This window comes from Atractosteus spatula, chromosome 7 (assembly GCF_055471065.1).
Source record: "Atractosteus spatula isolate fAtrSpa1 chromosome 7, fAtrSpa1.hap1, whole genome shotgun sequence".
NCBI classification, from domain to species: domain Eukaryota; kingdom Metazoa; phylum Chordata; class Actinopteri; order Semionotiformes; family Lepisosteidae; genus Atractosteus; species Atractosteus spatula.
This window is the reverse complement of record NC_142712.1, coordinates 47,724,326-47,846,221: the sequence shown is the minus strand read 5'-3', so window position 1 is coordinate 47,846,221 and position 121,896 is coordinate 47,724,326. Positions and strand designations below refer to the sequence as shown.

The 121,896-nt window shown below is 36.2% G+C and overlaps 1 protein-coding gene across 1 annotated transcript; it reads left to right on the top strand.

The window, feature by feature from the left end:
• The first annotated feature begins 16,825 nt into the window (after positions 1-16,825).
• LOC148831203 (WD repeat-containing protein 72-like) lies at positions 16,826-94,466 on the top strand. Its single transcript, XM_088921446.1, has 20 exons — positions 16,826-16,883; positions 18,484-18,645; positions 19,632-19,738; positions 20,989-21,067; positions 21,984-22,158; positions 22,690-22,766; positions 22,968-23,087; positions 25,664-25,809; positions 26,279-26,336; positions 26,620-26,761; positions 27,261-27,500; positions 29,097-29,317; positions 33,455-33,650; positions 46,293-46,513; positions 65,358-66,175; positions 67,320-67,408; positions 67,761-67,843; positions 69,086-69,272; positions 87,429-87,533; positions 93,215-94,466. Exons 2-20 carry the CDS (start codon positions 18,493-18,495, stop codon positions 93,256-93,258), a joined length of 3,261 nt encoding a protein of 1,086 aa, XP_088777572.1. The 5' UTR covers positions 16,826-16,883; positions 18,484-18,492; the 3' UTR covers positions 93,259-94,466.
• The last annotated feature ends 27,430 nt before the right edge of the window (positions 94,467-121,896 follow it).

Below are 121,896 nucleotides of genomic sequence, written 5' to 3'. Positions count from 1 at the left end.
GCAGCATACAAAAGCATGTCCTTGCACTGCTATCTATAGTTGTAACTGTCTGAGCTACAACAAACCTTTACAATTTTTCAGTTACACTGCATTTGAAGACAGGACAGCTTTGATCTTATCACCAGCTTAGGTTCTTCCATTCAGTTCTTCCACAACCAAGTGCTGGGATATACTGAAGGCATACTGTATGATAAAAGAAAGGACATTCTTTCTTCTGGACTTTGCATGAATCCTTTTATTTGCTTTATTCAAAAGCCTTTCACCTGATTTCCACTACAAATATATCTGTCAGACAGGCAAACCCCAGAATGCTTAGAAGTGTAACAGCAAAGCAGACGTTTTTTCATGGAAACTTTGAGGGAGGGAGGAAAAGGTAGCTCCTTTCCATTTATTTTGTATTTTATAGAACACACCACAATTAAAAAAAATGGGTTTACAGCTAAATATCATACCACAGTAATTAAGAGTCTATCTTTTGCATAGAAACCATGAAGTGCAATGTAGGTACTGTACAGTATACAGTATAAAAAGGTAAAGCAAAACAGGTACCATATCTTTCAGTCTAACCAAACTGTATACAGTTGCCGAACCCAAAACCAAAAAAAATAAGAAATCAAAAGCAAGTCAAAACTATTCATACTGTATGCGCAAACAGTAGTTACCTGTTATTGCTGATGGTAGAACTGTGTTTCAGTATTGGGGTCTCACTGTGGAATACTGGCGAATGCTGTAGATTACTGAGTGCTGTTTGCCAGTTTTGCACAGCAGTACTGTGAGCACTGTGATACTCTCTGTTCTGATCTTCACAAGCGATCTTGCATGAAGCTGCAGGATAAGGGGATGGGAATACAGTTAGGTGCAGCTATCTTATAAGGAGATATACAGCACTGCTAGATAAAGGTCATTTAAAACAAATTAAACCATGAAGGAATTAAGATGGAATAAAAAGTTTAATTTCTTCTGAGAATGTTGCTGGTGGCAAAAGAATATTTATCTTTGCAGAGAAATCATGATAATTGTGTTCATTGCGTCTCATGGTTAACCTCAAATGCAAATTTTGTTCAGATAATTTTGAAACGGTGCTGATAATGAAATTTAAATGTCTTTCAATCCAAGATGAATAAAACAAATTAATCTTTCACTGCATGCCCTGTTATTCATTTGAAGTGAGTAAAAATTAGGATTCTACTAAACAACCAAAGTTCTGACACAGACACGTGTCATTAACTGTATTGACAATTAAGCAGTTAACTAAGTTAAGCAGTTAAAATTCTGATCATTTAAACTTTGCATTCTACAATGCAAAGACCTCAGTTTATAATCATACCCTTGCAGCAACAAACTCCTATGTTGCTTGGTCTGTCATGATCACAGTGACTTTCAAATGCTGGTTTAGCTGCAGTAAACAATTTTGCAATGGGAAAAAAAACAATACAATAAGATATTTATTTTCTATTGTGCATCAAAGAGATGATGCAGAATGAAATTTTAACTGTGCGATCATACCTAATATTTACTGAGGGGACAAATAAAATTAAAACAACAACTCTTCTGCAATCAAAGAGATGATGCAGAATAACATTTTAACTGTGGGATCATACCTAATATTGACTGAGGGGACAAATAAAATTAAAACAACCACTCTTCTGCAAGCTTTCTGGAAACATTACAGAAATGCCAACAATCTATTAAATTTCCCTTGGTGCTTGTCATGTTTTACATAATTTCTCAAGCTAATCAGGCCTGAAGATACAGATATACCGTGAATTCATTTCCCAAATGTGGAGTGTTTTTTTGTTTCTTTTTTTTTCCGTTTTTGGCAGTAGCCTTTCCTTTTTTTGTATTTTCACTGCACACACCGCGACTTCCGAAAGAGAGGAAAGCCAGCCGGCAATCCGTCACGGCAGGTTTCTCCATGAAGACACACTCCTAGTTGGAGCACATACTGTAGGCTGCCAGGGCACAGCAGAGCTTGTTATGGTGTCCAGAGCTCAATCCAGGGAACTGAATCCAACACCCTTTGGGAATCGGCAGACCTTGTGGGATTTACCCCTTTTCCAGCATCCCTGCCTCACAGCTAAAATACATATTTTCCAGTAGTCATGATTGTGACAAATGGTAGAATATTTTTCTTGCACTTTTTTGTAGAAATTATCAAATATTTGAACAAAGCTCACAAAAATATTAAACGTGATTAGAACCACTCAGGATATGGAATCGAAGATTTGACTCAACTCAACCCCATGATACAGCAGACAGGAGAAAAAAGTTCCAATACCGATAGTCATTTTTTTTTGTCTGAATAACCATCCTTCTGGTAACAGTAATTAAAATGCCAGGATATTATAAGGCATAGAGGAAAAAACATGGTCAATGCTCTGTCTTGCATATGCAGTGCTTCAGTGGCCTCTAGTGCTAAAAGGTAAGAATAGCACATTTCTGAATTAAGTTTTCAGAAATGAATTGCACTTTTCTAACGGATCTTATATGTTAAAATAAAACTTGTAAAGGAGATTAAATGTTGTCTTCCAAAAGCTGATTCTACTGAGAGGCAAAAACTTTTCTGGAAATTCATCTTGCCTAACTTGTTATACTAGTACATATTTTATGGAGTCATGGTGTTAAAAAGAAAGCTCATCAGAACAACTAATCATTTAATACATACAGTAAACATAGCATGTTTTCCATATGGCAAACATAAACTAAAAATCTAAAAGGCAAGTTCAGCTATGTGGAAAAACAGCTTACAACATAAGGAGATGGAGTCTTCAATGTAACCCATTTGATTGCTTGTGGATTTAGTGATATTTAGTCTCTCTTTGGAGCCCTACAGATCAGGGAAAAAAGAAAATGAGATTATGAGTTTCCAGTTAATTCGACACTGATTTCTTAAATCTACAAGTGTAAACCGAGAATAGTCCTCATCCTGACATATGCAATGATGTTATAACAATAATAATACTGTAAAACAAAAATTTTTAAACAATCTTAATCCAAAGAATACTCATTTCATCTCAACAATTGCTGCAATCTATAAATGTTACCGAAAAATAACATATTTTATTAAAATCAACTTCTTCACACACAATTATTTATCAGTCTCTAATTCTCTATCCTGTTTCTTAAGAATTGTTTTGAACACAAGATAGAAAACCACGAGCTACTAGTAAATTAGAAACCTCTGAACAAGCAAACAGGTATCAAAAACAATGTTGTGGTCCACAAAGGAATAAATAAAGTTTGTGCCTTTGAAAAGAATTAATGCAAAACAGAAGGCCACATTAGCAAACCACAAGTAACACCAGTAAAAAGTGTTTACCAGTACCATATTTCATACTTCAAATACTAACATACCCAATGTGTATCTTCATCTGTGCCAAATGTTTTTAATCTTTGTACTAGAAAATGAGCTTCATCTTCAGGGATTTCTGAAAGGTATGAATTAGAAATCCAAAACAATGCATTTAAACTTTTTATCAAAGACATTGCAAAAAGATTAGAAGACATATTATACTCATAGGTATTTAATGTAATTTGAATTATTATAACAAACTGAAGGACAAAATATATCAAATTCTGTAATTAAACTCATGTATTCACCATTACCAACACTGCTAACTGTCTTATATTATTATATTACACTGTATATCTTTCTTAAATCAATGTGAAGTGCTTTAACAATATCAGACCACTGTATGTTTTAGCACTTTTTTAGGATTGGTCCTTCTCTACAGCATCAGTTTTTAAAATTGCGTGACCACAAACAATTACTGAAGGGCACATTTTTCCCCTTCATTTTTTAGATTCAAGCCCAAAAGAGACTGATTCTTTTGAGCACACTACTATGAAACAATTGATAGCAATTTTAACTTTAATTATGATATGGCACTGGGAAGCAGCAGTTAGGGTTCTGCACTCATTACTTTGATGGTGATGGGTTTAAATCCAGGTGGAAAACTATTGCTCTATCTTTGAGAAAGGTACTGTACTTCAGCTGCTGTGTACTGTGAAACAATAACATTTATATACAGTTAATAGGCAGAAATGTTTGTTGCTTGAATAAAAGCATCAGCCAAATAAATCAGTATCTAGTATTAAATTAGTCATGGATAAGATTTGCAGCCAACTTTGTTCTATTTGCAGTGCAATAAAATAATTTTCTAAGGCACTGACATGTATTATTTGTATAGACAACTATTGGTATAAAGAGGCTGCCTAATCAAAAGTCAGGCTTTTTTCAGAATCCATTTCAGAAAAATATCTCCTGAAGTTAATAATAATAATCTCAAAACTAAGATTAGCTGCAGATGAATCTTCATATTTCATCATTTTAATTACTCCTTTTTGCAAATTATGTTGCCATATTAACAGTTTATTCTAGGTGTTATTCCTGCTGAACTATGAGAGCAGCTCCAGAATGTAGTGCACCTCGTGTTTGAAGTTGCTGCTCAATCAGTGAGAATTGAGTGGTACCAATATCTTTCTTTAATTGCCACAGCTTGCAGAATGAGTACTGTTGTTCCAAAATGCCACAGCCTACTGTACATGTTACCACTTCTATGTTTTTGGAACAGGTTTATTATTGCTGTCCCTTTTAATTAGCCCATTTAATGCAAATGTGTAATAGGTTTGTTTTCTTGTACATTACTCTACTCAGTAACAAGGGTACAGCGTCTGAACAATGGTAGTGCATGTTTTCAACAAAAAGGAGAATTTCTTTAATGCTTTTTCACTGTTTAGCTGTAAGCTGTCTCAATTAAGGAATGAAAGCAACTGTCACCATTATTATCTGTTTTAGTTCTGATGTACAGTACTGTATGCATGGGCATCTCGATACCATCTCAGCTCCTGGCTGGAACCAGATTGAAAACAACAGCACAATTTTGGCAGCAATAATGTGTATTCAATCCAAGTAATTGTAGTACCAAGATTAAGATCGTTTCATCTGGTGATTTTTTAAAGGCTTCTATCCTGAAACACAGTTTTCCCTTATGAAGGATTAGTGTGAATGTACTGTATATGTGCTGAAAATAAGAGGGTTTTTTGTATGATTCCATTAACAGCATTAAAAGACACAATTCATTTCCTATAGAACAGTCTCTGACTTTGTATTCCATTATGCAATAATGAATTATTCTTACAGGCTTTTCCATTACCCTTCTGATTATTTCATTTCCCACACAAAGGCCACAAATCATGTTCACCATACTTAACAAGGAGGTGTCAAAGTGATTAAGCACACAGAAATTAATAATTTCTAGTGTTGACAAAACACAATTAACTGTTTGTAACCAGAAGATCAAACTTTTATTAAGGAAACTCCAATTACACATGTTGTGGTAGAAATAACCCATAAACGGTGTATGTTGAATACAGAGCCCACCTGCAGGTAATTCATAGTAGACATCTAGCAAGATCTCATGAAGAGTTGGGTTTTCAACACCACAGATTTCACTTCCTTCCATAAGGACATCAGTGTTTAATGGCCACCACGCTCCAGGGCCTTCCTAATCAAATTTGCAAAAAGGAAACAGCAACAGATAACAAGAAACTGTTTTTTTTATATATATATACTGTATGCAACACTTCCCAAACAAATTGACAGCATACAGTATATTCCTGAAGCTATTTTTTAAACCATCACTGTTTTTTTAAATGAACTGCAATTGTCATACTGTATAAAGCACATGCAATTTACCTGTGCTGCAGGCCCAACACTTGTCAGAGGGATCCACACAGAGCCCAGAAGTGAGTCCCATAGCAATCGTTTATCCCAGACCTCTACTATCAGACCCCTCTGCATGTCATTAATTTCACTGGAAGAACAGGACACGATCACTAACACATTTGATCACGTACAGTACAATTACAAATTAAACACTACATTTTCACTTTCTTTATGTTAGTCTTCTATTTTCACTTGAAATATTGAGGTCAACTCAAATAAATATTTATTCTGTAGTATGTTATGTTTCCCTGGAAAGCTGAGGTTAAGACCAGGTTTTTCAGCGTGCCATTTAGGGTGGAAGGAACACACATCAGCACCTCACCTCACTGCTCAGGTGAATTGTTACCTGAATTATTTAACTTACTATTGAAAATGATGGAACAAACCACTGGCCTGTGTTTTGTACCTACAGTATGTGATTATTACTTATTATTGCTGTTGCCCCAGCAATAATGAATCATACAACAATACATCAGAACTCAGGTGTAACTAATAATACAGAATAGTCCAGGTATTGCTTATCACTGTCTGGAATGCTAACATTTTTTAAAGGTCTGTGCCAAATAACTTCTGGATTTGGTTGGGAACAGCGGACGTCACTGTCCTGCTTTGTGATGTTGTGGAATAAAAAGAGACAGAGAAAAATATTTGATAAAAAGGATCTGAAGATCTGCAGTGCAGGCTTACTTACAACATGTAGTCTTGTTCCCAGCATGGTTCGTTGCCTCTTCTTGTTATGGTTGTACTCTTTAAATTCTGAACTTTTAAGATCACATAGGTATTGAATTTATCTAGGTGTCATAGAAAAAAACAAAAGTTTTATATAAAACCACCCAGCAGAATAAACACTATCGCAGACTACAGGTGCAGATGAGATAGCAGTTCCTGTAGAGTACTCTACCATGTGGAAAAATATTTTTTTTTGTTGAAGAGTACTTCGTCACTGTAATGTTTAACAGACCGCGGAAGAACCTCAAGCTTCTTACATTTTCAGTAATGTTGAAGGTTCAGGATCAAGTCTTCTTCAAATTAGTCTACCTTCTTGACACTTGACAATTTTGTTTTTACTGTTGCCCTCCAGTGGTCTTTCTGCTTTAAACAACTCACTCAAGTCCTACAATTCCTTACACACTTGTAAAGTTAACTTCGCCCCTACGTCTCAGCAATGTAGTCAAAGTACCTCTACAGTATATAAGGGACAGATTATTAAAGAATATAGTACAAGTCTACAATATTTATCTGAAATCCTTTTCACATTCACAGTGAGCTGCTTAGTGATTCTGCTCACAGTAAAAGAATCTTTTGATCTGTTGAATCTTTCTGTCCATCAACACACAGCTGTGTAAATAATAGCGTAACTGTAAAGTAGCTATGGTCTCAAAGTGAGAAACAAAGTATTAATCACACATTTCAGTGAACTTTGATTCACTTTAATATTTCTTCCTTCCGTAATCAATATTCTAAAAGTAGATTTTAAGAAAACATTAATCAGCAGCAGAAATAGAAAAAAAAATGCTTTTTTCCCTTCAAAAGCATTTTAAAATCTGTTGTTCTTTATATATTCCAGCTTTCATCAGTTATTTAAGAAAATACAATGGTGTGCAAAAGTATTCGACATTTTAAATTATTGCACGCTTTTCTTTCAGTTATTTCTTCTTTATGCAGAAACATGTCCGTGTCAATCTTCTACAAAATTCCTTAAAATCTACTTACTTTAGTGTCCCAGTTGGGAAATTTGCTTTGCAGGCAGGTAAAAGACATAACACATTACACAATACATTTAACACAGCAATGAACCCAACAGTACATTTAACACTTCAATGAATCTATGCTCCAGTATTTTGTCTTTTACTTTATCAGTGTACACTGGCAGATCCGGATGTGAACAGAGGCGTACTGTATATGAGGCCAATGACAAGGTACTGTACAACTGACAATGAGCCAATTTGATTTGATTGGTACTGTACATATGATGGATCTGCTTCCACAACACTTTGTTTGGCCGTTATGTACATTTTACCGTGAGTTGAAGCAAACACATTTTGAAGAAGCAGTTCAAGTTGAATTCAAATTCTCTTTAATTATAGATTTTTATTTTTAATTTAATACATTTAATTTCTTCTCACCCAAACCAAGCTGTATTAATAAGTCAATTTTGCTATAATGGTAAAAAATACTAGTGGACACATTTGGTGTTCATGTCAAAAACATACTGCATGTACAGTATATTGTCTCTAGGGCATCTATGGTTTTTGCACAGCAGTGTATCACAGTACATGGTATTTGACTTGACAATTTTATGTGCCTAGCAGGCATGACTCAAGATCTGCTTTTCTTTCATCTTAGTCTCTTAACACTAAGCAAACAACTCACAAGGAATTAAACCAAAATCATTACTTACATACTTGCATCTTCTAGTCAGCCATTTCTCTCCCACTTTTAGGTCACTTTGTCCCTTACACATTTTAGTTAATGCTCTTTGATGTTCAACATGAATTAAATTGAATTTATTTTGGTAAACAATTTGAAATAAATCTTAAAGCTGATTTCATATTTTGATCCCAAAGCGAATGTGACACATTTTACTTTGGCTCATCACAGTTTCTAATTTCTTTAGAAGGCACTAGAGCCCTAGACAGACTCCATTAAAAGCCACAGGTTCTTGTTGCTCAGTCCCAGGAGGCGCAGATGCATATTTCATAAGTAATTAGACTTATTTAGAATAGTGTTGAGCTACCAGCTGCATCTGGCATATCACCAAACAGTAAATACAAAGGGTTTTAATCTACTTGATTTTATACTTACTCAGGCTAAGTAATATAAATCTAAAAGTCTTTCACTTGTTCAAATAAGATTGTGTTTGCATATTGACTCTGGGAAGTTTTGATATAGTTCACTATCATTTATTTTGCATGTGTTGTTGTAGTATGACAGACCCACAACAGAGTGTTATTTTTTTAATAAAATAATAAGGATAATGTACAGTATGCACACATCTAGAAGTTAAACTAAACTAAAGAAGTATCTAATAAAGATTTTAGATTTCTATAACGTGGCATCAATATTAAAGATGATCCTTTAGAATTTATTGGTAAAAATCTTCAAAAGGCCTCTGTTTATCATAATACCTTGATCTTATCTCTTTGTTACAAAGTCACCAATTACAGAAAAATCTGACAATTTTAGTAATTAATTATCATCTAATTATACAATCCTTAAAGTTAATAATATACAGGAAATGGAAATAAAATGCATCACACCTACCTGGTGGTCCATTCAGTTTTCCTTTCTTTACTACAACAGAAGGAGGAGTCTTTGAATGGTAAATCCAAACGTTCAACACTACAACACTGATTTACATAACATTTTTAAAATCTATGTGCTACCAGTAAATAAAAGTTATAAAACTTAGGGAAAAAACAATTTTATACCTAGTAAAAAAGATCCTTTAACTTGTAAATTACACCTCTCTGAGACATGCTTCAAACATTATTTTTTAAGATTGTTGAAGAAACAAAAAAAAAACATAGAATAGACAAAACACCTTCCATACTCAATCTATGAAAATCATGCAGAATGATCATCACTTTTCTTATTCTCTCTTAAATCAGGATCTAGATTTGGCACTGGAATGAAAGGAAAAAAATATGCAGCAAAAGACAGCCCTTAGAGTTTGAAGGTTATTTTGAATGCGTCTGGTTAGTCTAGGAGGCGTGAAGAGGAAAACATGAGTTTTAACACATTATTTTCTAAATATTTCCATATTTCCCAAATATTACAGTACTGTACATGTAGTGATGCTCAAGAATACAAGAATAATTAAAGGATTGTATGTTAGAGTTGAGAATACACTCAGTGAACAAGTGTATAAAACATGCTCATAACCCAAACTTCAAAAGCTTTCCAGAATATCGACCTGGCATTTTTGTTAAATGTCAAAAACGTTAAGAATAAAGCATGGTTTTATAAAGTTGACTCCAACAACCTTGAGGAAACTCGAATTCGATATTCTTTACCTTAATTAGACAAAAATTAAGTTATATTAAAGTCAATAGCTTTAGAAATTAAAGCTACTTTGTGTGTGAATTATGAAAATACTGTACATTGTTTCCAATCAAATGAAAAAAAACGCTGCATATTTTATAGCTCACAGAGTTTGATAGTTATCTCCTTTAACAGGATACCGCAAGTTACCGCCTCGAAAACTAACAAGACCGTCCTCCAGGCAATTAAAGGCTTTTGAAGGAATCCTTTTTGTCTGTATCTCAGTCGTTACATTAGTGTTGGCTATAGTACGTTTGGTTTAACGATTATAAAATAGGTCAATCAAAAACCATTTAATTCTTAGCATTCCACGTCGTTCGTTTTTCAAGCGGACAGAGCGAACTCGGGAGTTTTTACCTTTTACGCAGAGCAGAGACATCTTCACCAAATCCACGCACTTCCCGGGTGCTGAAAACTTTATGTTGCCCAATTAACAAAGCAGTTTCTCTATCTTTCCAACTGTTCTCCGGAGTCGATGGCACAGAAGGAAGGAAGAAGCAATGAATTTAATCTCTTTAACAAAGTGACATAATCTTCAACTAATCCCAGCAGCAAGCGGAGAACCCTTGCACGCAAATAATACAGTTTAGTTCATCAATCCACCCGGCGCAGCTGTATGCGTTATCAGTGATTCGCCGATTGGCGAGATCTTTAGAGTCCATTTTTATTAGTGTGCGTATCCGACATGACCTTTTTTGAAAATACATACGGATGAGTACACAAAGCAAACTTTATAGATTATTTTTTATGACTGGAGATTGATTATCTTGGATATTTCTTCTGCAAAGCATAATGTACGACTACTGGAGAGTCAAAATTATCCTCAAATCTTAGTGATAAAATACCATATACTGTAGTCATACACAAACGTGGTATATCCTTAAAACAATACAGCAACATTTTTTCCACTTACTGTATGTATTGTAGAAGTCACATACTGTATCAACTCCTCCTTCAAAATACACACGGTCTTTAAATGTCAGACCAATGTAAAAGACATAAATAAAGCCACTGCTGACAGTGTACAGTATAAGCTTAGTACTTACTTGACTCTTAGTTAATGGGGAAAGAGTTTCGGTTTCAACCAACTATTCAGTAAATACTTTTGATAATTTCACACCCGAAGAACGCTCCACGTTGTTTCTTTTCTTCTCTTTTCAGCATGGAATAACCCTTTACTTGTTCCTTTGCAGCCTACGCGTGCTAACGCAGTGACCTACTGTACTTGAATTATTTTTGATAATGTTAAGCAATCGTGAAGACTTTTCTGTTTAACACAAACTCCCAGATTAGTATTTACCATTACATCAATGTGTGTAAACCGTTAATATGAACATTACATTACAGAGACCATTTCATGTTTAATGGTTAAAGGTTAAATGCACTGCGTCAGTGGTTCCAGTCTCTATCCAGCTAAATGTACTGCAAGTGTGCTTTATTGTACTGCACATACTGTAAATTTCCAAAACCAAGGTGAAGAAATACAGAAGTCTGGTTAAAGCATGTATTATTATATGCAACAATGACACAGAGAGACTGCAGCAATATTGCAGAGGTTTGTACTGCAGCATTGACTCTAACAATACATGGCTGTTGTATTTGCACAAAGTTTACAAGACTAAAGGGCAAAGGTACTTTAATGTTTTTAAACCTGTAGTACAGAATATCATCCAGATTGGGAAAGTAATAATAATATCCCTTTAGGTTGCTCTGGCTATGAACATAACCATCTATCAGAAATCTGCTCATTCCTGGTCAGGGTTGTGGTGTTGGGGAGACTATAATTGAAGCACAGGGCCTCCTGGAGGTGTTACACACTTGACAGAATGCCATTCAATCATAACCCAATACAATATATAGAGAATTCTTACAATATCAGCAATTCCCATTTAATTGTCAGCCTTGGAATGTATGGATTTGCTCAAAACGTCAAATGAATTTAGTTGTATTTATGAATCCAGCATGCAACAGATCATCTAAGAATTGGCATGATCACTGCATTTTGCAAGTTCAGAATAATAACCACAAAGTCCTTAGGCTTTACTTGCAGCAAGGCAACAAAGCAGCTATCACCATGAAATATATTTGGGATTGTGGAATTTCTTCATACTGAATGAATATTGTTTTTTTATGAACCTGTTTCGTGCAGCCCCAAAATCAGGTCAAATTCATTTGAAAGATTTCAATAACCATAAGCTTCATCCAAATAAAGTGCAAGACTATAAAATAAAAACACGTTATTAATCCTGTCACTATACCACAGACAACTCTGGGAGCTTTTACATTTTTAATGCTAATATACTACTATTTGTTCAAACATTTCACGGTTGCTGAGTAAATAGCCTCTCACAAGCAAGGAAAGATTTCCTCTAAGTCAAAGAAAGATTTTGTGTTAAGAAACTGGTATCTAAAATCTGCTCAAGAAGGACTCAGTATTTAAACATAGCAAACTAAAACAGGAGCTTAACAGAAAAGAAGTGAAGATTGTGAAGAAATATTAGTTGTGTCAAGACAAATAACTACAAGCTCACAACTGTGTCCAAGAGATTGTGGAACACCAAGCTGTGTTTTAAGTTTACTTCAGGGAAGTCAGTTTTCGTTGTTTTCCTAGAATAGCTGATCAAAACATAATATTCTAAGCCTTAACTGACTTACATTATTAGCAATATTTCCTCTTGGTTGATGGCTTGGCTATTTTTATTTGTAATTTAAAAACCTCATAGGCTTGGTAACAGCCATAATTTTGCCCAGCTGAGTTTATCTAATGATTTCCTTCAAGTTATTTGGCTCTTCAGGGGAGTGAAAACCAGAACAACCTGTGGCTCTCCAGGACCTGGAGTTGGTTTCCAGGACCATGTTACTGTTCAGGAATAAAAATGGGACTCATACCGGATGCCCACAGTGGGTTAAGCAACAATTTATAAAAATCGACAGTACTGATCCAAAGACATTTTAAACACCTGAATTGGGAGTCAATATTCTAGCAGTTTCCACCTTCATATCTGACTTCAGCTTTAATAATGAACTGTGTATTAAACTATAATAAAATTACTTAAAAGTTATGTTTTAAACCATTACTGACATAAGAACAATTTCAATTCAAGTTTCCTTTGGTTACCCCTTTGTCTTTGTTCCACATGCAACTTCCTTTTGGATTTTCTATGCTCCCAACACATCAGAGTGATGAAGCCAACTCATAGATGGGGATAATTAGGAGGCCATGATTGGTAAGGGCCAATGGGAAATTTGGCCAGGACGCCAGGGTTACACTCCTACTCTTTTTGACAAACGCCCTTGGATTTTTCATGACCACAGAGTCAGTACCTTTGTTTTACGTCTCATCTGAAGGATGGCGTCTTTTTACAGTATAGTGTCCCCGTCACTATACTGGGGCATTAGGACCCACATAGACCGCAGCGTGAGTGCTCACTACTGGCCCCACTAACACCTCTTCCAGCAGCAACCTTAGTTTTTCCCAGGAGGTCTCCTGTGCAGATACTGACCAGTCTCACACCTGCTGAGCTTCAGTGGGTTGCCAGGTGTGATTTGCAGGGTGATATACTGTAGCTACTGGCAACCTAAGGTGGTCACTATCCCTGTCACTCACTCAAACCAAAATAAACTCGTTCCCTTCTTCCCTTCCCAATGTAACACCCACTTAACCTTGATCTTGTTCAGAATCTCACTGACAGATTTTTTGTGGTTCACTGTGGCAACTGACAACTTGAGAAAAGAAAATCAAAATAATTCAACTCTGAAGTAAAAAAAAAAATATCTTTGAAGTGCCTTAGCTCAAAGTTAATATTGGCCAGTTTCTTACAAAACTGAAAAAGAGGTATTTCTGTCCCGGAGATCTTCCTTCTAAGGATCTTCTAAGGATTCATCTTACCTTGTAATCAAGATTTACAGAAAAAGCTTTTTATACTCATACTTTAGCTCTTAGGCTATAATAGAGCATTGAAAATGTGCACTGAATTCTGGGTTTGAAAGGAACCAGTTCCCTTGGTTTTTCAATCATTCAGCTTTGCAAACAGTTAAGTTGAACAAACTGGTTCTTTGCCTATTGGAATGAATGGTGCTAAAGCCCAGCCCCTTGTTGTAAGGTGTTCTAGGATTAGATAATAGGTGTGGGTTTCAGGAATTCCCGGGGGGGAGGGGATTAGTTAGGGAGGAAAGTTAGAAGCGGTGATATTTTTTTTTAAATCAGTGGTTTTTAATATGCATGTGTTTATTAAGCGAATATGAAACCATGACCATAAATAAGGAAGAAAGATCAAAATAATAGAAATGCACTGAAGAATGATTTAGCTACAGCGCAGAAAGATTTCGAGTTTTTAATATATATAAATAATATATATATATAAATACTGCAAAAAGATCAAATACATGCTTAATGCTCAAGACTCAATGCATTTCTAGGTAACCACTATGGAGAGATTTAGTACTCGTGGCATCAGACAGACGTCTACACAAAACACAAATAACTAAATGGAAACAAAACAAATTACACAGCTAAGTAATTCCTTCCCTAATGTTTTTCCTTTCATCCACTTATGAAAATTAAAGCTGGTGCATTCCAGTCACGCCTTCCGCCATCAGCTGTTCTACAGGAGGTTAGGTGCAGCCCAGAGACCAGCTTCAGTGTGACACAAAATAAATCCAAAACAGCAAAACAAATTCTCAAGTTACGTAAAACAGGAAATGAGCAACGTGAATGATGCAGTGCCATTTGTGTCTTTTCTTAAATAAAATGTGAGTTTTTTTTTAAAAGTTGCATAATGTAGAGTGACTATTAAGAAACATTCTGCTAATTATTTTTTATGCATTTTGTACCCAAAAGCATCTGTAAAGATGAGTATTGTTTACTTGTATATCAGCAGAGACACAGAAGATGTGATTTTGAGGTGTTATGACTAGTGCATCCTGACCAGGGTGTAGTCATGCCAAACCCACGTTTCCAGGATAGGACCCCTTGTTGTTGGAAACCCATAACTCTTGCCAGAAATAAAGGTTGGATGGAAGACCAGTGCTTCATGAAAAATATATACACCACATAAAAAGCAGAAAACAATGCACAGAAGCTGCATATAGTTACAAGGTGTAAAGGTCTGTATGTTACAGTTACTAAAACATCAGTGCACACCTCCATTATGATTTAGCGATGCTGAAACCCACAGTAATGATCTGGCAGGTGCTCAGAAATCCCTTAAAACACAGCTTTCCAGTGGATCTCTTCTCCTGGCCATCAGATGAACACAGGATCACACCTTTTACATTCAGAATAACCACTTCCAGGCACAGGAAGTAAATAGGCTACACAACAAGACACACCAGAAAGACATGAATAATCACAGGGAACTAGGAACAGGAGAGAAGTAGAGCGCCTTCTAGGTGTAATGGGTGTGATAATAACAATGACTTCTGTAGAAATGGGTTTACTTCAAAGTGGCAAGATAAAGACAGCCCTTAGATACAACAAATGTGACAGGCATCACGGGGCAGACAAACAGGCATGCACACACTCACACCTAGGGCCAATTGTTCCCAAAAGCCAACTAACCTCAACTATGTTTTTGGACTGTGGGAAGAAACGAGCACCTATACAAAACCCACACAAACTGCACTCGGATAGCATCGCATGTCTGGAACTGAACCAGGGGCCCTATTGTTGCAAGACAGAAATACTAACCACTGCGTCACCACTACAATTAAATAATTATCAGACCAGTGAACAATTTGTTGCCTATAGTCTGAACTGCAGCTCTGGCGGCCAACTACAGTAGTGGCAGTGTCACTGTAGACCCTCAATCGTCAATTCATTAGTTTTAATTATCAGCTACTATAAATATTATAAATAACGTGTTTTCTGTAAATTGTATGACGACATGAATTAAGACAAAACTGTCCGTATTTGACTATTTTATGTGTTTTTTTCTTAAAGTGATTGAAGGATTACAAAGAGATGCAGCTAATGAAATCACACTACCATATCTCAGAAAACTAATTCTGCTGCAAATAATGATACGACAACGTGGTATCTGATTATGCCTACTGTATATTTACACTGGGGGAAAAGAAGAAGAACTATGCTTATAAGAATATATGGGACATGACATAGCAACTCACGAGATAGCTTTATTATTTAATCCATATTGCTTTACAACAGCCTCAGGAATATTTCGCATTACACAAAACTGACGCTGAAAATATCCGCAACCGTATTGCTTCGCCCTACTAAGCATTTCGGCCAGTGCTGTGACGCTCTCTGTTGGGCAGAACCTGAAACTCACTTGATGAGAAAATCCCCTTCTGACCTTCATGACTTCCAGCAAAGCCAAGCCATTTTTATCGGTTCGGTATACCTGAATGACAATTAGAATGAAAATCATAAACCGCCACAACAGACCGGTCTGATATACAGTATAGACTATGATACAATATACCGAATAAGGATTGGTTCCAATATTCATCGGCACTAGGAATTGAATCATTGATTCCCCCCTATAAACGAGTATGGCTTATAGACACATTTTATACAGTAGGTTGTCTTTTACAGGTAAAAATAAAAGCACTTTTTGTAGTTCTAGAGGTATACAATTTCTTTCATTTTAGCCATTTTTAGAATAGAGTGTCAGCTAAATCTAATTGCATGTTTGATCATCAACACAGTATCCCTGAACACATACAGTACAGTATGTGACATTAAGTAACCGATCAAATATTAATTTGCCACGGGAAATCTAATGTACAGTATCTTACATGAGAAGGTAATTCAACATTGATACAGTAGGTATCCCTTATCCCAATTACATACTGTAGGAAACTCGTCCGGCATCTTAAATGGCGTGTTTGCTTTATCAGTTATAAAATAAGAACTAAAGAAAAAGGTAGAGAAAACAGTTCTTCTGCAAGTAAAACAGCAATTCCACAGCTGGTGCCTCTAACTTCAGGGTGACCTGTTCTGATTGTGGACTGGACTGGATCTGACAAGGTCGTTGTTATTACTACTAACAAAAAGTAACATGTTGTCTGTTGAGCAGCATGAACTGGTTTCACAGGTGGTATCGGGATATCAGGATCCGTTGGTGTTGCGATTTCAGAAGCATTGCAGGTACTGAACGTGTTTTCTTACTTTTTGTCGTCTTTCAAACTATAACATGTATTGAAAAAATATCCATAAGACAAACGGTGGACTGAGACATAAATGCTATTCAAAAAGCTTGCGAGGAATGCTTTGAAAAACTACTATCATTTCAACGCAGGCAGAAGCTGTGTAAAAACGCTGATTTTTAAATCTTTTTATTATTCCGTATTTAAGTGATTTGGAAAGTATAATAATCATCATAAAATATTGTATATTATAGGGGAGAGGATTTCGCTATGTCGAGAAATACAGTAGTATTGTTTTTCTATTTTCTAGTTTTTAACTATTTTATATGATTTAATTCTCAAAAAAAATATATGATCGCAAAAGATATTTACGGCCGACGCACCGTGGGACAGGGTGCTGTTACATAAACGTATTCTTTGCTTTTCTTTTAAATGAAGTATACTCGCAATTCGCACTTAGGAAAGCTCTTTGTTGACAGAAAGTGAACTGAGGCGAATTACTGCCACACTCCGGTGAGTCTAAATAACTGCACGCTTGTCCTGTCAGTTTAAAAATACAGTATACCGTACCAGGTAATTTAAACGCAAAGTCCATTGAAAAAAAAACAACACTTCTGTGTTAAACCAAGTCTTTGAGATTTTGATATTCGCAAAGTCATCTAGCAGGTTAATCCAAGTTTTTTTTACACTTTTTTTTACTGTTTTTTTTGGTTGATCTTTTTGTGAAAAACAACACAACTGCAGAAATTAATGCAAGTTCCAAATCTGCAATTGTATTTACCGGTTTAAAAGATTTAAAGATTAAGCATGCTTTCGGTGTGTCAAAACGTTATTCACAGGACTCACCAGAAAATTGATTTTCAATTACTCTAGTTCACAATTCAGTCACCATAATCATTGATCTGGGTAAAAACAGTAATTTCTCCATGACCAACCAAAGAGATACTCAGCTCAAGAGCTCTGCTGACTACATTTACTTCTGACTGATTTGATCACTGTTTTATCTTAGAACTGTCATTTGAGGATCAGAGTAATTGTTTGTTTTCCAAAATGATTATCATTGTTAAGCAGATTAGTACAAGGCTGTACACACTGTGTACTGTATAATATACCTAAATGACAAAAAAAACAGCACTATTGTTGTTTGGTTTCACAAACTAAAAAGTTTGTTTTAAAAGTGTTGCACCTTTTTTTAACATTCATAGTGTAGAGACCACTATCCACGAGGTACGATCCTACGATCCTACTGTAGGTCTGAGTAAATTGTATGGCTGTACAAGATGGTTCAAGTATCTTTGAGAAAACAAATCATAATTATTAATGTTTGCTTTTCTCTTTGATTTCACATTGTTTAGTGTTAAGAAAGCTAGCCTTTGGTGACAAAACATCTTTAGAACCCTCTGAAATGAGCTATTTGTAATCATATTCTTACCTATAAGACTAAATAATCTGGTTTGAGCAATTGTACCCTGACAGAATTAACCTTGCTTTTGCTATGCCATTTGCCTCATTCAAACAGAAAGAATGCTAGAAAGTTTGTTCAACAATTATTGCTTTCTGAATGGCTGTAGCGTCATTTTCCTTTTCTTTCTTGTAAACAGTGTCCAGTGATGAAGAGCTCAGAGCAGTACCTGACAATGTGGAGCAAGAAGCCTCCCTCTCACTCCATCACTGCCATCATGTTGGCAGATGACCAAGCCACCATTGTAACAGGAAGCCGAGAGGGGCAGATTTGTCTGTGGGACCTCTCCAGCGATTTAAAGGTCTGATTTCTAATAGGAATATTTCATGAAAATGTTTTTTGGAGACCAGAGAAACTGTTTGAGTTTTCAAAAGCGTTTCTCTTTGTTAAAGAGATTAATGTAAGGCAGGGCATGCTTTATGTAATTAGGTACAGTAGCTACTGTATGTATACAGCCTACTCAAAATGACTGATTTTCTTATTTATTGTACGATATACTGTAATTGGATTCAGTGCAAAACATCCAAACTTGTGGTTGCATAAAAGGGGTTGTATAAAACTGAAGCAAGAGCTCTTCTTCATATCTGGTAGAATCAGTTGGATATTTTAGGATTAAGTGTACAATGTTAGGCTTTGATTTTCTCCCACAGTCCAAAAACATACTGGTAAGTTAATTAGCTTCTGGGAAAATTGGCCCTGGTGTGAGTGTGTGTGTCTGTCTGCCCTTCGATAGTCTAGCATTCCGTCCAGGGTGTATCTTGCCTTGCGCCCATTGCTTGCCGAGGTTCAGGATTTACATAGATAGATGGATTTACAAAGTTTGCAGAATGCAAGGAATAGAAGAAAACCACTTAGCTGAGACCAAGTGTTATTGCTGCATTGCAATGGCAACACAGCACAATAACCATTAGGGGTGATATGTAAAGCCACAAGGTTCCTGTCTCATTAATTACAAAAAAAGGAAGTTGTAAATTGTGGATCTTCACTTTCTAATTTTCTGCACATAGTCTTGAATTCTCTCATTCTAGATTGCAGAATCTGTATTTACAGTACAGTACAGTACATTTTCTGCAGGACTCACCTGTCTCTAAAGCAGAGGTTAAACCATGTACTGAGGTGACATGTCTTTTCCTCTCATCATTTGTAATGCAGTGTTAGCAGAGAAGTAAGTAGCCAGATGAAGATCACTGGATACCAGAAAAGTAAAAGGAAAATAATTCCCCTCTTCACATGTTTTTGACTGTAACACCTGTGTGTGAAATGTGCTTGTTCTTTTTTTGTTAATAGATTTCACCAAAAGCACTTCTTTTTGGCCACACAGCCTCCATCACATGTGTGGCAAAGGCTAGTGAATTCGACAAGAAGCCTTATGTAGTCAGTGCTTCAAACAATGGGTAAGTTAAAGGTCTTTTAAAGCCTTAGCCCTGCATAGTACCGTCACAGTTAAGCTTTTTCCAAGTTTGGAAAGAAATATATTTTCCAGTTGGCCCTAATTCAAGTATGTAGATCCTACTTAAGTATAGTCCACATCCATAGCTATTAGGGTACAGCTATTTCCCAAGAAAGGAAGAGCATTTCATTCTGCGAAAGATAAAACATGCAATATAAGCAATTGGTGGTGCAGTGGTGTGCATTGCTTTTTCAAGTCACTGGAGTCCTGGTTTCAGTTCCTGGGATGCTATCCCAGTTTGTATGTGTTCTCATGGGTTTGCACCAGGTGCTCCGGTTTCCTTCCACAGTCCAAAGATACTGTATACTGTACTGATAGGTTAATTAGCCTATCTGACTTAACTGCTGTAAGTGTGTGCATGTTTGTGCTTGCGTGTACCCTGCAATGGACTGGGTGTACCCTGCCTTCCTGTTGCTTGCCAGCAAAGGCTGTGGCTCCCCTGTGACTCTTGGATGAAGCAAAAGCAAAAAATAAGCAAAAGGTCTTGACATCTGTCTTTCTTTTACATGGGGTAGAGAAAACAGGAGCGGTCAGTGCTTTCTGTGGTGCATACTGGTTTTGTTTAAAAGCCGTTCATATTCTTTTGTGACTGACAATTTAACTTCTAAACAAAACTAAATTGTTTCATTATTACATAAGGAGGGGCATTGTTGTGCAGCTGATTTCTCTTTGTCAACACCCCAGGTATGTTAGAGAAAACGTCCTCTAGGTGGCAGTGTTGGTTCATCTTAATGGCAAAGTGTCCATAGGGATCCAAAAATAGTGGAATGAAGAAGTACTCACTAGATGCATTATGGCTTCAGGATTGTGTTTACTTTGGAAGAAATGAGCCATTTTCAGAAGACGTCAGTCCAATAAATGATTGCTAGGGTGACACTTTGACTAGCTGTAATGGCAGTATCCTTACAATTTGTTGTAGTCAAAATGTAGGGGAACAACCAGGCCTTAAAGGGAGGTTTTCTGCCAAGCGGCAGGGAGCAATTACCTCCCACAGCAAGAAACAGAAATGTCATTCCTCTCAGCAATGGCCACAGTGCTCTCTAGCCTGACAATTTGTAACAATAAGTCACACAAGTGAACAGGCTGCACTTAAGTAGGCAGTAGCTTGAGTAAACAGGACACCTGAAGGCAGGTTATTATTGCACCCAATCTGATGTGAAATTATTATGAATAGTGCTGTGGTGTCTTTGGCAGGGAGATGAGCCTGTGGAATGTCTACAGTGGGGAGTGTGTTGAAAGCACTCTGCTGCCCTATGTGCACATTGCTATCTGTGTAAGTATTTCTGGGGCTGGATGTGACTGTAATCTTTTGAAGTGTGCTGTCTTTATGTGCACAGTTCATTAAAACAGATTGGAGACAAGTGTTCAAGAAAGAAAGCTTCATGTTTATGGTTCTAACTCCTTGAGAAAGGTAACTGTTATAAACAAGCATAAAAAAGCTACGTTTTATGCTTCGGAGGCACATACAATACAGCACTACAGTATGGTTTGCTTTACTGTTTTACAGAAAGGCACAAAAAACATATCTTTTCATTTACATAGCGCAAACAACAGGGCGTAGTGCTATGAAGGGATAAAAAAGATTGGCCTGTAAAATTATTCCAGGAATGAGCATTTGTTCTGTGAAACCATTATATAGTAACAGTTTCACTGCTTATTGTTAGACATGTAACATTGAGAGAGATGTTTTTATCAGATCTGTCATTTTTTTCAGGCTTTAGTTCCATAGCTTGTTTTCTAGCCTGCAGCTGTGAGGATAGCTCAGACGTGGTCACTTTAAGGCACTGAGGTCAAGAATGAATTACACCTGTTCTTCAATGATAACCTCAGTTTCTTCCAGTACATTGTATTGAGCAGTGCCTGATTGCCTGTTATCGAATATAAATCAAGTACACTGAAGATGCATATAATCTACTGCTGAAACTGTTTATACACACCTTAGATTTCATTAACTGCTAATATTGCCTAGCAATTTTTCACCACCTACAGTCTTTCATCATGTATTGATGTCTCACAGGGCGATGCCCCCGTAAAAAAATATTTAATTGTCAATCTCAAATGACAAAAAGGGTATAAAATAAGGAGTATGATATAGGTCAAAAGAAGGAATGCTCTAATAATCTGTGTATTTGGCTTGTATGGGATAGTCAGTGTTGGGTTTTTTTGTATTTTGTTCCTGACATTTTTAGTATTACTACTGCTCTTCGCGTGTGGCGGGGGATGGGTGGCTCTTGTGCTGTGGAGAGTACCAAGATGTGCTGCTCATTGATGCCCAGACACTGCAAGTTCTTCACAAATTTTTTTCACGTGATTCCTCTGACTGGATCAGCTCACTATGTGTCGCCCACTCACTGAAGACTCAAGGTAACAAAACTAAGGCAAAGAGTATTAAATGGCATATAAAGGATTCATTCTGTAATTGACTCATTGAAGAATTGACCCAGTGCCTAAGTCCCACTTACCTCTTTCTTTTGTGTGTGTGCATTCAATAATGCATCAGAAAGTGTTCACGTTTGTAAGGAATTTACATTGGCTAGATTTTCCATTGTATCAGTTGAATATATTTGCTTTGGAAACAGTAGGCTGGAGACTGCTGGAAACATATTCATTTTTTATTTTGTTGTAAAAAAATCTTTAATTCTGAGATGATGCATCCTATCAAATAGTGCTGGTATGGTTTAAAGGTAGGTAATTCTGATGAGAGTTACAAATGACTTTATCTTATCAGATCAGGAATATCAATAAAATGACTGCTCAAGCCAACAGCTATACAAATTTGCAAAAGTAAACAGAGAAAGTGTACAGAATGTCAATGGCTTTTTGTTTATAAACTTAGTGATTCCATTCCTACTAATTTGGTAATAAATTATTTTTCCTGTAATGATTCTTTTATAGAAGATTCACTGCTTGCAATATCGGTGACTGGGGTTTTAAAGGTCTGGAGCTTATCTTCATCTGGAAACAGTGTACAGGTTGGTGTACATGTATTACAAAATAAAGGTGTGCTCTGTTTAATTTGGCTGCTGTGCATGACTCCTGCGCTGGCAGCCTGTGAGTAATTTCCATCATTAACTGTCTGACACTGGTACTGCCTGACACTAGAATGAAGAAGTACTGTACAAGTGCGCATGACTCATTATTTAAGTTTTGCTGAATTACTTATTTCTTTTTAGGAAAAGAGCGCTATCTATGAATCTGAGTCCAGGACCCTTCAGTGTGTCCAGTCTCAGGGGGTCTCCTTCTGCAAATACACAGAAAGACGACTGCTGGTAGTTTGTTCAGACCGTTGGAAGGTACTAAAATTGTACATCCTCACTATACACTATACACTATACTACGTGTATATACTGTACAGTATATAGTATACTGTATATACACTATAATCTTCATGATAGTATGGTAACTAGACAAATATGAAATGGAAAAAGGCAGCTTTACTAGTTGCAAAATGCCACTGCCAAAGAGAGCAGCTCTGCATTTCCAATGTCTGTAAAAAGTGTAAAATCTTATCCTATGTTTTTTTCAGAAGCTGTCTAGAAAAAAAACCAATATACAGTACTGTACTTTAATGAGGCAGCATGGTGGTGAGAGCTTCTGCTTCTCAACTTCTGTGTTCAATATGTACTGGAGGTCTGATTCCCAGCTGGGGTGCCTTCTGTTTGGAGCGTGCCCCTGGTGTTCTCATGGGTTTTCTATGGTTCTTTAAATTCCTATCTCCTTCCAAAACACACTGGTTATGTTGAGTTCTAAGTTGTTCTAAGTTGTGCTCATGTACATACTGTAGTCCTGCCATGAGCCCTTTGTGATAATGGGGATAATTTCTGGGTTGCTACAGCCCATGCTTGGAATAAGCTGCTTTTTAGCAACAATATAGAGTACTGTATTGTATTTGAATAAAATATAACTACACCAGCAGGGGGCAGTGTTGGGTTGCAGATTTATTTCAGACTGGCATGGAAAAAGAAATGGATGTTGAAAGAGATGTCATCGACCTATCATCAACTCAACTCTTTCATGTGCCAAAAATTTAACTTGTTGATTTTTTTATAATCTCATGTCTGTCTTCCTGGAGATACTTGTGGTCTGCCTTACTAATGATTTTTGATAATCGCCTATGTGGTGAGGATGTTGCAAAAACAACTCGGTGAACTTTGCTGTGTATGCACAGAAGATTTACATACAGTACCTTCATCGTTTGTGCTGCAACATCAGCAGTCTGAGCTCTGGACTTGCTCACAGATAAGCCTGTGATAGCAGGAAGAACACTGTGTGCAACCAATTGATTCACATATACGGACAAGACTGTTTTTCATCCTCTATGACAGACATGGTTTAATCTGTGTAAGATTTCGGTTTATTTTTAGTCTTCGTTTCTGCGTTCGACCCTACAGTATTCTGAAAAGCTTAGAAAAGCCCCGTGTTTGACAGTTCTGCCTCACTCTGTATCAGATGATGAGTTTTTGTATGCAGAACTGTAAACTGTTTGCCTGCTGGATCTCACTGAATTGGGTGCTTCATTGTGGCAGTGGAGAAATCCAGTCTGCTTTCAGAGAGAAACATGTAAAAGGTTTTCTATGTTGGCTTTGACTTTGTTGGCTTTGCTTCAATGCCACTAGGTGGAAGCTTAACACCACTTCTGGACACTGCAACAGTTTTTGCTATCTTACATACTTCTGATTCAACCCTCATAGTATTTGCATGGATTTTTTGGGCAGGAATTCTCTTCACTTCCTTTCATATTATTTCTGTGCCTTACACTGTTAAAAACAGCTTTGATTCAACCACCTTACTTTTCAGAGTGATTGGTGAATTGATTTTTTGAAGAAGATTTAATACTCTGTATCTCGCTCCTTCAATCTAACTATATAATTAAGTTATTCTGAAATTCAATATCTGTTTTAAATGTTTGAATAGTATTTGATGATACTTCTATGCTGAAAATGTAAACCTGATACACGGTATAATTTTTCTTTTGTACTCTGTTTTTTTTTAAATGTAATTTTGGTCGGAATTTAGATTTTAGACAGTCTTAAATTCCCTCAGATGATTTTAAAGAAGATTTGGTTTCTGTTAGTTGTGTTGAAGTGATTGTAGAGTACACTTAGTACTATACTATGATCATGTTCCTGCACAAATTTCGGTCTGAGAACTCCTCACCTCATTCATATTGCAGCAATTAACATTTAAGACACTGAACTAACACTTAACACTTGTATTTTCTAGTCTGTTGCTCTGTGATTGATGAGAGCGTACATCTACTGTGCATATCAGGCTTATCACGGTGGAAATTTGAAAAAAGGACCTTTTATGGTCTAAATGAATGGCACATTACTTTAATGTTTCCGTGCATACAAAAAAGTAAATTATTGGACACAACTTAAAAACATTAATAATTTAAATAATATAATGTAGTGGAATCACCACAGGAAACAATTACAGAGTAGAAAAGCACTAATTCGAACTCCTTTGGAGAATGAGTCGATGCATTACAGAAAGAGTGAAGGATCATCAGAGATGAAAAACTTCTTCATCAGCAGTGCATAAACCCCATCAAAATATTTTTTCAGGAATTTTTTTCCTGTTGTGTGTTGTAGCATTGTGTACTTAAAACAAGATATACATCTTTTCATTGGTACTGCCTGGACACTATTCCACGATCTGCACCTCATCCTTCAAGTATTTAATTCCACATTTTACATGTTTGCAGCCATATTAACCTTACAAATGCTTTTTGTGATTGTTTTTCCTTGAATTGCAACTAAAGTTAAATGCTTTGTTTTTTCATCAACAGCGGTGTTTGTATCTAAAGATGATTATCTCTCTCTAATTGCTTCTGTTAGTAAGAATTTGGCTTTGTTACTTTTTGAAGGTGTATGATTACAGTGATTTCTCCTTGCTGTGTGTGGTATTGAGCAATGCTGGGCAGCGCTTTGCTGGTGGAGAGCTGCTGCCAGCGAACAGACTCATCGTCTGGTCCAAGGACAGAGACAGTTACATCTACCAGCTGTCTGACAGGTGGGCAGCCCTTTTAAAAGTGCAGGTACAAGATGAACTTTGGGAGGTTTATTAAAGGAAATCGCACCATGTCACACATGATCAAAAGGCCGAACAAAAACACTTCAGTGCTCAAAGATTTGTCTCAAGCTTGGTAGCACCAGTCCTTTGTATAGAACAGCAGGAGATGAAGAAATAAGATTATCCATGCAGAACCGGGCAGCTGGGACTAGATCTTTTTTTTTGTAAAAAAAGGGGAAAAACATCATGAGAAATTACAACCTACCAATTATTAGCATGCAGATTAAAAGTAACTGCTTTTCCCATAAACCTGTAATGCACTAGCAAGCAAAGATTCAGATCTCTTAGATTGACAAAATAATTTCCTATCATTTAAATGATAGAATTTAATGACTTTGTTAATATGGATTGTAGAGGTTTTTTCTGTGTAACCAGGGGTCCCTTAAAACCTAAATTCTTTATACTACAGAAATCTGACCAGGAAGGAGATCTCTGCCCATATCCTGTGCTACACATCAGAGAGAAAGGTAATGCTCTCACAAGTGAAAAGAAGTCAGGAATGTCAAATTCATGATGTCTGGCATTCAAATTTGAAAGAATAGTAAGGGAAAAACTGCATGTTTCACTTCTTTGTAATTATAATACATTATACTTCAATTTGAACACTTATTATCAAATCAATTCTATGTGTATCAGTAGAATCTGTTTTGGAATGGTATTTTTCTTTCTATTATGAATAATTGTTTGTTTTTTTAGTTTACTTCTGATATTTTGGTATTTAGATCTGTGGCTTTTGTGTATTTTCTGTAGGTTTCTGCACCAGTAATGGGATTTTTAAGTGAAAGAAAGGAACCTTTCTACCAAATTCTTTTCTGTGGTGACGAGCAGGGAAGAGTAACACTGTGGCATCTCCCTGATGTCCCCAGGTTAAATTCTAATGGCCTTCCAGAAGGTAAAAATACTAGATTTTCTTTATCAAAAGGAAAACTACTGCAGATCTAAATCATATGAGTAATTAAACCATAAGGTTTTGTCAAAATCTGTTCTGCATTGAGGTTTATAACAACCTATATTTTAACACTGTAAAAAATATTGTTGCTGGATTGTTTTCTATGATTTTGTTTGTTGCTTGTTAATTTTAAATTGTTTTATGGTTGTATTGCACTGGCCACTATTTTCAAATTCTCCTCATGGCTTAAATGTTTTTTCTTGTTCTGATGTTAGTCTGCAAATACTGTATGGGATGTTGCATTACCTGTAAAGAATATCATGCTTATACTATTGACAATTGGCATGGGTAGCACTCGTTTTTAGCTCTCTGTCATATAGTTTCTTGTCATTTTCTCTGTATCTTCGGTGACAAGCACATTTCTTCATTTGCAACAGAAATTACAGTACGGCTTTCCCATAATCAGAAATTAGGATTTTTCTGCTTCAACATTTTGTTTTAGAAATCATTGAAAGTGCAGAGTGTCGTCTTGAGGGCTGCCTGGAGAAGAATGTGTCTGGAGAGATCACAGGGCCACTCGGAGGGCACTCTGAGGGCCTGGAGATGATAACTGTGACCGCTAGCGTTAGCATCCCCAGCTACCACCAGCTGGTGTGTGGCTGTGATAATGGCAAGATCATTGTGAAGCTGGCTTTACAGGCAGCCCAGGCACAACTGCTGGGGGGAAGCTCTCAATTAAAAGGTGAGTTATGTCCTTTAATCCCTGAATAGTTGTGCTGCGACACACGAGATTTTACAAGCTACAAGTTAGTTTTTTTGTCTCGCATCCATTGATCACTTTTGTGAAATACATTCTCGAGTGCAGAGCATATGTGGACACACGCCATAGTGGATGTTCATTTCGCACTATATTTAGGGGTTTCCAGTCCCTGGGGAAGAGCTGAAAAGTACATTGAAAAAATGGGAAAGGAAAGTAGAAATGTTTGCTGGGAGCTCTGCCCCTATGTTCTCACAACAAACTCTATGCATTGACATTACTAACCATACTTGCTCCAAAATGTTCTTATACCACTTATTAGAAGTACAATATATAGTATAAACAACAATGCAAAAGCTGCAGAATCGTTTTTTCTTCTTTTCTCTTTGTACAATATTTAGCGTTTTATCTTTGTCATCATAAAGCATTGCCATTTTTCACTGCAGGTCTAAAATGTGTTTCGGAAACCATGCAGTGATTTGAGCCACTGCAATGCTCCTGTGCAGATAATTGGTTGCCTGTTCTCATTTCCTGATGTTAATACAGTCTCTGAAATGTACTGTAACCTCTAAAATTAACACAGGCTATACAGTTATTGTGAGGTAAAATCTTGTAATGCTTATTCTTGCAAATGTTTATAGCTAATTTATCATTCTTAATAAAATACAAAAAGTTGTGTACACTTACATACAGTACTGCTTAATATATTGTGATATATAATATACAATCCAAAAAGAATAAAAAATATTACTGTAATATAAAAATACAGTTTATTTACACCATGAGACGTTTCACTTTAACTTGTGATGACAATGTCTCTAGCAGACATTATTCAGTGTAACATGCAGTGCATTTAAATACATCTTTAAAATTGAAACGTTACCCTCATGCAACAAGACTTTTACCCCAGGCCTCCTCTGCCCCCTACTGGCAACATGGATCACTACAGTCAAAATCTCCATAATAATATGTGAGTTATTATTATGAAAAATATAATACTCCATAAAAATATATAAGTGTAAGCAATTATTATTATTATTATTATTATTATTATTATTATTAATAATAAACAGGAGGCCAGGAAAGGGGACGTGGAGGCTTCCGATGTAGCATAAACTTCTTTCAACTAGACACTTAGATATGTTTCTGCCACTGTAAGAGAACTAGATTAGTATGTTCATTCATCCAAAGTAATAAACGCAGACTATCCCTATTTAGAATAATGGACACACCAAAAGAGACCTTTTTCCAAAACTTAACTTCTGGGTACTCCCAAACCATGTGCACAAATGTGCCATCATTGCCCTCATGACATATGGTAGAGGACAAGAAACTGTCTTCAGAAGAAAATTTGAATGATATGATGTAAGAGTTTAAGAGTTATACATTTGTCAATCACTGAAACCCTCTCTATTTCTCTCCCTTTCCACTGCAACACTTTAAGAGAGGTTAATATGGATTCCCCTCTCCTTTTCTAGTAGATTTTATTTTTCAGTGTAATCTGACTGATTTTTGGATCTGTTTTGGAGGTAGCAGCTGGCTTGATAATGCCTCACTCTACTTTTTCTCCTCACATTTCAGATGATCAGCCTCTTAAGACTCTTCAAGGCCACAGTGGTGCAGTCACTTCTCTCCTCTACCCATACTGTAAGTCTGAGAGGTTCGGTGCCAGTTGGTTGCTCTCGGGAGGTCAAGACTCCTGTGTCATCTGGTGGAATCTGCTAACAGGAGAGATTCTGCATACATTTACACTGCAGGCCGGACCAGTGAAGAAACTTCTTGTACTTTCAGAGGAATGCAGTGTAAGTTCCAAAGAAACAGAAATGATTTGTTTTGATAGTGGAAATTGTTATTGATTTTTCTTTTTTCACAACCTCGCCTCAGAATGATTTAAATGTTGCTTGCAAATGTTTCTTTTGCCATGACGCACAAAAACCTTGAGAAAAAGGGTAAAGCAAGAAAAAAGTAAAAGGGATAAAATACTAGGGAATTAACCCAAAGCAGGAAAGAGGATGGATACTGTATGTATTTTCTTTAATTCTTCAAGGTCCCCTTTCCCTTTTAAAATGTCCTTCTAAGTTGGAGTAGCGGTTCACATAGCCATCATGCAGAACTCACTCTTTAATTTGGTAGAGCTGTTAGCTTATCTCAGGTTGTACTTATCAGTATTATTAAGAACTCTATACAACAAGTTTTAATAATACTGTGATTTTTTTCTGTTTTAAATAAATTTAGAATTGCAAACTATATTTTACATGCATTGCCGCGAAGGTTTGTGTACCCTCAATGGATGTTAAAATGTCTTACCAGGGTACCCTTGTCTAATCATAACCAGACTTAAACAAATGTTCTTTCATTTATCAAACATTTACCAATATCAAATGTTTATGATCTCAAACAAAACTTAAAATTACGATTAATTTAAAACTAAGAATAAGTGTACGATGTGAGAAAATTAGCATTATTAGCATATGTGGGACAATTAAGGGCATAATTGGAATTAAGGTAGTTAAATAATTGAGTAACATTAAAACAAGGAAAGATTTGAGTACTCTGGTCCTACAGTATTTTGCAACATTCAGTAATAGTATTCCAAAAATGAGTCAGATCAAAAGTTGTACAAAAGCTTGTTTTTCTGGATAAACACTCATAATTTTGTTATTAAAAGTGCAACAAGAAGTATCACTGCACTCAACATTTCTTGGTTCTTGTAACCCTAACCCTACACTATCCTGAAAGGTACTATCATTTAAATACAATTTAAACAGTTTTCAGCTGATTGAAAAATTAACTAAAGATGACACATGATCGAAGAAGATAAGCTTCTGAGAGCATATTTTAATGGTTTCAATCATTTTAGGCTTATACTTTGTGGTTTCAGAAACATTTTCAAATCTGATGATTGGATGGCTTTAGGGACAGGTTGCAGAATTGCTCATTTGAAACCCAATCTAGGGATAGGGGTAGAATTCCCACATAACTTAAACATTTTTTATGCTAAGTGCTTGATTATCGGCCCCGAGGGAACTTTAGGACGAGTGATAATTTGCTATCTGCAACTTCTTTTTCGAACAATGTTGGTCCCTTTTTTGGATATTGCAGCATTCAGTAATTGTATTCCAAAACTAAGTCAGATCAAAACTTCTAAGAAAACCTGTTCTACTGGATGAACTCTTTTAATTTTGTCATTTGACTTACAACTAGATGTATATCCAGAGTCAACATTTAATGGTCCTTGTAACCCTTACCCAACAGTGGCCTGAAAAGCATGCGTTTTCAATACTGTATTTTCAGCATTTTTCAGCTGATTGATAAGTTGCCTAAATAGGATATATTTTTTAATCCGATCAATATTCACAAGCTTTTTTCAGTGTTTTTCTTTGTTTTAGACTCATATTTTTTTATTTGAGGAACATTTTCAAATATGATGACTGGAGGGCTTCTGAGACTTATTGTAGGACTGCTCTGTTGAAACCCCAGCTAGGGTTAGGGTTAGCGTTCCCACACTACTTAGACATTTCTAAGGCTCAGTGCTGGATTTTGGGTCCTGAGGTAACATTAGGTGGAGTGATAATTTGCTCCTATCTGCAACATTTTTTTTGGACACTTTTCATTGCCTCCTTCTTACATTGCAGCGTTCCATAATTCTACTCCAAAAATGACTCAGATCAAAATCTGTTCTACTTGCTTTTAATGCTTTTAATTTTCTCACTTAATGGGCAACTAGATGTATATCTGGAGTCATCATTTAATGGTTCCTGTAACACTTATCCAACAGTGGCCTGAAATGCACACTCTTTCTATTCTCTTTTTTCAACATTTGTTAGCTGATTGGAAAATTGCCTAAATAGGATATATTATTGAAGCCAATTAATTTCCAAGAGCTTTTTTCAATGGTTTTGATTGTGTTACGACCCCAAGTGTCTAGGGCCAAAGGGGTGTAACATTTAGGATACTTTTTGGATGCAGGTGGGTTCTGGTGAAGGACTCAGGAAGTCTGACAACAAGGGTTGGTGCAAAAGTGATTATTTTAAGGTCAATAAGTGACTTGTACGAAATAAGACACAATAACACACAGGGGTAGGGAACTAGAGTGGTGCCAAAGGAAAGAAAATAACAAACAAAATGGAGCTGACTATGAAAGTGAGGGAAAGCTGACCTAGCTACAAAAGAAAACCCGAAACACACGGTCTTCGGCGTCTTCAAACACCCTAGCTAACCTTCACTGACTATCCAAAACCATACAAGACAAACGGCACTCACCCTTACTAAACTAGTGTGATAATACAAAAATCAACTATGTGTGTAGAATGTACCCGACAACCTAAACTAATCCTATACACAAAAGTTCACACAAATACACAAGTGAACTATGAATACAAAACGAGAGTAGACACAAGTAACAGGGTAGAAAAGAACACAGAGGTTAAACATATAACACGTTAGGGCAAGGTAATGGCAAAATAAATAATAAACACAAACAAACAAAAGTACGAGGAAAACACAAACCAACAAAGCCAAAGCTATAAGAAAACACACACACACGAGGCCGAAGCAAAACCACAAGCGAAACTAAACCAAAGTCAAGCAGAGCAGGACCAAAGTCAAACGAAAGGTCCCTTCACTCAGAAAACCTCCAGCTTATATACTAAATAAGCTGCAATCTGATTGGCTAAGAAGCTGATTGATGACGTCAATTGTTGGGGAAACAATGATGTAATGATGGACCAATGGGGGAGGGAGAACAATCAAGGTCAGGAAGTGTGGAACATAGTAACAAAACACACATGGACCACACACTGGGACGTAACAATTGTTTCAGACTTTTTTTTCTTTTGAGGAACATTTTGGGTTCCAAGTGAACTTTTGGAGAGTGATAATTTCCACCTATTTTCATTTTTTTCCAAATGTTTTGGCTGTTTATAGTGTACAACCTTTTTTGCAGCTCAGGGTTTTCTGTACAATTTAGTGGAATCTGACTATCAATTGTCATGCGGCTAGGAATGCCATCAACAAATCAGTGCTCTTTGAAACCCGTCTCAAGTTTGCCTAAGAACACCTGGAAAATCCAGAAATATATTTAAGAATAGTCTACCTACATACAAGTTAAACGTTGTCAGGTTTTGGCCACAAGAAGAAACAGAAGAACCTCAACCTGCCTCTCAAGCACATTGGTGGGAATATCTTCGTTGTGGCTTTCCTTTGCTGCCTCACGTCCATCATTGACAGAGTCGTGACTTTGATGTCTTATCAGAAAATTCTCAAGAAGGAAAATGGGAGGTTATATTGTTGTCAACTGAAGCTTAGCCCACAGCAAGACAGTGATCCTACACATACAAGAAGAACTACAATGAAATGACTGAACAACAAATTTAACATTTTAGATTGTCTAAGTCAAAATTCAGACCTAAACTCCATTGTCCAATTTATGCAAGGACCTGAAGCCAGCAGCTCATGCAAGGAGAATTTAAAATGTTACCTAGTTGAAGTTCTGCAAGGAAGAATGGTCCGAAATTCCTAAAAGCTGCTGAGCAAGACTGATAAAGAGTTACTGGAAATTATAGTAGATAATGATACTGTACTACCGCTCAAGGAGTTGCCACCATGTACTGAATCTGAGGGAGAGATTCACACGAGGAAATTTACTGTTGGATTTACTGTTTTTGTTAATAAAACAGTTGATAACTTATGTCTTTATGTTATATTTATTAAGACTGTCATGAATATCTTACTATGTTTTATGTGTAATATTTAAGAGAATATATACCACCCTAGGGGGGCTTGTAAACGTTTTCTCTGCACTTTAGTTCACTCAAAATAATTATGTTCACATTACACAATGTTAAATCTGTTAAACTAAACCCAGCAAATTCTTATTAATTAAAGCAAGGTATATTGTAGAAATAATATTTTCTGGTTAATTATTTCTTGTGTTTCAGCCTAAAGTCCATTTGCGTGTCTGTTGCTTGGCAACTGATAACTCGATTGCCATCTTGAACCTTGATGGTCCTGCCTGTATCCTGCATGTCAGGAAACATCTCTTTTCCGTGAATGCAATTCTGTGGCGCCCTGTTGAAGACTTTCTTATTGTTAGCTGTGTGGATGGATCGGTGTACGTCTGGGAAATTGAGAGTGGTGAGTAAACTCTAACAGATTCATGTTGGCGGTTTTTGAGTTTTTGACAGTGAAATATCAGGAGCAAAGTAAACATTACCCTCTTTAGACTAGTACAATATCTTCAGTATCTCAAAACACAAAGGCATTGCATGAGCATCTGTACATGGTGTTCTGTTAGGACCATGCTAGCCAGCACAGTTGGTATAGTGTGACAAACTAATGTTTAACTAATGTTAACAGCCAGAAGCCATATCACCATGCAACTCATAACTGGCAACCCTCTGAAGCTCAGCAGGTGTGAGCCTGGTCAGTACCTGGATGAGAGACCTCCAGGAAAAAAAAAGGTTGCTGCTGGAAGAGGTGTTAGTGGGGCCAGCAGGGGGCGCTTACCCTGCGGTCCATGTGGGTCCTAATGCCCCAGTATACTGATGGGGACACTATCCTGTAAACAGGCGCTGTCCTTCGGATGAGACGTAAAACCAAGGTCCTGACTCTCTGTGGTCATTAAAAATCCCAGGGCGTTTCTCGAAAAGAGTAGGGGTGTAACCCTGGCGTCCTGGCCAACTTTCCCATTGGCCCTTACCAATCATGGCCTCCTAATAATTCCCATCTATGAATTGGCTTCATTACTCTGCTCTCCTCCCCACTAATAGCTGATGTGTGGTGAGCGTTCTGGCGCACTATGGCTGCCGTTACAGTATGTATGCTTTTTTCATTTTTTGTTATAGGAGTTATTGCAGAATTACATTGCATTTACATATAATAAAATGCATCATTTGTATCTGTATGAATTACCTAAACTTTTTTTATAATATTACCACATAAACGTTGTTTGGTTAGTTATGTACTTGTAACAGAGCATGTGCTGGGATCATGGGTGACCAAGGGGTCATTCATTTCTTGTTGGGTCTTCTTAGTTCTTGCTGCACCACAACTGCCCGTATCAGTGCTGTAATAGCAGCCTCCATTTTCCTAATCCAGCAAAAATTATCCTCAAGCCCGAAGAAAAACGTGAGCGACCCACCGCTGCCATCAGACATGAAAGATTCCCCTTTCTGATAGCACGGTAAGGGATTTTCCACATGAACTGTAATTGTATAATTCCGCTGACAGCAGTGGCAAGAGCCTCATTCAACAGCCTTCTTGTTTACAGGCGTACCGACCCAGAAAATGACAGAGGCTGCTACCAATATTACGTAGCTATAATCTTTCTGTGATTAGTTGTACAAGAAGATCTCTAATTTCCATATTCTCCGTATGCTCACTGCTCTTCCTAACCATAAGGATCTGTGTAAAAGACAACCCCTGACTGCCTCAGGAACTGCTTTTATAGTGAGTTAGAGATTCCAGGTGCAGCCAATTCAGTGACTTTCTCGTGAGAACTTGACGAATACGGCTCCTCTAAATAAGATGACCCCACCCCTTGGTGATTCACCCGTGCTCCCAGCAGTTGCTCTGCTACAGAATTGTATGTTTTAAAGGACATAGAAGATAAGATCATTTCATTGGCCATATACAATTTCTTGTATAAGGAATTTGTCTTTTCGCATACTCCATTAAACACACAGATAGGAAGAGAATCCTGGGGTCAGAGTGCAGGGTCAGCCATTTATATGGCGCCTCTGGAGCAGCTGGGGTTAAGGGCCTTGCTCAGGGGCCCAATGGAGTAGGATTCCTCTGCTGGCCGCAGGCTACGAATCCGGCAACCTTCCAGCCACAGGTGCAGATCCTTAGCCACAGAGCCACTGTACTGCCCCTATACAATCACACAGCACCCCTATAAAATCACATTTGTAGAATGTGATTGACATTGTAATGTTGAGTGTAGAGGACAGTGGAACAGCCATTAATCATATTGGTTATTTAAAAGAATACTTGCTTATTATACATTATAACACTTTACGTCTCAAAGAATCCCAAAGAGCTTTACATGTAGAAGGAGACCTGATTCATCCCCCATGAAGTGAAGCCCCCACTCAGGGGGCACAGCAGCCAAAATATATCAGCAGCCCCACTGGACAGCAGCTCAGGTGGAGAAGTGACATCCCCGCCTGAATTATAGGAATGATTATCTTTATTTAGACCAGGTTGTGTAATTTTGTCCAAATACAGGAGATAGAACCTCAGCTCTTCTTCAGTATCATGCCATATTGGACCAAGTAGACAGGAATTAATTTTAACGTCTAATCCAAAGAGTGGGATATCCTACAGCACAGTGTTCACAGTGGTTATGCTAGGGAAATTCAGGTCTAGAGAGAAGAGAAATCACCTGCTGGTCCACCTGCATCATTTACAGCACTGACCTTGTTTATCTTGGTGACCTCCTATTCTAATAGTGATCAATTCTAACCCTTCTTAGCTTCTGATATCTGAAGAGATCAGACTACAAGATGATAATGTAATTTCCTCCAGGTCTTAGCACATTTTAATTTATTTTTTGTGTGAAAAGGTAGACCTGTGCTGGATATGGATCTGAATACTGTATGTTCTACCAATGTAGTTTTTGTTTGCTGAACATCATGAAAAGCACAGTACACTTTACATCAGTCTCTCCGTAGTGCAGTTTTCGAAAGTGTGGGGCAGCTGTGCTGACATTGCATGAAATAAAGAACAAAGATGTTTATCGTATCCATAATAAAAAAAAACCTAGCTCCTTATAATTAATTATTAAGAGGAGTAAAATTTACAGCCCTCCCATCTTCAAATTATAAAGTAAAATTCTGCCTTGTTCAGCGCACTTTAGTTTCTGTAGCTCTATTTCATTCTAATTGATGAATGTAATGTTAATAATGGACTTAAATTAATTGCTTGGCACTTGTTTCACCAATGTGTTAGACAGGAAAAACAAAGTACAGTCCATAGGCAGTTGTTTTTTAATGTGCAGAAGCAGCCATTAAATAGCTACTTTTTATGATGGGAGAGATTAAAGTAATATATTTTTGTCTTTTATATTAAGACATGCTTAGAATGCTTTCCTGTGTATCCTGCCGAAGTTATATTCCAGTAATGCCTAAACTACTGTACACTAAGCAATCAAAATATTACCACGTCCAAGAGATTTTACAGTTGGGGTTTTCAGCCTCTAGTTTGTGAATTTCAAGGTGTTAGACCTCAATGTGAATTTGAGGACAGAGTGGATGGAAAAGGGACAATGGAGGTACTGAGTACTTGACTCTTAATTACACATTGCATCAACATTGTGCACTTACAAATTGTCAAAACCACCACTTACATGGTAACTTAAAACATTTTTAATTAGCAATTTCAAATACCAGATGCGTTTAGACCTGCACTGTATTTGAAACATTTCCACACTGTAAGGCCTACTGTACCATCTGATCAGTAGGGTTAGCATTATGGTGATCTGCCACTAACCCGTACTGAATGTATAACAGAGCTCAGTGCAGTCATCTCCCACTAACCAATACTGTATATGAAACAGTAGCCCAGTGAGCTCAGTGCACTGAGCATGTTACAGAACTGACATCATCCCTCTTGAAACCTACTGTAGATGTGTGGTATTGAGCAATGGCAGAGGCAAAGGCTAGATCACCTCTGTCTAGACTCTAGAAAGTGACTCTGAGCCTGTGAGCAACTATGATTAAAACCCAGCATGTGCAGAGCAGAGGTATACTGTATATACAGTAGCTACTTATGTAGTCCATGGGTAACCAGATTGACAGAAACATCTAAGTTGTAGGATCAAATTATTTTTTTCTTTTAATCTTTTAGGTATCCGTACAGTGTATTCACATTTTAGGTAAAAAATTAAGATACTGTATAAGCAAGTTTTTTACATTACAATGCCAAATTTTAGGAGAGTACTGTACTACATTTTGAAACAATCTTCTCATTTCTGAGGAATTGTGTTGTTAAGTACTTTAGCATATTCAGCACTGGAATGCAGAATTAGTCCATCAATTTCAGTTCCTGATGAACTACACTGGCAGAATGCACAGCATGACAAAGTGAGGTGCTCTGCCTCCTGTTCTAGTTTTTGTGCTTCAAGTCTATTTTTAAGGTGCTTTCAGACAGTGAGCAAATATGGATTCACACAAGGGCCAATTTTCCCAGAAGCCAATTCACCCAGAGTACGCCCATGCAAACACAGGGAGGCCATTCAGACCTCACACAGACAGGACCACAGGAATTGAACCCAGGGCCACACCATTGTAATGGAGCAATGCTAACCACTTTGCCACCACCAACTTATTATAAGAGCAGAAATAAAGGTAAGGTAGATGTGAACTAAGGTTACTGTAAATTCAGTTATATAATTTTTATTTTGTTAAAGGAACTTTCATAAGAGACAGTACCCTGTACACATGACTTTACCTGCTAGGACTAATCAATAAAAGTGTCAGCCCTAAATGTTACACAAGGTCAGTGTAATCCTAAATGAGGTCTTTGAAAGAATGAATTTGCCTTCACTTCTGATCATCAGTTTTGCCATTTGACAGAAATCCGAGGTCAGTATCCAGCAGTGTATTCTGGCAATTTATTACCAAGTGTCAGAGCAGTTTGGCTTTCTCTAACTTTCACTGTTTTTCTTATACTTTGAATGTTTTAAATGAAAGTGATATTTTATCGTGACATACAGTACAGGGCAAAATTCTGGTTATATGTGCTGGAGTCCTTCCAGATTGTGAGGCCTTTCATTTTTTTTAATGTTTTGGTATTAATGTCTTTAATATTATATATTGCCTAACTCCTGGAAGGGGTGAATGGATTGTATCTCTGTGCAACATACCAAATGGATTCTGTTGCAGACGGCAGTACTTAGATTCTATAATTTCACTGATTTTCACGTTTTATTTCCAAGTTCATTCTTTTCTCAGTGTCCCTGTATGGTGTTTGTGTAGACCATTGCTTCAAGAGAGTGAATAGCTCAATGTCAGACTAGTTGCTTTTATTTTAAGCTCTGCTTTTTATACAATGCACAGAATCCTTTATTTGCTACCATTTTCCACTTTATCTTTGACTTAAGATAACATTACCTATTTTGATTCCATGCAGTTGTTGTCAGCGCAGACACTGTCATAGTGTCTGTGTAGCTTCCTTGGGCACCACTGCTTCAATCATACCAGCATTTACTAAAGGTTAACTTGCAATGGTCAACCATCTTGTCCTTTGCATTTCCTTAATACTTTAGGAAAAGAGGGTGAGCCTTTTGTAATCATCAAGGGTTTTTGAGTTAATATGCACTTAACTCTTTTTTTCCTTCCACAAACTCTATTGGAAACCTACACGCTTTGTAAAAGTCTGCAGCTTTGGTCTATTTTTCTGATATTTCAGACAACATTCTTCCCTACTTTAATAAGACGAACCTAAACAAAGCTCTAAGGGTGTCATCCTACAGTAAATCCAGACAATATGGGGTAAGCAAAACCTCTGTCTCATTCTCTCCATTTCTGCATAAGTTCTTGATGCAGATATTTACTTGATGTCCAAAGCATGCTGTAGTAATTCCAGCCTTGCCATTATAAGAGGAACTGGCCTGCTTCATTCCTGCGATGGCATTAAAAAGAGCTGGCTGTCAGTGCCAGACAAATACATAATATTAGGAGGCTGTGCTGTGTATGTGAAGCCAGTTGTTATGGAAACTGAAATAGATCCATTTATTTGGGTCGATCATGTTAGACAGCAGGATCCTTGCTGTTTGTTATATATATCACCTACCTGTACATGTGTAGTGTTGAAGGTTTTGTGTTACCATAGATTTTTCTTTTAATTTTAGTGATGTGTTACATGAAATATATACATTTCTTCATAGCATGATGTTTTAGGAGCATTCTTCAACTTGTCTTTATAAATTAAATTTGCTCTCAAGTGATTTACAGTATTTAATTAGATATGCAGTTGATTTAAGAGAAAATGGATGCATCTGAGTGGACAGTCCATCTTAATTTATGAGTTCTGAAATAAACTAGTAAAAACACTGTTGGTGATGACCGGATTTATTTCTCTGATACGTTTCATTTGGCACTCTTTTCAAATTGTATGTGGTGCTTGCCTGGGTATTTTATTGCAGTTTTATAACCTTCAAGCATTTACAGTCAGTCTGAGATTTTCATTGTGTATTTAACTTACCAAGTAGGAAAATTGGAACATATTAGTGACTTCTAAACACTAATACTAAATGCTTATCCTTAAGATAAGAGTGCATTTAAGAGGGTTAAAATATAATTAAACTATTAATAAAATATGTTTAAAATAGTTAACATCTAAACCATAACCTTTGTAGGACTTAAATTGTTAAATTGATAAATTTAACAAATATAGGTTGTAGCACTGGACACAGTACAATTTATTTAAAATTTAAATGTCAAACATAGTTAAAAGTCATGCAGTTAAAAAATAAACCTTTATCTGAAAAACTTGATTTATATAACTACAATTCTGCAAGACACTATACAGTATGTCTCCCTTTGTTATGTCCCAATACTAATGCCAACATGGACATTACAGATTTTTATTGTTAACCATAACCAAATAATTAAACACAATTTGCATTTTTAAGGGCAGCTTAAAGCTGACGTGATAAGGAGATCACAAAGCTGTTGATATAGCATTATTGCTTCCTGCTTCTTATCTGGCCATGTCCTGTAACCAACTTGTAAATGTCAACATGATAAGGTTTAAATTAAAGCCTACCTATTTAGCGTTAAGCATTTCCTGAATGGTTTAGATCTATAGTGTGTGCTTAACATGTTTAAAGCTAATTTGCTAAAATAGCACAACCTGTTAGTTGTTCAAAGGTTCCCTATCAATTAGACTAATGTCTCGAGACCAGCTGTTATAGGTAAGAACAAATACTTGAGTCTCTACACGTTCAGTGATGGTGATGACTGTACTGTACATCCTACTGGGTATTCAGAATACACTTGTGCCTTGAAAAGTAATAAGTCATGAAGATGCATAAAAGCTGAATTTTAGGTTAGGTTGCTTTCAATTAGGTTAATGCAATTAAAATGTTTAGCTGTCCTTTATTAGAAAAATATATAAATCATCAAGGTTATTTGACTGTGCTGAACCAATTGTAGATGTATCCTCCTTCAACGGCATTTTATTTTACATAAATACACTATGTTTCTCTTGACTCCAGAGTTTTCAGTGACTCAGGTAGCTCTGCTCTGTTTTTAAAGATCTATAATGTTGTTTGTAGGCATGGTACAGTTTGGAAAACAATGAAATCATAACATAAATTAAAAATAATATGTTACATACTGTATGTTATGTGTAGTCTAACTGAGGAGATCAGTTATCACTCAACATAACATTAAACTAAGATACAATTCTGTCTGAGAAGTGGGGGTTGAAATGCACAGTGTTATAGAGTATAGAAAATTAATGCAATCCTTTCCGTTATGTAAAAAGGCCAACTTTTTATATAGTTATTGGTTTAGAATTCTAATATTTGTTGCCTAATAAGCAATTTTTTCACTTAGAATCAGCTACCTACTCATTACTAAATTCCTTTTTGTACTGGATGTCCAGTTTAAACAAGCCCTGTTTCATATTTTTCTTTGCTAGATCACTCTGAATTAATTCCTCCCTCCCCCCTGTTGTTTCTTAACTTCTTGAATCATATCTCAGTCTTTAGAAAAATGTTTGTTCAAGGTAAATCGCCAAATAGATGATGGCCTATAAATAATTGCTTAATTGCTGAATAATTGTTAATTGCTGAATTCTATTTGTAATACATAATCCCTTTACCTGAGCAAATACTGTAATTGTATTTATATCAAACACCATCAAGTTAAAACATGACATTTACAACATCTTACCATAAAGCTGTGTAAGTTAATCAATAGCAACATATGATTTATTGCCAACCTCTATGCATTGCACCCAGCCATGAGGAAATCACTTAGTTCAAACTAAACAAGTGTTGTTTGGGTTGCCTGATTTTTATACAGGGCCAAGGAAAGCCTTCTGAGTGTCATCGATTGTTTTCTTTATTTATCAGCGTACATTTTTAACCCATTCATGTATCAAGCCATGGGAGGAATCGAAAAACGCAGCATTGAAATTTCTTTTTAAGCACCAGAGTGAACTACACTACTAACTACGGGTGTTCTCAGAACACTCTAATCTTTTGAATTGTTTGAAGTGCAACATTATTACAATTATAAACTCTAGGGATGGTAACCTTTGTTGCATGTTGACTTCATACTTTTCTTCTCTTCTAAAACAGTTAACATTTTCATTCATTTCGGAAAAATATTTTGTGAACTACAGTTTAGATGAGTGGCTTAGACATCTTATTTCACCTGGAACCTTCCATTTGAACTATTATCACTAAATTGAGCTAAGATATTAAAATAAAATGTGAACATACTGTACTTCTCCTTGTGGGTTAACTAACCATATAAATAATAGTAGCCTGAACAGTTTGTTCAAAGAAAAGAGGTGTCCTATGAGCTCTTCCTGTTTTTTTTTCTTAACATCGGGTTCGGTACACCACAAATAGTGGCATATTCAGTCTGAATGTACTTTGAATGTGATCAGCATTGACATCTTTAATTCCACCACTGTAATTTACAAACATTCTTCTTTCAAAGGTAAAAAAAATAATAAGGGAATGCATTATAACCTTATTAGAAACAATCAACAGAATGCAGTTTTTTGGGGGGTTGCAGGATTATTATAGTTTCAGAAATGTAATTTCATCACTTTGACCCCTTTGTCCTTGCAAATTTTAGTGATTTACAGTCTCTATCAGCTGATCCCTCTCCGCCCATCTCCAGGTCAGCGGTCAGAATTATATTTTGAGTGGGTGAGTGTGGCCCAGCTGATAAATCCTGCCATTGCCATTTATGTGCTGGAGGCTATAGTGAAGCTGGGGTCAAGGTCGTAGTGGTCACTGCCATCTTTAAATGCATTTTTCATAGCCTGAAGGTTTGGCCGCATGTAAAACTCATTAAGAGCTTATTAATCTGTTTAGGATCCCATGTTTCCATGTAGGGACTGGAGAAAAGCAAAAATAGGTCCCAAAGAGTAAAGAATTTTTAATGCAATATAGATGCTTAATCTTAAATATTAAATTATGCAATCTGGCTTCCTTTTATCATTTTCTGTTCTTTAGAGTGCTTGACTATTTAACTAGTTATGCTACCTTTGTGGGTATTGAGACTAAGTAATCTAAAATGTTTTTTGAACTTAGATGCAGAAGGCAAAGGGATTTCATTTAGAAGGGCACTCTAGGTCAATCAGTATTATTCTTCTAGTCTGACAATGGACTTCATCTGCAGCTGATGATAAATGATAGCCATTCCAACAGGGCAAGTGACCAGTCACAATGACTGACTGATTGACTGACCCAGTGTGTCTTCCTTCGGTTGCAGTTTTGTGGCACTATTTTGCACATAAAAATATGTTGTGTTCTTCTTAAATTGATGCAGCATAATATTGTTTTATATAATTACACAGACAGCATCATAGAGATAACCTAAGGGAAACTAGACTAAGTGCTCATATAGTTTGGATCCAAAAAGAGAATAACGTTCATCATCAAAAAGCCAATTATGCCTAGTACCAGTAGCAGTAGCCCAGGGTCTATCCCAGAAGGACAGCAGGAACTACACCCTGAAAATGGCACAGTTTAAGGATTTCAATTGACATAGTCAGATTGTTTTTGGGAGGTGGAAAAAAGACCAGAGCAACTACAAGACATCCATGTAATCCATGAAATCCCAGATCCCCAGGCTGAAATCGAACCTGGGACACAAGAGTTCTGAGGTGGCAATGCTGCAAGAGAGGGTCAAGATTATCTAAAAAGTGTTTTAGCATATGTGACAAAGCTTGAAATGTCTTTCATCGGATCATTTAGTTGTGGGGCATGAATGCAGCTAACTGAAGTAATAGTATTCAAGATGCTGTATTCAAGAATAGACATGAATAATCTTCTTTCAGTTATTAAATTGATTACCTACAGATGAGAGCCATAGCATGAAAAATATTCTTTATTCTGTAACCTTTCAAAAGCTCCTCATATGCAGAAGCTGTACACTTGTTAATTGTTCAGCCTTTAATGCTTTTCAAAGGTTTTTAAATAAAACAAGCTTTTTATTAAAAGTTACTTGAGCATCTCAGTCTTCAGATGCAGCTCCCTCACTTGGAGTGATTGTATGATTGTGATACAGACCAGCAGCTCTTTAAGAAGGCAGAATAGTAATGGGTCTTTGGGCTCTCCCTGGTCCTGTCCTAGATAGTTTAAAAAATGCAGCATCACCTTTTGAGCTGTTTTAAAGAATCTGACAACTGAGAAAATGTTGTAGTGTTTGCCACAGTAGGTAATTTCCATATCCGAGCCACATCAGCTCACTGGGCCAGAATTAATTTGATCGTCCATGGTGAAAAGTGGACCGAGCATGAGACCCAACTGGATGGAACACCAGTCCATAGGAGGGATTATCCCCCACCAGTGCTGGTCCCCCTCTTCCAACTGGGCAGACTGGAGGAATCTCTCTGGGTACAACAGAAGGCTATCAGTGGGGAGTGGAGCCGACAACCAACCAATTACGAGACCAGAGGCCTATCAACTATGCTGTGCTGCCATAATTTTAGATGTTATGGCACAATTTTTACCTTTTATTTTCCAATTAATAAGGTGGTGCCAGAAAAAGCCTTCTCTCTTCACCCAACCTCCCAAAACCAATATAAACACACTTGCATTTAGATAACATTTTGAATAATCAAAAGAACAATTTAATTAAAAAAAAAAACAGTGAAGATGGCAGCAATACATGCAATTATACAGTATGTACAGTACATGTTTATTAACCACCTGACATACTTTTTTTTGCTGGACTTGTGGAAGTTCCACCCTCAATAGTTGTGCTGAATAATAATGTACTCTTAGAATAAGCACAAATAAATGTCAATCACGGTGGACAGGCAGGGTCAGGTGACCACCTATAACCCTCTAAGTACAGTATTTTAAAATGGGAAATGCAGGATGGACACATCTGTATCAAAAAGTAACTACTACCCTGAGGTGTCCTGTGACAATACTCACTTCCTTTCTAATGTTAGTATTGATTGATTTGGTAATAAAATTACCATCGTGTTTCACAAGTCCCAATGTAAAGTGAAATAAATGTTCAACTTGAGATAAAGGTGCAGTGTATGTAATATGGACAATTACAGAGAGCTGTAAGTGTTGTATTTCTGTTGAAAGGAAACATGTGGTTGATCAGCATTACTGTATGTTAGTTGGCATAATTTGTAAAAAATAGAAAACCCTTTGAAGATATACAGTATGCAATATTTTTACATCAGTTCAATTTAATTGTTGTCTATTTGTTAATTAAAGGATTCAATGTAAAGTCTGCTGTGTGTTGCATGTGACATTTGAGGCTGGCAAACAGAGCACAAACGATTAAAATGCAGGTTAATTATCTCATTTCACAGTACTTACAAACTCTTATAGACGTTCAAAAACCTGTAAGAGGTTTACAACCCACTACAGTTCAAATCTTTATGGGTCTCTGGCTGGAGCAAAGAGCATCTTTCATAAAATATAAAGAGCTGTACAAAGTGAATGTGATTTCAGTAAAGCCTTTGAAGTTACTGACATTTTTCATCATTAGCAGTGTAGATGAAAAGGCTATTGACGTGAGTCTGGGATTTTAATATTTTTATTACATAAAAAGTCACTCAAATGATTTTTTATGTTTGGTCAAGGGAAAAGAAGGCTGAAGTAGAACATTTAGAAGGAAAGATTTTTTTTTACATCTGTAAACCAAAATGTACAACATAAATAGTTTGGCCTGTATTAATTGAAAAACACGACATTGGTCCGAAATTTGAAAATCCCTGGCGGCCTTCATAACTATTGCGCTCATCCCCTTGTGACCTTTACATTATTTAGAGCATTTTGATTCCAATATTATTTACTGAATTTTAAATGTCAGAGGGGAAACACTAAACTCCCCGGCAGCCGACTGCACTTCGTCTGCGCCCTCTGGATCCTGTATGAGAACAGCCACACAAGTTTGAGTGGAATCTGGATGCTTTGGCATACCTGTTCAGATTAGCGGGAAGAACTTTCAAGTACTTTGATTCAGCTTCCTCACTCTTTAGTTAAATAAAGCACAGACCTGCAGCTGCATTGTCATTTTGCTCATTATATGGTTTAGTTGTTTCCTTCATGTGGGTCAAACCCCGTTGTCTCCCTGTCTGCCTCTAAAGACTGTTTTGTCCTAGCTATTTTATGTCCATGTTCTCTTGTTTTTGTAAGTTATATGGATAAACATTGTAGAAGGTTGTCTTTGCATTTAGTCTGATTTCTTTTATTGTACATTTAGTTCTGTCATTCAGAGTAAAGTAATTTGGAGGTACATCCAAATGTTGTGTTGTGACATGACTACATCTGGAAAAATCTGGACAATTGCTTTTCATTTTAAGACCTGTATTTTTCATTAAAATAAACAAATGTATGAATTACAGTATACAATATGCACGTGGTATAGAAAATAAAATTAATGCATGTTATTAGTGCAATAATTTAAATTAAAAATGCTGCATTTTTAAATGATTTTAGCATTTTCATCTGCAAGTCACATTCACATTTGATGTGTTGCTGCCAATATAAAAGAAATTTGCCCCTCTTAAAACAAAAGCTTCAGTTCTTGCGTGTTTCATACTTTTGCTCAGGTACTCTTGATCGACACGAAACGGGAGAAGTAGCCAAGGCAATCCTCAGCTCCTGTGATGAATCCCAGGCATTGCTAATTGATACAGGGGTTCCCGTACCTACAGCAGCCAGGCCTAGCCATCTGCATAAGACACATCCTGAGGATCATAACCCTGCAGCTCCATCTCAACCAGAAACACCAGCTGCAAACTGCAAACATGCTGATACTGATCTTGATAAGGTAGGTACAATACTTTGTTCACGTAATCAATTTAGTTTCATTTGCATGATTAAGGGATGCAGTAATAATAAGGGATGCATAATAAGTAATAATAATAAGGGATGCAACTGAGCAAAACATCAACACATATTGTACACTCAGGCATGTGTTTTTCAAAGGGCTGAACAGCAGCATGAGGCACTGATGCAGATCAATATTATTTTCTTGTGGTTTCTGAAAAAACCCAGTGCCGGAGCCTGTGTCTTTTCGGTATGTAGATCCTAATACTGCAATGCAGAATAAAGATTTGTCCACTTGTGCATTGCACAATAGTGCACCATCACTGTGGAGTTGCTGTATGTAAGAAAGTTGTGGAATTGATCCATGTGTGAATATTAGTAAATTAATGAATGTGCTCAAAACAAGATTACCATAATTTATAGTGTTATATGAGCCTGGGATCTATCTATTATTTATTATGTGAACATTCTTAAGAATCCTGAAGAATTCAGATTATTTAAGGAGCATTTTACATTTAATTTAATTGTTTCCACCTGTTCTTAAGGGGCCTACCCAAAACTCTCTACTGGCCATTTCTGGTTGATATTATTATTGTACATTTATAACTTTTATACTTACTGTAGCTCTTTGTTTGTACAGGTAGTTGCATAATAACAACATAGTAGCAGTACCTGTCATAAAACCATAAATATATAGATTGTGTTTTATGCTTTTACAAACTAAAACAATGTCCTCTTTTAACTGGTAAAATATCCAAGTCCACAAACTGCTCAGTTTCCCTTCACTGTGAATTTTCCAGAGATAATTCAAATGAAATAAAATACAGTATTTTTCCTGAATTTCTTACATTATTCTGTAAGTAATACATTTTATAAAAGATAACTCCAATGAGTGCAGATCCAATTTAATCATACTGTATATACAGTACACTAGTTTTATGCCAAAATTTGGATATCAATCACTTATAGATTTGTCTGTGCTACTGTATATCATGAACTGTATTAATTTGGAATCTCAAAATAATTAAATTGTACTACAATTGCATTGCTGGTGACAAATTGTGGTAAGACAAAAGTATAAAAAACTATTTTAAAAGCTTTCATGTACAGTATTTGTTCACCAGTAACTCTTTTCTCTGATCCACTCTTTATATCATTCAGATAGTCTCCAAATTACTATTTCCTGCTCTTAAAATTTTTGTCTTTTTAATCTGTATACATTTGTGTCCTGTTACTCTTATAATTATTATTATCATTGTTTTTGCTGCATTATTTCCAACATTATTCCTCATTCTGGTGATGGTATGTGAAGATTTTACTTGCTAATGTAAAGTAAAATTATTATCAAAATTATTTTTTTCTCAAGTTTAAATATCATAGTTTCCTTTGTTTGATGGTAACTGTATGAATTTGTCAAATTTCAATGTCAAACGCAAAAAAGCCAAAATCTTTTTAATAACTGTATTAAATAATACATGTGCAAAAATATTTTAAATCATTTCAAAAGGGAAGCAAAATTTTTATAGTACACCAACCTGGGGAACACAGTTCTGACACTTTTTCCAGTCATCTTCGTGGGTTTTTATGGCTGATTCTGCATTCTTGACAAAGAAAAAGAAACACTTACTGTACATGATATGCAGGTTACTGTATGTCTAATCTAGGGTATCAAAAGAACAATAATGGAAAATTCCCACTGTGTAATTAAATCAGAATTTTCAATATTTTTTTCTACAAAGTCCCTCATGTCTGTACGTACTATTCGTATCTTTTAACACCTTAAAGAGCCATTTAACTTCAGATAATCAGTCAATATCCCTGTCAAACCCTATAGCTTTAGACAATGAAGCCCTGCTCTTTGCTAATATTATGAAAGAGGTTAACACTTTTGTGAGCCTTATGCTATAGCTCAGCATTGTATTTACCTCTATTTAACATTTACAAGATTGGCCTGACCTGTGATGTTTTCAGATATTAAGATGTACTGTATGTATTTTTTTTAACAATGAGCAAGTAGTTTAGAAATATTCTTTTTTGTAATAAGAAGAAGAATGTATATTACAGGAAAATTTGTCATCTTAAAAAGGTATTGTTTCTGGATTTAATTGCTCTGGCTTTAAGGGCTTGAATGCTGGTTGTTATAATAATCAATACTGCAATTGATTAGGATAAAGTAACATTAATTTCTAATGGAAAAAATGCAAAGAGCCTTTGAAAAGCCATTTTATTTTATTTTCACTTTGCTAAACACATTGCTTTGTATTTTAAAATATTATTGTTAAAACTTTAAAATGTTTGCCAAGCATGAGTTTAAATCCTTGGTCATTTTGTTGCGCTGGTTTGAAGAGCTAAGTTAAAAGGACAAAAATTCAGCAGTCAATTTGTAAATAATGTGAAAACATTAATGGAATGCTAGTATTTTTTTGTTTATGCAATAGAAGGAAAAATCATTTTGCAAGAATTTGAGATTCCCTGTGCCCTAAATCACAATGTATTTTTTGTGACAACCCAAACCCAAAAATACTGCAGATGTTTGCAAACTTTGAACTTTGAAAAGCAATTTCATAATAGTATATTAGCTGCATTTGTTGGTTTGCATTTTATTACAATCTCTTTAATACGTGGAAAATTGTTTTTTTCACATCACACCATAAATACAGAAATACAGTAAATACTGAAAATATTCCAACTGCAGCACATCACATCAAGCTGTCTGAAGAATATTCTGAATCTATTTCATTATTGTCTGCTGCACTAGAAATATTTTTTTACCGACTTCCACTTTTATTTTATTCGATATTTGCATGGTGTGAAATTATTTGTCAGCAAAACTTTCAAAACCTAACAAACAAATTTCCAGTTCCAGAGTCCCAATAACATATTCATCATTAATCTCGCAATGACCTCACTCATGCTGGAGCCATTTGTTAAAAATTATTACTGGGGCATTATCCTGCTAAGCATCTTGGAAGGCAGATGGTGCTCTGATAGGGCACTGACACAAAATTTGATCCCACTATTACCTTATCAGCAAAGCTTATTTCTCCCTAGATAGTTAACAAAATTGATTGTAGTGTGCATCCAGAGCAATGCTACAGTAGGTACTGTACATAGCCACAATGAGATTCAATGTGTGAGTGCATATGTGGAAGCATTTAAATATTTAAATGTCCTGTTACCTCTTGCCATGGCTTAATTTCATATTAATTTTACAATTAGCTTTGTGAAAAGAGATCAGTTCTGGTCATGATGAAAAATGGAGTAAGTTATATTACAGTTGTGATTCATATTACAGTTAAGATTACCCAGTAAAGCATATTTACGTAATAAGTGTTATTGTCCATGTACCAAGTGTTATTGTACCTGAATCCATATAGATATTTTTTGTTTAATATCTGTTTTTAATGATACAGTTCCACGTCTATAAAATTTGAAAGCCATTTATTTAAAAAGGGTTGTAATTCCCACAAGAACATCATTTAACTTCTTAAATACTAGAAGCATTTTCAAATGTAATTTAAGTGAATTAGTACATAAAAGTATTCATTATAATTATATATTTAAAATATTAAGTTTTATTAAGTATAAATTGTTAAAAATAATTCAAATAACTCATATTAAGGAATCCAACTAGCTATGACCTGAAGTGAAAAGTACAAATAGAAAAAAATAAATAAATGTGTGAACTCAATTTTATTGTTGATGTTTTGGCCAAAGCTAATGTAATTAGCTGTGTTTTAGTTTGGATAGTACTTTTTCAGTTAAGATTATTTTAATGGTTCAAATTTAAAGTCTGCTGGTACAATTGTTAAATATGTTGTCATGAAAGTCATTGCCAAAAATATATTTGTTTTATAAACGTCTGCATATGATGAAAAATGTCCTAGATAATGTGAATGTTTGTATTGTTTAAATTAAAACAATGCCATAAAATTAGAACTCTGAGTAGAGTAGTCACAGACATGTCAATTTCATGTCAAAACATTGCCAAAATCCCTCAGTGAAAGTAAATCTAACATAAATTCTAAAATAAATATTATAAATATAAAATAAGTTGATCATGCTTTCCTTTATTTGTGCTAAAGAGATTTTATGTTAGATTTACTTCGATTTTTTAAAGAGATCGTTTAAAATTAATGTTGGACTTCAGCTAGTTGGATGTTTACTGGTGATGTTTGTTCATACTGAAATTTCAATGTTTTTTTTTTGTTTGCTTCTGCATGCTATACTTTTGTTAATGTTGCAGAATGCCTTTCATTTCAAAATGAGTAGCAGTCTGTAAGACTATTATCAGTGGTGATGGCTTCAAAGACTTTCCAGTAAGGAATCATTTGTCGTGAAATAAATCAGAAGTACAATGGAAGAATGCTTTGATTTCATGCTGCTCTGGCAGTTTAGTTTGCCTTATTGTACTGCACGTGCCGGGCAGTGCGCTGGTGACAGAGGAGTTCTTTTTGGCCTTGTGTGACAAATGCAGTTGACACAGCGTGCATGTTAATTATGGAAAGTTTGCAGGCATAAAAAGCATTTTGTTACTTTAAAAGCCAAAGGGATTGTTCTGCTGACCAGGCAAAGACATGCATGCTCCAAACACATTATAAAGATGAAAACTTTGGATAAGCTTTTGTTGTGGACATAGGATATTCATCAAACTGGTGATTTATACAGCAAGATGCCATTTGAATAGTGTATTGTTAGAATACTTATGGTCCACTTGACAAGGGCTCTTGCTGTAAATAGTGCAATTTGACTCCAGCTGGTGCAGAGTGGCTTTGACAGCAGCCAAATAGCACTGCACCACAGAAAAATCAATATTGGGCTCTTGTTCGTGGCAACCTGCTTTTCTCTGTTCTGATGATTTATACAAGAAAAGCTTTAGTTTATAATAAAAGAAAGGCTCTGTTTGTATTCATTTACATTTTAACTTGATGCTGCATACTTGAAATACTATAATCTAATCTGAAAAAAGACATAGAAATGTTATTATTTTTTAACAGTCATACATTTTGTCCTGAAGACTGAAAGGCTTTTCAAATTAAAACTGTTGTTAGCTGACTTTATTTAGGAAAATTAAATTCTTAATTTTACATATTTGAAAGTGTCTGTAGACTTCAAACCTTGCCTGTATTTCATCCTTGGTCATGCTTATGAGATTTGATGTGTTTAACATTCTCTGATTACCTTTTGCACCACTGCCTGTAATTGCTACATCACATTGTCCCTCTGGTTTTTCAAAAAATATTGCTCAAATATTCTTTTAAAAGCTTTTTAGCATTAGTCAGTTGAGAGAACTAGTTGCTGTGCCAATTACTTAGGAACAGATTTACCATCTTTATTGAGTTAATCCACTAAATCTTCAAAAGTACTTTAATAAAGAGTCTGGCTTATAATAGCTCGTAATAATACAGTAATAATAGAGTAAAGGCCAAAAGCTTGCTTTTTAAAGCTTGCCTGTTTCCAGTACGTAAAAGACCAAATGTTAATATATATATAATCAAATAGTACTCACAAAGAAGCTTGCCCCAATGCTAAAAAGATGTCTCTCAGTTATTATATATTATGTATTATACACCCAATAAGTTATATCTAATACAACAATTTATACATGTATTTTTAGGTTTCAGGTGACAGAATATCATTTTCGAAGGAGACAATGCAAATTTACTTTAAAATCGATCTTGTTGATGGATTTACCTGTACTGTACAGGTATTTGTTTTTATTCAGATGAACAGAGCTGCAGCATCTCATTAATACACTTTTTTACAATGTCAGTGTTCATTTAAGGCAAAATAAGAAAAACTTTGAAACCATGACAGGTAGGTTTGTATTATTGTATTTGAAAGCCTGTGTTTTGGGGATGGAGAGCAATGAAGATACAGTAACTAGTCCGTAATGAAATTACGTAGTCCAGCTAATTAGTCTAGGATAATTTTAGCACAGAATGATGGTGTCCTTAAAAGGGGTCTTTTTGTGGACAGGGAAGATTAGTAACAAAATAATGCAATGGCTGCAAGTTGTTCTAAGAATGAAGGGAGGGAGATGGTGAAGAATATTGATTTTAGGGGCTCTCTGAGGCTTTGAAATGACTATCAAGCAAAAGACAAAAAAGCAAGGAAAATCTCAAATGAGGGGATAATGACTACCGCTTTCACATCACCTCTGAAAAGAACACCTTTGGCGTTCTACACTGTCAAATAAATAAACTACACTGGGGCATGCAAACCCCTTTTTCTTTCTAAGCATGCAATAAATTAAATTTTGCATTTAACAATAATGAACATCCAAAGACGATGGATGCTTTCCTTCAGCATCTGTAAAGCAAAGCAGTTCTTCTTCAGCATTATTGTATTTTGATTTTGTGAAAAATGTATCGTTATGACTAGGCAATTTTCCTTTTCTTTAAAGTTTTATAGCTGTGTATATAACACTAGTAATATAGTTGCATTGAAAATAATTGTGGGAGATGATTTCTTTGTGTGTAATTTTAGGATTAAATGAGCTATTTATGAATAAATGCATAGAAAGTGACATCAACCTTAAACTGCAGGTAGGAAAATGGCATTCTTTTCATGGCCAGCACTAATTAATAATGCCAATTCAATGTTAATATTTAAAAAGAAGGAGCTGCTTCTGTATCCATTGCTTTTTTCAAAGGTAAAAGAAAAGAAAAGCTGTAATGTAAATTTGTATTTGGAAGCATTTGCTTTTTGTAATCAGTTCAAATAAATAATAATATTGTGACTGCATGCTTATGCACACATTATTTTTAAAGGAATTACTCACTAGATCATATATAACAGATTCATAATTTTTAAATGCAATAGTTTTGAAGCTATTGAGCTGTCAAAACTGTAACATGCTAGTACTTTCTCTTTTCTAAATACAGCTTAATATGTTTCTTTATCATGTGAATAATGTTGTTGAACTAAATGCTGAACTATCCAACAAAACACTAAAAACTCATTTGATAATCAAATTAACTATATAAAACATTTTTTTCCATGCTACTGCCAAATAAATGATGCATTGCTATTGATATTTTATATAGCAGTCTTCCTGTACAATTTTACAGTTAATAAAATCATCCCTGCAATTGTCTTGTGTTAATTTATCTTTTATGGGAAAACAAAATAAGTGGGCAGAAACCTGCTGTTTCCTGAGTAGCAGGTAGGTGGCATCTAAATCATTTGGGGAATAAACAGCTGAAATATCAAGCTGAGTCAGTCATTGTTCAGCTTTTAATTAGTGCTGGGAACAAGTATCTGAGAGCAGGGGACAGGACCATCATGCTGCAGGTGTGTGCTGTACTGTATGTTCAGGTTCTGCATAAACATTTACCCACCTGCCGCAGACCAATAAGGTTTACAGAACTGTCCTTTGTGTGTCCCGTGTGTCATGCTATGCCTTGTGGGCATGTGCTGTGCAATATTATTAGTCTAGCTTGCATTTTGTAGTGGATTTTCTCTAAAATGAAGCTTCACACATTCTTAAAAAAAAGCTTTTTGATTGCTTCCCAGCAAGGACAATTTTCCTGTTCATAATTCATGGACATGCAATTTTGTTATTCAAAAGACACCAAAGAAAGTTAAATGGTTTTTGCGGACAATCCTCGGACAAACCGACGAAGCATATTAACTACAGCATTCTTGTTTTTACTTTGCTTGCAATTCATTAACCTGGTCAAAGAATATTGACCCCTGAACAGTTTACAATTGATATATAACATGCAGTTACTGCAAAATTATTGACCCTCTCCAACAACGACCCTCACGCATTATCTAAAATGTGAGGTGTATTTCATTTTTCAAAACTTGATTTCTCAAAATGAACAATCGTATGGGTAAAAGAAGTCAGCAAGAACTGAAAAATCACACATCAAAAAATATTTTGATCATCTAAATGTTCACCACATTTTCTATGGCAAACCTAAATTAGTTCAGGTGCATAAAATTACTTTGATACAATTGTCTCTGTGAGCAATGATAATGGTTCAAATGTTTTCAGAAAAAAATACACCTGTCTTTTGTCACTTGAATAACATTTAAGGCTTATTTGCAGTATCATTATTGCTACTAGAGTTTAGCATCATGGACAATAAAGGTAACTGTTGATGCAGATTAAAGAAGTCTCAAACTCATTAACCATTCAAGCAGTAGCAATAAAATTACTATTTTTATGAATGTTAATCTGGTATACTGCAACAAGAGACATTGATATGGTTTGGAAAAAAATAGTTTTGAAATTTAAAGTACGTTTGTCTTGGTAATGGTTAGCTGTTGAAATGATCTTTTGATTATTTTCTTTCCCTACCAATTTTAGGAAATCTAACTCACATATAAAAATAAGACTTCTGTATTTAACTCATATGTAAAAGCAGATGATTTTATTCCTTTTTTGTAAAAAATGTTCAGCCTTGTTTGTATTGATGTAAGAATCATGTATTTAAAATGCGATGTGTTAGCCAGGAAACATACTGGATATTTCTTAACATAAAGGAAAATACTTCATTTCGCTTCAATGGCACTTCAGGAAAAAATTCAAAGTGCTGTGTGCATATAGACAAACATCTTAATTAAGTGCTGTAATTAGATGAATGCCCTTTTAAGATGAAGTCAATTAACTGGTCCCTGAAGTGTTCATTTATATTTTAATGAACATTAGATCCACTTAAAGTGGTCATTAGAAAAAGATTGTAATGCTTAAACTGTAATCTGTAGGGAAACCTAGTCAATTATTATATTATTTAAAAAATACATTAATAAAATGAAATAATACAACCCTTCAAATCTTGTCAGTTTTTTTAGTGTGTTTAATGGCAGAAGTATTTTCTTCATCTGTGATCACTGCCTTTGACATCCCAGTAGTCAAAACCTGTGATTTCTGATGTAGGCTGTACAAATGTTTCATACACAAGCATTGGTAAATCGTTGTTCTGGCTGTGTGTCATTAAGACAAACCCTTCTTTATTTCAAAGTAATAGACTTTACTGTTAGCCCAGTTAATGATGAGGAATCCTAAATTATCAGTGCAGTATGGTATTCATCACCTAAATCATTCTGCTGTTTTGTTTTTCTTATAATAATGATTTACTCCTGAGAGGTGAATTTTGAACTGTTAGTGAAATGTGCAAATGAAAACAGTGAAACTATGGGAACGTTTTGTGCTTTGTGAATTTTATCATTAATCTGTAACTGTTAACACTTTACTCTATAAAAAAATCATTAAGACCTTTATGTCCCTTATGTATCCTGAGGCTTTATATTTTTGTATGTTCCAGTGTAAATTTACAGCAAAGATGCAGCAAAGATTTTTTTCCTAGCCAATGTTCACCATAGCGATGTCATCGCTGTCCTGTTTTCATGGGGAATTGCAAATTAATATTAGCTTAGCAGGCAATCTAATTGCCTGGCCTTTCAGGAATGGATTGAAAATATTGAAAATATCCTTATTAGATAAGTTGACCTCAGATGCAAATTTTGTACCGATGCATATTTTATAGAAACAAATGTCTGAGTACCAAAGAAAGGATAAATTCGTATTTGTCTTATGATGAGAGCCTTCTAAACTAGTGGAGTACGGAAAATGTGTGCTACATTATTATTATTATTATTATTATTATTATTATTATTATTATTATTATTATAGAGATGGATGTGTGTTTTCCATAATGCATAGGAATCAATTATGCTTATCAGGCTGGCATGTCATTGTACAAATGTCTCTGGGAGTCACAACTTCATTATCAAAGATTTTCTACCAATATTGACTCCTGTCATATTCTTCAGAGTAGAGAAATGGGGATACTGATATATTTCTGTGAGTGGGGATTCTATTAAGGGGGTCACCGAACCATATTTTACCCTCGTAAACCAGTTTTAGAGCCTGGTCCCAGTTTCATTTATCTTTATTTGGAGGGTTTTATGGAGAGAATGGAAGGAGTTGTCCATCTGTTCACCTGAGATTGCACTAAATAGCAACTGGCCAGGCTGCCTTAACTGACAGAGGTCAAAAGAGCCTCTTGACCCAGTGGGTGGGAGCTGTGGTGATCGGAATGCTGGGACTGAGGTGCAGCTGCATGGAACTGACCATACTTTAATTGTCATTGATAGCCAGAGCTAGCCACTCGGTCATCAGGAAGGGAAAACAAAAAGTATCCAATATAGTAATTTATTACCAGGCACACGCTAGGATGTTTTACCCCTGCCGTGGTCAGAGAAAGCAAAAAGGTACTCTAACACTTAACTGAAAATGGGTGCCCTGCTGCTCTCACAGATGCATGGTGGTCATATGATTGCCTGCGCCATTAGCTTGGTAATGTTTTCATTCATTGTAAACCCCGCTCTCTCCCTCTTCTTCCTGTGCATCAGCTGCAGATTGAAGGCTCTCTCGTTTGTCTTCTATTTGTGCTGCCAATCACTGAGCTGCTGTCCAATGTGCATGTTTGGAGGAGGCAATTTTTTACCTATTGTCAGGCATCTCCAGCTTACAGGACACACAGGTTTCAAAACAGATTACCAGCCCTTTCAATCACAATTGACAATAAGTAGATTTTTTAATACAATTTTGAATCTTTTTCTTTCACTGGAAGGAAAATCTATACATTTTTAAAACGCAATTGAACACAGATTGCCACTGTAGGAAGTATGATTAGAATATGTGAGTTAGAATTTAACCAGTTAGGTGGTATTAATAATGATAACAAGGACAAGAATGTTTGGTCTTTTTTGCAAAGTGTTAATATTTTGATCCCAGTTCATCTTGTGAACTTCAAAATTTAGTCGGCGAGAACTTGTGATATGCATGCTGTTCCAAATGTCACTGTCTTTTGGAGTTAGAAAATAAGGGTTAAAAATCAAACCAATATTTTTATGGCCTCCCATGCTATTGTTTGATTTTCATGTTGTAAGAAACAACAAAAACGTGTTTATTGATTGAGATTAAAAGGAAATTATTTTTCTAAATTACTTTGTTACTTAAGCTGAAGAAGAGTGCTGAATGCAAGCTGGTAGCAAGGAAGAATGCAGTTTATGGTGTGTGTGTGGGGGGGGGAATTGCAATGCAGAGAGAGAACGTGAATTGATGAAGGCATCGCTGATTACCAGGAGTCTAGAGCAGTCATAGATAAACTTGCTCCAAAAAAGAGCGGTAAGAGACAGAAATAAGATTTATGGAGAATAGTTGATGATAAATGTGAGGCATTCAGTAAATGTGACGCCTCGTGACATGATGCCTGATAACCCAAAAGATGCAGTGTGTTTCAGGTACGTTGCATGTGTCTCAAGTATCCCACCAAAGCTCTCTGATTAATGAACAGCTGTTTGATGGAGTGGGCTGGTGGGAACTGATACTACCTATCCCACAATGCAGTTTCAAGCCCTGTTTTTGTGAGGTGGTAGCTGCTCTGAAATGTGGATTGAAGCCACCTGAAAGTAGATGTGAACAATCAAGGCATCATCACTTAACTGGAAAGTTTTTTGCCAGATTAGCTAATATTGTGGCCACTGTAACCTTACAGTGGAGTCAGCTTCTTACGCGGAGCCTATGTTTTTATTTCTTGATGTTTTTATGTGTTTGAAGTACTTGTACGCATTTTATTACATTACTATAGTATATAAAGATATAATTCTTTATTTTTGAAGATAGTCTACAGTATCCAGTGGGCAATGCTTTTGTTTTACACAGCGATGCTAAATTTTCCCTTTGGCGTTGGTATTGTTTTAATCTATAACCAGCACCTAGAAATAGCATAATGTAAGGTACAATCTGCAAACCTAACACATCAGCTTTCAAATTATTATGTGCCCTGGAAAGCCATTTGTAATATAGGGTTATAGGCATGTGTGCTCTGCCGAGCATTTTATATCCAGTGTAACTCTGCACACATTTTCTTTCAGGCCAAAACAATGGAAGTGTGTATGTTCCTGCTGTTTGGATGACTTGCCTTGGCTTGCTTTTATGTGACTCATGTTGCTGTAACCTTTTTTTTTGTTAGGTGCCATAAAGGGAGGAAGACAATGCAGCATCTGCTAATCAATATTTTCGTTTTGTTCTTACAACCATGAAAAGGCACAAATTCAGCATCTTACCTGGCTCGCTCTATGTTAAGCCCTTTGTTTATCCTTTTCCTCGTCGTGATTGCAGAGCAAACAAGTTACAAGTTCTGGCACAACTCTTTATTTTGAATTGTGGAAAAGGGACAGATGTCTGGAATCATAAACATGTAAATACCACCTGATTTTACATTGTCATTCCCTTTTTATCCCTGAACATTATCTCTAGGTACTCTTTTATAAAATCAACATGTTTTTCAACATGTTGCCCTCTTTCTTCTATTTCTTGTTTGGTCATATTTAATGGACAAAACTATTTTTTATGAGCTTTTGCAATTTACCTTTGTTCTATTGTACCTTATATTGTTGTTTTCTTCTATGAAACAGAAGAACCTCACGGTCTGTTGTAGATGTGGCCTTAATAAACTGAGGATTTTCAGATTTGGGGCAGTCAATCCTGGTCTCAAAAATAAAAAACAAATTACTTAGGAGTGATCTTCATAAGTACACAGACTTATCCCTGCGTGAAGCTGCAGCTGTTTGACACTTTTTCTGTGTACTTTGTGATGAACTGTGAGACTGACGACAAGGATTCTGAAGTCCTTCTTGGTAAACTTCAGTCGGTGACCGTGCAGTAACAGAGCTGCCTGTATTTTTCCAGAGAGAGTAGATGGCAGCTTGATGATGGGGGAAGGGTGCCACTATGATAAAGAAAAGCATCTTTGAAGCTGCGATCTGTTTCGATTACATTTAATAAAAAGAAATCACTGTCCTGCAGTATCTATTGTGGCTGCCTATAGACACCCAAATGGGAAAAGTGTTTCTTCTTGTATTGAGGCCTGTGTCATAATAAAAATGTGAAAGAGCTTTTAACTTTCTTCTATTTCCTCAGCTGCTTTCACCCTAATCCCTGCACTAGGACTCTACAGGTCAGGGTCAAAAGATGGCACCATTACGGTCAAATGGACTGAATCTAACAGATTTTGTTAATTTAATTGCCAAGAGGAAGAATTACATTTCTATCACAGTGGGCCAGCTCAGAAAAAAAGGCACAAAATATTGTAAATAGCTTGTGGTGAGGGCCAAAGACAGCAGGAAAATACCATTAAAGGTTACCTGCAGAAAATCATTTACCCTGACATGGAGATGTGAAAATTTTCTCCTGATACAGCTTGACATCCTCTAAATTTCAATGAGAAGTTGCATATAAAGAAACAATTTTCAAAAGAATTTTCTTTACAATAACCTGACCTAAGAATAATATTTTTAAGAACACAAGAAATGTTCCGATGCTGAAGCCATTCAGTCCGTTAGTCAAAGAACTCATCTGGGATTTGAACTTCTCACTCTCCAGGTGAGAATCAAACTTCTAGAAAACCAAGTCTCAGCCAACTTTTTAGTTGACTGATTCCTGTGTAATATTTTAAGAATTCTTGTGCTCAGTAATGCTGATGCACATTAAAAGAAATGTGTGGGGTTTTGTTTGGAGAACAATTACAATAATCCAATAATATAAAAAACAAATGATCATTTTAATACATAAGAACATGTACTGTAATAACATAAGAATGTTCACAAACAAGAGTCCATCTTGTTGGTTTCAGTGATGTGGCTGTGTAGCTTGTTCCACACTTGTGTAAAACCACTGGTGTGAAAAATGTCCCCTGTTACCAGATTTGAATGTATTTCTCCATTGTTTTCATTTGTGATTGCTGGTTTGTGTTTCTGTAGATGTCCATTAGGGTGACTGTGTCGGTGGCTTTGATGATTTTGAGTACTTGAATGAGATCCACTTGTGATTTTCAATGTTCAGGATCGATCAAATTCAGCCTGTCAGTGTAGGGTATTCTTTGAGCCTGGGAATGTATACAATTGCTCATCTGTGGACTAATTCCAGAGCAGCAATTTCCATTTCCTTGCTAGCGTATTGTCAAATTTTAACAAAATAACCCTTGACTTAAAGTTTGTGTGTCCTATCTTCCTCTTCTTTGTAACCTCTCTTGCTTAACCGAGTATCACATTATGCAAGTTCTTAAGGGTTCTACACTTTCTTTTATAATTCACAAAGTAAGCCAAAGAAAAGTTAATGATGGAACTAGAATACAGCATAAATTCTTCTTCTTCGCCAGCACATCAAGGCCTTTACTCAAAGATCTGAGTCAAATGCAGGCCAGTGAATTAATGTCTCATGTTCAGGTGTTTAATAAGATGCCACCCTTGCTAATGTGGGTCTATAGCTGAGTCGGAGAAATGGTGGCCTCAGAGCACATAGTCTTATCTCTAATAACAGACCTCAGTATTGCTTAATGAACAAGCCAATACACCTTTTAAGAGAATTGTGTCAATTAAGCTTGAGCCGGCAAATGTTTATGCATTTTCCTTGTGTGTCCTGTTGAAGTGGGCATTCCTCTGGGTGGTTCAGAAAAGCCGACTCATTAGTGAGTTCCTTGGGCTGGGGAGTTAGTGGTCATAATGCTCTCAGCATAACAGTAAAGGTGTTACAGGCTAGGCTTGGTGTTGGAAGGAAGCTGTTGGTTATTGTTTGAAAATAGCTGCGGGGAAGGTGTACACATATGCCAGGAAGCTGTCAGAAGAGTCTTTCTGTGGAGCAGCATCTGTTCTTTCTGACAGTTTGGAAGGTGCTACCACTGTGAGGGCAGCTAGGCATTCAAAAGAATCTCTGGTCAGTTAGAAAACTGCCAGTCTCCTCACAGAAAATTCAAACTATGTGGCTTTTAAACTGTCAGATGTGTCATATTGTTAGGATTGCATCTCTAACTGAATCAAGCTGGCTGTCATCTTGCTTTCATTTACAGAGAAATCTGTTTAACTTTTCCAAACAGTAACTGTTTGGAACTGAATTCTAAACAGATTTTTTTTTATTTATTGAAGGTATTTAATTTATTTTTATTGCATTACAAAAACCAATAAGAGCACACAAGACAAATGATTCACAACTGAGTAGGACGTATCCTGAAACTATATCCATGTGTTTTTAAACAAAAAAATCTAAATTCAGTTTTTGCTCAAAACATTTTGTGGAACACTTTTTTAGGTTTCTAGATTTTATTTTTGTTTTACTGGATTCTTCAAATAAACATCAGATAAAGCCAAAATGAGAATACTCTGTTTGAGAGTTGCAGTCATTAATTTTGGGATTTTTTTAAAGCAATTACAGTACATTCTTTTTGGCTGTTTCTGATGCAAATAGCCAGCCTATTTGAAGTCCTTAGAAGTCGTACAGCTTGGAGCAGACTTGCATAATCTTTGAGGTGATAATTTTTTTTACAATCATTTTAAACTGGTTTTATACCTGTTCAGCTTGATACCAGGGAGAAATGACAGGTGAGAGAAGATGTCAGGCTTCGGTTTATCCCTCATGCTTGTCAAGCCACAGCAGACATTTTGCCAAAGCAGTTTGCTATTCCTGGAATTATTCTGAATATATATATACTGTATACTGTACAGTTTGTTTGCCTTCTGATCGCCTTCATGGGAGGACAGGTGCTCATTATTGTCCTTCTAGGCTAACAATAAATGCAGTGACCTATACTGAGAATTTACTGTGTCAGTTTTCCATCATTATTTTGAATTAATTTAAAAAAAGCAGTGGAACTCATCAGCACCTCTTGGTGATCCAAGCTTTTTATACCATTCCCGGCCGTCCCTGCACACCTCCTTTCTTCTAAGTGGAAGACCCTGCTTATCTGTCTGTACTAGATCCCAGCGGATGTCCTGTTTCATTGACCCTGGAGTGCTTCATGTGGAAAAAATCCTAAATCTGCATCCTGCAGGGTGGATTTCAGCCACTCCACATGGATTTTCTCAGTGTCATGACAGCTTGCGCTCTGATTGTTGCTTCCACTGCTCACTGCTTTTACTATAGTTAATGCTAACTATAACTTCCTATAACTATACCTTCCTCGCGTTTTCCAAAAGAATAGCTTAACTCTGGGTCATTTAAGGATAAAATACTTTAACCCAGAGGACAATGCCATGAACTTAAATCTTGACAGCTTTTCAAGTGGAAAATAAATAAAGGCTAATGCCAAGGTTACACACAAAAGACTTTCTTAAACTCTTAATTTAGTTTAATTAAACTCTTAATTAGAGTTCATGGACGTTTAATTTCAGGTCATAAAAATTGCTTGTATCATTATTATTTTCAGTATAATGACAACATGATTATTTTTTCATCTCACTCATCTCTTCATAATTTTTACATCTATATATGCTCCAGTCAGCATATATTAATTGGTACATGATGAAAATAACATCTTTTCAGTGTCAAAAATGGTATAGAGTACTGTAAATATAAACAATTGTGACAATTTTCCATCCAGAACTAGCAGAAAATTTAAAGGAATCTGTCATTTTTCAATTTTAATTTTACCTGCTGTAATTTGCATTTATACACTGATGAAAATGTTTTAACTTGTTTTGAATGTGAAACTGAATTATATCTTCAAATTCAAATTATGAGAAGCAAGCAAATAAGCCATACACAAAATATATTTTCAAAATAGAAATAAATCAACAGTTATTAAACCCTGTTATTTATAATATGGAGGGAATTGTGATATGGCCATTAGCTCTGCTGCCGCACAACTCTTAATTCAAAGTTTCAAAACCTGGGTTTAACTCAAATCCTGGATGCCTTCTGCATGGGATTTATAGATCTCCTTGTGTTTGTGACACTTCCCTCCCATGATCCAAAGACACAAAGCTGTGCTGAATAGGTTAATTGGTTTGTCTCAAATGTCCTCATGTTATTGAGGCATGGATGGGTTGGCATCCTTTCCAGGCTGTGGTCCCAACTTCTGCCCTGTAACGAACCGGCGTCCTGTCTGGGGTGTATTCCAGCCTTATGCCCTGTGAGAGACTGGTACAGTATCCTGTCTAGAATGTGTTCCCACCTTGTACCCTGTGATGGACTGGTGTCCTGTCCAGGGTTTATTTCTGCCTTATGCCTCATGTCTACCAAGATATGCTCCAGGTTACTAAGATCCTTACTGCAAAGTACTTCTGATAGTGGACAGATGTTTTAAATGTACATTATGTGTCCTATAAACCCCATGTTTAAATATGGGGATGTTGTAGTGTATGTTTTAAGTGTGATTTTCTTTTTGGACTTTCTGTTGTGAAACATTCTAATTGGGAAACAGAAAAGAAAACTCCAGAAATTCTGTATAAGGTTTGGTATCCAAGGAAACTAAAAACCCTTCATCTCTAACTCGATTGAGAGTTTTCTGGGCTGAGGCTTACCTTCCTACCGGTATATGACCCTTAACCCAAACATGAAGAGGCATCCAGCTTTTAAAAAGATAGAAGAAGCTACTTATAATGGAATAGCTGCCCTAGTTACCCATTGAGAGTATAGGATGAACAGGATCAAACCTTTTGGAAAAAAAATCTACTAATGGAACCCTTCAGTGGAAATAACAGCAACAGAAAGACATTGGAGCTTGTTGAAAGACCTTTATCTTAAAGGGCAAAAAAAATAGTTCAGTGGTTAAAATGTACAATTCAAGAGGACATTACAAAACTGAAATATCGGAAGCAACAGTACTGTTTTTGTTAGTTGCTGTGCAAACAAAAAAAGGCAGTAATTCAAAGGCGAGGCGAACCCTCAATTGTTTTTTTTTTTCATTTTTTTTTGTCTCATTTATACTGTAGAACTCTAAAAGCAAATGAAATCTAAAATGGCAACTATATTGATGATAAACAGTATTATTTATTGCAGTATTTAAGGGGGAACTGCAATGCTATTTTTATATTTTGGGGTTTAAAAAATCAGCATTGATGAGTGCATTTCATTTCACACCACAATAAAGTAAAATATACACTGTAACCTGTAATACCTCCAATTTACATCACAAAATATATTAAATTTCTAGGTTTGTGCAGCTCCATATTCTGTTATTCAGAACGAGGTAACAAAACATAAGGTGACGTGAAGAGACCCTTTTATATTGTAAACAAACAGGCTTACGAATACATCTCTTTTAATCCGATAGAAATATTGCTGACAAATACTACTTACTTGTTAACTCTGCATGCAGCTTACTTTGGAAGATTTCTGTGGTGAAACGTCTGCTGTACAATCTGTACTCTTTCGCTCATACATGGAATTACATTAGTCATTCCAGTGACTAGTGAGCAGGAAGGGTTGCTTCACATCACAATTCTCATAATCTCTTGCTCTCGCTTATGGAGAGACCAGGGGTTTGTGACAACATGGCAACTTACAGTACTTGCACAAAGTTCCCAAAAAGTTTTTTGTCATTTTTTCTATAACGTCAATGAATTTATTTTGTTACCGAGATTTAATCTGAGAAATTGGGACTGTGGTTCTCCTTTAAAAATGTATCTAAAGAAACACAACAAATGGACTTTGAATCCTTTCCAGCCTCAAAGATATGTAATGATCTCAGTTCTGTATCTGTCTTTAAAGTATGTCCTGCAGGTTTCTCTTCTAAATTTGATTACTGTTGAATCCCAATATAACTGCATTAGATTCAAGGAGAAGTTCTAAAAACAGGTTAAATTCTGTATATTCTTCCTTGCAATATACTGTAGCAGTATTTTAAGGTAAATATTTTGGATCCTTTCTCATCATAACATAAGAGGCTACAAATAAGAGGAAAATATTCTGCCAAGCATCTTTATTTGGTTCAATTTCTAAACATTTGACTGTTTTGTGTCTTTTTTGTTTGTAATAATCTTAATTCTGTTCTTCCTTCTGTTAGTGTGATTAACTCTGCTGAATAAAACAATATTTCTGTCTTTTCTAGATCTCCTGCCATGTTACTGCCTTCAGTCCTTTTTCACTAGTTCCACTTGAGGCAGGACCGCTAAATAGTGGTACCCACATTCTAACATTTTATGTGGAGGAAATTCTGGAAAAACTGGATCAAGCTTCCCAGGACGGAACCATTGCCCTAAACACATTCCATAGCTTCCGAAAACCGAGAAGAGAGCCTGCCTTTGATAAACCCGCTACTTCACTGAAGAGGAGCAAGACTATTTTCTCTCTTCAGCATGTCAATGGGCACCTCCAAAGTTTTGTAAGAGATCACTTGTTCCAGAGTGAAAGGAGCTTGGATCACTTTCCCACAGGAGAGGTTCGATTGGCAAGGCAGGCATCCCAACCAGTCAGCACAAGAGGAAGAAGGCAGCAGCCCACGAGAGTAGTAAATATCAATTTGGCTCGAGATTCAGCTGGTCTGCTATTGTCTGGCCTCTTTCCATGGGGTACCAACAAAGAACTTGATGACTGCTGTGCAAGAGAACTTGGAATCATACCACTGCTGACCTCCAAGCCATTCTGTATAAAGTCAAAGAATGGGCACATGTCCCTGATCTTACCAGGATGGCACCGAGGAAGACTTGGTCATATTGTAGAGGGCCAGCCTTCAAATTTAATTGCATGCAGAGTGGTGGAACTAGGGAAGCAGTATGCAAGCAGCATCACCGCAGAGATTCCACTTCTAGAAGCCTTTGAAGATGCAAAGAAGGATGCATTCAGACTGAAAGCTGTTTCCTATTTACTGTCCGTTGTGTTGGTAGTGGACAGTCTTATGAGGCTTACAAAACCTCATGGGCAAGACAGGTAGGGACTGTAAATGATTAAAATTCATATCTAAGATCAAACACAACACCAGCTCACACCAAGGCTAGGGAAGTGTTTGTAATTCTTGACACACGCCTGCCGTTCCTGCAGTTTTGATCATGCTTGGCTGAATATGTATAGATTGAACGATCATCCTTTTGCTCCTGCTCATTAAAATTAAGGATGCACTGATTATTATATCTAAATATTGTTTTTTTTTAAAACAACAACACAAAGATATTTGTAGTTAAATGGTCCGACATTTTTTGTTTACAAATCTCTGCATTAATAAATTCATGATTATCTTTAGTATTATTAGTTACAGTACTGTATATTATTATAGTATTACATGCATAAAATGTATCCTGTTTAATGTCTATTTACTGTATACAAATATTTCAGAACAATAGTCTTATTAACCAATTAATAATATAATTAATGAATGTATACAATGAGATAATTAAATAATATACTCAATCATTTTTTCCCATCTGCGAGTTCACCTTTGCATTGCATTGCCAGTCCTGTTTAATCCTATTAATAATATTCTGTGTAAGTAGGACAAATGAAACAGAAGGCACGTCCTGGTTGTCACTTTCTTTAAAGCTGTAATATGGATTGTGTGATGTTTACTGATAGATATACACAAAACCCAGAAGTGTTGTGTCATAGTCTGAATGTAATGGGTTTAAAATTAGCTATGGTTGTTGCAAACCCATGTACAGTATGTTTTAAAGAGCTGAAATATCTTTTCTGGAAAATGTGTATATTAATTGATGTGTTACATTGATTATACAGTATATTTGGTAAACATTCAGTCTGTACAGAGAACGTAATTAACAATGTTTGGGATTACTCATTATGCTTTGGTAATAATTACATTAAAGTATTATTTATTTTTACTATTTTACATTAAAGTATATTAAAATACCTTTTTTAGGTGACATATTGTTATATTTTTCAACTGAAAAGACAATGTAGGTTCTTGTAGTTGAAAATAAGTATTATACGTACAGTATGTGAAATAGCATAAAATGAGATTATAAATAGATTATAACAGTACATCTGAGTATTTATGTTCAAGTCTTTCCTGTATACTTCTTTCACATTGTCTTATGATTCTAAATTCATATTTATTTTTCAGTCAGAGAAATGGACCTGATTTACAAATGGCGAATTACCTGAAACCAGGGCACTCTACCTGTGTGGAGTTTATACACCAGCTGCTGCAGGGTAAGAGAAAAGTTAATTAAATTCAAGAGTGTGTATTTTAGCTACTTTTTAAGCCTAGTAATAAATTCTAATATACTTTGGAGGGTCCTTCTTTCCTCTAAATATCACTAGAAGGGCAACTTCATTGTGAATTTTCAAATGCCATCTGTTCAAAGTAGCAGCCCAATAAAAGTCTCCCATTTGATCATTAAAACGTCCTTTGTCTGAAGGCATTGCAGAAATCTGAAATTAACTGAAGTTGTGGTCTTTTTCACAAGTTCAGTGTCTCATAAATGAATTTAAATGATGCTAATTTGGTACTGTATATTAATTGCAGGGCATCATGCTAACTGATGTCCTTGTTATTCTGTAGCCAGAGAAGCTGCCCAGTACCTTGTTAGAGAGGCATCGTCCTTGGAAAAGCTGGTTACTAGTTGGCAAAACCAATCAGTGGAGGTAAGAAATGATCCATTTTGCCAGCTAGACTATAATGTTTGAAAGCGATGACACACTGTGACAGCTTGAGATTTCACATCAAAATAGAATATGGCATGAGCTGCCCTCATGTCAGGGTTTTCCCTTTTGTGTTTTTTACACTCTATCTTGGAAATATTCAGAAAAAAAAACATCTATCATAACATATTTTGATACCTTGATACTATTTCTGGGGCAACATGGTGGCACAGTGGTTAGCATTGCTGGGTTCAATTCCAGAACTAGGGTGCAATCTTTGAGAAGATTCCCGTGTTCATATGGGTTTCCACTGGGTGCTCCGGTTCCGTCTCATAGTTCAAAGACATACTGTACTAGTATGTTAATTCGTTTCTGGGAAAATTGGCCCTGGTGTGAGTGTGTGCATGTCTGTATTTGTGTCCGTGTGTGCCCTGTGATGGACTGGAATTCCATCCAAGCTGTAGCTTGTATATACAGTATGAATTATATATTATTATATATATTATTATATAATATATGAATTAGTGGTTTAAGCAGAATATACCTAAGAATGGCAAGATGTGAATGATATCAAAGCAATACCCCCCCCAAAAAAAAATCAGTTCAGATATTTTTAAGCCAGGCAAAAAATGTCATAACTTGCTTGTCTAGTGATTAAAACCATGGACAAAGAAGACCTGAGAGGCTATAACAATAACGATTCCAGTGTAGTTTTACTAGACAAAACAAAGGTAAACTTTACAAGATAACAATTCACCAGTTCTTCTGGATCCACAGGTTTCACCTGCAATGGGTGAGACTGCAAATGAGGCAATTTCCTGTATCACTGTAATTTGAATTTTTAAACCACATAATTACAGTTTGTACCGTGACTCCCACTAGTGAGAACCAGTAATCAGTTGTCAAAAAAAGATATACATCGAGCAAGACTTAGATATAATTACTGTACATGAAGAACCTACTAAGATAACTAAATGACAAAGGTGATTCTTTGAAATGCTATTATTCTGGGAAAGGGGTTTAGCCCGAAAGACATTAATTCCTGCACTAACAGTTGTCATTGTTATTGAAAAAAATATTTATCACCATTCAACTCTCCCAATTAATACCTCTTTTTCTGATAATGTCCCTTGAATTAGAGCTAGACTTCTGATATCACCGTTACATGAAATTTGAGTATGTTAGAAATTTTGCTTATTCTCTTTAAGTTCAGTTTAATACACTTGCCCTGTGCTTCTTTGACAGGTTCTAGAAGCAGTACAAGCTGTTCTGTTGGCAGAGGTTCAAAGGATTATAAAAACCTTGAGAAAGACATCAATCAGTAGTCAAACACCGACTGTGGCAGACAGTGGAAGTTGTGAGATGCAATTGCCCAAGACTGAGGGCATGGAGCTGCTGGAGTTGCAACACACTCAAAAAATTGCCCCACAGAGTAAGTGCAAAATTTATAGATTTATTTTTCAACACTTCTAATGGGTAAAGGAGAGATGGGGGGGAGACTTCAGTTATTTTTATGAGGAATTATACAGTATCCCTATCAATGTATACTTTAAATTGAAAGACAAGAAGCAGTGAATACCATATAAAACTTCAAAAGTTTATTAAAGTTACTTTTCCTCTGTTTGGAGGAATCACCAAATAGGATAAGTAAACTACATACTGTACAGATGTTATTTTCCAAAAAAGGACAGTGCTTTATCACAAAAGAAAGCAATCAGTTATTATTAATTTATTTGTTTGATGCTTTTATCCAAAGTGACATTCAGAGGTTTCAGCTATGTGTTAATGTCTAGATTTTGTTTTGATACCAATAGCTACATATTAACAGCTGGGTTTGATGTTTAAAGCCTCTAGCTGAAGGGCACAAGAGAAGTATAACCATATGGAATTTAAACATGCAGCCCTGTACGTTGGAGTCCAGAGCCCTTATCACTGCTTTCTATTACCACTCATTAGTGCATTATCACTGTAATTGAATTTAAAAAGGCTCCGTATTGTTTAAGTTACATGTCTAGACATTTTGTGTTGGAAAAAAAAGATTTATGAATGCTTGTCAAAATGTCTTTTAGATTCCCACACAATGAACTTGAGTTTTCGATAGTTGAATCTCTAATTTCAACTGCAAGATTCATATGACAATCAAAGCATGGACTCTAACGTATTCATTTCTACTTGGACAAAGTAAACATTTAGATTTGTCAATTGTCTGCCTTCAGTCAAGTTGTATTCTACCAGACCAAACATCTTATTGATTCATTACTCTACACAATGTCAAAAACCAAATCTTTCCTGACATAAAAAGGTTCATGCATTGTACAGTTGTGTAAGTTTACTCTACAAATCCAAGCTTTGCAAAGATGGAGGCATTTTCATATATCTTGGTTGAGAATAGTGATATAAGAATTGTAGGTTTTCTCTTGTGTGTCCCAATAGAATCTTTTTAATACTATTTACCCTTTTGTCACATTATAATATGTAGCTGATTCAATATATTGTTGTAGGATTTCAAAAGGATGTTGTTTCCAGTAAGGGAAAACAAATCAATTTATCACTATGGCATGGTGTAAAGTTGGCTTTTATATGTAATTGATCAATTAAGCTTTGATACAGCATTCCTTAATAATGAGGATGAAGTGCTGAAGGAAATCTGAGTGCTAAGTATTTCTAAAACTGATTTCATTCCTTCTTCAAGTTATTTTACCATATAATCCCTTAATGCAACAGAAATCAGATTTGATGCGTATTTTTAAACTAAATTAAATTGAACAGGCGCCACCTCTGTCTTCCTTAGACTGTTTGAAAGGATTCTGTTCCACCAGAACACAGTTCAAGGAAGCTGAAGGAATCCTAAAGCACATTATTAATATGAGGAAAATTCAGCTACTTAGGTTCACTGAAATAAAAGGCCAGGACACACATACTATAATATTACGGCATTACTTCTAACAGCATTTACCACTGCTTGCATTAGGCTGCAGTTAAAACGTGTTTGTTCTAATGTTTAATAGAAGGTCGGATTAGCATGTATCACTTTGCAACTTAAAGCTATACTTATCAGTATTTATTTTACTCCATCAATCTGTATCATCATGTTTTCTATTATATGATGAATTATTCAAATGCTGTTCCTTTATGTAAAATAATGTGTGTGATTTTCCCAGTCCCAGTACATTTCCTATGTGCTGTATGTAAAAAGTTTCGCTTCACTGTTGCCACAGAAGAGTTTCCTCTTCCTATTACAGAACATATGTGATTCAGTGACATCTGAAGCCCCATTGTTACTCACAGTTGAAACTGTCAGACTGATTTCTGTCTTTTCTTGCTTTGGACTTGCACTGCTGTCATAATTAATTGTTGAGACATACCGTAGAGCCATGCTCTATACAGAAAAGTTTGTTAGATCTCTTATGTTCACAGGACAAGAAGATATAAAAATTATATTCAGTTTATTTAGGTTTTTTACATGTAAAAGAAATAAGAAAACAAGTTATTTTTCTAAGCAAACAATTTTGAGAATACCCATAAGTGTTGCTGACTGTAATTTGTATTTATATTTTATATTATAATTTATATTATAATGCTCACACCTGTAGAAGGCTCCACGAAACATTGTGTTTTCTTTCTTCTCTTTTCAGCATGGAATAAACCTATTACTTGTTCCTTTGCAGCCTACGCATGCTGATGCAGCTACCCACCTGAACTACATTATATTATATTATATTATATTATATTATATTATATTATATTATATTATATTATATTATATTACAGTATATTATATTGTGTCTGTGTCTGTGTCTCTGTCAGTGTCTGCCATGCAATGGAGTGGCTTCCCTTCCAGGATGTATCTTGCTTTGCAGTCGTCGCTTGCTGGGGTATGCTCCAGCTCCCCCACAATAGTGTGGTTAGAAAATGGATAGAAAACTGTCATGCATGTCATAATAGTGACCATGAGGTTAGGTGTATCTGCAGGCTTTGTGTATTCCATCTAAGCACTTTATTACCTAAATTAGCTTATTATTGCCTTATCGACATCAATTTAATAGCTTTTCCCAGCTCTTCAGCACATGGTGTTTTGACAGGACTAACCTGCAGAGACGCTGAACCTCCAGGACAAAGTTTGCCCATCTCTGAGATAGATAATATTAATTTCCATATATCATGGCAACAACAGTTTTAAAATGCACCACAAACTAGAGAGAACCATGTTAAAGAATTTTGTAAGGAGCCAAGTTACCATGTAGAAAAGGAATTAAAGCAAAACAGTTGCAGCAAAATCGAAGCAGGTAAGCTAAGATTTTAAAGAGCCCATTGGGTGTGAGCTTCAGTAAAGGGAGGTGAGAACTGAGGTGGAGGGAAACCATTTCTGGAAATCGGACACAATCTGATGATGCTTTCTTTGGTTAATTTTTTTACTACTTTTAAGTTAATACTTTTTCTTGGCATAGTGCATATGTGCATATACTTTTTTTTCCTGTAGGGGTTAAGGATATTACTTCAGCATTCAAAAGACTGGTACAAAACATAACAACATGTAATAATGTTAAAAATAAAAAACCTAAAAGGTATGCACCCTTTCTGTGTGCTACCCTGGTGGTATTCTATACATTTTTAATAAGGATCAGTACAAGGGCAAGTCCATCTGGAAATGATGTCTTTCATGTCAGTGGATTTTGATTTGACCAGCCCCAGTGGACAAGTCCACCAGAAGAGGCTTGATCACCTCGTCAAGCAGGCTTTGAACATTAAAGAATATGCCCTTGTTAATTATACATTCTAGTCAAAATGCATCAAAAAACATAAGAGTACTGTGAATGACACTATTTAAGGATAAAGAACATCCTAAAGAATTTTTAATGGGCCACAATGATGCTTTCTTAACTTGTATTGTAGAATATGATGATGTGAAACAATGCAACAGAAAGGCCAGAGTGCAAGTTGCCATACAGTACAGCAGTTGTCAATGTGCATTTATAGAATTTAATTACTTTAGTGTGCTAGTGTTTTAATGCTCCATTACTGAAAATGAAAGGGAATGACGGCAGGCCAGAAGTGGTGTTGTGTTAGGAATTTTATAGGCCCTTTTGTCATTTTAGAATTTTTACAGATTTGCATAAAGTTTATGTCCAGTCTTAAACAGCAGCAATGATGATTGCTTGATGTGAACTGACATTCCTATTGAACTAAGACTGCATTAGCAGTACCAGCGTAACATTTTAAAATAAGACGGAGAATCTCATAGTGGAGGAATAGCCACCATCCTGGACATGGAAGACCATTGTTTTCTGTATAGTAGTTCCATTCCACACCATTACAGATTTTTCTTTTGATCCTTTACTTTCTGCAACATTGCATGGCATGAACCTTTCAGCATATTGTCTCCAGCCCATGAGCCACCCATCGGTGTCATTGAGAACATCTGGATATGACGGTGATAAATGCTGATGTCTGACCACTGGTGCTTGGTGTTCTACCTGACCAAATCCCCCACCAATCTCAAACACTGCTGGTTTCAGGGTGTCAGAGGTTCATGGACCAGGGCTTCTTCAGGGATCATTCTCTTTTTGATGTCATTTATCATCTGGTGCCTGTGCAGGAATTTTAACACCTTTTACATTATGAAGGAATTGCTCAAGTGAAAAGTAACAGGCCTAGCTTGGTTTAAAAATCGTGATCACCATTGGTATCTGTGACTTCTGCATCTACCACTGCACTTCTTCTTGAGTTTGCAACTGGTTTGGCTTCCAGTCAATAGATGGAACCAAGCTGAGATGAACTGAATAATTGAACGACATGGTAATGCATTGGTCATGTAACAGGACTCAGTGGCGCAGAACATGTTTCAGAAGTGACATCACTCCTTTGAAACCTAGAAAGTGTATTTTTTATGGCAGAAGATTCAATCTATTATTGGAGCGTAGGTCATCACTGTTTAGTAGTGTTGCTGTGTGTGCCCTGAGCCTACAAGTGGCTGTGACAGACTCCCAGTAATGGCAGAGCGCACAAGTCACACTTCATTTTCAAGCAAGCTAATGCTCTTTAATACCTTATTATGTCATTTCCATCTGGTTGTCTCTTAATTCTAACAAATCTTAACAATCTTCTTTGGTTTCGTAGCACTTTGTAGATATACTGTATAAATCTGTTCTTAGAATTCAAAACATCTGACATTGATCAAATCTTAAGCTTGTGTGTGATGTTCATCCAATATGTGAATTGTACCCTAACGGGTGGGAAGAATATCTGAGTTTGATTTTGATCCAGCAGCTTTGTTTTGTTTAGTATTTTAATATGTCTAAAATAAAATTGATTTAAACTTCTCTGAAGCCCAAAACTAGTTGAACGCACTGTTGTGCACTCTATGAATGTACTGTTAAATTAATCAGAGAAGAAATACAGCCAAGCATTAAATCTAAGTCCTTTTTTGTTTTGTGATCATAAAGAAAGCTGTCGATATTTATTTTCACTTGAATCTAATCTACATGAGCAGTTATTTACAAATTATTATCTTTATTTTTGTGTACAGAAGTGGCATTTTTTAAAACCTGATACCTTTGTTTTACCTGCGATTATATTTAGTAATTTTTTCAAATATTATAAAGCAGTAGATAGGATCTCTTGAGTGATGGTTTGAAAGGTATTATGAGTATTTATTTGAAACATTTGAAACAGCATATGGAATTTTCAAATATCGCTGTAGCAATTAATTGCTGTGAGTGCCTGCCCTTTACAATCTTGAAAGACAAGAGGCTTGGTCCGTATTCATTGTCTTTGCTTATTAAAACCCTCTGGCAGCCTGCTCCACCCTCTCCACACTGTTCACACAAAGCTGCCTTTGGGCTGATTTTGCCTTCTGCACAATTCCACTCTGGGGACCTTTCATTTCGTGACAGCACACAGCAGCGCTGCTAGCTGGAGGAAAGCTTGGTAATACACATTGTTCTGCACTAGGGGGTGGGCTGAAGCCTCCTGAGCATGTCTCTCTGTCTGGCCACTGACGTCCAGCTGATCTTCTTTTAATGGCCAGCAGTTCTTTCTTGTGTAGGTATAATGGGACGGCAGTTGTTGCGTGTGGAGCTTGCATGGTCAAGGTTTCTGGAGAGCCATAGAAAGGGTTATTTGGGAGGGATTGGTTATTAAAGAGAGTGACTCGTGAGTGCTCCAGAAGGATGCAGCAGTGTTCCTCAGCTCGCCTGTGCACTTAACCCACATGCGCACATTTGCCCTGATCTCTCTAATAATCCTTATTAACCTATTAATCCTATACTGCTCTTTAGGAACGTCAACCATGCAAGCTCCACACGTAACTATGTTGAACAGCAAGCTGTCCTGTTGTAGCCACAGTTGCCAAAGTAGTACATTGTGATTTGGCCACATTTACAGTAGGCTTATAAAGGATGGCAGGCTGTTTTTCCTCCTGAATTTTATCAAAACTATTATTCACTTTTTTTCTTCAAGAAAGACTACAAATGAAGACTTTTGTCCCCCAGAAGAGTAAAGGGATTAACCAGCTTCTGTCCAAGCTTCTTTTTTTCCCCCCTCATAAGCAAATGCACGACTGTTGTTCGGACATGTACCAGGCAGTTGCTAATGAACAGAGATTAAGACACGGCAGTTCAGTACACACGCGGACACCATTCATTATGGCACATTGTAAGGAACCAGCACGAGTCAAGTGCCACAGTCCAAAAAAGATTAACTGTTCATCTGCATTAAACTGGGGTCCCTATTCAACAGTTGCTATTGACTCTGGCATGATTTACAGAAGTGCAGCTGCCAGCAGCCTCCATTCCACCCTGCTAAGGATTAGAATCTCAGAGCTGTAACGTAGCCAAGAACGCTTTTTAATACTGTTTGCAAAGTCAAACAATCAAGATTGTTTTTTTTAATGTTTCTATCTAGTTATAATTTGTGATATTTAAAAAATAAATCCTCCATCCTTATGATACCAACAATAATAAAAGAAAAAAAATAATTATTTGCATTACTTACTGTGACTGGCAACGAGAAATATATTTAAATAAAAATGAGAAGCTTTCTCTTTTGGTCCTGTTTTGATTCCCAACGTTTAAATGTTGTTCCTTTTTTAATTATTCCTGTGTTTTACTTTTTATATGCAGTACTGTCAACTGGGGCTTCTAGATGATGTTTAAAATTGCTCTTGGGTATAATGACCTTGTAAAGCAGTCTCAGCTCTTTCAAGTCTTATTCCCAGTGTCAGGTGTGTCCCTCTGTGATTCAGTCTTTCCTGAAGCAGAGGGGGCAGACTGAAGCCAGGTGCACAGAAGAGGGCTTGACTATAAGCAATGCTTGACACGGGCGATGCTGATGGAGGGATTTTTTTTAATGATGGGCACTGAAGGATGGCACGGAGGTGCGGTGATTAGCATTGCTGCCCTGCAGCGCAGGGGACCCTGGTTCAGTTCCAGAACTAGGCTGCTATCTGTGTGGAGTTTGTATGTTCTCCCTGTGTTTGCATGGGTGCTCCATTTTCCTCCCACAGTCCAAAATACATGCTGGTAGGTTAACGGCCTTCTGGAAAAAAGCTGGCCCTGGTGTGCGTCTGTGTCTGCCCTGCGATGTGATGCAATCCTTTCCATATATCCTGCCTTGCACCCATTGCTTTGCCAGGATAAGCTCCAGCTTCTCCATAACCCTACAGTATATTGGATAAAGCAGTTAGGTAGTGGATGGATGGATGAGTATTTAACAGAGAAATTAAGTACTAATGGCTGTGTGATATCACCAATTAATCTTAAAAAAGCATGAATAATGTTTCAGAGTCTTGAGCTTTTATCGAGTACAATAATGATCTAGCATGGCAAGCTCACAATATTGAGAATGTCCTCTGTTTTTTAAAAGTGGAGTTAGAGTACTTAAATTTACACACTGTATTGGCTGTGGCATACATTAGGTTCAGATGCATTGACAAAATAAAATTTAAACATTGCCTAAATCTTTAGTGGGACTGTCATGGTTGTAATTGTGCACAATAAGCTTCTCATTCTCTATAATTATAATATTTAACGATCAGATATATCTTGTGTGGAATGCATTACAGTAAACATAAGACTTTGTTTTACAGTACATGGTTCTATTTCTGTCAATTTTCTTTCTCTCATACCATTCCAGCACACATGGTGATTCCTGTCATTTTTTAAGGTGTATTAATCCATTATATTGCCTTCCCATTGTGGAATTAGGTTTTAGCTATTAGGAAATAACTCCTTTACTCTTCTAAAAGGGGGTAGATACAGGTCAAGCATTTAGTAATAAGCTGATGTTGTCCTAGCAAAATGTTACCAAGGTCTCACTGTCCATTTTTGTATACAGGTTCATCTCTATAAAACAATGACAGCCCTGCACCATGCCGAACATGAAATATGTCCTTTCCCGTGCTGCATCTTAAACCTAACAATCCATCTTCCTCACCACCAGAGTAATGCCACTGCTTTTTTCCATCCTTTTTAAATATGGATTATAATTGTTTTGTTTTTGTTATATTTTAGTTTCATTCTTGACACACATATATAGAACCATATTTTAATTTGCCTGAAGTAATATGATTATAATCTCTGATAGATTATAAACTCAATTATTTTGAGTGTCCGCTTAAACTAAATATTTAATTTTAGCCCTATCTCTATTATCTGTAAAGTTTATATTTTACTTTCACTGGGTGTGCTGTGAATAATGGCCACTGTACTACAGTAGTACAGTTTAGAGAAAATGCTTCAAGTCTCTTTTAAAAGTATGCCAAACAAGCATGCTTAAAAAGAAATTAATAGAGCAGGGTCATACTTTAGTTAAGACTTTCAGTTCAGGTTTCTGACACTCTGCATAAAGCTTTCTAGTTCCGTTTTGATGTTGGGCTCTTCACATGATGAGTACCATGACTAGTTTTTGACTTAGTGATTGGTGTGCATTTCAAGGGTATAAATTAATCTTTAAAGGGTCTGAGAGTACATCACTTCTGGGCACCTCACATAAACATTATGCTGGCTATGTTAGCAATCTAATCACAAACCTGTAATTCAAAGGACAACAATTTCTTATTGTGAATAGCATAGCAGCTTTTACTATCATTCAGGTCAGCTTGAGATTGCTGATGCACCATATGTTTCTGGCCAGGAATGATGGATGATATTCGCTGATGCCCAGCCCTAAGTGATTGGGAAGATTGAAGACATACAATTCACTTAAGCTTGCTTACTATTACATCAAGCAATCAGTGCAATGGGCAAGCCCATGCACTTTGTGTCAAACTGCCCAGGTTCTGCATGGGCATAAAGTCAAACAGACAATTTGGCAGTACTGGAATATGATGCATGGGAGCTACTCATCTAACTTCAAGTTTGGCCAACTAGCAGAAGAGCTTTATGAGACAGAAAAAAACAGCAACATTTGATCAAACCTAATCCCATAACAATTTATTACCATCTTGTCTGTCTGTGATGCAGAACATAGATCTAAATTAAAGGAAAAACAATGAAGTTGGGAGGTTTCCTGTTTCTCTAAAAATTAATTTTCTAGTTTACATTAATTTTCCTTCATAGTTGTTCATTAAGTGTACATCACAATCTTTCAGATCATACCGTGCTGAAAAAATACAATGTAATGCATCTTTATGCTCAATATGCTTGCTGTACTGCTCATGTCAAACAGAATACCACTGATCCAATAGCGTACTTTTTCTACTTATAATGTTGACTCATCTTCTGCTTTGGTTCTAAACTTATTAGTTAAGAGATTTTAAAAATTAAATAATGCAACACCTAAGAGGTGTATTGTCCTTCAGAAAAGTGGGTATATACATCTATAATGAATGTGGAGTATTTAGACAGGACAAAAAGCCAGATTAATTTTACAGGTGTGTGTAATGGATATGCTTACAATACATAAAATATTAAACATTTTTAAATTTTTTAATGTTCAGTTGGGGGAAAATAGGAGTCAGTCCTACCTGTCCTTAATAGAAACAAAACCATCACCAAAAAAGACCATTAATTATAAGTCGCAAGGGGTGAACTCTCTACATTTCCCTACACGTTTTCCTAACCATATCTAGAATGAATGAAAGCAGAGAATGTGTGAGTCTGTAAAAAGGGTGACATCAAGCCCAGGATAATCTAATTGCAGCCCTTATCCATCTAATGTAGCCTACTTTGCTAAGAAAAAAGTTAGACATGATGAATAGTGCTGGAGGAATGAAGTACCCTCAAATAATATATTGAATAAAACAAATTTGCTTACATTATTGATGGTGAGGCTGTAAAGGGAATGGTGGAGAGTGCAATTCTTCAAGTATCTGTATGAAGGGGAAGGAGAGGGAAATTGTTTCAAATCAACCAAGTAGGTTTAGAGCTTCATTCCTTTATCAGAATGTGTTGATAATCACATTGCGGAAATAACAACTTTAAACAATTGAAGAATTTACCTTTTTAAAGTGCTATAGCCCTAGTAGAAAGTGAATTGTTTTAAAGCACATTATTGCAGCAGATATATTTACTTTAATACTAGGAAGTATGTGTTGTTTTTTTGGTTTTGAAAATTTTAACTATTTTGTGATTGGAAACATTGTTACAGTCTGCTTCTTTAATTTCTGCATCAGTTGACATTTTTTGTCTATTTTTTATTTGCCTTAATTAATAGTACCTTTCATCTTTCAAGTGCATATTAAGGAAGGTTCAGTGATTTAAGCAAGATAGATTCCATGGTGAGCAGAGGCCTGACACTGGATGCAGCATTTCTGCTGCTGAGTGAAGTTAACAGACTGCACATTGAGAGGTGGCGGAATATGGACTGTGTTTCAAGCCCTGGCTGTGTTGTAATAAAGTAGCTGTTCATCTGTGGTCAGAGATCATCACGGAGACCTTGGGTACCTGCTCTGCATTCTAGAGAAGGCTATCAGACAGCTTTGCATCAATCAGGTCCTCATACAGTGTTCTTCAGTTGAAAGCATCCCTACTTGGCTGTGTTTTTCACAGACAGCTCAATAACTTGTCTATGGGATAGTGATATATGTAATATGTGCTCCTGTGCTGCCTTAGGATTGGGCTGCATTTCTGACACAGGCAGTGAGAGCTTTGGGTTTTCACAAGGGTATCCAGGATAAGTAAATTATTTTTTATCACATGATTTTGCATGCAATAAGCTCCATTATTCCTTTTCTCATTAATCTCTTATCGATTAACGAACAGTTTCCCTTCTGTGTGTGCATATTTGTGGCGCCAGAAAGCAGGCTATGCTTCATTTAAGCACAAAGAAGGTGGAATTGTTTGTTTCATCAGGACTGTAATGGTCATAATTAAAAGCACACACCCTTTAAGAAATAATTATGCAATGTTATATCTTACCAATATGTAATCATCACACATTATATTTGAGGTACTAGTGGGAAGAATAGACATAATAAGCAAAAGTTAGATTGTGTAATTTAGAGCTAATATACATGTGATGCTTTTTTCTCTCTAGGACCTTAGTAAATCATATTACATCATTACTAATGAATTGTTAGGAATTCCAATCCAAGTTAGCTTTAGTTATCCTTTACTGCTCGGTTTATTTTTAGGGCGTGTTGAATCAATGAGTTGAAAAAGATCAGTGTCAGGCAAAGTGAGGCCTTGGCTGAGGAGGAGGCCTTCAGACCAATTCACCACATGGTGTCCCTGCAAAGACTACCATGTGTGCCAAGTGTGCAATTCAGTCTCTTTGTGGCAAACTCAAATTCTCTAGGGCACACTGAAATTTTCAAGGTTGAGGTAGATAAGACTTGATTCAGTCATTTTGTACCATCTGGTGGTTTGATCTAAGAATTCCAGACTTAAAAAGAGGCTCAGTCCATATTTAAGGCCTTGACTGTTTCTCCACATTTTCAAAAAAAGAGGAAAACCCCATTTAATAGCAACTGCAGTGCAAGGTGTCTATATTAGTAAATGAAACAGAACAATCAGAATCAGAACAATCAGAATGGTTTTCATGGCAAGTGTAAAATCAGATGAAAGACATTGCAGTGTTTTTTTTTTAAATTCCGAGAATCAATGTTGTTTTATTAAAAAAGTTAAAGGTAATGAAAATAATAAAATGCAAAGCAGAATAACTGATAATAAACTTCTAGGTATATGGCAGATATAATGTGCTTGTATTTCATATCTAGAAACTGCATTAGGAAACTCATTAGTTCCCAGAATTGCCCTGCTGTATCTGGCTTCAGCATCTGGTGAAAAGGGCCGCTGCTGACCCTTCTCAATTTGGGTCACAAGGTTAGCAGGTCTCATTTATTATTCAGAATTGCTCTCTGACCTTTTTTCTAGCTGGGTCAGGGGTAACCCTGATCTTTAGGCAGAATTTTTATAGTCAGTCCAGATGATATCGCTAGCTCTCTTCTCCTTTGTCCTCTCACTGCCCTTTTGCAGATATTTTCTGAATTTTATACTTTTTACTTCCGTCTCTTTTTTTCAATTAAAGTAGCACTACTATTTTACACAGGGCTGCTTACTTGAAAAGAAGATGCATCCAAAAATGTTGAAACATTGTTAATGGTCCCAGATTTCCATTTGGTGAAAGACTATAACACTGTATTTTCAAGAATACTCTACTGAACAAAAAGCTGATTTACAGAAGCTCACTGGGATAATAAGAATATTTTTCAAGAAATGTAGAAGGTCATTTCTAAAACCATATTTTATGCCAACAGACTTAATACTTTATCGTCTACATAGAATGCATCTTTAAAGCTTTGGTTTCCTTTAAATGCTAGAATGTTATTCCCTCTAGATTATGTGGGTGAAATGTAATAGAAAAAAAGTAGTCTGGGCAAGTTCATTTTTCACTAGGTATGACAAAGAAAAGAGCAATAGAGATTATGCTTGTAATGCGCACAAAAAAAGATAGCATAAAGGCCAAAAAAAATCACATTATCTTTTTTAACATTGTAAACTAGTCCAAGGATTGCCTCCCAGGAGACAGTTAAAGATACTTTGACTGTTTTGTATTGAGGAAAAAGAGTGACATTGGTGGAAAGAGGTGAAGGAGGGGGTTGTTGATCCCTCACTGGCCATTGTGATGGTTTTAGAAATGTTTATTTTACAGTACGGTTAAAGAACAGATACTAAGAATGTCTCATTAAACATTATTTTGAACTTTAAAAATTAATTTCTAGCCCTCTGCAGATTTTCTTTATTTTATGTAACAATTAATTACATTTTTTATGGTTATGATTAAGGAAAGCCATGGCTTAAAGAAGTTGTCCAAATGCAGGCTAGTATTGATTATTGCTGTCCGGTTTCACTCACAAACAGCAGAGAACTGGAAATTCACAACTATTGCATGGGGAAGTCCTACCCAAAAGAGTAATAAGGCTGAAAGTCTATATAATGGTCATGATGAATTTCTGAAGGACCTTGGATAACAAAAGAACAAAAAAAATATAAAAACTATACAATTCAACAGTTCCACCATTTTCCATTATATCTGCGCTTCCATACAGTATGTGACATTTTACTCCCAACAACAACAATAATAATTATTAATAATAAACGGCTTTGAAATATTTCAGTATAAAGAAATAGCCTTGATTTTGTAGGCACTGTTAATTGTGGGAGCAGTTGGGCATTGTAAAAGCTGAGCCACTGGAGCCTCAGAAATTACAAGAAGCCAAAGGTCAGTGTGGCGTCAACCCCGAAGCAGGTTATAAGAACTAGTGACCATGTGCTTTCTGACACTGAGGATGATGAATAGTCATTGTGTTATGATTTAATAAATGTCCTGTAATAATAGTATGTGGAATAGTATTGCTGCTCTGGCAGAATTAATGAGCATTTAGCAAACCTGATAGATATTTTCTTTTCATTTTAGTGACAGATTTCAGTTATGGTTGCTTGTAATTTGTCCAAAAAAAAATATGTCCCATAATCTGTGTAACCGGGTATAAGTCTGTTCTCTTCTTTAAACTTACAAAAACTATATTCTTTGACTTGTATTACCTTTCATTAAAACAAATATAGTAGAAGATTTGCAGGAATAATGGCATACACACTATTAAAAGTTCCCAATAAATAGGTTAGTATTACTGAGAACTGTAAGCAAGAGATGCAGTAGATTATTTATAACTTCTTTTTCATTTTATCTTAAGTATTATTTTTCTTTTCATTATTTTTCTTTAAAAAACAATAGTTTATCTCAAGTATTATTTTTCTTTAAATTTTCTTCATAATCCAGTGACAGAGGCAAGGGTGGAGACCATCAGAGCTTTTTTTCTGTCTTTTCTGTTAAATTAGGACTTCATGCAAAAGCTACACAGCCATGGACTACAACTGTTTCCTTGCCTAATGACATTCAAGGACTATTTCAAGGAACAGTACCATCTCAATAGAATTTTCCTAGCCCAGGCAAGAACACAAAAAGCTGTTCTGCAGCCAGTTGTGTTCAAAGGCTGACAAACTTAATATATCTGAGGCAAGTGTAATAATTTGTTGCTGTCAACAAGGTGTACTATTCTTAAGTTGCGGCTAGTCTGGCTAAGGAAGAATGTAATTGCAATTTCCACTTTCTCCTGTGCCTGGAACAGACATGGTCATTTCAAACATAAAAAAATAGAAAATGTTACAACCTAAATTAGGGCAAGACATGGGTGGTGGTGTAAATCAGGGCTATGTAATTCTTACAATAAAAAGTCTTGATCTAAATAAACAAAACCGAGCGGGCAGATTAAAAAAAAGTTCAATAAAAAAAATTAAAAGGTTAATTCAATCACCTAACATTCAAAATATATTCTGCCTTTGATACACACCAGGATTGCTTTATAGATTTGTGTCTCTTGTACCACCAAAGAACAATATAAATATAGAATTTGTATTAGAATACTATATGTTTATTTTTTCTAACAAATGGTCATCTTTTAACCTGTTTTACTAGGGGACTATGAGGGAACTACATGCCTTAGTTTGTCTTTTAGATCATACATGTTCAGATCCCCTGAGGACACAGATGAAGTCATAGACTGAAAATCACACCATAGATTTAGGATTTTAGGATTACCAGAAACACTATAGAGAATAATGGCTTCAAATTTAGGACAAATATGGCAGAAGCCTTAAGTGATCTGTCCTTGACCTCCTCAGAAACAGGACACATGTCCAGTAGGCTCAAGAGCGTGGGATTAGACGGCTATGTAATGTGCTATTGTGTTGATTTTGATTAAAAATTCGGTAATTGGGCTCACTTGGGCCTTCCTTATAGTTAAGTAAGGTTAATTGGATTGGTAGGTGCTTGAGTATCCTTGCTTAAAGCTTATAAGATGATGATGCAGGCTGTTTTGCAAATCTCACAATGGCAGACAGACAACCTGATCATGCTGTGTCTAATTCTGAAACACTTATCTGAGTTTTTTTCGGCTCTGGCTGCGACACACACTTTAACCTCATAAGCACTAAAAGTACTTATCGCTTCCGGGATACATTTTTCTGCCAAGGCTAATGTTACAGGTTCCGTTAAATAATTGAAAACCACCTTCTTTATATATTAAAGTTGAAAAGTGATAGCACAGTCCATCTGATAAATTTACGAAAACGTGCATGTTTTAAATGTCTACCATGTACAGTACCTTTTAATTTTTTTCTACTAAGTACATGTTATTACCAATTTGTGATCCAGATGCAGTTTTATAATATATTCTGAAAAGTTTGCTTGCTTTTGATTTTGTTTCTTAGTAGTAATATATATATATAGTTTATGTACATTTCACAGTTTTTTTGTGTGTGTCATACAAACGATTAAACACCGAAGGAACGTTTGACTGCATAAAGCTCATTCAAAGATATACAGTATATTATGGATAGAATTACATATACAAAACTGTTTCTTTGCCAGAGTATTCAGATTTCTTCCTTGCGCAGTTTTCACATCTTGTTGCTTTAAAGCTTGCACCCGTGACGCTTTGAAGTAGAAATTAATGTTTGTTACATGCACAACCTACAGTACTCCATACATTCAAAGCAAAAACAAAAAGAAAGAAGAAAATACATAATTAATGTGAAAAAATGAATAGCCATTATTAGAACAAAAAATAAATTAATTTTGATTCACAAAATCACCTTTACTTACCAAAAAATTAGTTAAATGGGTTCTGCCTAGGTACAATAGTGGACCTGATGATTTCAGAATAAATATACCTGTCAAAGTGTCTGAGAGGGGAGAAAATGTTCTTTGGTCAGAAACATCCTAGTCAAAAAGAAAAGCTGAACTCCCCCTGGGTTTGCAACAAAGCATCTTATGTGATATTGTTATCATATAGAAAAGGGTTTTGTGACCAAACAAGCCAAAATTGTAACTTTTTGGTCTAAATGCAAAGTATTACATCTGACACACACCCTATATACAGTAGTGCATCACTCTGTCAGCACTCTACTGCATGGTCAGGCATGGTGGTGGCAACAGTATATTATAGTTTGGCTTCTCATCAGCAGGGACTGGGAAGCTTTGTCAAAACTGGTGAGAACAAGGATGGAGTAGGTACTGGCAAATCTTCAGACCTTATAATGGGACCAAAATTCACCTTTTAGCAGAACAATGATTCAAAGCAAAAGGCCAGGGCTCTGTTAGTGTGGCATAAGAATAAGCAAGTGAATGTCCTTGAATGACTCATTCAAAGTCTGTGGAAAAATTCAAAATCTGCTATCCTTAAGCAAGCCCCATGCAATCTTAGAGGGCTTGAGCAAATCTGGAAAGGTGTAATGGACTTAAATTGCAGAATGTGAGTTTGTAAATCTGGTCGACGCTTACCCAAAAAGGCTTGTGTCTGTAATTGCTGGTGCTTCCGCTACAAATTGAGTTCAAGAATCTAAATACCTATGTGATCATTATATAGTATTATGAAGTGTTTATGTTGTTGGTGGTGATATTATTTTTTTTTTCATTTTACTATTTCTGAAAGAATAATAATGGACGGTTATTCTCAGAAAATCTGAAACAGCTATCATAGCACTATTTATATTTTACTGAACAACATTAAAATTTGTCAGTTTCTATTGAAGGTGTCTTGTTTTTCTTTCCACAAGCGTCCAACAGTCATGTGTAAAGCACAATAAATTAACAGCTTTGTCAATAAGGTCAGGTGTTTATTGGCTGGTACAGCAGGATGTCCTACTGACACAAGCCCAGCAGAAAGCCTAGTGCTGTGAGTGGGTAACTGCCTGAGCCAGCCAAGCAAGCTAGCAAGTCCCAGCTGTATAGGTTGATGTGTTCTGATTGCTCATAGTCTTCAATCTGTGAACTGGTTTCTGGGTTTAGATTCATCAAGCCTGGTAGCTGTTAGAAAAAAGAATAGGAAAAAGAACCTCATGTGGGCAGGCATCCTAGGATACACCATTATAAGCTGTTACCAGGGGACCTTCAGAGATATAAATGGAATCTGTGTGGAGTAAATTAGTGTGAACCAGTCAATCTTTGTGTCACTGTTGAACCACATCTATGGCTAACTTGCTTGCTATCTGAAAAGTCTTCTGCCATCTGGAAACCTTGCGCCTGCTTGAAAAGATGATCCTGTGAAACATAAAAATACTGCATGCTGTTGTTACTCTCAGTTTTTTTTAATGTAATTTCCATGCTAGGCTTGAGCATGTACTTAACAACATGCTCTGTAAACAACAGGTCACCAAGCTCCATCAAATACACGGCCTGTAATTACAATGTTAGTATATTTTGCCTTTACTGTAGGTGGAATTCATATGTGCAACTGCTCCTTCAACTAAAATGTGACCTCCCCTTCATGAAAAATATGTTCAATGCAATGCTCTAGCATTTTATACTGGAATTTTATCTTTAGCATTCTTTATTATAAAGATACAATTTTAAATAGATTTAAAAATGATTTTAAAAAATGATGTGCAGTTTCTGGAGAGTACAGACTGGCTTTAAATTTTGACTGGCTGCATGGACTCTATTTTGAGGACAGTCAGTCATGCTGTGGAAATAGTGTTTGATAGCTGACATGAACACAGAGGAATATGTTACCAGCTTGCACAAAACAGCTGTCTGTCATTTTCTAAATATTTGATATTTTGCTGAAAGGTAATCTCTTAAAGTAAGAAAAACTTTAAAAATTTCTCTTTCAAACTTAGCAAAATATGTGCCTTTATTGAAGCAACATTTCTTAATCTAAAATTGAAAAAAATTAAGAATTACAATAGTTTTTGTGCTTTATATGGAATCATACTTCCCAGAGACACAACCCCATACTGTATATGATTTGAATAAAACAGGTTCGCATCTGCCTCATGATAATGTAAGCACTTGACCCCAAATGGAGGAACCTAGTTTAAGGAGCTTTGCTTTCCTGACAACACCTTGATCTCGCTTCTCCCCAGATGAAGCTGCCAGTATAGATTTTTTAATTAATTGTGCATCTGCCAATAAACACTTAAAGGATCTAGTTTATTTCAATTTATTATGTGAGCTTACAAGGTATTTCCTCGGGACTGGATAGGCTTGGAAAGAGAAAAAAGAGAGAGAGAAAGGCCGAGAAAGAAAGGCAGGCTTGTTTTTAGAAGCGCATATTTTACAAAGGTTTTTGTCTCCTGATTCTTCACAGCTCCAGTCGGCCTGGTCAAGCATGACAGTGGCTCAGGCTTGGCGAAGGGCCAAGCACAGGAGGAAGTGTCTGACGGATGTGTCTTTGAGGACTCTGACAGTACAGGTGAGAGTCATTTAAAGACAGTCACAAAAGTTATTGTGACAAATATGACAGAAGCTTCAGGCCTGCAGAAGCAGTTGCAGAGTAAATTAATGGTCACAGTGGTGGGGTCAGAGTGCAGAGCTGTCACATGTTTGTAGTTTGAAACAGAGTAAAGTATGAAGTTTTGGTAAAGGTAGTGGTCATCATGGTTACTATTTTCTAATAAAATGGGTACAATGGAAAGAGATTCTTCAGGTGGAGTTCTTAACACACATTCTTGAGGTCAACATGATCTCTCTGCTAGATTTTTTTAAAATATGTTAGACATGTATGATATTTAAATCAGACATTGTTTTTAATGATGGCATTATTTTCACATAGTTCTAGTTCATCATGTGTAAATTCTAGTGGAAAATGATATCTTTCACAGGGCCTCAGTGAAAATGTGGATGTAAAAAAATCCATTAATTTAAAAGGTAGCTTGCAGTACTTAATATTGGTTTACATCCTTCTGTCTGAAGACATTTGTACTGTACACATTAACATTTTAAATTAAATAAACATTAAATGTATTTTAGTGGACTGGAAATAGCATATTGGAAAGATCAAAAGCAGAACTTTTGCTGTGCTGTGACTGAATTATACTCCAGACTGGTATTATAAATGAGTGGAATGGAGGATGCTTAAATATGGTCTTTAATTGGTGCCTATATTATATAGTATATCTATGATTCATTCATTGGAAACAATGTATTGTAGATATAGAAAAATGCCACAGTTTTAGGGTTAAAATTAGCCAAGATGACAGTGATGGAAAATTATAGGTGGAGTTTTAATCAAGTAATGCGGAATATTTATACAGTATTTCTTGGAGGTATTGTGTTGTACCTACAATACTACAGACTAATTCTGATACTACAAGAAATATGATATCACTCGTCTTGCATTACAGACTAATAATCAGCCATAGGTTGCAAATAGCATATGCTCAGGAGAGATCAAATGCAGAATGCTGTGGCCATGACTGAATTATACAGGCATGCTTGACTCAGACTGGTATTGCCTCCCTGCTGAGTAACAGAGAGTCTTTCTCCGTTGGGGTTAGACTATGGTTGAGGCTTTGAAACATTCATTGGGACCAAGTGTTAGTACAGTACAAGAAATACATTGGTTTAACATCTTATCATATGATATGCTATACTGGTATCACTGGTCAGCTATGTTTGTCCAGGGAATTCCAAAGAAAAACATATTGTACCTTTGGCTTTTTTATTGTGGACTGTTAAAACATTGGTTTTTAATACAGACAAAGTGCTAATACAGTATATTTAATTTAATTTTTTATCTTTGGAGGAATCATAAAATATGCAAATTTATTTTTTTTCTGAAATACACAATTTGTCATAAAAAATTGGAAGAGCAGCTGGTCACAAATTATAATGGAAGTTCATGCACGACACCAGAATGATGGCAATATTTATACTTTATTTCTTCAGCTATATTTCATGTTTAATGCTAGACCACCCTCAGTCAAGTGTACATTTCATATATATTTTACAGGATAACATTGTCTGCCAACAGAAGGAAAGGATAGGTTTGGATAGTTATCAATCCACTAAAAAGAGTTTCAAGCAAATTTCATAAAATGGGGTTAAATTGAAAATATGAATGTGAATTAACCTGACCGTTTATGAAAATCATCTATCTGGAATATCATGTGTTTTTCCTGGGTATAGAGAGTACGTTGCATATAAACATGCAAATTGATCTTTGTTGCCTCATGAGAAGTAAAAGTATAAATAGATCCAAAAGACACCCAGTGAGAGAATCTTGAACACAAGAACATCTGAAAGTGTATAGATCAAGAAAAATTATTGGTCTTATTTTAATTATCTGATTGCCTGTAGTTTTTTTTATCCTCACCATGATATACACAGTAAAAAAACATTTAAGTATTTAATTACTACACAAACAGTAATTATATGTAATAATATGTTTGATAAAAATATAGTCTGTAATAACGTAAATGGCTCTTAAGTCTATTAAGGCAGAAGAATTAGTTCCTCACAACCATGAACAGTTCCATCGGTGACACACAGACTAAGTAGAAGTGTACAGATTTATTTTACTTTTTGTAATACCATGAGCCATAGTGTAAGAAGCTGAGATTAAACAGTGAGTTGTTTATTTTGATGTCTGTATATTCTGAGTGTTAGGATTCTGGTCTCTTTATGTTGTCTTGACTTGATCAGGTCAAAGGAAGGGTTAACGCTTAGTGTTCCTCTTTTCCTGCCTTGTTTTTTTTAAAACCTTCCCAGTTAATATTTTCTGAGCTCCCTTTCTCTGGTATCAGAGTACTCCTTGCATCTTTGTGTGCTGATCCGTGTATCATATTTTTGATTCATCCTATCTGCAGCCTGTCAGCTTAGTTAAGAGATTTCCAAATCTCACGGCTGACTGTGACAGGGGGCAGCTGCAAACAGTCCCCCTGATCCTTCCCTTAGGAGAGCAGCCAAGATTTAATTTTCAGTAAAAGGGTGCAGTTTCAAATCCGTGTCAGGTCCCTCAGGTCATCTCGGAACTTAGATTGGACCTACCGCGTAGGAATTATCTTTCTGTGCTCTCCTTTTTACAGAGACTCCTTGGGAGTTGAGGTCCTGCTTCCCATCTCTACTCACGTGCATTGTCTCGATTCATTTCTTCTCAAACAAGCAACAGCGTGTTTTTAAATAATGCAAGATAGTGTCTCAGGTCCCCCTACAACACAGCCTAATGATTTTTATGTATTTCAAAGCTCCCTGCACTGTGCAGAAAAAACGAAATTGCGACAAAGGGCTCGAGCATTTGTATCTCTGCTGCAGTGTGATGGATGCACCTTTTACCTGTCCAGATTTGCTTTCTTCCATAAGGCTTAGGTTTGAAAGCCTTCATCTGAATACAATCTAACAGGATTTCCCCTACAAGTATTTCTCTACTGAAGTAATTCATCCAAAAGATTCAGTGTCGTCTCGTTACACAGTTATCTTCCCAGCTGAGGTTTTGATTTCAGACATTCTGGAGAATTTTAAAGAGCCTCACTGGATTTGTGGAGAATGTGAACCAAATGGATATGGGAAGCCTGCGCCAAGGTTGGAATAATTTATAGTGAAGAGGCCTGACTACATTTTACAACAGTTTTTGATGACTGATGACATATTTTTGCAAAGGTTTTTAAATCTTAATTAAAATAATTATTTTTTGCAGCATGCAAACAATCCAGAGTAAAAAAGGAGTCAACGATGATAATATGAGCAAATACATAAAAGTACTTCGACTGCTTACATTAATGAAAAGACAGAAACACTATTTTTTTTTTTGTCCGGTCCTGCATCTTAGTTCATCTTGCACAGCAAGTCTGTAGAAACCTCTGGAGGTTTTACTGCTGGTCTCACTGCTATCCACAGAGAATTTGTGGCTTGGTTGCCATGGAGACATCGTATTTCTCCAAGAATTGCTCATATTGATCCACGGACAGGCGTGAATGGCCAAACAAGTGTGAGGAATAAAAGGGGGGAGGGGGAAGGAGGCTGGGCGGTAGTATAAAATGACCAGAGGTTACTGGTTAGAAATTAGCTAATAGCTTAGGCAAAGAGAAAAGAATCTGTTTTGCTTTTTCTCTTTTTTTTCATCCATGCAACACACTCGTACCTTTGTGTCATTGTCTTCCACAAGTAAAGACTGAAAGAAACTTGTTAGTCACTTGTCATGTCAGATCTTTGGTGCTTGTCCTGACACAGCTGTCAGCTCTCCAGCTCTTGTGCAGTGCAGGGACACACAACAAAGAGTCACTGGCATGAATTATTTATCTTTCTTTGTGTGGGTAAAATTCTATGATAAGAAATTAAGATACTTATAGCAAAACCTTTTAGTTCAAAAGGAATTTTACTGTATTGACAGTGGGGATGCATGTAACTGGAAGGAAAAAAAGAGAGATTGGATTTGAAGGCTACAATCCTCTGTTCTTGAATTAAGCCTCAAACCTTCATACTGTAGCTGCTGAACCAAATGCAAAAGAAAACAAGACAGAATCTTTTACTTTTTTTACTTTTCTATGTGACATATTAGAAACTACATACTATACTTTTTTTGTGCAGGTTTTGTTTTGTCTCTTAGTGGGTCAGTAATGATGAAGGATGAAACACAGCACATTATTGAAGAAACATATCTAATATTAACATGCATTAAGGGAAAAAAAAACTTTTAATGTTCAGTCTGATGGATTTATCTTTAAATAAACTTTTCCTGTGAAAAAATTCATTAGTGATCAAAATTAAATGACTCTGACAAAATCATTAAAGTGAGGTTAAAACAGGACGTTGATTGTGGTTTCATAAAATATTAAGGCACTGCTTGCCAAGGTCATTGATTTGTGATATAAGGGAACTCTTCAAATTTTTCTAAATTATGGAAAATCTATCTGCAGTATTAAAATTAAATTTTTATTACTATTATTATTTGTAGTAGTAGTAAAATAGCATGCTTTGCTTGAAACCATTCTGTAATTAACTGTTACTGTACTGTATGTAGCCCATATATTAAATATATATACATTATAATTACTTTGTACACTAAAATCTCATGTTTAACAATAGATCAAAATTAGTTTTAACAAACTAACATACATCTGAACTACAGTACAGTATTACTGATTACAATTATGATCAATCCAGATTAAATAAAATTTATGAAATTTATTTTTTTATTTTACTTTATGAGTTCTAGAATATTGTAATAGACCAGACATGAAATGACTTTTTTTTAATGCAATGTACTGTATATCAATTAGTGTGCTTGGTGTAACAGTCAACATCTGCTTTATTTTAAAAGCTTAATTACACTCGTTATGTCCATGACAAGAAACTTAAAGACATGTGAACCTTCTCTGGAGGAAGCTAAACTTTCTGACAGGATTAAAACTAATTATCAATTTAGAGAAACCAAATCTCAGGTGTTAAGACCATTAGTTGAAATCCTGCTGCCTTCAACAAAGTTGCTTGTAGGTTTTTCCATATATATATATATCCTGCTGTTGTATTGCTTTTAGAAAATTTCCCTTTGTACTTTCTTCAAAGTAAGGCCTGTGGTGTTTCAAAGAGATTTTTATTTAAGGATATTTTATGCCTGGTAAGCCTGAAGGAAATCTATCATCTCTGTAGGTGTTTCCTGTAAAATATCATCAGTCTAAACAAGAATATAATTTGAAAGATTTTGTTTTGTGTTTTGCTCTCTGAGATACAGTAACCTTCCAGTCCTGTAGCAGGGGGTCTTTTTTCTCCCTCACAGCAGTGGTCTTAAAATACACCATGCTTTCTGGGAGTGCACAAGGCACTTGAACTACAGCCTGATTTGCAGTAAATAACACGTCTGAATTATAATCGAGAATTTAAAGGGGCCAAGGATCTATTCTGATAATTTATATTAGACCTTGCCATCCTTCTGGTGCCCATGGGCTCCACTCACCTTGCCCAAATGCCTCCTGCCCTGCATGTGATCAATTGCTGCCATTAGCCCCTGACATTTACTGTGACTTGTAAACTCTTTGTCTGATTACTGTGGCCCGTCACCTGCACTACTTTTGCAGGTTGTAATCAGCAGGCATTCATTTAACATTAGCATGGCGAACACTAACCTCTTATTCTCCTTTTTTTCCCCCTTTGTCTCAGGAGGCCTCAGTAGAGAACAGTTTCCTTGCTGTAAAATGTGTTGAAGAAAAAAAAACCTACTCCAGCCAACTCTTCCATCCACGTAGTTTTTTTACGGAGGCAGTTCATACAACCATGGGTAAATCTTGGGTGCAGGTCCTTGACTTTAAGGGATGCATATGTTGCTTTTGAGTGCCAGTTCTGTAGTTATAGAATTACACAGCACATGCCCCTAAGTGGCTTTTACTGCACCTACAGTATGCAAATATATATACAGTATATAGCACAGATATAGTGGCTGTGCACCAGTACCCGAAGTCTGTGTTTCTTTTTTGACCACTGTATTGAGTTAGCTACAGTACACTTGAATGAAATCCTCAATTTTACCCTTTTTCTAGCAATTTTGCCATTAACAATGTAAAATCTAAATATATTCCTAATTATAAGAGTTTTCTGCATCATTTATATTTCCAATTTTAATGTGATCAGTTGTTGGGCATTTCCTGTTCCTTAGGGTAATATTTTCATAATAAAGTTCTCATGTTTAGGGCTGGGTTTATTAAAAAAAAACATTAACTGACTCTTTATTTCATGTTTAAATGTTAATCATGAATTTTAGCTTTTGTCAAGGATGTTACTAAATAAAAATAAGATGGTGGGTTTTGTTCTAAGAAAGGGAATCTCGAAGAAATTATTTTAAACAGTGATGTGATTGGATCTACCGTTGTTAATGAATACACTGAACACTTGCAGATGATAAATTGAGTGTTATATACAGTATATAAAATATATACAGTAATCCACAAACAGCTTTATTGAAATAAAACCAGACCTATAAATGTACCAATAGAAATGTTTGACACAACTGCATTTAGATATGGAAAAACTTAAGATACTGTGCATCTTTTGATTAAAATTGATGGGAATTGTAAAAATACATTTTGTGGTTAAATTTACTTCTTATCTTATAAATAAGTGTTCATGGTATTTTTCTATGACTTGATATACAATCCTCTGGCCATGTAGATGGCAGCAGTACTTAAGTCTTGCAGATTCCTCTCCCTGTCTGATATGAGCTGTCTGGCAGGGTGGGAGGAGCTGTTTTATTGTGCTCACGGCAGACTTTGTCAAATTACATTGAATTGCACATTTGTATTAATTATAGTCATATTATATAATGAGTGCATATTGAGATTTATATTTACATTTTTCTTTTCTGTATTTGTCTTTTTTTTTTGCCAATAATAAATATGGTCCTGGAAAAAATGCACACATATATATGCCTATTTGTTTGTAAAACCATGTTTACACCTGCTGCATATTTATGAAGTATCATATTTGTGTGTGCTGCAGCTTTCTTCTTCACCTTTTCAGTGTTTCTGGTCTCTGTGTGTACGTTGTGGATGTCAGGATATTAGGAATGTCCCAGGCATTTGGCTGTGGAGCACCATTTAACTGACTGATGTCATCGTTAGATAATATGGCATTACAATAAGTGCAAAGGCTTGCGTTTCCCATTTGCAAAATGCATTTTCTCGTACTTAGCCCTGTTTCTTTCATGTCTTCAGTGGATCAAGTTTCCATTGCCCCTCCTCCCTGACTTTCCTAGGCCTCAGAAGATATAGAGATCTGCTTCTATCAACCCCAAGAACACCTTCAGCTATACCTGTGCATAGGCACCTACGCATTTCTTGAGTGTTCTCTGGACTGCTGTGTACTTCTCTTAAGAGCACTGCCACTTTACATCAAACTGACAGCAATTTTAAGAGAACAATGATGCTGAAAGCTCATTCACAAATCAGAATGAATTCTGTTTAATTTGTATGTTCACGTGCATTTCAATTGGAATGTGCACATGAGAAGTGCAGTCAGATAACGTCAGTTTCTTATATTCACAGTAATATAAGTTCTGATGCAAACTGACTAAAATGAAACCCTTCACTAAGAGTGGATAGGTTTGGATTGCCCCTACTATAGAACAGCCATGTGATTCTGCAGAATAGAACCATCCTTGCTGCCAGTGGCTTGACTTAGACTTAATTAAAGGAGCTTAATTAATCAAGGGTTTGAACCTGGGTCATGTCGCTAGCTGACTGAGACTGGAGTTCTCCAAGTGGAGGCACACAATGGGCTGAGCACCACCAAAGGTGGGATCTGATGATCTGGGCTCTCTCAGCTCACATTAGCACAGTGCCTGTAGCTTTCAGAGGTTTTTCATACCCTTTATGTAGGGTCCATGCTACACTCTCAATGCTCATTCACTGCTTAAGCCCCTTATCAGCTCGTCTTCTAATATTGTTAGAAGAAGACTACTTTATTCATGGCCATTCAAAAAAGTTAATGCATTATCTTAGCATCCATGTTGACATATGCTTGGAAAGTGGATACAATCTCTAATCTGTTGAAAGTTACTATTACTTATTAATGGTCATCATTAGGGTGTGTGATTTGAAAACATTACAAGCTTTCATCAAGATAAAACAGAGCCTTTGGCTTCCTGGTATAATTCACTATGGCTTGAATATTTTATAAAGCTTGTATCATTTTTATTGTCAATAACCTGATGTGCTAGCTAGGCAGTTGGTTGAATGACATCAATATTTTGTCCAAAATGGATATGTTTTATTAAGTGCTGATTAAGAGGTTGAACACATCTCTTAATATCTCAACTTTAAAATGTACGACAGTGTGAAAAAAATATCATTTTAATGGTATACACCTCCTACAGTAAGTGACTCCTTTTCTTATCTCTGCGATATGAGTTACCGACGAACTGAGAATATTAATGAATACTGTAGCAGTGTTCCCTAGTGCAGGTATTTGAAATCATACATTAGGCAGACGTCTGGCTTTAAACAGGATCAAACATCTTGAGCCTTTTTTTTTCTCTTTTTTTTGAAAGATTAAACATACTCCCAAGTTAAAAGGCTTTACACACGCTTTCATGAGCAATCAGAGAGCCCTTCAGCAAAGGAATAGTCAGTTGTGTTAAATAAGGGCTCATCTAATTTAAGGTCAACAAACTTGTCTCCCTGCAACACACCTAAATGCACACCTTCCTGAAATGTTTTCCTAACACAAACACTGGACTAATTTGTATGCAGCAGATACAGTGCAAAATCATGTTCTCTGTGAGAACAAATCCCAGGAAAGGAACAGTAGGCATCACATATATACGTTTAGCATACGGTATGCAATATTATTACTGTTGTCTCAGATCTCAGGTGAAAAAAAGAATCAAACTACTTAAATCAGATCAATCATAAATTAATCCTCACCAGTCACCTTTAACCCTTTGTGCATTTCTCGCAGCTACTTGGTGAAATTTGTAAATCACATGGCCAACATCCCGTCCATGCCCACAGGCCCCCACCCTTTTGTTTTTTTTTTCTCCAGGCTCACCAGATCTTATAGGCTTCTCACACAGCGACCCTTCAACATTCCCAGTCAATCTATTTTTTTTCACCTCAAGGTTGTGGACTCTGCATTGAACACAGTGTGTTTCAAGTCAGTCCAGTTGCCTTAAAAAGCAGTGCACTCTGCTTGAATGAGCTGGTAACCTTGACATAAAATCAATAGGAACCGAAGTCTTTGAAGAATCACAAATGTAATAAGTGCTGGGGCTCTCAGCTCTGCTGCATGTCTTTTCTGCCGTGCGGAAGGGTGCTCTGTGGAATAAACGGCCAGCTCTTGGGTGAACTGCATTGTGATTTCTCTTTTTTTCTTTGGTACAGTAGATTACTTTCCTCCTGGTGGTTATAGCTCGGCACAATGGAAACGTCTAGATTTTGTTTTATGTTCCTTTCCCCCCATTGCACAAGTGCTGCACTAGATCTGGGAAGTATTACACTTAGACTCATACACGATCTGAGGAAACCTGATCTGGAACTTTCTTTACCCTCTGCTGTTAGTGAGCCTAAGTCACAAACAGGTGCAGCAAACATTCTCCACATCTTAAAACAAATGCTAGTATCTTTCACAAAAACGGATTTCTCGAAAGAAAACTTTCTTGTATGTATGCTATGTATGCTATTTTGTGTTTCCAATTTACCTGAGGTATTTATTTTAGCTCTAGAGGCTGTAATACTGTATATATCTGTTATATATCTGTTGGCAGCAGAAGGAAGCCATGCTAGGTTCATTAAGGGATGATGCCGATCTTTATTGAGATAGAGTTCACTCAGTCCCTTACTATTGCTTGTAATACTGTAGGTCCTGTAATTAGGATTTAGTGTGTGTACTAAATATTCATGGTATTCATTGAATATAAATATTCACTAGGTATTCATGATAAGAATAACAGCTACTAGCAGCCGAGACAGCAACTATTATTCATTGTGCCAACAGTAATTAAAGGAAGAATTGAAAGATTTATTAATTTACCGTGCACGTTTTGTCCACTTAAGAGATCCTCTGAAAAAAAACAAGAAATTAACAGTGGGTTGAAAATTTGTCTTTTCCTGCTCTCCTGTATTTCATGTGTCTGTTTGGTTTTAATTTTTATCTATTAAAGTTTGGAAGCAACACGCTGTAAAAATATGTGGAGATTTTAGTTTTCTTTGTTGTTTCGTCATTGCGGTGAAATGAGAATGCGAGAGGGATGGTACCGTGAATTCCAAATCAAACCAGGTTTGGAAGAGCCCTGTCCTGCCTTCCCTGAGCGTGCATCTTGCTAACACACTTCAACTGTTGTAATGGAGGAAGGAAATTTAATTACCATTCTCTTAGTAATATTTTTAAAATAAGGTCTGAAATCCGAAACTGAAAAAACTACGCTATGAAATATATCCCACTTCCATTAGATCTGCAGTTATCCCCAATGTCTTACCTGTGGGATACTCATCATGAGGAGAGGCCAATTAAATGAAGCACTGGGCTTCCAATGCTAGCCTGTCAGTTTCATTGTGCTTTTGAACCTAGTTTAAATGTTATACATGTATAAGATGTAATGATTTAATATGAAGAATTGAGGGCTCTGTTTTTAGATATCTTACATTTCAGTGTAGATGAAGCAAGGCTAAAGAATTAAATATACACTGTGTACACAAAGGAAAAAATCCACTTCATTTTGTCAGTTCTGCCAAGTCAAGGTTTTGTTCTTTTTACAGACCAGTAAAAGAAAGGTTTTTTTCTGTTCTGCCAGACTCTCGTGCTCTTTGTCTAGGCTGAATTGTGTGGTGGAAGACAGCTGAACGAAACTCAAAGTAGTTTCATGTGTCTAGAGACATGTTTGTTGCAGTTCAGAATATCCAGTCTTCATCTACTTCTTTTAAGGCTGCACCTATAGAAAATTCACAGTTATAGAAACATATTTTCAAAATGTGACTTGAAAAATTACTTTCACATTGTGTTTCACTCTCAGACATAAATAGTTCTTGCGTTTTCTTCTATGCAAAGAAATAACATTTTGAATTCAGCATGTCTAAATTCATTTGTCTTTTGAAAATATAGAAAAAACTGTTACATTCCGGTACAGGTAGGGTTAACTGCAGCCCTTATTTTGGTTATCATAAAATGAGACAAAAATAGTAATACAGGAAGTGAATTTTTTATGAGCATTTGTTTGCTTTGACTGGCTCTGTGTGCTGTCTCTTTTGCTTAGATCTGTGGTTCTGCTCAGCCATCAATCGTTAGTCTCTCTTAAAGACAAAAGGTATCGGTTGAACAAACTAAAACAGACAGTTTCCTGTAATCATCTCCAACATCATCTGAGCTGGATCATAGCAGAAGCTGATCAATAGTGGAGTATTTAAATATGTTAGAGCTTGAATCTGATATTCTGCATGTTGAACTGCATAAACAGATCAATAGGCTACGATTGATCTCCATTGATATTCAGCAGCTTTCAAATACAATTAAACCACCTTTTTGTGCCATTGAAAACACTTGCTATAAACAATCGACTACTGCTTATAATTTAAACAGCGGCTAAAAAGGCTGAATGGATATTGCAGCAGGTTCAGTTAGCTTGCTGTCAAGGGAACAATACGACTGTATGCCTCAGTGTTTAAGGAGACAGACTTGGAAGCAAACAGTTTAGATCCCTTTGAAACCGCCTCAACTCTCTAGTTTCTTTTAAAAGCAGGTTTTTTTGGTTTCTGGACCTGTAATCTTTGTTATAAAGCATAGAAACACATTTACCTGCTATTCTGAATCTATAGTAGAGTACTATACTCTATTACCAGCTATTCATGCTACTCCTATGAATAGTGTCATCCAAAGAACAGTACCTCCAGTATGCGGAGTGTCCTCGTCGCCATACTGGAGCTCTTTGTTTGGAAATTCTGGGCAAGGGGGAAGAGTGCCACCTACTGGTCCACCACACCACTTACAGCAGTAAACTGGTTTCCCCTGGAGTCTGTCATGCCAATAATGAACTTCCTTACTTGCGTAGATCTGACAAGATAATGTAATAATAATTGCTTACACTTACTGTATATAGCGCTTTTCTGGACACTCCACTCAAAGCGCTTTACAGGTAATGGGGACTCCCCTCCACCACCACCAATGTGCAGCCCCACCTGGATGATGCGACGGCAGCCATAGTGCGCCAGTACGCTCACCACACATCAGCTATCAGTGGGGAGGAGAGCAGAGTAATGAAGCTAATTCAAGATGGGGATTATTAGGAGGCCATGATTAGTAAGGGCCATTGGAAAATTTGGCCAGGATGCCAGGGTTACACCCCTACTCTTAAAAATCTGGGATTTTTAATGACCACAGAGAGTAAGATTAGAATGTTGTTACACTGCCAACAAAGGTGTGGATCTGTTTTTAACTAATGAGGCCGTAACTTGTAACAAGCTCGTCACCCAAGCAGGAAATCATAATGTCAAGGTGATGTTTCTGTTAATCTTATGCTTTGTCTATTTGCTTGGTTGTGACTTTTGTTTTATCTGGCTAATTTTTTCACAAACTGAAATTCATATTTGTGCAAATCTTGGAAGTTTATTTAAACTAAAATGTAGGATTTATTTATTTTTCTAAAATGGTTGCTGACAAATATAAAAGGCTATTTTTCGTCAATGTACTGTATCACCCTAAATTATCCCCAATCTATTTTTTATTTGTAAATTAATATTATAATTGTAAATTGCATTAAACTTTTATATTGTATTTTTAAGTTAGGTTCCACTTCTCATACCTTCAATTGCTTTTCTTTACCAGTTTACTATTAATACTTTCCCACTGCGTGTGCTTATTTATATTTGGTTTCAATCTTTTTTGAAAAAAAAAGATTGCATGTGAGCCACTAGTTTCTTGCTTTTTAGAAATGTAGCATTGTTGTAGACTATTCTTTGGCGAATAAGAATGTGGGTGATTTTTTATTTATCAAGTTTTCTGTTTTCAATTTCAATTCCCTTTGCACTGTGCAGTGTCCAAAGCCAATTATCTGTGTCAAGGCATTTTAAGAAATGTGGTACTTGAAATTTCTCCTGTTTTATATTGCTGTGAAAATTGAATGCGACCTTATCATTATTGTTTTTGCTATGAAATAGGCATCTAAGCTTTTCTGTTGCTTCTTTTTTTTTTTCTTAATATCTGGATTTACCTCAATCTTTATTTGCAACAGTACATTATATTACACCTGGAGAAGGCTTCTGGAATTGAATTGAGTACTTTTACTATCACTTAATTATTTATCTCTTCAACTGGTGTATTAATAAAAATCTACCAATATTTCTGTAGATGTTTAAATTATTTTTTTATTAAATTAAAAAGCAACTTGAAAACAGATTAAAAGCAACATGAAAATGTGTGACTAGTAAGAATAGAATTTGGATTAATTGTAAAGAAAAACAATATGACTTGTTTCTTCTACATGTTGGAAAGAAAAAGGTAGAGCACTCTTTCTTAGTTTTTTTATCTTAAACCCTTTGATTTATTTTATTTTTAATGCATGGAGTTATTGCATATGGTTAATTAATGACTTAGTCTTTTTGCAGTTGGGGAAAGTATAAATAGAAGAATTTGTCATGACGTTACTGTAGGTGATCAAAGTCAGTAAAAATACCTGGAATACAGAGGAATGCCTTGGCCATGGTTACATGAAGTGCCTTTTTAACAGCATAAGACCTGTGCTGTAATTAATAGAAATCATGTTTTTTGTGATCTGTATTCAATGGAACAATTGATCGAGGAATACTTCTCCAGCTGCATGCATTCTGACCAGGAATGCTTTACATACCAGGAGCTGAATCTCCCCTCTTCTTTTCGGTCTCTTTCCCTCTTGTTCCCTCCTGTATTTAGCTGTATCCTATTTTATAGCCTCTCCTCACTTCTTACGCTTTCCTGCCTCTATATATTGATTTCCACTTACAGGTTTTCATCCTTTTCAATCCAATTTTGCTTGTGTGGTGTTTGTACCAGGAAACCCTGAACTACTTTCACCTCGCCTTTCAGCCCAATCCAGCCTTTGTATGCTACCTCTGGGTCCTTTTTTTCCAACACCACCCCTCCCCATCCTTTAGACTGCAGCTGTGTAACTTAATGTCTGCAGGAGACAAAATAAATACTGAGAAAAACGACACATGGAACATTCAGTATTGTATGTTTCTTTTAAAGTTGGGGGTGAAATACTAAAGTGGTCTGAATTTATTTACACTAAAGTGCTACAGTGTATTTTCTATGAGAAACATTTAATTATCATAGAATAATGGACTATTGGTAACTATGGATGAGACCTCTGATCATACTTTTGTATTTAGCTTTCTATAAATGAAATTTAAGTCTGACCACGGTCATATTATGTCCAGTGTTTTTCTTAAATCTTTAGATAATTTACCTCCTACCCTGCCCCAAGGTGTAACACCCTTTTATTTACACATTGTGCAAATAATCAAACTCTCCTCACTAGTGATTTTATATTTGATTCTTTGATAGCTCTGGTAAGCTTGTGTTTGTACATGTGCAGAGTGTCTGTAATTTATTCAGGTTCTGTAATATTTCCTTGCACTTTCATGGTCACTTGTGTAGTCATTTTATTTCCAGGAATCTGGAGCTGAAAGATTTTCAGTCATTGATCTTTAAGGTTCTGGTAATGTTTTTAAGGGGGCAGGCAGGATTAGGATTCGCAGAGATCCAGTTTCCAACCAGACTATTTCGTTTTCAAGGGATTTGTACAATGTGCAGTCTGAGATGTTGATCAGACGTCAAATATTAAGCCACAAGTTATTAACAGAACTGTAATAATTCATTGCAATTAAATTTTCTATCAAAGCATGCTCACGGCTTCAATTGCTAAATGTAAATGTAAGTGTAAAATATATTTGATTTTGGACACAATCAAAAGCAATATCCTGTTTCTTGTACATATGCTGAATGCTGTAAATTCAACCTTGAGGGAACATGATTAATTGGAGGTTTCCAAAGAATCTAATTCTACCTTCCATTGTATCTGTAGATTATTTACAGTCATTTTCATGTTATGTGTGGTTATGGTGGTTATTTCATAGTGAACTATTCAGTAGATACAGACACCTCCCCGTTAACTGCAGTGCATGCATTGTAGGCCACATCAAGATGGCGAACGAATTCGTCATAGTTCGACTACGCAAAATTATCTGTTAGCCCAAGAAGGAAGTAAGGTTTTCTGCTGCTAATAAAACCCATCCTCAACTTCAGTACAGAGCCTCTTGTCTCTCACTATGACAAGTGCAGTCCAACACATGTACATACAGTAAGCTAACCAGTAAGCTTAGATGTATTAAGGTCTTCTAAGAGCAGTTCAGGGGACAATATGAATAAGATAGTTTGAGCTTGGCACAGATTTCAAATGATTCAGGTCGTTTGGGCTTAAGCACTGATGCCAGGTGATTCAGGTATTTTGAGCTTGGTACTGATGCCAATGGGTTTGGATAGTTTGAGCTTGGCACTGATGGCAAGTGATTCAGGTACTTTGAGCTTGGCACTGGTGCCAGCAAAGTTTTGGATTCAATTCCTGTCTGGTCCCAATGCTAAAAGGTGCTGGACACTTCATCTCATTAAGTATCCAAGAGTAGAAAGGCTCTCTTCCCAATGAATGGTTAATAGCTATGTGGCTGAATGTGAGAAAAGAAATACCTTTTGGTCATTCTGGTGTCTTCAGCTGACATCACTAAAAATAAGTCTTTATTTCTATTTCGGAGTTCCTAAAGAAAGATTGACTGGAAACCCCCTTGACTCGCACATGAGTGTTTTCAGCGATTAGGCGTTGCTGTTGCTGGTTTGTTAAAAATGTAGGTTGTAAAAAAAAAATGGAAAGTTCTGTGTGTTGTACAAAGATGTAAAGCATGTGTTACTAGTGTGACACAGTAAGTTACTGTGGGAGGGCTGAAACGATAGGTAATACTTTTTCTGTCAGAGATCTGTCTTCAATAAACTTCTTAATGGTGTCTTGGAGCTTGTCCTTTTGTGAATGTTACCAGGTTATTATCTAGATAGTATTTGCATTTCCTTAGACCATGTTCAGCAAATATCTAAAAAGAAAATGTTAACTTTCATGGGGCAGATAACATTATGACAGCATTAAGAAATGGTCAGCTGGATAACCTTTGTTCCATTCCAAATGATGTATCGGTTATTAATTTACGAGTGGAAAACAGTTTCAGGGAAAACACTGCATTACAGAGATAAGTTTCTGGATTATCCTGTTCTGCCCCTCCTCGATTAGTGATAAAAAAGTGCACTTCTTCAACCAAAAGCTTAATGTTTATTAAAACCAGGCTACTTTCAAACACAGGGGCCACTTCAAGATAATGCAAACGTTGATTAGATTTCCCGACTCCATTGTTTGCTGTCTGAGAGAAGATGTGATTTAGTCTCCAAAGGAATGAGCCAGTGTCCTGACGTTTTGTTCTGTCTGAAGAGTTATATTCTTGAACTAAGCAAAATTCCGTGTAGTGTCTACAGGTACACAGCTGTGATCCTGCAGCAAAAAAACTGGATGTTTTGCCTCTGCGTGTACTGGGAACACTTCAAAATGCATTATGCATCAAGGCCACTCTACAATGAAGACACTGCTGTGGGTTGCTGTAGAAAATCAAATATTTCTTGCTCTTCATAAAACAATAGAGGAGGCCTTCACAGATCTTGAAAAAAGAGAGAAGCTCTCTTGTGTCTAAAGCCTAGAAACCATAGTCCTATTACAACGATGCTGAGACATCGCCTGACTCACATATAGCATGAGGCAGTAACAAATATCTGACCTTCACTGGTAAATGTCTGTTCCAAAATATGAAAACAAAAGTAAAATCAATAATCCAACCCTGTAAATAGAAATGATCAAAGTAATGCTTAAAAATAATCTAAAGTAAAAACAATGTTCTATAAAAATGAGTAATGGGATTGCAGGTGGATGAATTATTTTCAGCTAAAAGTTTTGTCTGCTCTTTTTCTATTTTAAAGGGTTCTAGAAAGATTCCATGTATTTTAAAGCTATTAGCGGGTATGTTTATACATGTGGTTTGTGTATTTAACAATGCTGATGACATGAGGACAAATACCCTACAGGTATGCCCTGAACAAATTAAAACTGTACCATAAAGTGGAAACATTATAAAGTATAGTGATGTGCTGCTGAGCAATTAAGGATGAAACCTGTAAAAGCACTAACAGTTTTATTCCACAGCAAACTTGGTATGACTGTGAGAAAACAAGCATTCAAAATATCACTGGCCATTTTGTGCTGTTTAGCTTTAGAAATTTTGTAGTCATACATTTGTAAGCTATACCTGTGTTTGGGATGAGAAAATTAGTGCTTTTGGCAACTGTCAGGAAGCTTTTAGAAGTGGGGTGCAGAAAGATGCTAAATGGCGGGGAATGATGGGCAGAAAAGCCATTAACACCAGTGCCAAGGTCAGATTTGATGCTTCCTTCTGTTTGTGGTGGACAAATTAAGATGCAGCTCTTTTTTCTTTCTCTTTCCCCTCAACCTAAACAGACCCCTGGGCCTTCTTAGCCTGCTCAGACTGCCCTTCCTCTTAGCCACCCATTAAGAGACTGATTGAAAGGGATGCAGAAAGGTTTAAACAGAAGAAAGCACTGGCCTGCTTACTGGAAATTCTTCGGCAGCTATCAGACCATCAACTTGCCATGGTTTTGTCCTGATTCGGGTTGGAAGGCATAATCACAGCACCCTCTTTTGCATTTTTGTGCTGTTATTGCAAACCTTCTTTTTTAAGAAAGAGGTGTTATCCTAGTGCCTTTTCTTCCAGGAGCTGATATTACCAGCCATTTTAGTTGTACTTTACTGTTATTATCTTTGTGATGGCTGTGACATGTTGATCATATATGGCAGCAAGAAAATTGATTTCCTTCAACAGAAATGCATCCAATTTTCCAAGGACCGTAATTTTACGTCCACAACAAAATAAAAGGGTCATTTTGCTTAGGATAGAGAAGGGAATTGAAATCTTTGATAAAAACTGAAAAAAGTGCAGTTTTGATTGCTATGTCTGCGGCTTTCACACAAAAAGCCTGCTCTGATGGACAAAACAGCAAAACGTAACAAAGTAGCTGACAAGGAAGACAGGTTTAGCTTTGCAGCATAAAAAGTGCAATTTAGATAGTTTACTGTGAATTGTCAAAACACAGCAGAAGTCTTTTCAAGGTTTTAAGGGATTTAATGTCATTCAGCAATAGCAGTTTCCTGTTGCCTTTCAAAGTTTACACTTTACCATAAGACATGGCAAGCTGGTATTTCTTTTGGTGCTTTTAATTAACTTTAATTAAAGGTTAAACACTTAAACACTAAGAATATAAGATGTTTATGAGGAAAACAAAATATCTTTACATATAAGTTAGCAACAAGGTTGAGTTCTAAAATTTCTGATTTTCTGATTTCATTTCCAAATCTGACTCTGAATCATATTTTTCGTCTTTTGCCATAGTAACTGAAGGCCAAAGGTCTCTATTAGTGTCTTTTCCTGTCGGATCACTGCTAGTATAAAGGTCAATTAGGATTTGAATCATGAGACACGTTGCAGCTAATCAAATGCATGAAGAGTAATTTCTATTATGGAGGCTGGAATTAAAGTGTCCGAACGAGAAGGGAAGTGAATAGGGATACACACCCCTTTTCTTCCCTCCCAGGGATCAAAACGCGCTTGTCTTCACATCAGCCTCCGTCAGAGATTTTCAAGGGGAGAAAATCTCAGGGCAGAGTATAAAATCAGATCCTGGGGTTGTGACCTTGACTATTGATCTGGCCTCTATAATTTCCATTGCTTGCTGGGGCCCCTCTCCCAACCTGCTGGAGTACATTAGGGTAGAAATCCATAACACAGCCATGTTCATCCAAGCACAGGAAGAAACTAAATTAAATGTTAAAAAACAATCTGGGTCCTGAGTTGGAGACAATTCATCATGATTCCTAGGTGTCAGGCAGGTGGGATGACCAAGGAGGCTCCAGCCAATAGTCTTCACAACAGAATATGAATGGACCCATTCTGCCTCATTTGTCAGGTACCGGGCAGTTCTGGTTTTTAAACACTGACACAAAATTCAGCCAAGGTCAGCTAGTTTCAAAATTACTTTAAAGTCATTGACTGGACGAAAAAGCCGAAGAAATGTGCGACTTAGAATAGAGTGCTATTATATGTGTCACAGAACAAAGCCTGTCTTTATTGCAGGTGTTTCAAGTAAACAGAAGTTGAGGCCTCTGCATTGTTATAGAATAACATTAATAAATATCACAGGACAAATTAATTCAGATTAATGGCTGATCATAATAGCCAGTAGCTTTCATCTTTGTTTAACTACTTGCACTGAATCTGTGGTGTGCAGAAACTGAGAGTTCCTTCTAATTATGTACTGTAACCAGACCAGTTTGTCTATGTTGTTGGCAAAGTATGAACTTGATTTTGAGATCAATCATTTGCCCAAGGCTCATGAGACCCTTTGACTGTGATGTCCAGTCTTAACCTTGAAGGACTCATTACCATTATCATGGGGTCAGAAAGTAGAATGTGAAGATGCAGATTGAATAGGAAATGATCTGCTATTTAATTTGGGACAGTTAGCTGGTTCCAAGATGTCCACCTTGTCAAATGGGAAAATCTGTAGTGAAGGTTATTTGCCTATGGATATAATTCAGTTTAGGGTTTTACTCATTTTACATCAGAAAGCTGATTCATTATCAGTGTTCTGAAAATGACATCTTTAAGTGAAACACTTGATTTCACGCACAGAACTTGCCTCGTTTCAATTTTCCTTTCATTGTAACTTTCTGAGAATCCTAAATGTTACAGATGGTTATCAGTTTTAATGCAAGAAACATCATTTAGTAATGCTGATCACATGACAAAGATTAAGAAATCTTTTTTTGCCAGAAAAACTTGCATAGGGTCATTACACAAGAGGAAAGAGACCACAAGAAAAGAGCTCCAGATATTCAAATAGCGTCTTATGTTAAAGATGTTGAGATAATTATGGCTGCTGTTTGATGCAAACTTGCTGGAATGGAAGGCATGGAAAAATCATTCTTGTTGTACACTATTAGGTGTGAGACTGCTGTACAGAGACTCTTGTGATTGACACTTGATAAATTGGTCTTTCCATGTCAGTTTGTTGAAGCTTTGTAATGCTACCTTTGCCACTGTCAGAAAGACTTGGTAGTAAAGGGCAGTCAGTTTTAACTTCTAATGTGCCCTGCAATGTGAAGAAAATAAAAACAAATCCATTGATTAATTCAATTACGTGGCTCTATTTGCTCTGAAGATTTATTTTTTAATTTTATACTAGTTAATTAATTTTCAACATTTTTAATTTTCTTGATTATTTTGCAAACAGACCTTTTCAGACATGTGCAGTTGTTATTAATTAATTCAATCTATTGTGTTATCAGTGGTGAAAATTAGTAAGCTCCTTGCATCTTTGGTAACCAGTCCTTTATATTTCCAATATTTATTTTGTAATAAATCCTGTTTTGTTTTAATCATAGGTAACAGGTAAATGGCCAGGCTCTGATGTCCACACACTAATATTCTTGGAAACTTTCAGCTATTATACATGTAGATAGTTTTTTATATTAAGAGATTAACATGTAATTATGGGATCAAAATCTTTTTTTTTTGTTTTAAAAAAATATTTGTGTCTACTGAATATATTGCTTTGAGTTAAATGGGCAACTTTCACTGTCCAAGTTGTCTCTAACTCCCATACTCTGTTTACATTTAGTTATGAATAGAATAACCTTAAAATGTGAAGCATGCACAAAAGATGTACAGAGAGTCTATAGAAATTATTTAAGAAGAATTTGTTATTCTGATTGCTCTCCAGTTCAATAGTTTGTTATTCTAATTGTACGCAATTCAACTACAAGAAAGTCCTGAGCCACAGATTAAATGTAATTCATGATGACCTCTTTATCCTTCTAAAGAATACAACACATTCACATTTATTTAATGGTCATGCTGCTTAACTTATCGAAAACTTAATTTGCTATCTGTTAGCCAAATGCATAAATTCTCTGCAAAAAAATCCCTTGGATCTCTGCAATTAATATATTTGACTTGGAGTTACATAGAGATCCACAAGTATTTATGGAATAGGTTTAGGTATTGCACTGCAGCTAAACCTCAATTCATGCTGTAAGTTTTGGGCTCAGATATATATTTGCACCTCCTTCACCTCAACACTACCCAACACTCAGCTCCTTCAAATTGGTCTCATTTTCTACGGTTCCTGTTTAGTTTTCTATTGAGTGATTCAAGACGGGGGGCAAGAGCCTTTGTAGGGGAAATGATTTTTTGAACGTGCGAAGAGGACACTAGAAATCATCTCCAGCAATTTTGATAATGGGTTTGAAACAGCTGCTCATATTGTCCTGTAATGATGACAAACGATGCTTGGAAAAGACATTACTATCGAAGAGAGGGAGGAGAATGGCCTTGCATAAATTGCTAGTGGAGTATTTTCTAGGGTGATTGTGGAGAATTGTACTTTATTGGCTTATTAACCAGCCTAACTTTTAGCCATTATGCCACTTTCTACAGAGAGGGTTTGAACTCCTAGATCACTCGCCTCAACTTGAAAATAATTCCCTTGGCAGAAGCCGAAAAAAAGGTCTGTTGCAGGTTTCTGAAAAGTCGGGCTTGGCTTTCCTTTCAGCTCAGTGGCGCTCTGTAAAAAGGCCAGACCACAATAGGAAAGGCTTGGCCCCATTGTCTGACATATTTACCACAGTGATATCGGAGGCTCTTGAATGAGAGGCTTAGCAATATTGCTACCTGTAGGAGCTGACATTTACATCAGCGTGACATTTCGTCTTCACATGCAGGGTCAATAACTGTTAAATGCTCTTTTTTAAGGTTAATTGGTTTAACATAACTTACTCTAGTAGACTGAGATGGATATAATTGATTTTACAAACATACATATAACTTTAAGTCTAAAGCATCCTTTGTTAAAATACAGTGATTTGTCTGTGGTAATCTTCCCAATATATCTTGTTAAAGTTCAGATATTCTCCATGAAGGGCTTAAAATTGAAAGGAGAAATTGAAAATTTTATGAGGTTGAACATCTAGATATTCTGTGGCTGGAAACAGTTTTGTCATACCCAATATCTGAGAGCTTTTGTTGCTCACAGGGCATTGCTCATTGATTGATTGAGAATTTAGATCACAAAGTGAGATATTCTTCTGTTTTATGAAGATTTTGATCTGGTACAAAATATCAGGATTCTCATAGTCCGAAAACAGCTACAAACCTGGAAAGAGTACATGGAATTTGCCATACAAGTCAACCTGAGTAATAAAATCAGCCAACGTCTGCCATGAAAGCCTAAACTTTTAGCACAATAGTCCCAAACATGTGTCACTGACAAAATCAATGGACATAAATGGACAAAACTTGTTCCCTTGTCCAGCAAGGATTTTAATAGTTCTGAGATGTTTAGTGAGTCTCCCAAGGGTTTTAGGTGTTACTGTCTCTCATCTTTGTTTGCTACTTTTTGTGTTTTCAAGCAGTTCCAATACCTCCCAGAACACTATGTGTTCATGTGGAATGGATACAGCTTTTAACCTGAAGACAGGCAGTCGGTTTACTCAACCTTAACTTTTAGCAAACAATAAAGATGTAATTAAATGGGTCAAAACTACTCATGTTAATTGGTATTATAATTTACATAGTATACATGCACATCAGTACTTTCTGGCTGGAAATATTGAACATCTATATTCAGAAAACACATAGTGTTAAAGATTGTGTTTTATTCATAGAGGGGTAATCAACATACTGTTTAAGGTTTCAGGTTTAGGTTGATTATTTATATCTGCTTCTTGGAAAATGGGGCATTATGTTGTATGTTTTGATAACCGGCAAAACTTCCAGTAAATCTGCCCTTGTTTTCTTGTGTTTCATTCCCTCTGGATGCTTTTTAGTTAGTGCCTTAATGGGTGGATATGTGTATGGGGAGTAAGACCAGAGTGAGGAGACCCAGGGGCCTTTTTAGTTTGAGGGGAAAGAAAAGAAAAGACGCTGCTTCCTAATTTAAACATTGCAAAAAAGAAAGCTTTAAGTCTGACCTTGCAACTGGTGTTAATGGCTTTCCTCTCCCAGATTCCTCACTATTTAGCACTCCAACAGTAACCATCACCACTGCCATCCCCCAGCACACACACACTACCCCTCTAAAAGCTTCCTGGAAGTCACTGACATTGTCAGTAAAAGTGTAATCCACAGTGTATATTAGTTATTAGAAAAGAGTCCGATTTGTAGCGGAGGTAGAAACTGAAGATGTTTAAATTTATTATATTTTTTTTAGCTTCAACGTGCTCTTGTTTCAGGGCAATTTTCTTATGTTGAAAAAGAAAAATGTCGATATTGATAGAATAAAAATGGTTGGCGGACAGGATGTGGCCTCTTAAAGTCTTTTAAACACGCAGAACATACAGAGATGTGGGATATATGCTCCTCCAGAAAAAATATTTCATTTCAGTCTGAAGCTGAATATATACCTATATGAAATTCAATTTCAGTTCCATATTGTGTAAAATATTATTTTGCTCTTTATAACTTTATTACCAATATTATTAGTAGCAGTACCAACAACAGTAGTATGATGTTGATGAGGATGCATAGTAGAGTGATAGTAGCTCTAATAGCAGTGTTAGTCATGGCCTTTGTAGTAGCTGTAGTAGGTATAGTATTAATATTCAGTGGTATATCATGTTCTCTGACCACTGTCTTTCCAGGAAAACTTTGTAAAGAAGATATATCTCTTGAGGGTACTTATTCTTGCAAAATAAAGATTGATAGTAATGATGTCATGGGGTTGTATCTGAAGGGCATAAATGATACATAATGGTTGTGAATGAGATATCATGTTTATCTTCTTGAGTGATGGAAAACTTGATAAATCGAGAGTGGTAAAGCCTTAAGCGAGTTTATTGTCTGGCCTTACGAACTGAATAAAATGGTATCTTGGTCATTCAAATGTGTACCACAGGTCTGTTTAAACTTTGTTGAATGCCTCATAAAAAAAGACATCCAATGAGATTTATGTACAGAAGTACTGGATATTGCATGTAATTGTTTTAAATTTAACTTTTTTATTAAAGTTTTTATTAAAGTTTATAGGGAAAACATAAAAACATGAATTAAATGTGCTACAGAAAGATATTGTGAATTAATTATCCCTTTAAATTATATAACTAGCTGATTTTTTTGTCTTTATTGTGAGGAAGTATCTGATTTTTTAATTACAGTATACAGTATTTTTTTCTACTCTCCTCATACATGATAATATTCATTATAATTTCCAATTGAAAGAAATGAAACATTTTATTTTTATTTAAATTTGTTATGCAGGAATAAAATTCTGCTTCTTGTACATTATAGATTTTTTCCCTGTTCCATATATGATACAGAAAGTCCTGGAACTTTAAACAGTCAATTGGTTTTTAGCACTTGCCTTCATTGACAAAGAAATCTATTTATACTGTATTTACAGTATATGCTATATATTGCCATTGTTGCTGTATTTGGGAAAATCAAATTTCTGTAATAATAATAATTTGCATTATTTTGCAGGATATCTTCCATAAGCCTTTATGAGGTCAGAGTTTCTTATAAAGTGTGAATCAAAGATGGAACAATGAAGTGTTGTGTGAAAGGCCAGCATCCCACTGGTTAAGCAATCCCTTACTAGCTTTACAGTTACTGCTTGACAAATTGCACTGGAGCAAAATGGTCTGTTTTTCAGGCTTGTAAATACGTGACAAATGACAGTGCGAAAAGTATTGATTCCAATCACATTGATACAGTGTTTCATACAGAAGCCTGCTGTTGAGAATGGAAATTATCACTGACAATAGATGCACAGATGCTACATAAAATGATAGCTTTTCACAAATCTACCCATATACTACAGTACAGTAACATACAGTATCTCAAAATGTACTTGCTTTTGCATGCTTTATGTTAATTCTTTGGAAAGAGATTCAAGGCTGTATGTTTAGATAGAAGGAGAGACAGAGGCAATGGAAAACAGTAATACTATTTTGCCCAGCCCCTCCTTTTTCTTCAGCTTGATATTGTTAATATTGTATATCAAATTGAATGTTGCTCATTTTAAGTTTTCTTAAACAAAATGGAAGCAGCCTCTCTCTGATCTGCGATCGAATGACTTTTTTTATATTTGGCTTGCAATCAAAAAAGACCGATTATTAAAAAAATGAGAACTGTAAAGATGGCTCCGAGGGTTGTGTGATGAAAGGCTAAAGCCAGATTTGCCAAGCAGTGCTCCAAAAAGTGCTGCTGGGGGTGTCCCCCAAATTACGGATTATAACAAACTCACCCTTAAGGTTGCCTTGGTATGTTTTATGCAGTTCTGACCTCAGGGAGAGCTCCTGCATGCTGATGTATTGACCTTCTCTCCAGCAGCTTAAAGAAACAGGCCATCTGCGGAACAGCACAGCCTGACAAGGAAGTCAGGCTAACTTTGCTGGGGTTTTTTTATCAGGTCAGGGAAGGATTAAAACAAAGAGATACTCCTTCAGGATTATGCTGCAGCCTCACCGAAGGATTAGTTAGCTTTATTCATGAGAGGCCTGTGTAGTTCCAGCTGAGGCCTGGGCCTCCTTGCTGTTTGAGTCACCCACACACCTATTATTTTTCTCCATTAAAGTGTGATACACCAGCTGGCAACAGGAAGGTCAGGCAAGCATCAGCACTGCAACCAACCCCTCATTATGAGGTAAGGCTGCTGGGCAACACTATAATTAGATGGGGGGTTTGTTTGTCCACAGCCATAGACAAACCCTATGATTGGCCTATTCAAGCCAGGTCAAGGATCATAATTTTGTTTCCTCTAAGTGTACACTGTTTTTTTTAAAAGGCTGGTAGCCATTTTAAGGGATGGGGAGATGCTGACAGAAGTCCATTGTTAGCTGTTGTTTTTATTTTAGCGGTGCTGGTATGTTGTTTTTTAAGTCTCCTTTGCCTGGCACTCATACAACCTCTGGTCATTGTCAGTCGAATAATGAGCTCGCACATATGCCTTCCCATGTGTGTTAGCGATGGTTTTTTTCTTTGCCACACTGGAAGCCATTTCTGTTGTTTCACTTGGCTGATCAGTGGTCACATCGCTCAGTGATCATATCGATGTGGGCTTTATCTTAAATAACTGTGGTCTACAGGAGAAAACACCAGTCTCAAGATTCCTTGCCCTAAATTTAAAGACATAATGATTCCCATCAGGAGCAGATATTTTAATCATAGACGCCAGAGTTTGAGGGGAGGAGTGGTTATCATTTTGCCTAAATGTCAGGCATTGCAAAGAGCAGATTGACAATTGTCTAATAAATGGAACCCTTTTACTTAATATTATATTCTCTGTAATCTGCACATTATAAATTGAATTAGTCCATTCATATTTTCTACATTTTCAGCAATGTTTATTTTATTTTTTCATAAATTGGCCTTATATCTATGATTTATTATTACCACATAGTTAAAATATTCATTTTCTTCTTCAGATTTTAAAGAACATCTTTTTGCAATTACCATACATTTTACATTCCTTATGTGCAATATGTTATATTTTAGGGATCAGATTGGTTTGGTTAGTTCTGAGAATTTTACAACTATCCCTAATATCTGTGTCTGTGTATGAACACTGTATTACTGTCACTCATCACGGAGAATTTCATTAGAACATAACCTTAACAATATCTTATGTAGCCCTTCTTTAATCAGTCTTGAGATTTGTGCATTCAAAAGCCTTGTAATGTTAATCCCTGCAAAATGCCGTAGAGACACATAAAGGCGTCATTTCATACAGGGACGATCTATTCATTCATACATAATGGGATTACTCTACTGTATACAAAGGACTGCCTGTCCATTAGTTCTTATTCGGAGTGCCATATTTTAAAAAATTGACTTAAGTACACACATCAGCTACCTATTATCTAATATTAATTTTTGGAACATGTGTTGTATTCATGCAATTGTTGTTTCACACAAGATTAACTCTGAAATGAGGGGGATGGGAGTACTAACAATTATGTAACACTTATCAATTTAATTATGCCTGTTTAGTCACAGCAAATGACAGCTTTTGACTTCTCCCTCCTCCCCCCGGTGTGCAACAGATAAAAATATTAATAAATGCCTTTTTATTATGTAGCTATGCTGTACATGTCCACAGGGTGTAATGGCAGGCCTTGTGTATTTAGTCACTAAATATGGCAGGAAGGAGGAGGAGGGGTAACAAAGCAGAATGTTCCCACAGAAGAGGCATGACACCTCTCACATCCAAAACACTCTTACTGTACATGCTCAGCTGGGCTCTAATTTTTAAAAATGCTACAGAACTCGCTTTTCATCTGTGAAGCTACGGAATAATATATCAGGCACTGACTGATTCAGCTGTGACCCAGCTTTGATTTTAGCACTTTTTTTTTAAACTCTTTAAGTTAAGTTAGGTCAGATGACAATTATTTATTTTAGGTGTTATTCTCCCAGAAGATTGCATCACTATCATTTCTTACCCACATCCCTTACATAGGTTCTTGTAACTATAATGTAAATATAAAGCACCTGGTTTGTGTAGCCATCTGTTATAGAGAATAGTACTAAATAAAATAGGATGTGGCGGTTTCTTAACCAAGCCAGTTTAAATTTATATAAATCACTATTATATATTATGAAATGTTTATAAAAGGATGCTGGGTATGTTGAACTTTGGGGGCGCAAAAATGAATGACTAAAAAACAGAATATTTCAAAAACTTACTGCACTGTTTATTTTTTCCTATTAAGCTGAGTATGCGCCTTTAAGAATTTCAGTCTTGTGTGCATCACAAAAACATATTTCAGTCTTACATATACTAATGCACATATGAATCCAACACTCTTAGTAGCACAACAATAGCTTATTTAACACATTCATAATAATATTTATACTTTGTGGTACTGTATGTAAGTGAGTAGCTCTTTTTTCTTGGGATAACAATGAGTTCCACTTGTGATTTCATAAAGTCATCATTCATAAAGTTCCGTTTTCAGTATGACTTTTGAGTTAAAATTGCCCAAATTGAGTGATTAAGATTCTTTATAAAGTGTCACTCAATGAATGAGTGTTAATGAAAGAGCACTTAAAGATACAACCGTGCCCTGCCTGAATAATAAAAATTGCCTGCTTGCTATTGATGTGATTGTAGGTGGTTTCTGAAAGATGCTGTCTGGGGAAATTAAAATGTTAGCAGGCTAGTCCAGAAAAAAGGATGGGGCTCTATGAGGGACGGGCCATGTCTATGAAGAACATAACATTCTTCTGACCCCTCTTCATAATCATTTTCAGACTGCATTGACTACAACACAAGGAATTCTAGGATAATTTAAGGTGACTTTACCACTCTGCAATACATTGATTACGTCTTTGAACTAACAATGTTTCCAACCGCAAAAGTAGATCCATAAGATATTGTGATCTGGGTATGTGGTCCTAACAGGGCTGTGATCCAACAGTATGCAACCAGACAACTAGACAACTAAACAACTGAACTAGCGATGACTGCGTCGATGTGATACAACAGTATAGCTTCAAGAAAACAATGTTGAAGTGATAAAGTGACTCGCCTTTTCTCCTGATCTGAATCCAGTAGAGTATGGGAAAGTACATCTGATGCTAAATTTGACATCCTTTTATTTTGACAGTGTTCCATGTTTTGTACTGAATGCTTACCTTGGTGTTCTTTATTTGTATTTATGGGGTTTCTCAATATCCACGTTTACAATATTGTGATTAATTCTATAAAGATGCTAGTGTTACTTTTATTTTGTGTATCTGTATATACTGTACAGCATCTACAGAGACAGAAACAACATACTAAAAGGCAAGACTTCAAAATCTCACTACTCTTACTATTGTTCATCAATTCACCTATTCAACATTGAGTGTTAATGTGTCAGTCCTGCATCACTATGGTCATTCTGAGAGAGTCACAAAGAAGAAGCAGAATTCTATGAGAACTATAAATCAAATTACACATTTGCACCTAAACAAACACTGACCTGCAGCAAAAAGCTAAAAGTGCAATAGGTTATGTTTAGGAAAACACTTCTGATACATAGTAACTGCTGTGTGGAGCTCAAAAAGGCTTTTCTTTAAAGAGTAGCGTCCCCTTTGAGATATCTTTTAGGCTGTATCAAACCTCTGTGTATTAACTGTTCCTTCCCACAAGGCAGTTTGCCTTTTTCAAAAAAAGAAGTGTCTGACTCCATTGAAATATCTTCATTTCAGATTGAATATCAATGTGTCTCTAAGTCTGCTACTTTTTCTTTTACCTTCTGAATGTTTCATGCCCCAGAAGTGTTTGATGTAAGGTTTTAAAGCAGTTATTATTTCTTGCCTCTGTAAATTATATTAGAATGTCTGTTCCATAATGACTGTTCATTATCATACCTTTGTCTTGAAAAAAATAATATTCTGATGCTTTAATAAAATAGCTATGTGGAAGAGAGCTGAAAAAATTCAGTTAAGGTTTTGGAAGTGTTTTGCATCAACAGCATTGCCATTTGTTGCAAATTTCCACATTAAAAGAGTACACCTGTACTAAACAATTAACGTAGGTAGTACTGGTGTACTGAAATCAAACATTTCTCACCAAGACTCATTTAATAGTATTTTTAAGGTAATTACAGACAACTCAAGAATACAGTGTTCATTCTTAAGCAATCTTCACTTGAAGACTGGTTTTAGAAAAGACTGAGATTTAGAATAAATCTACCAATTCAAACAACAGACCAGGAATTCAGAAGCCTAATAAAAGATGTTTTTGTTCTCATAAGGTTTTTGAAGTCGATAAAGACACAACTTCCTGAACTAGCGATGACTGCATCGATTTGAGCTTCTCAGTGTTCTCAAGGCTCACAGAGTCTTAAGGGAAGTTTGTATTTAAGGCCAAACAAAGTAGATGGACCAGAACAATGTGCTCTACAGCCAAGACCCAGCTAAGGCAATCATTTGCAAAACATTAAAACCCCAGCAGGGGAGCAGAAGGATGCAATGCTTATAACAGAGAGGTTTACTAAGGGGAATCTTTTGAAGTTTATTTATTTTTCTTATTTATCTTCCATCCTCGCCCAAATGTGTGTCTGAGGTATAGCAAAAAGAGTTGCTTTATCAGTATGCAGGTGAATGCATAGCGGTTATGGAGAAAAGGTGACAGTCACCTAAAATAATTTTATGGTTTGTTCTCTGACCTCTCTCATCCTTGCAGATTCTGTATGTTGAGGAATCAGAGCAGTTCCAAAGCCATTGTGAAACCTCCAGACCTCTCTAAGCATTTTAAATCAATTTGCTGTAATTATTTTACTGCATTAGAGGTTTCTTGGATCTCCATTGATAAAGAATTATTGGTTGAGACTCAAATTAAATACAATGCCACTTCATACAGGCTGATTAGTCCATTTAAAGTCATGCTCAGTATGCCTTTGAATGTGATCCGAAAACTCAATAAATGCAGGACTGCTTGAGCATATTAGTTTCAGGAAAGCATATGCATTGTAGAACCTAAAATCTTTCCTTTCATCCTTTTATGTATTTCAATGTAAAATGAAAATGAGGACCTAACAACATTAGGTGCAAGAATAAAAAAGGGTATTACAGTATCATATTCTTTGACTAATCCTTTCATGTGTCTTTTTAATGTAGTAGTACAAGGAGATATATCATATAACATATATCAAAGATATATCAAAAACTATTATTGAATGAACTATACAGTATACCGCTGTATTATACTCTATGTACTAGTTCAGTGGTACTGGCTGGTTCTAAGCTCAGACTTATGAATGATTCCGACCAAAACAGTGTGCAAACTGGTTACCAATTTGACATTTAATCATTTTTCTGTACTGTACTGCTGTACTTCTGTACTGCTTTTCATCCATCCATTTACTAACTGCTTCTTCCAAATTATCGATCATGGGGGAGCTGTCCCAGCAAGCAACGGCAAAAGGCAGAAGCAGCACAGAGCAGACACACAGACACAAACAAATACACACATACTGTACACTCACATTAGGGCCAGTTTTCCCAGATGCCAATTAACCTAGCAGTATACTTTTGGATTGTGGGAGGAAACTGGAGCACCTGAAGGAAACCCAGACTAACGGGAGAACATACAAGCTCCACACAGACTCCATCCAGGTCTGGAATTGAACCCAGTGCTGCAAAGCAGCAATGCTTGCCACTGTGCCAACCTACTGCTTTTCAATGTTTCTTTTCTTTTCAATGTTGTCATGTCACTCTGCAACTCACAACGGGCAACCCACTGAAGCTAAGCAGGTGTGAGCCTGGTCAGTACCTGGATGAGAGATCTCCTGGGAAAAACTAAGGTTGTTGCTGGAAGAGGTGTTAGTGGGGCCAGCAGGGGGTGCTCACCCTGCTGTCCATGTGGGTCCTAATGCCCCAGTATAGTGACGGGAGCACTATACTGTGAACAGGCGCTGTCCTTCGGATGAGACGTAAAACCGAGGTCCTGACTCTCTGTGGTCATTAAAAATCCCAGGGCATTTCTCGAAAAGAGTAGGGGTGTAACCCTGGAGTCCTGGCCAAAATTTTCCCACTGGCCCTTACCAATCATGGCCTCCTAATAATCCCCATCTATGAATTGGCTTCATAACTCTGCTCTCCTCCCCAGTAATAGCTGATGTGTGGTGAGCGTTCTGGCGCACTATGGCTGCCATCGCATCATCCAGGTGGATGCTGCATATTGGTGGTGGTGGAGGGGACTCCCCATTACCTGTAAAGTGCTTTGAGTGGAGTGTCCAGAAAAGCGCTATATAAGTGTAAGCAATTATTATTATATGAATTTTTGTTCTCATTGACCAATGTGGTAAATTAAACCTTTAAATGTATGGAATGTAAAAATGCCTTCCTCAAATCAGTCTGTAGTGTCTCTAATAGTTGTGTGAAACTGCAATTGTGTTTTGTGTTGTGGACAATGGTTCAGAAGGGACTGAACCGAAACCACTTAATTCTAGTGAGTGAAGCTGGATCCTAATTCGAGTCTCCTGAGTTAAAAAAACTTGGCTTAAGACCACTACACCTCGTGGTCCCTTTTAACTGCTGATTTTAAACAGAGAACAAAGGACCAGAAACAATATAGAGAAGATTTAATCAAATCCACTTCAATACTAAAAAAGATTTAAAAACATCTTACTGACAAAAGAATGTTAGTAGAAGGGATGACCTTGAATCCTAGATTGAGGTAGGAACCAACACTGGGAGCCTGAGTAATCCTTGAGTGAACTGAGCTTTAACATTAAACGACTCATTTTTATGCGTTTGGTAAACATTAATTAGAATGGGTCAGTGGAGTCAAATCTGTAGCTTCTTGGACCTGAACTTCACAGTTTTTATGAGAACAAGAGAGGCTTTAAAAATCCTAAGTCTGCTCTTACAGGTGTCGATTTTAAAAGCAGTTAATAGGTTTTAGATGATAATCCAGCAGTTCTTGCAGAATATTGATGGAGCAGTATTTTCCAAATCCTAAAAATAAAATGTTAAGGCTGCTGCACTGAAAAAGCATCGACTGCTTTGGTCCCCTCTTTCAGTCTGAACTGGAATATGTGGTGATCTAAAGAGTGGCTGGTTTACATCATAGTCATAGACTACACCAATAGACCATTTGTAGTGAATATTATTATTGCAACCCTTTGCATTACTTTGTGGGAGTTTTTCCTAACATTACAATACAATTGCCCAGACGTAGTACATTAGAATATAAGACTGATTACCAATGAGAGAAGGCCGTTCAGCCCATCCACCCTATATTGTAGTTAGCATTCTTTTCTCATCATTTTCCTTTGCATCTCTTTTCTTTTTGCATGTCTGACTTAAAGACATTATCTGAACCATATAATACAGGAGAAACCACAGAACAAAAAATATGACCTAGTACTGATACTGCTATGTATCACTTATCATCATCATCATCATCATCATCAAACCATTTCATTAAAATAGTGATTCTGGTTAATTTTCTGGGAGATAAATATACCATGAAATTGTAAGTATACACAGGCAGAATTTGACTGCTTTCACCTCAGGACATCTCCTTATAATATCCATTAATATATGTCCTGTATATGTTACAGATCTATATGTTATATGTCTGTTCTGTCAGCTGCAACAGTTGGATTCTTCACTGGGCATTGAGAATTACAAGAATCCTTGTGTATTTACACAAAGCTAAAGATGTCTGCAATTACACCTGTGGTGTATAGGGGGATGGAACTACACATTAGGGGTACAGAATGAATATCCCTCTGCTTCACCACAGAGAGCTTTCTCTCACTTTGGCCAATTGATTTCTCTGTGTGTAGCCATGCATGGACTAATGTGTAAAACTATATTAACACGTAACTGTCACGGGAGAGGTAAGTGTCTTCACATGTCTACGTTTTACATTTGGGTTGAAGAACTAGTGTTTTGTCCTACACAGTTTTAAGAGCATGCTTTGTGTGCGTTTTCATTTCTCTTTTCATTTCACACAAAATCTCTTGAGAATTGTTCTTTTTTTTGTTTATCCCATTGTGTTAATCTCGTAGAAAAAAAAAAACTTTTCCATAAGTGGTCAGGAAATTAGCAGTGGTTCTGTTACAGAGTTGGCACCTGGATTCTGAGATGATTATTTACGTTATATGTTGCTACAGAAAATGAAAATAAACTTATATATATATATTCAATATATATTACTGTACATTGTATGTCAAGATTAGCCACCAATTTTAACAAGAGCTTGGTGATTCAATATGATTTAATATGGCCTAGTAAACAGAAAAATAAAATTAGATTTTTAATTTCAACATAACCTTAACAAAATCTGTTTTCCAAAATTTTGATTAAATACCTAATTTGATCAAATTCCTTGTTTAAATATGTGATTTAGATTAGATTTTAGATGACAATTCCCATGCTTTGTCAATTAAAAAAGACTTGTTTCTTGATATACAGTATAGTAACTGAGGCACTAATGAGAACAAGGCAAGGAACGTGGATGTCTGTCTTGGAGAAAGGACTCCACCGGCCCAGCTTTCACTTGGGTCCAGATACATGCGCCATTGCCTTGTTTCAGTGCAAAATATCCCGAGGTAAATGTCATGAGATTGTTACTGCATTCTTTGCATGATCCATCTGTTCCAACAGCCGTTATGGGTATGGCAAGACTCATGGTCCAGTTGTCCACACACGCTATTTTGGTACTAC

What these genes read in the sequence shown, in the direction of transcription:
- LOC148831203 (XM_088921446.1), top strand. Translation starts at nt 18,493, where the DNA reads ATGAAGAGCTCAGAGCAGTACCTGACAATGTGGAGCAAGAAGCCTCCC. An exon ending in TACTTTCAGAGGAATGCAGT is followed by an intron (nt 29,318 to 33,454) that starts GTAAGTTCCAAA and finishes CTTGTGTTTCAG; the next exon opens with CCTAAAGTCCATTTGCGTGT. An exon ending in AAACCTCATGGGCAAGACAG is followed by an intron (nt 66,176 to 67,319) that starts GTAGGGACTGTA and finishes TTTATTTTTCAG; the next exon opens with TCAGAGAAATGGACCTGATT.